Consider the following 144,179-nt stretch of genomic DNA (forward strand, 5'->3'; position numbering starts at 1 on the left):
TGGCTCAAGTAGACGGTGGATTCATGCACACTTTCACAAAGAATTGATCAGGTCAGACATAAACTAGGGTGAGGTATAATTTAATGAATCGAAGTTGAAAACTTCTTATTGAGGAATTGACCCATTTTAAAATGGGCCCATATTTTGGAACAAACCCAGACCACAAGCCTATCAAGATTGGCTAAGGATTACAGTCGGGTAGAATCATTCTAGGACATCAATTATTGAGGGCGTATCCAACCCAATTACAACACTTGTTCTAACTTGATGACTTTAAATGTGGGTACCATTTTTTATCAAGACAAGAGGCTTGTAAGGTCTAATGACGAGTGCATTGTTGTGTAAACATCCATGCACCAGCACTGCATCTACTAGTTAAGGATGCATTCCTACATATGTCCTCCATGTCATTGATGTAATACGAGAATGGCACATCAATCCCTTTTAGTTTGTCGATGGGAGCAAGTACATCATAGTTGGCAAACACGAGTAGTTTGGAATCTGATATTTATACTCAATCGGGTTTAGGTTTTTGACAAATTCATATTTTAATTAGATTTCGGGTCAAGTTTCAATGAAAAAGTCAAAACCAAATCCAAATACATTTTTTAATTGGATCCGGTCCGAAATCTGACTGTTAGTGACAATTATCCTTCACATCGTATACTTATTGGCCACAAAACGTCAAGAGCTTCTTCTTCATACCTAAATGATTATTATGTTTACTTAACAAAGGAACTATGATACTCATTACATCTCGATGATATGAAATAGAATATCTTATAGTGAGACAATTATTTTATATGAATCAAAAAAGTGAATGAAAGCCTTGGACAAAAAAAATTGGGTCCATTAATAAAAACCAAGTCTAAGAATGAAGAAATCTACTTGAGGAAAGAAAATTCATTTGATGCAAATGGATACTAAGAAAGAAATACAAGTCTAACAATAATATAGACAAATTTAAAGTGATATTAGTAACTAAATGATATTCACAAAGAGAAGGATTAGATTATGTTGATACATATTCACTAGTTACAAAATTTGCATTAATAAGGATAATCTTAGCTATTGTAGCATATTATGATTTAGATCTATATAAGATAGATGTCAAAATCACATTCTTAAATGATGATATAAAAGAAACATTTTTTATGAAACAACCTGAAGGCTATATTGTTAAAGGCAAAAAGAATAAAGTGTATAGGTTGAAAAAATCTCTATACGAACTTAAAAAATCTCTATATCGATGGTATTTAAAGATTTATAAGACAATTACTACACTCAGACATGTGGCAAACAATTTGACCATTGTGTTTATGTTTAAAAAAAGTAAGAGAAAGTTTTTATTCTTTCCTTATATGTTTATATCTTTTTGAATGAAAACAACAATGAGATGATAGTCAATACCAAGTCATGGTTAAATTCTCAATTTAAAATTAAGACATGAAATATACATCCTATGTTCTTGAAACAAAAATTACACGAGATAGAAAATGTTTGAATCAAGAAAGATACATCAATTATATACTAAAAAGATTTAGAATGAGCGACTGCAAGTTAGTGAGTACTCTCGTAGCTAAAGTGGTCAAATTAAGTAAAAAATGATTGTCCGAGTGAAGGACAAGAAATATTGAATGTTCCTTATGCATAGACTGTTGGGAGCTTAAAGCATACTAAGTTATATACAAGGTACAATATTAGCTTTATTGTCAATCTCTTTAGTTGCTACCAGAGTAATCCTAGTTGGCATCATTGGTTTGCAATTAAGATAATATTTTGGTATTTCAAAGGGATAAAAAATTTATAATTATGTTATCAATAAAATGACTTAGAACTTACTAGATATTCTTATGCTGATTTTGCTGATGGTAGAGATAACAATAAATCCACTTCTGGATATATTTTTCTCCTCGAAAGAGGTGCAATTTCTTGGTCATGAAAAAAATAAGGTTGCGTAGCTCAATATACCCAAGAAGCTTAGTATGTTGCCTACAATGTTGTGCCACCTTTGCCGTTTGGATAAGCCCTTTTATTAAATATTTGAATCTAGATGTAACCAACAGGCCTATGCAAATTTACTTTGACAATCAAGCAACTATCACGCTTATGAAAAGTGTAGCATATAGTTCTAAAAACAAACATATAATGGTGAAATATCATTATGTTCATGACATGATTGATAAGAATAAGATTATAATCAGTTACTTACCTACTATTGATATGATTATTGATCCTTCAACAAAAGGCATTTCCGAAGAATTATTTTTCAAACATGTATCTTATATGGATTTAAGATATATGTAATTGAGATATCTAGTAATACTTGAATATATAATAGAAAGTACTTCATTGCTAGATTTTTTTTATGCAAGTACACGGTCCTAATAATGGGAGGGAAAGCACTGCCTCATGATTCGACTCTCATGGCTAAGTGGGAGATGTTGGCCTAAAATGACAACTAAGGTGGCCATGTTGCCTCATTCGCTGGGACATCTCTCTTATTAACACATGAATTGCCCGTATCATGAGCATATCCAAACATTTCTTTACAAACATATTTTCTAAAACATTTTTTTTCTATTTTTTAAGTTATAAGATACAAAAAATGTGTGAATTAAAAGACATTCAAAGTTTGTGATAAAAAATGGTCACACCAAGGGAGGACTACTAAATAAAGACGTAATAGATACATAATATTAACTATGACTTCTAAAGGTCGTAGTTATTAAATATGGTTTAGTAAGAACTCATAATTAATAATGGGTCCTGAAACTTTTAACTATGACTTCAACCATTTTTAAATAGCCGCATAGAGTGTACCCTTTTAACTTGTAAAGGGACATAGTTAAAAGATATTTTTTAGTTTTCGCTACGACTTTAGGCCACAGTTAACACTCTTCCGTAAACAACTTCGCAGGGCGGATAAAAAAACTTGTAATCTCTTTCCCTCTCTCTCTAAAACCCGACTCTCTCCCCGTCTCCCCCTCAAACCCTATGCATGCCCTACATCTACGTCTTGTCTCTCCTCAAACCCCCCTTCCTCTCTATTTCTTTTCTTGCTCTCATCCCCCTCCTTCTCCATTTATTTTTGATCTCCCTCTCCCTCTCATTCAGAGAACTGAGCAAAGTATGGGGCTTTGGGAATTGATTCTCGTGTGTGAGCGGCTGCAAATTGAAGAGATCGCCCTCCACCTCCTCTACTATTGCAAATAAAAAAATTGGTTGCTATTCCTCTCTCTTTTGATATCTTCATCTTCATGTTTCATTTCCATTACTTTCTTTCAGTTTATGAAATTTTCTCCTTATTTTCATGTTGATTTTATCAATATGTTTTTTTTTCTCTATTTTCTGGAGTGCAATTGCTCAAGTTATGAATTTTCTTTGATGCTTTTCTTTGCGTATTCTTTGCATTGAGAGACAAGGGGTGGATGATTTTACTTTTTCTTTTTTGTTTTGTTACATTTTCTAGGTTGAATTTGAGAGTCGAGTGCTTGCTTGTTTGATATGATTGCCTTTATAAAAGGAGACCAATTGGGTTTTCTTTTTCACATAGTTAAAATCCTAGGGAACCATTTTGGGTTTTCGGTTCATCCTTTTTTGCAGCTTTTTTTTTGCATAGTAGCTATTTTTGTGGAGCTTTGAATCCTATGAATGGATCCTTTGCGTTCTTGTAGTGTGATGTCATAGTCATTTTTTAGGGGCTTTTTTGGGCGTCTGACGTGTGTAATAATGAAATGAAAACCCTCAATTTGATGATTATGCATTGTGGTCTACCACATATGATCTTCTCATTTTCTGTTCAGTTCTATAGTTGGCATGGTTGCTTGATTGTGGCAATTCTTTCCAGAAGTGTTACTTTATGTGGAGCTTTGTTTTCATCTTCGTTTAAGCCCCATTTGTACCAAAAATTGGATAAGCTTAGGTGTTCTATGGTGGATAATAGTGAATTTTCATGTCTCATCCCTTCTTTTTGTACAATAAGATAAGCTACAATATGCATGTTAATTGTAAGAAAGAACTATGGGTGGGACAAGATGTCTTTAAATAGATCGGTCCCTATGGATTGCTTTAGTTGTTGTTTTTTTAGAAAGAACTATGAATTACTTTAGTGTAGCCATCTCATGTCCATGGTGACAAATTTTCTTTAACTTTTTTAAAATTCATGTCATATTAAGGTTTTTAATATGTTTTAAACTTTTTTTGGGGTCAGTTCAAAGAATGACTCAAGGTATTTTGTGGTTCAGGTAAAAGGTGGATTCATGCACACTTTCACAAAGAATTGATCAGGTCAGACATGATCTAGGGTCAGGTATAATTTAATGAATCGAATTCAAAAACTTCTTATTGAGGAATTAGCCCGTTTTAAAATGGATCCATATTTTGGGACAAACAAACCACAAGCCTATCAAGATTGGATAAGGATCATCCTAGGACATCAATTATCAAGGGCGTACCCAACCCAATTACAACACTTGTTCTAACTCAATGAATTTAAATGAAGGTACCATTTTTTATCAAGACCAGAGGCTTGTAAGGTCTAATGACGAGTGCAATGTTGTGTAAACATCCATGATCTACTAGTTGAGGACACATTCCTACGTATGTCCTCCATGTCATTGATGTAATACTAGAATGGTACATCAATCCCTGTTTGGTTTGTTGGTGGGAGCATGTACAATATAGTTGGCAAACACGAGTAGCTTAAAACCCGATATTTACACTTAATCGGGTTTAGGTTTTTGACAAATTCAGATTTTAATCAAATTCCAGGTGAGGTTTTAATGAAAAAATCTAAACCAAATCTGAATACATTTTTTAATTGGATCCAGTCCGAAATCTGACTAATCGGATTCTGATTTGGGTCGGAGGTCAGATTACATCTGACCCATTGACATCCCTATTTTCCAACGCAATGTCTCCTCGTAGCCTTTCTCATGCAGTTTTTTTGGGCAAATATATTTATATGGAATTTTTTTTTAATATATAAAAAATCTTGAATAATCTGAGTTGACGAGTCACGATTTGGATCCCAAACGATTTTTATCCGCGTTCCCCAGCAGGCCAACAATGATCTACAGAGAGGGACCAAATGGAAGCCCATACCACCATCTGGATCCATTCGACCAAATCGGAAACCTTTACATTTATTCGAGTACATCTTAGTGCATATTAACTATATCATATTATTAGTAACTCATGAAGGCGGAGATTCAATGGTGATGGTAATGAATGGGATCTCATTCACTCTATGAAGTACAAACAAGGTTAGCTCTTGCAATTCTTCAGTCATTTGCATCTTGTCATGTTATGGGGTAGGTTGCATCCATTTGAGTCTCAGTCAATGCGAGCTTCTTGTTCTTTCTTATGGTTTTTTGGAGAAGGGCTAGTCTTTCAAATGCAAAAACTCTTCATTAAGATAGAGTATTGTACCCACTCCTAAAGTCCAATCTTTTCATGCTCACAGTTGTAGATGTTAGATCTTCCCTTCCACAAATTGCTGGAGGCAAATTTTTCTTTGAGAGATTTTTTCTTCCATGATAAATACTTCCTGAAGTTTTTGTCACAAAAAGAATTTATCTTGTGTTTGATTGATGTTAAAAGAAGTGGAAGAATTTATCCTGTGCTTTATTGCAAATTTGAAAATTTTCAGAACCACCATGATACCCCTTGTGTGCTCAAGTGCTTCCTAAGACTCTCAACATCCCTAAAATTCTAAAATGGCCAAAAAATTAACGAACAATTAACATACAAAAGTATCAAATTTCAATTTCTTGTGAGATTTCATAAGGTTCACCTCAAATTCTGGAAAGCAAATGAGGAACCCAAATCGAAAATGCAGGCATCGAAAAAAACCAGAAATCCAAGAAACCAATCTCATGAAGTAGGCACCGAAAAGCAAAACACATCACACAATCACAACTTTCATCACACCTCACCACAAAATTCCTCAGAAAATGCATAGACCTTCTTTTGGGCAGTAAAAAAATGAATCCCAAACCAAACCCCACCAAATGGATTCATGTGGAAGCAAACACATCTAGTACAAATTTCACATGATTTGCATCACCCCTTCCTCAAACAACACGATCCAACGGAGAGAAAAAAATAAAAAAACTCACACAACATTCAAGAGACAAATATTGAAATGAAATGAAAACCCTCAATTCGATGATTATGCATTGTGGTCTACCACATATGATCTTCTCATTTTCTGTTCAGTTCTATAGTTGGCAGGGTTGCTTGATTGTGGTCACTCTTTCCATAAGTGTTGCTTTATGTGGAGATTTGTTTTCATCTTTACTTTTTCTTTCTTTATGGTTTAAGCCCCATTTGTGCCAAAAATTGGATAAGCTTAGGTGTTCTACAGTGGATCATAGTGATTTTTCCTGTCTCATCCCTTCTTTTTGTACAATAAGATAAGCTACAGTATACATGCTAACTGTGAGAAAGAACTATGGGTGGGTCCGCATCTCTTTAATTAGATCGGCCCCTATGGATTACTTTAGTTGTTTTTTTTTTTATAAAGAACTATGAATTACTTTAGTTGAGCCATCTCATGTCCATGGTGGCAAATTTTCTTTAACTCTTTTAAAATTCATGTCGTATTAAGGTTTTTATTATGTTTTAAACTTTTTTTTGGGTAAGGTCAAAGAATGACTCAAGGTATTTAGTGGTTCAGGTAGAAGGTGGATTTGCGCACACTTTCACAAAGAATTGATCAGGTCAGACATAAACTAGGGTGAGGCAAAATTTATGAATCGAAGTTGAAAACTTCTTATCGAGGAATTGGCCCGTTTTAAAATGGGTCCATATTTTGGGACAAACCCAGACCACAAGCCTATCAAGATTGGCTAAGGATTACAATCGGGTAGAATCGGTCTAGGACATCAATTATCAAGGGCGTATCCAACCCAATTACAACACTTGTTCTAACTCGATGAATTTAAATGAGGGAGCATGTACAACATAGTTGGCAAATTCGAGTAGCTTAAATCCGGATATTTACACTTAATCGGGTTCAGGTTTTCAAGAAATTTAGGGTCATGTTTCAATTCAAAAGTGAAAACCAAATCCGCAAACATTTTTTAATTGGATCTGGTCCAGAATCTGACTAATCGGATTTGGATTTAGGTCGGATGTCAGATTACATCTGACCCGTTGACATCCCTGTTTTAATCGCAATGTCTTGTCGTAGCCTTTCTCATGCAGTCCTTCTAGGCAAATATATTTATAAGTAATTTTATTTTTAAAATATATAAAAAATCTTGAATAATCTGAGTTGACGAGTCACGATTTGGATCCCAAACGATTTTTATCCGAGTCCCCCAGCACGCCACCAATGATCTAGAGAGAGGGACCAAATGGAAGCCCACACCACCATCTGGATCCATTCGACCAAATCCCAGACCTTTACATCTATTCGAGTACATTTTCGTGCATATTAACTATATCATACTAGCAGTAACTCATGAAGACGGAGATTCAATGGTGATGGTAATGAATGGGATCTCATTCACTCTCTGAAGTATGAACAAGCTTAGCTCTTGCAATTCTTCAGTCATTTGCATCTTTTCAAGTTATGGGGTAGGTTGCATCCATTTGATTCTCAGTCAATGCCAGGTTCTTGTTCTTTCTTATGGTTTTTTGAGTAAGGGCTTTAAAACGCAAAAATTGTTCATTAAGATAGAGTATTGTACCCACTCCTAAAGTCCAAGCTTTTCATGCACACGGTTGTAGTTGTTAGATCTTCCCTTCCACAAATTCCTTTGTTTAATTAATCTCTAAAGGAGTGTTTGATTGCTGGAGATAAATTTTTCCTTAAGAGATTTTTTCTTCCATGATAAATACTTCCTGAAGTTTTTGTCACAAAAAGAATTTATCTTGTGTTTGATTGATGCTAAAAAGACGTGGAAGAATTTATCCTGTGTTTTATTGCAAATTTGAAAATTTTCAGAACCACCATGATACCCCCTGCGTGCTCAAGTGCTTCCGCAGACTCTTCAGCATCCCTATAATTCTAGAACAGCCTAAAAATTAATGAGCAATTAACATACAAAAGTATTAAATTTCAATTTCCTGGGAGATTTCATAAGGTGCACGTCAAATTCTGGAAAGCAAATGAGGAGCCCAAATTGAAAATGCAGACGTCGAAAAAAATCAGAAATCCAAGAAACCAACCTCATGAAGTAGGCACCGAAAAGCAAAACACATCACACAATCACAACTTTCATCACACCCCACCACAAAATTTCCCAGAAAATGCATCGACCTTCTTTTGGGCAGTAAAAAAATGAATCCTAAACCAAAACCCTCCAAATGGATTCATGTGGAAACAAACACATCTAGTCACATGATTTGCATCACCCCTTCCTCAAACAACACAATCCAAAGGAGATAAAAAAACAAAAAAACTCACACAACATTCAAGAGACAAAAACATGCAAACTCACTTGGATTTGGGAGGCACAATGACTGTCATCACAAATCTTCCCGATCGAGAGGTATTGCAGGGAAGCACCATCTTTGTGAAGGACGGTTGAGAGGGGAGACACCGCTTCAATGCTATGGTCGCTCGAGAGAGAGAGAGAGAGAGAGAGAGAGAGAGAGAGAGAGAGAGAGAGAGAGATGGTTGGAGGAGAAGATAGAGGAGATCACCAAGGATAGCTTCCCTTTGGGAGAGACACTTGGGGTTGAGAGCTTGGCTTCCATTGTATCCAGCGCTGAAATGTGCCCAACTTTTTTGCCCCTAATTTTAAATATGGACCCACATTTCTGAAATTTCAAATATACTGAATTTTTCATGAAAAACTGTCAAATAAAGGCCTGCATTTTATCATTGTCTTTAACTCTAAGCCAAATTATAACAGTGACCTTGGTCTTTAAGAATTCAAACTGTTTATTTTGTCCTTCATGTGAGAATGAATGAGCACTTTTCAGCGACAATAAAAAAAAAATCAAAGAGGAAACACGTTTTCCAAGATGATAGAGGTTGTCTTGAGGTGCTAGTTATGCTTAGTTGACAGTTTTAAAGAAAATTTTGGCTTATATTTAGAATTTAAGAAACGTGAAGTTCATATTTGAAATTAGGGGTAAAAGTTTGGCCTTAAATGAAATTTCCTTTTTGAAAGAACTATTGATGGGGGAAAAAAGTGCGCGAGTGGAGGGGTGTTACATACAAAATTGGAAAGAAATTATGGGGTGTTTGATGGGCGCGTCCTACCACAAAAACTGACCAGGAAATTCCTTTACCCCTCCCCTCCCCTCCCCTCCCCTCCCTTAAGCGAGTTCAGACCATACAAAATGGGCATGGAAAGATGTGAATGACGACACATCCACTGTCACATGTATGGTGTGACAAACGTCCATCTCCCTTAAACACGACAGGAACTCATCACACTCTTCAAAAAAGACTCTACTAAAGTACCCGACCACCCGTGTGGTATCATAGACGAGACGGTCATCTGCCATGATTACGATACGAGTGGGTGATGTGACCTTTTTCATCGTCAACTTCCCAAACCTCAACCTGAGGTGGTCATTGGGAACTTTTGGAAACATGAAAGACAAGTGCAGTTGACCCGTAACATCCATCCTTCTTTCTGACATGCCAATATGAAATGATCGCAAACGTGGAAAGGTTGCCTCCTGTGAGCCAGCAAAAGGGAGGGTCACTCATCAACGTCTGATACTTTACTCTAACCCCCTTCCATTATAAGAGCGTGCTATGACATCCCAAATACGTTGTGGTGAACTTAAAAAAAAAAATTGGGACCCATATAAAAGACATATGATCCATTTTATTTGGGATGTCGTTCATCACAGAGCAGGGATCCATGGAGCGGCTATGTGCCAGGCAGTGGCCCAGCCACGTTGTGGGGCGCCCACCCTGACCCAAAATTTTCCAACAAACGAGTTCGGATCACGTCTGGGTGCCTGACAGGAGCACTTTCAGTGTGACCCCCTCTCCCAGCAACCCGACCCCACAGCCACAAGCCCATATCGTCCCGAGGCACCAAGGCAGCCTCCGACCATCGCACACTCTCGCAGCCGCAACACGCAGAAGACAAGGTCCTCTCCCTATCTTTCTTGCTCACTTTAATTAATATTTTTTAATAATTTTTTCAATTAACATATGAAATTATGATTATTGTTTGTTATGATTAGGATTTAGGTTATTTATTTACTTTTTTTAAAATAGTTGCATTTCATTATCTAGGGTTTAAGGCTTTTTGTGTTTTTTTTTTTAATTAGCATTTAGGTTTTTAATTAAATAAATATTAATTTGTTATTTAATCAACATTATACATGATTCACATGGTAGATTTTAGTTAAAAATTTTGGGGTTTTGTTATTTTTTGTTTCAATTAGCTTATGCATGAAAATTATGAATGATGATGTTTGCTAGGATTGAGTTTTTCATTTAGTATTTTTTTTCAATAGCATGAATATTTAATTAAGTTTTAGAGTTTTTTTGTGTTTTTAATAGCATTTAGTTTTTATTTTAATTTTAAATAAGATAAATATTCAATTTACGTATTTTTGTGTTTTTTATTAAGATTCTATATGCTTGGTTAACATAAATGCATAATTATGTAAAAATTAAGGTTTCAATTTTGTATTTGTTTAAATGACATGAATTTTGGATTTTGGATTTTGCTTTTAGGGTGTATTGTAATCTTTTAATTAGCTTTAAAATATAAATAATGAATACTTGACTTTGGTAAAAACTTAGAATTTTGGTTTTTTTTTTTGTTTCAATTCGCATAGATGAGAATTTTAGGTTTTTTTTGTTTTGATTATCATGTATTTGTTTTTTTTTTGTTTCAATTAAATAGGTTAGTGAATTGATTAGAGAAATAATTAAATAGGTTTCATTTAACTATGGTAATATACAAATACACATTAAATTTTTTATTAGAAAGTGAGTGTATAATTAATGATAACGATAAATTGGTGAAAAACATAAAATTTATTAAAAATGTTTGATGTTCCTCTTTATTTTGAGTGACTTGTACAAATTTTAAATTTTTTTTTAAAATATTTATAATATCTTTTATATATTCTTTTAAAAATTACTTAGCTATTTATTTGTAAGATATTTATATTCCTTTGTCACGTAATGCTGAATGCATTTCAAGATCTAAACTTGAGCTTAGTGGCACTTCATTATTCATAAAAGGTACTTTCTTATGTCTATATATCAAACAAAGTAAAATTGTGAAAATGTTATTACATACTCTGTTGTTCTTAAATAAATTTTTTTTATTACCGAAAACATATTGTTTAGTTTCAATCAAAGTTTCTAATTATGAAAATGACATCCTAGTTTTTAAATTATGTTTTTTTTTTTTGCACTTCCTAGTACATTAGTCAAAGAAATTACTTTTTCTTTTTACTGTGCATTTGTACCCAGTACCCTACTTAAATTTTTTGCTCTGCTACGGGTGCCATTGCCAATCACATGACAGCATTTCATGTGGGCCCCATGCAATGGGGGTGACACTTAGCCATGTCTCTTAACTGCTCCTTTTAGGGTGTTCTGGATGAACGTAAAATGGGTTTCACTCATCCCCTTCGTCATCCCTATCTTGGTAGCCCTTCTTGGGATTTGATTGGTGCAAGTTGTTTTGATCAAATCAGTCTCCATAGGCATGATTTAATTTATTTAGAGAAGATAGACATTTAAATCGGTGGAATTTGACTTGTGTGCAAGATTTTCTTGGCAATAAAAAAAATAAATAATGAATAAATACAAAATATTTGTGATTTAAAAATCATATTTTTTTGGCAAAACAAAATTATTTAAGCATCAATTCTTATTAAATCGACCATGCTGAATCTATCTATAAGTTCAGATTTCATCAAAACAACCTGCATCATAAGATTGAAGAGGGGTATGAAGATGGGGATGACACGGGATGAGTGAAACTGAACTCGATGAAGGGGCATTAGAACGCTCTGACCAGAAATGCACTCTGATTATTACCAACAAAATAAATAATATATATTGGTCAATCCAGAACAAAGAGGGAGAGGGTATACCTTAAACACTCTGTTCATGAAATCATCGGTAAGGCGGCTAAACCCCACCAAAACTCGACGCCTGAGCAAATCTAGCCCTGTTGAGTTGGGTTCTATAGATTCGACATCAGGAATGCGTTGGAAAAGCTGGCAGCCACAGAGTTGTAACAACTTCAATATATAAATCTGATATTTATGGCATTTTGTTTAATCCATAACAAAGAAACGAGAAGATGCACATGCATACCTCCACTGAACCAGAAGGGCCTGGCAAACGTAGCTTTTCTAAGGTGCTTGTAATCTTTTCCAGGCATGGAATGTCTTGAAGCAACTTGCAGCCTTCGAGACGAAAGTTATTAAATGATCTCAAGTTGGAAACATCTGATATTGTGTTCAGTTGGTTGCATCCCTCTACAGAAAGAACTTGTAGGGAAGAGGGAAGCTGGGGAAGTGACGTAAGCTTACCGCAACCACATAAGTCCAATTTCTGAAGCCTTCCCAATGACCCAATCGATGCAGGTAAAGCTTTCAGTTTGTTGTTGTGCTTCAATGTAAGATGCAGCAGACTTTCCAAATGTCCAATCCATTCAGGTACAGCTCTTAAATCTGTGCTACTGATGTCGAGGGTCTCAACGCTTCCCAATCCTCCAATCGAATCTGGTAGAGATTTGAGGTTCGCCCGAAGTTCCAATTCTTTAAGCTTTCCCATTGACCCAATCCAATTAGGGAGAGCTTTGAGTTTCTTGCAGTCTAACTGCAATATCTCAAGGTTTTCCAGCGGTCCATTAAGACGAGGCAGCTCTCTCGTTGTAGGATCAACTAAACGAAGTTCTTTTATTCTTTTACACAATGAATGAGGTAGTAAAGCAAGAAACCCGCAAGATGTGGCACTCACTTTAATGACGTCTCCATAATAAGGGGCCCAAACTTCTAATGGAATCAGGTGGCCTTCTCACACGTCCGCTATACTTCGAAGAAAACACACGTAGGTTCGTAAGCTGTGCTATCGAGTCAGGTACGGCCTGTATGCTTGTACCTTCAATATCAAGCTCCCTCAGTGATTTCATGTCCCCCAATCGTTCTGGCAAAACAGAAAGCTTAGAACACCCTTGGAGATAAAGGATTTCAAGTGAACTCAATTGGCAGATGGAATCAGGCAACACTTCCAGGCACCTGCAACCGTTTAAAGAAAATTTGCGCAGGTTCGTAAGCTGTCCAATCGAGTAAGGTACGGTCTGTATGGTTGTACCTTCAATATCAAGCTCCTTGAGTGATTTCATGTCCCCCAATCGTTCTGGCAAAAGAGAAAGCTTAGAACACCCTTGGAGATCAAGGATTTCAAGTGAACTCAATCGGCAGATTGAATCAGGTATGGTCTTTATTTCTATAAAATCAAGCTTAAGCTGCTTCAGTGATTTCATACCCCCTATTCCTATTGGTAAAGAGCAAAGTTTGACACAGTATTTCAGATTCAAGTATTTCAAGCTCTTCAGTTCCCCAATAGATTCATGAACTTCCGTCAACTCTTTGCAAAACTCCAGTATCAATTCCACCAGGTGGGGCATATTGGTGAAATCAGGAGTCAGTCTTATTTTTGTCCAACTGAGATCAAGAATTTTCAGTTCGTTAAAGACCTGCAAATTGTTTTCAGTTGAAATTCAGGTTTGAGACATCATACACAAACAAAACTGTCAACGAGTCAGAAATAAATGAAGCCTCTTTATTACTGACCTTTTTTCTCAGTAAGGATGATCCCTCAATAAGAAACTGATCAGCAATATTGCTGCCAGCGAGATCAAGGATTACGACCTTCTCAAGGTTAAAGTCGGATGGTGACGACTCGAAGTGACAATATCTCAATGTCAACCATCTCAAATATGTAGGGAAACATTGGAATTCGCCTCTAAAGCTTTCATGATGAATATAAAGAAATCTCAGATTGGGCATTTTTTCAAAGCATTTGGCACTAAAAGGTGTCCTTTTTATTATTCCTCGTCCTTGCATTTCGTCCTCGATGCTGCTAAATTCAGGTTCAGTTAAGAAAATGAAGTCACCCTGCATGATCCCTTCGACAGTTGCTGACCCCTGCAGAAAACGATGCAATTTTGAGTCAGATACAATGCAACCTCTTAGCTTGACCAGGCAGCCTCAAGTATTTCCCAAAGTAATATTCAAAGTAGATTATAAATTTAGCAAAACGCCTAAAACATTGAAAGCATATATTTGCCCTTAAAATTGTTTTGGAACTCCTAAATATATTGTCACAATCTCAATCAAGCAAAATGGTTTGAACCGGTTCTAATGGTGGTCACGACTCAACAGGTTTGGGTTAGTTCAAAGCAAGGTTGTTAAATGCGACGAGGCGAAGCGAGGCGTAAGCCTCGAGGCGTTGAAGCGTAAGCTTCATGATCAAAATAATAAAATATATAATATTAATAAAATAGAACTGGTAAATGGTTTTTTAATATAAATATACATATATGAGTTTGTTATATGCATATATGAGTTTGTTTGATGGTTGATTTAGTAAATATAAGGTTTTTGAAGGACTTGAAAAATAAATAGCTCCCAATTTTTTTAAATTATAACCTTGAATTTGTTTCCATCAAAAACGGTCTAAACAAAAAAAAAAAATCTTAGTGATGCATATAAATATTTTTTTCTTGGACATATCAAATGCATACATGCAATAGAACTATCATGAAACTGTAGTTTTTCTGCAATGCACTTTTGCGCACATCTCTTATATACAGGTATATGTAAATTTAAGTTAGTTATACTAATGCAAGATTTTTAGTGGTTTACCACCACGCAATTAATCGAGAGCTATTAATGCTATTGAAACTTGCATCAAACATTTAGCTGAAATCATAGTGAGGGCAATCCAAACAGTGTTATATTTGAAATTATTTTAGATAATTATGTATTCAAAGCAATTCCAGAACGCTTCAAGTATTGAGGGTGCGCCTCAGTACCTTGAGCGTGCGCCTCGCCTGTGAGGCGTACGCTTCAAGTACTGAGGCGTACGCCTCTCACAACACTGGTTCAAACACCACAAGAAAAATGCTACTTAGCGACGAAAATTTGTGACGGATTTTTTCCGTCGCCAATTTGCGACGGATTAGCGAGCGAAAACTATTTGTCGCTAACGTTTGAAATATTTGCAAAATTAGCGACGGAAATATCTCTGTCGCTAATTAGCGAGGGATTAGCAACAACATTTTTTCATCGCCAAAACACTACAAAAAATGCTAATTAGCGATGGAATTAGCGAGGGAATTTTTCCGTCGCTAATTTGCGACGGATTAGGGACAGAAAAATTCCCTCGCTAATTCCGTCGCTAATTTTTGTCCCACCTGAGGCACGAAATTTTCCCTCCCTCCGTTCAAAAATTTTTCTCCCTTTGTTTTTCCCTCCTGTTCGATTTAAACCTGGAGCTTGCCGGAGTCGAAGAGAGTGGCGACGAAGAGGAGGCTGCTGTTGGGGAGCCACGGGAGCCTGTCGGAGTCGCCGACGCCGGGACGCACCGGTTCAACAACATAGGCGTTGTAGCGCATTATGAATGCCAAGCACAACACCACCCACTCCAAGCAAAATATGAGCACGCAGAGACCCCCCGCAAGCTTGAGTATCACCTCTGCGTCGTCTTCTCTGACGTACGACTTGAGGGACTGCAGGAAGTCTCCCGTCCGTGTGAAGATGAGCACCGACACCGATCCCTCGAATATGGCCATCAGCATGGTTGACACCATGTGGGAGGTATACCAGCGCGTGTGCGAGGCAGCGCTGGTCGCCGACGCGCAGCCAAATGTGGCGGCAACGATGGTGGTCACGTGGAGGAGGAGGATGAAGAAGCCGTAGAGTGAAGGGAAGAGGCGGAGGGAGAGGGTGAGGAAGATGCAACTGGAGGCAGCGCCGGTTCATCGCGATTGTTAGGGGAAGAGCGTCCCGACGCCAGAACCCGCTGGTTATGCAAAAAAAAATTGCTTCTTGCGGAGAACGCGCCGGCAACGAGCAATTTTTTTTTTTTTTTAATTTAACGACGGATTAGCGACGAATATGATCCATCGCTAATTTAAAATAGCGAAGGACTCGCGATGGATCATATTCGTCGCTAATCCGTCGCAAATTAGCGACGGAATTAACGGCGGATAAGTTCTGGCACTACTTAGCGTCGAAAAAATCGCGATGAAAGTTTTCTGTCGCTAAACTGTTTAGCGACGGATTAGCGTCGGATTAGCAACAAATTTAGGTCGTCGCTAATCCACAGGTTTCTTGTAGTAAAAGTAGTAAACAGCTTTGGACAGACAACTATTTCAATAAAATGACAATGCATGTCATGAGCTCTCTTATCTCACAAATGAGCAAATTTACCTCACCTTTTGGGGCAAAAGTGTGTTGGATTGAAACCAAAGCACAAGCACTTTTATTTTATATGAATGTCTTAGAAAAATTCAACAAACACTTTTATAAATACAACCACATAGAACCTTAAATATACCAAATCTCGGGCAACTTCCCTCCCCCATGACAAATATACATTGCAAACAATACAGTAGAAATCCAAATTAAGAGAAGAATACAATGATTTTATGTGAAACACCCCGTCCAGAAGAAAAGAAAAACACCATGCATAAGGCCATTTTAAATAATCGATTATGTGAAATCAGGCTACAGTACTTTGTTCTGAAGACCTCAAGCTTAAGGATACACTTCCTTACCGACAAGAATCCTCTTTTTTATTCTCTCTTGTTGGTAGGAGAAGTCGTAGGCCTCTTTGTCTCTCAGACATTCAAGTGTACAGAGGAACCTGTCTCTCTTATGACACTCATGTGTCTCTTTAGAGAGAATAGATGACCTTGGACTAATTAATAGACTATTATTTCTATAAGTCTGAATTTACTCGCTACAAAAGTGACTCAAGTGGTGGGCCATCAGAGTTTGACATGCTGATCTACCCATGTCAAGTAAAATCAACGGGGTTGTAGTCCCTGATCGAACAAAGAGGCGTTTTACTGTGTTCGGGCCGAACACAAGGCCGTGCAATTATGAGAGAGAGAGAGAGAGAGAGAGAGAGAGAGAGAGATTGATACCTCCTTTTGTAAGAGATCAAATATGTCATCCCGGTTCAATAACCTACTCCTCTCCATAACCGATGGACATAAAATATTTTCCCCTCGAACTATTTCCTTCCCCATGTCTCGAACATGATCATGCATCGTGAATTTTCCATTCTTGTCTTTATTAATGAGAGACTTACTTTGAAGAACTCGAATGGCAGATTCTGGATAGAATTTACAAGCTTTCCACATATAAGTTGCCCGTTCTGTAAGCATTTTATCCATACCAACAAAAAAACATGCGATGTCCAGAAATATTTGTTTCTCTTCTTCGTCGAGTCCATCGTAACTTATCTTCAGTCGCTTTTGAATGTCTTTGGCAGGAATTTCTTGCAACTTTTCCAATATAGAACTCCATTCTTTAACATCCGTTTTCCCAAATAAAAGAGATCCGAATACTTTAAGGGCTAAGGGTAGCCCTCCAGTAGCTTTAACAAATTTTTTTGACAGCTCCAGAAACTTTTCTTCTGGTTGATTGCCTTTGAACGCATAACAACTAAATAATTCAAGTGATAGATCATCCCTTAGTTCTTTAACCTCATAAATTTGATGTTGTTTCAATACAGCCTTATCCCTTGTTGTTATGAATATAATACTTCCTGGACCAAACCAGCCTCTTCCACCAGCAAATACGCTTAATTGATCTGTATGATCAACATCATCCAGAATAATTAGAACTTTTTTAGACTTGAGTCTGGTTTGTATCAGGCGTTTTCCTTGTTCAATGTTGCTTATGGTTGAATCGTAATGTTTCAAGATGTCATGAATGAGTTGCTTCTGTAACTCGACTTCTCTCCCTTGTTCAAACATTTCCCTGATGTTTAAAATAAGAGTACCACCTTCAAACTCAGGAATTAAATCATTGTAAATAGCCTTGGCAATTGTTGTTTTTCCGATGCCTCCTATCCCTTGGATTCCAATAAACTGTACGTCACTTTCCCCCATCTTGAAGAGTTTCTTTACATCCTTAACACGAGAATCAATGTCAATTGGGTGTTCTGCAGCTTCAAACGGAACCATATTTACTTCAAGTAGCACCCTTTTAACAATCTTGGAAATTAGATTTGCCTCGTGCCTACAAGGTTGTCCACAAGAAATGTAAGAAATATGAAAAATAAAAGCTAGATATATTATTTCATCAAAAAAACCAAGAAATATTAATGTCATTTAACGTTGATACATGAAACACATAATTAAATGAGCTTGTTAGCAACAAATGTTGCCCGGAGGACCTCAAATTAGGGGACCAACATTAAGAAGGCCACTGTTATATTAGGATTCAAAATTGTTTTATTTTTTCCAAATAGTGCCTACTAATGCTTTTGGAATATAATCTCCACAGTTTTTACATTTTGCTGAGCCAAATTTTGTTTAATATTGATACGCTGAACTTAAAATATTCAGCAAATCCGTGCATCCTTGAAGAAGGCTTTTAAGAAATGCAGCAAATTATTTGAAGTTGTAAAGATTTCCAGACCAAAAAAAAAGGAGGATAAGAGGATTTAGAGGGCCTTGAACCAAATCAGTCATAAAAATCTATAAACTTTCCACCTTTACATCTAAGGGTTATAAACAGACACTCATCCCTAATATGTTGGAACTGCAAGCTTACATGGATTATTATTAACTTGTTCCCAAAAGCAACATCAGAAAGGCCAAAATTCCTTTGGAAAAGATATTAGGAACAAAATAATTTTTTTTTCTTCGAAAGGCAAGCTGGGGTTAGGCAGATCCCTACCAGATATCTCCTAAGCCCCATGTGGCAGAGGGATTCGAACCTGGGCCTTCAGCTTGGCACAGGACCCCGTTTACCAGTTATACAGCCCATACCATTTGGGGTTCGAACTTGCAACGTCCATTTTGGGAGAAACCATTTATGAATCAAGAAACCCAACGTTTCCCAAACTTGTTGGAATCCTATAAAACTGCATGGGAAACTCATTTCCCATCGAGTGAGAAACATGATTCACATTACATAAGAAATCTACTACTTTATACGAGAAACTCATTTCCATTACTTGGAAACATGTTTGCCATATGTTTCTAGCACATTTCACTCAAGTAAAAAATTTCTTTTTTAATAAAAAGTTGAGATACATGTTTTATTAAAAAAAATTAGTTTTATTTATTTAAAATTGATGTTTTTATATTTTTAATATAAAGGACGTAATGTATTGAACGAAATAGGGAAATCTTAAAATTTAATGTTACAACATTAATTTTACTGTAATCCTTAAATCTATTTTATTTAAACTATAGACCCATAAGTTGTGCATTTAAACATTTTATTTAAGACATTCACTATTTTATCATAAGTAGTTTAAGTATGCACTTGTTCACATAAAGTATATAAACTGGTGTGATTGTTTTATATTTGTAGCCAATGCATTCATATATTTATGAAAAAAAGAAATTTATCAATTCATGCTAGTTATCATAATATTATTAAAGAAATACAGTTTTTTTTTAAATTATAATATATTTATGCCTATTATCAATATTTTCACTATATATATATTATTATGGGATCTATGTGCTTGGTTTTAATGAGATCAGCTCTCGAATCATCCAGTTATGATGCGTATTAAGTTTTCTGAAGGTTTGAAAATCAACAGCTCAAAATTTTAGTAAATATTTGACTATTCAAAAATCACCTTCTAACATGATCCAACAATTTATTCCTAGCAAATGGACTATGCTGAATGCACAAAGGGTTCGATTTTGCAAAAAAAAACATCCCAAATGTCTAGTTCACAGTCTAATTCTGGTTTTTCAATTCTCATATATATATATATATATATATATTGAAAGTTAGAGAAGTCAATTTCGTGCAGGTTGAGAGATACAAGATCTTATTCATAAATTGTGAAGGTATAGAGTTTGTGTTGGATCATGTTTAGCATGTTGTATTTACTATTTTCATGAGTTAAAGTTGATTGAAATCACTATAAGAATTCCGTGGATTAGTGACGGACGTTATTTGTTGCAAATCCGTCGCTAAACTGTTTAGCATGGATAGCGTCCGTCACAATTTCTTGGTGGCTAATTAGCGACAAAACTAATATATCGCTACTTTCGTCGCTAATTTACGATGGATTAACGAATGTCATGATCCGTCACGAGTCCGTTGCTAAATAAGCACTGATTTGGTTTTGCAAAAGATAAATATTCGTCCCTAATCCGTCACTAAATTGGCGATGGATAATATCTGTCACTAATCCGTCACAAAATAAAATAAAAAATAAAAAATTCTTGCTCTTTTCTTTCTTCATTTCAGTAAAATCTCGAATCAATCAAAACCAAAAAGAATAATTGAGGAAGCCCACAAGCTAAACTGCTGGCAAAACCTCCGCATGATTATGTCAACCATCACCATGCTCGCCTTGGAATGCGCCTCACAAACCTTATGACACCAACTATAGTCCTTCGAGTTACTGAGATCCGCTTGTAATCCTCCATCTGACAGATCGATCGCCCAGTAGAAGAAGACGAGTCGGGCTTCGATGGAAGGGCAAGATGGGGTCAAAGTTAGTGGCGGAGTGGACGAGTCAGGCTTCGATGGGCGGCATCGAAGGGGCGGAGGGACGGGGTCGGGGAGGTGAGCGAGGGGCGGTGGGGTGGAGAAAGTTGTCGACGAGGAGGCGGGCGGCCTGGATGGATGGCGGGGAAGGGGAAGGGAGGCCGGAGGAGTGGTAGAAGCGGTGGATGGCAGAGCGGAGGGGGAGGTTGGGGATGAGGTAGGAGGGGCGGTCACCGGAGAGGGGCTGGCGGGTGACACGGTAGCGGGTCTGGCCGGAGTACAGCAAGGTGTATGCGCAATTGCGCTAGTAGGTCTGGCCGGAGGAGAGGATGATGGGGTCGGCCTTATGTGATCGGGACATCGACGCTGAGGAACCAGGAGATGGCGATGTACTCATATAAGTTTGAGGTGCACGACGCTTTATGCTCTGATTGGTAGAACGTTGTCGTACACGGATTGCCAACGTGGCAACCAATATGAATTTTTGACTACAAATTAGCGACGACTTAGCGATGAACAAATTCTATCGCTAATTAGCGACGGATTTTGAGACTTAATTTTTTCATCGTGAATCCGTCGCTAATTGACGATGAATTTTGAAACTGATTTTTTCCGTCACTAATTCCAATTTTAGGGACGACTAGCTTTCTTTAGCTAATCCGTTGCAAATTTGCGATAGAAATAATCCACCACAAATTTCTGTCGCTAATTAACATTTTTCTTGTAGTGACCCTTGAATTGACACCCAGACCATAGAAAACCTTCCAGAAAGTGCATCAGGTGCTTCTCCGCTCCCACAGACATGAAAGATTCTGGAATAGTGGAAAGAACATGTCTGACTAAAGTCAGACGGCCAACGATGGAAAGATAAGACAACATACACGATAGTAATTTTCGCTTTACTTTTTAAAGCATCGGAGCTCATGCAGCATAAAAGAGGTGCTTCACTTGTAACGACAAGCCCAGGTACATTATAAGCAACTCAAAAATAATGGAATAAAAAATTTTATTCCCAGCTGCAAGCATAGTGGACTGAACATTGAACATAGTAAGAGAGCATTTGTTCTCATTCAGAGAAAGCCCAGATAGAGAGAGGAGGAACTGAAGGATAAGTTTGAACCTAAGCATCTGCTGAACATTTGCACAACAAAAAATGATCATATCATCAACATAAGTAAAAATATGACCTGAAAAATCTGGAACCTGCAAAGGATTAATGAATCGTGATGCCGCAACCCGCTTAAGCAAGACCACAAGACCCTCAACAACTACATTGAACAACAAAGGTGAGAGAGGGCACCCTTGCCGCAAACCTCGTCCCAGCTTGAACTGATCTCCTCTAACACCATTGATATTTAACATGGCCTGGGCATTTGAGACCAGCTCCTTCACCCAACCAGAAAAACGATGACCAATACCGAAATTTGATAACATTTGAAATAAGAAGGGCTAATGCACGGAATCAAAAGCTTTATAAAAATCTAATTGAAGGAAAAATAAGGTTGACCGTTCTGCTGCAAGGAATAAACACCTCGGACGCCATGATGAACGAGTGTTGGACCCTCTTATTACGGATGAAGTCGAACTCAGAGTCTGAAAAAATCTAGTGACCCACTAATTTCAGCATATTCACCAAAACCTTGGCAAATATCCGATGGAGAGCACTCATAACTAAGATCTGGCGGAACTGAGAAATATCAGTCGCCTCATCATCTTTTGGAATAAGCGAAATAATAGCTAAGTGAAAATGAGAAGGCAGTCTGGAGTTACGATAGAACTCGTCAAACATGCTCACTACGTCTGACTTAACACCGTCCCAAAAGATTCTGAAAAAATCGACATGAAACCTATCAATATTGGGCGCTTCCCAACCTGATAGATCCTTAATGACCCTAAAAATCTCATCTTCAGAGAACCTCATTTGCATAGATCTGGCTTGTTCATGGTGAATCGACCCAACTAGGACATTACCAATGACACCCTCAGTAGCGGACAAAACAGAATATAAAGCCTTATAATATTGTATGACTGCCGAATTAACATATTGATTGAGATAGGGAATACCCCCAATAGAGATAGAAGGAACGACATTTCTCCTAAGACGATGGGAAGCATATCAGTGGAAAAATTTAGTGTTGTCATCACCAGCCGCAAGCCATTTCACCTTAGACCTCTGCTTCCAACGAATTTCCTACTTGACCCTCCAACTTTTCAAGAACATAGTTAACTCAAAGGACTTGGCCTGAAGACTGAGAAGTTGCAAATCAGAGAGAGCTTGAAAAAGACATAGACTGATACAACACACAAATCTCATGATCCTATGCTATCATTTGCTGAAATTTCTCTACATTACGACTATGAAGCCAAGCCTTGATATCCTTAGCTAGACGAGAAAGCTTCTTTTAAAGCCGAAGAGCCGCACAACACTCACCCAAAGGTTTGTTACAAAAATTAGCAATAACAGTGGAAAAATCTGCCTCCCGGAACCACCATTCTTCAAACATAAAGCTCTTGGTGGATTTAAAGTCATCCCCCCAATGAATGATGATCTGCCCATGGTCCGAGATTGAGAGAGCAAGCAACCCACACTTAACATCTGGAATGAGGTCCAGTAAATTAAGAGTGACAAAGACCCTGTCAAGGACCCTACAGCACGGGCAAGACCGCCTATTCGACCAAGAGAAGCGCTCCTCGGTTAGAGAGATAGTATATAGGAGATGTCGATGAATAAAGTCTTAGAAACCTCGCATAGAGGGATTAGAAATGATGAGGTTATTAAAGTCATTAATAAATAGCAAATAATTGAAATCCCTCATAAGAAGGTGCCACTCTGCGGTAGAAACGACAACCCTATCTAAATTATCCTAGAACGCAAGCCTTATGGCGGCAAGATTATGGCCATAAACAACAGAAACCATGACTCTTCTGCCAACTGCCTGCAAATTGAAAGCAACAGACAGAGAGAAAAGACCCACATCCAGCTGAGATAAATTTAAAGACTACTTCCACAAAGTAAGGATACCTCTAGCATGGTTAATCGCAGACTTAAAGAAATAAACTCCATACCAGATGCTAAAGGCGACCGCGAGCGGGATGACATCCATTTTAGTTTTACATAAAGCAAATAGGTCGGGCTTCTCCTCCCTAACCCAATTAGCCAAAAACAGGCATTTTGTGGGATAATTCAGCCCCCTAATATTCCAACAAATAGTCTTCATGACACAAAATCTAGAAAAACTAAGGGTTGGTGGGACCGAGACGACCGTCTTGGAGACCTAGCATCGATAGCCGAAACAATTGAGGAATGCCTCATCCTTCTTCGCTGACCATTTATGACTTGCCGAACACCCCCGGCACAAACAATCGCCCTCGAGTGACAGTTGAAAATACCCATTTGCTCGCAGTCTACCCCACCGGAGTGACAAAGAGAGTCCCGAATAATAGCAGAGATAGCTGAAATCATAAAATATATGTCAGCAGCTATAGCTTGCAACTGCGATGAGGAGAGAGAGATATCCAGCAACTTAGCTGCGTCGACAACCTCAACACCCAAGAGTTGTAAACTGGAACCCTGTCAAAGCAAAGATATAAACAAGTGGCTAACCTGACCCCACGATGGACTACCAAATGAGACACCGTTTGACAGAAGACCAAAAGTTGGGACAAAGAAAATAACCTCAGAGACATAATGCAATAAAGGAAGAAGACACAGAACCGAGAAACCAAGCACCATGCATCTGATTGCTAGGTTGGTTCTGACATTAAACATGAAGATATTGATAACCAAAGAATCAAAACATCAAGAGGAAAAAATAATGAGGGACAATGGCAAAATCGTTATTTGCCCACCATACACAAGCGTACCCAATCACGCCTCCAACTTGTTACGAAAAGGGGAACAATTAGAAGCGGACACCGGGCCCTGAGCCCCAAGCATGAGAAATAATGAGTGACTAAACTCCAAGAGAGAAAACATTGCTAACAGGGCCAGATTTTTATGGGCCCTCCCCTGGCAGAACTTTCGATGACGATGAGGGCAAAATTGTCCTATGCTCCCCACGAGCATGTGTTTTCAACCGTACCGCCAATCCGCCTCGAGAATGAACACAATAAAAATCAGACGCTGAGTTTCATGCAGGAGAAATAATGAGCGACAGATCTCCAGGAGAGGAAACATTGCTGGCAGAGCTAGATTTTTTTGGGCCCACCCCTAGCAGAACTTTCGACGGCTGAGAGATGCCATCATACGTCGGAGATGGGTCTGGTATAACCGGAGCAGACGACGAAAAAGAAAACTCGATGTATTGCGATCGGATCAGGACCCAGATAGACCCAATCTTGATCGCATAGAATAAATTCATCGGTTTTTGAAAATCGCCAATCTGCACCCACGATGAGAAGGATAATTGTCGGAGAGGCCGTTTAGAATTCTGACTTGCAGGATGATGTCTCATCCCAAAAAAATCTTGTGTGACAAGAGCCTTCCCCGACCAATGGAGATGAGAGGTGTTTGATAGCCTTCGCTTTCAAACTGGATAATGATGAGAGAGAAAAGATGACCCACACCTATGACAATCACGGCGCTGCTGAAAGTTCAGAGAGAAACAAGAACACACCACCAATCCCTCAGCTTAGCATGACTGCCAAAAAGATAAAACCTGCTGCCATCCTCGATCAGCAACCCATTTTGAAAGCTCACGCACTAAAAAAGGCGAAACAAGTATAGCCTTAGTAGTGCAGGCTTCGAGAGGCTCCTGCCTAACCGCTCGTAAAAAATACATGACATTTGAAATATGAAGGAAGCCCTCATTTAAGCAAGATCGGAGGATCTCTGAAATCTTAAAGAAGGTTAGAAAGACAGGACAACATTGAATCTCCACCGGCTTAGCATAAAGGCTGTCATTCACAGCCTCCATAATGAAATAGAGGGCTCGCTGGTTCGGGAAACCAGATGAAAAAGAGCGCCAATGGTGGAGCCTACGGATCTCCGAAAAACTGGGAAGAGACGAAGGAGAGAGATGGGGCAAATCGGGAACTTGTGCTACAAACAAACCATGAAAAGGAAACAATAGAGCCCTAAATTCTAATTCCGAAGACAGACGCTCTGATCGTCCCGAAAGAACTCAGATAGACGATCAATCCGTCGTCTGGAAGAAGGAATCACTCATAAAGCCTAGTTGGAAAGTGAAAAGAAGCTCCGTTGAGGAAGACGACCAGTTGAACAGAACGCAGAAACCACGGGAGATCGAAGCCTCCATCTCTGCATCTTGCGGAGAGGGAAAGAGAGGGGAGCTTGAGAGAGAGAGGCACACCTGGGAGGGTTGGAGACTCCGGCGGTGCTCGGCTCGTCCGACGAAACTCGGCTCAGGCTTAGGCCTCCGACGGTGTCCGACGCGGACTCAGAGGGCGACGGAGAGGAATGCCGGAAGGTCGTTGTCTGATAGGTTGTCGAAGAACTCCATCAGGGAAAGTCTCGGCTTCATGAGGATTCTCGACTCAGGATTGTTCACATGGATCTCAAGGAAAGCAACATTCTATTATTCTATTCGATGAGGATATGAATCCAAAGATTTCCGCCTTCGGAACCCACGATCAAAGAACCAGAATGAAATTTAGTAGGTGTTCGTTAATATCGCAGAAAAACTAGCGTAGTTACGATCGCGGAGGAACGGGGAAGGGAAATAGGGTTACTTGCGGCAGCGAACGGAAGAACGAGATAGAGAGAGGGAGAGAGCAGGGGCAAGGGCTCGGCTGAGAGAGAGGAGAGGTCGACGATGGAGATGGCCGGAGAAAGAGAGGGCCGACGATGGGGGGCAAGGGTTCCGTTGAGAGAGAGGATGCCGGTGACGGTGGTGGCCGGAGAGAGTGGGCCAGAGACGGTGGTGGCCGAAGAGAGGGCCGACGATGGGGGCAAGGGCTCGGTTGAGAGAGAGGAGAGCGACGATGGAGGTGGCAGGAGAGAGAGAATCGGTGACGGCGACGGTGGTGGCCGGCGATGGGAGACCTGGGCTGAGAGAGAGAGAGAGAGAGAGAGAGAGAGAGAGAGAGAGTACCCATTTGTGTTTCTCAGATTGTATCCGGAAACTTCCCCTGTTTTTCTCAAAGCCTCCTTCCATTTTTGCACCTCCCCTTGATCCAACTCCTTGTTCTTGTGATGATTGTTGAATGATGATTCAAAAGGCCCACTTTGATGCTGAACATTGGTTGGCTCTACATCATAGAACACGGGAACGGTCAGCTTCCCGCACTCAACAATCTTCGCTATCTCTTTCAAGCACCATTTTGAATCGGCGTAATGCTTGGAGAAGATGGCCACACAGATCTTAGATCTATCGATGTACCGAAATAGCTCGGTCACCTTTTGGCCCTTCTCCAAATGCTCGTTGTCTATGAAGGTGCGAACGCCATGGAGTTTTAACACTTCATAGAGATAGCCAGTGAAACCGTTGCGTGTATCTTCACCCCTGAAGCTTAGAAACACATCGAACTCTGCCCCATCATTGCTTTGAGACGGCAGTGAGGATGAAGGAGTTGACGATGGACCTGATCCATCGCCTGGAGATATGACCCTCTCCGAATGTTCAAGGAACTCTGCCCCATCATTGGTTTGAGACGGCAGTGAGGATGAAGGAGTTGACGATGGACCTGCTCCATCCGAATGTTCTTCAACTCTTCTGAATCTCTGACAACAGAGTATAACAGCGGTGATAATGAAGTTGACGAATTCTTTGAGCAACTCCATTGCTTTGCAGCCAACAAGACGATTGGTGTAAAGCTGCGAGAGTGAATCCTTTCCTTAGCTCTCTTTGAAACTTGCGTTGGCTCTGTCCCTGGAATATTTAACTTATAAGGGAGCTGGAAGAGGGCGGCCAGATAGTTGTTCACCCACGACCTATCATGGGTCAACATGGGCATTGAGATTGGATCAGGGTTGATCGTAAACTGATCCAGATTCATGCTCCATCCAATCTCTCACAGACTCTAAAATTTCTTTGCACAACCACGCGCCTCTCTCACCCAAATTCGGTTCCTACTATTTGAATTATAAAGGGAAACCAAAGAAAGATGGACTAGGTCCACGGGCCATCTTTACGACTTGTACGCAAAAAAGGATCCAACACAAATGATGGGTATTGGATAGTTATGTATTCGAATCTAAATCGGTTCCGAGACAGATATGATCAAATACATCCGAAAGATAATTGGTCAAAACGAAATAACAAGAAATGTGAGGCAATTTTGTGAGTTAAAAACACTTTTCCATTCCCAAGTGCAACAAGATGATGGGAAAGTTTGAGAAAAGTGAGGGTTAATTCGTAACCTTTTTGTCTTAAATAAGCCAATCCTGTCAACTGGAAACTGTAAAGAATGCTTCAAAATTTTACTAGAAATAAGAATGTGTTATTATTTTTTCACTTTTTTTCTGTTGACATAATATTCTTCGTGCACATGCTTCGTCTTTTTATCTTCCCCCTAAATAATTAGGGCCATTAGGTTTATATTAATATTAAAATGTTTTTTTTTTTGGTTAAAAATTTGCATATGAATTAGTTAATTCTAGCAATGAGGTAAGCCATGACGAACACATGGATCTTACCAGATGCACGTTCAGCGCAATTGTTTTAATGATACAACTTAATCAAATCTGCGGGCTATCTTTCATCCCTCTCCGCCACTCGGTTCATTTGTCGTTTGAATGGAGTAAGAACAATATACAAATACCCTCCTAGCCTTTAAACTATTTACGGATACCCTGCTTATTTTTTGCAATCTTACGAAGGACTTGCCTGAGTTTTACAAAGTAGTTCTCAAACACGCCAATTGTAACTCTAGTCCTTCAACTATTACAAGGGCTTTACGAAAGAAACCAATCAACTATAACAATACAGAGCAAACAGAGAGAGATTCAGGTAAAAGGCTAAATAGAGCCGAGTCTTGGGGACCCAGCTCATGGATAGGTTAAAACATGGGTTCTGCTACAGTTTACTATAAGAAAAACTTGCTGTCCTTCAATCACCATCAGAAATTTGCTTCCATGTATAGTATTTTTTATTTTTTATTGAAAGGCAAGCTGGGGTTAGGCAGACACCCCCTACCAGTTATACGAGTATACCATTGGGTTTTGAACCTACAACGTCAACACAAGGTGACGTGCACTAGCTGCAAGCAAAGACCCTTGTAGCAGGCTGGTACTTCTGTGTGTAGTTTACCCACGGAAAAATCACAACCGTTTTTCTTTAACACCTTCCAGGCGTGGCCCTCTGGTTGCAACCCACCAAAGACTCACTGCACATTGGTTGCATCAAGGCCAATCAGAACCTACCCACTTTGCACCGAGGAAGATTAGGTGAGTGGGTCGTAAGATATATTGGTGCAGGCAAAACAGAAAAGGACTCTTATGATCGAGGTTATGGTGGCTCGGCCTTCCATTGATGGTGAGTCTTCGGTGGGTAAACGTGGTAGAACTCTTTTTTATTCATGGGAGACAAGGGAGTGGTAAAATGGGTTAAAAATCGTCATTTTGTTGTAAATGAGCTTCCTCGTGCTCATCTTGTTTTACTTGGGGCTTTTCATGAGCTCAAGTTCGACTCAGCTCGACACAAGAAATAATGAGCCTAGCTTGAACACCCTCTGTTCGGTCTGTTTAGCTAGTTTACCCTCTCACACTTCATTTTATGTTCTACGTCTGCATTGTCTCTAGATTCTTACAAAGTTAACATGTGCTTTAGGGGTGTAATTGGGTCAGGGTTTTTTCAGATCTTCTCAGACCCGATTCTGAATTGGGTCTAAAAGTCAGACTCAAACCTGACCCAATCTAATTCAGGTTCGGCTACGACTTGAAACTATACACCCATATATATGAGTTAATGGGTTCGAGTTCAGGTACATACAACTAGAAATTCTGCACCCACATGGGTTAACGGGTTCGAGTATGTATCAAGTCCAGTCTTTAATTGACTCGCTTTGATCTGAGTAAGTGCCGGTCTGTGCATGATTGAAGACAAGTAGACTCATATGGGTTAACAGGTGAGTGGTATTCTGGTCCTAATTACTCACTAACAGAAAAATGTAAATTAATGGAATCAACTATTCATTGAAAAGATTATATACTAACAAATGAGGAGTTTATTTATTATTCTAAATAATGTCAAAATCTAAATATAAAAAAAATATTTTCATACCCATCAATCATTTAGAGTTGAAATAAAAAGACATCAACAATTATCATATTAAAAATCTATCATAAGTTTGGGTTTGGTTTAGATGGGTTGACATATAAAACGGGTTTGGGTACAAAATCAATTCAGGTTCAGGCACTAAATGGGTTTGGGATCTGTATTACAATATAGAAAACAGTTTGGGTCGGGAATAAAAAGTGGGTCGGGTCCAAACTGTTCAGGTCTTCATTTGAAATACCCAAGATCCAACCTGTATTATTATGAGTCTATATTTTGAGCCTAACTCAAATCAGGTCAGGTCGCGGGGTATACTCGACCAAGTTAAACCTTTACATGTGTTTTTCCTAAATTGGTAACCGTCAATTTTTTATTTTGACAAAAAAATATTTTTTTACACTAAAAGATCATGAAATTTAAAAAATAATAACTTTTTATTTTAGTTTTTAATAATTTTCGTTTGATATAGGTCCCGTTCTTCATAACCCTTGTTGGGTCTGGATCAAGCCCTGATACCACCACTTGTTGAATGGTGGTGGGCCCGATAATCGAAATATAATAAAATACACTGACAAAATTAATGAACAAGTATCTGCTCAGAGATCTACTCTTGACTCCAAAGAGGTGTAGCTCTTTAATTGCATTGGAGTAAGTTCAACAACATACCGGACCAGCTTATTCATAAGAAGTTGATGTGGGCCCAACACGTGGGCCATGCTACATCATCGCTCCAATAGGACACCGACACACTGGCAACAAGTCCGAACCTTAACCAATGTCGATTTACAAAACAGTTCAAGTGAATGACATTGTAGGACACGCACACTAAAAGGCCAAAAGCGTTTCACGGTAAAACACAATGACAAAACAAGCAATAAAGCAAAAAACAAAAAAACGGATTCGGGTGTATCGATTCCACAAAGAGTTCCCGAGATCCCCTCTAACGAAGTAGCAGGTGTCACTTTCTGCATCAGCTATGTGCAGAATCTTCAAACTTGTGAGGCGTTCAATGTTTTGGGGGATTTTGTTTATTCCAGTTCTCAACAGCTCTAAACTACGAAGGCTTTTCAATTTTCTCAGCGTGTCGATTGGCAGGACTTTGATTTTGTCAGACCCACCCAATGACAATTCCTCAAGCCTTTTCAGTTGCACAATCCACTCTGGTAAAGTCTCCAAATTCTTGTACTTCAATGAAAACTTCTTGAGGTTTCTCAATCGTCTGATTGAGCTTGTTAGAGCATTGAGGTTCTCACAGTGCACTTCAAAGGTCTCAAGGTTGCTCAGCTCTCCAATCGAGTCGGGTAGAGCTTCAAGGTTCAAGCACTCGAACTTCAATTCCTTGACAGTACTTCTCAACGACCCAATCGAGTCGGGTAAAGATTTGAGTTTCTCGGACGTGAGTTCGAAGTTCTCAAGGCTTTTTAGTTTCCCAATTGAATCAGCTGGTAGTGATTCGAGATTCTTGCACTCCAATATCAATGTCTTGACACTTTGCAATGCCTCAATGCAGACTGCTGATAGGGTTTCAAGATTCTGGGACTTGACTTTCAAGATTGTAAGGCTACCCAATTGACTTCCAATCCAGTCGGGTACAGCTTTAAGTTTCTGACAATCTAATGACAATGTGTCGAGGTTTTCTAGTCGTTTGACATTGTCTGGAAACTCTTCAATCTTATCATCGGTCAAACAGAACTCTCTTATCTTTCTACAGGAAGAATTGGGCTGTACATCAAGCAACCAGCATGATCTTACCTTTAGTTCATGGATGTCCATTAGATCATGAATGCCACCCTGTAATACTTCCTTTTTTGAACCATCCTCTAATCCTTTCAAGCGAGTGCCAGTTATTGTTAGCTTTTGTAAAGAGTCCAATCTTGCAAACGAACTAGGTAGCTCTTCCAGTAAGGGGCAATGATCTAAAGATAGCTGACGCAGTTTTCCAAGCTCACCTATTGAATCAGGCAAATTCGCTATTCTTGTATGGTTAAGATGAAGCTCCTCCAGTGATTTCATGTCCCCTGATTGTGGTGGCAAAGACGAAAGATTGCGACACCATCCAAGATTAAGGACTTTAAGAGATGTCAATTGGCAAATGGTTTCAGGCAATTCCTGCAGCCTATTGCATGTTCTCATATCCAAGTACTCTAAGCTCTTGAGGTTTCCAATGGATTCATGAACTTCAGTTAACTCGTCACACCAGCTGAGTGTCAATTTCACCAAGGGAGGGTTTTTGGAGGAGGAGAAATTAGGCGTCGTAGTTAGCTTTGTAGAACTGAGATCCAGAATTTTCAATCTATCGAATGCCTGCAATTGTTTTTGTTTTTCTTTTGGTGTTAAATGTCGGGTTTGGGAAAACAAATACATCCAAAACATTACGAAAATCAGAAAGTATTGACTTGTAAGTCTAACCTTGCCTTCACATAAGGATTGACTAGCAAGAAGTTGAGCTATATTAGTGCTGTTTGATAGATCAACTATTACGGCCCACTGAAGGTTAAGATCAGATGGTGGTGACTCAAAGTGACATCGAGGCAACGCCAACCATCGCAGACCTGTAGGAAAATGATGGAACTCGCCTTTGAATTTTACACTCTCAATGTGAAGAAAATCGAGAGACTCCATTTTTTTAAAGCATTTATTGTTATTACGTAGTTCTTCCTTTGCGCGTTGATTGAGCCTGATTGCTTGGACATCCGCTTGTACCTGAAGAGAAAATTAACAAGCAGCGTTAACTCAGTGAACAATGCTAGAGAAAATAAGCAACATTAACTCAGTTAGAGTTATTTCTTAAACCAATGGAAAGAAGAGAACCATGTCCAAACCAAGACGATCCAAGTCTTGCAGTTGACACATCTCACAGCTAACTAATCGTGCCTCTCATGGTAGGGGATATAGCCTTTCGTATGCTCCCTATTATATCCAAGGTAACAGTCTCCAACTCAACTGTCCATAATTGTATAAAGTACAAAGAAACTGAAGAGAGAGAGAGAGAGAGAGAGAGAGAGAGAGAGAGAGAGAGAGAGAGAGAGAGATTACTACATTCTGTTGCAACAGTTTAGATATGTCATCCAACTCCCATAGCCTATTCCTCTTCGAAATTGGTATTGTTTTTTCTTCGCAAACTATGTCCCTCCCCATTTCTCTGAGAAGATCATGCATACAAAACTTTCCATTGTCCAATTTAATGAGAGACCTATGCTGAAGAACTTCAATTGCCTTTTCTGGTTCCCAGCCACGATCTTCCCACAAATAAGTTGCCCTTCCTCTATCCTCACCAACGAAAAAACATGATATGTCTAGGAACACTTGTTTTTCTTTCTCCTGGAGTCCATCATAACTTATCCTCAATCTTTTTAGAATTTTTGGACATTTTTGCAACGAGTTCAATGTATCTTTCCATTCTTTTTTATCCATCTTTCCTGACAAAAGTGACCCAAATACTTCAAGGGTCAAGGGTAGTCCTCCAGCAGCTGCAACAAACTGTTTTGATAAGTCAACGAACCCTTCTTCTGGTTGCTGGCCATTAAAGGCATGTTTTGTGAATAGACTAAATGAGTCATCTTCGTTCAATTCTTCAGGCTTATATATTTGACTTTGTTTCACACCGAGCCCCTGCAGGACATCCTGATTTCTTGATGTGATGATGATCACACTCCCTGAGCTAAACCAATCTCTCTCGCCAGCAAGTACATTTAATTGATCGATATCATCAACATCATCTAGAACAATTAGGACCTTTTTAGACTTGATTCTTGCTTTGATCATGGGTATTCCTTCTTGAATGCTATTTATGGTCGGATTTTCATGACCTTTTGAGATCTTACGAATGAGTTTCTCCTGTAACTTGATACCTTCGTATTGTTCAAACTTTTCCCTGATATCTGAAATGAAAGCAACACTATCAAACTGACGAAACAATTCATTGTAAACGGCCGTGGCAATCGTGGTCTTCCCGATGCCGCCCATCCCTTGGATTCCGATCATACGCACTTCTCTTTCTCCAGTCTGCAAAAGGTCTGTCACTTCCTTAACACGAGATTTAATTCCAGTTGGGTACTTCGCAACATACAAGGGAATCTTATCTAGTTCTGTTACCACCCTCTCAACAATCTTGCGTTTTAGTTCTGCCTCATCCCTGACATAGGCAAACAAAGAGCTTATGCTCTAATCTTTGAAGAACAAATCGAAGAAAATTATATTGAAAAAGGCAGATGGCGTCTAATCAAAGATTAGGTTATTGTGGAGGACAACAGAAAGAGAGAGTCATTTCTAAGTAGAAAGTGAGAACTTTGGGATATTCAAGTTGATCTTAACTGTTCCAAATTAAATAGGTAAAAAGTTATTTTTCTTACATGCCTAGGTTGATAAAAAAAGCCCAAAGAAAGAAATAAGAGGGAAATTTTAAAGGTATTATTAATTGTAGCTAGGTGTTATGTTTTGGTAGCTCACAAATTGATACTCCTAATCAGGGGTGTAGCTAGGATTCATGTGAGGGGGGGGGGGGGCAAAAAGGGGTGTAGAAAAAAAGTTGGTGTGATAGTCGGGGGTTCGGGGGCAGCGGCCCCGAAATTTTTTTTTTGAGAAAAAATAAAAAATGGCTATAATTATTAATAAAAATCTATTTCATATGGACAAATCAAACTATCTGCTGCAGTCTTTTTCAATCTCAACATAAAGTTCTTAAACATTATCTAATGGCAATATATAACACTGGTGCGATAATTTGAAGTTCATAACAATGCATAAATTTTATTTATGACAAAATAAATCAAAATAAGAAAGTACCAACTAAAATGGGCCCCGACGGTTACTCGCAGCATAAAATTCATCTATAAGAGAATCTATAACTAAAGTCATAGTATATTCTCGTTCGATGTACAATGTCATACAGTCAGCAAGAAAATCGTCGTCCATTTTGTTACGAATTTCCGTCTTCACACGCTTCATCACTGAAAATGTTCGTTCTGTAGTGGCCGTAGAAACTGGTAATGTCAATACAAGACGAAATAATCTATTTAGCATGACATAACTTTTTGACCTTCCACTTGCAACCAACTTTTGATACAAATCAGGTAGAGTAGGTACTTGAAATCGAGGATCAGAAACCACATCAATCTGATAATGTTGTAACTCTGCTTTCAAGTAAAATATATCTTGTGGTGTAAAATCTTGAGAATAGAACTTCTCTACAAGCTTGCAAATATCAGTTATATTAAAGGATTCAAATGAGTTTCTAGGATCCAATGTCGCACTAAGAGAAAGAAGTTCGACTGATGTGTCATTAAATCTAGTATTTAACTCTACCAACAAGAAATCTATAGCTTTATTGAAAACATCAAAATGATAGTGATGCTCAACTGAGGGATACTCACGACCACGGGATCGACCAACCATATATGAACTACTGAAGTCAGGTAGGCAAATATCATTTGTTGAACAAAATGATGTTACCTCTTGAAGGATTTTTTCCCAACCATCTTCTCTCAAAGCTTGAAGCACAGTCTTTGTAGTGTAGACAAATCTCATAGCAGTCAAGATATCTTGATTTTTCTTTTGAAGGGTCTGACATAGAATATCAGTAACTGCAAATATTCGATTCATCAAATGCAAGACAAATACAAATTCAAAACTTGTAATGCAAGTGTATGCACCATCAACTTCAACCTAAGATCTAGCACTTGGAGAATTTTCAATCAGGCACTCAAATACTTTACATGTTGCAACATACATATTCATAAAGCTCTTTACAGATTCATAATAAGAACTCCAACGAGTAGCTCCAGCTCTATGCAAGTTCCCAATCTGATTAGCCCCACTTCCTGTCGACCGTTCTCCAATTTCTAACAAATGCTCAATTTCTTTTCTATGTGCAGCTTTCAACTCACCAACACGCTTAGGCGAAGAAGTAATAATGTTAACAACATTATCCAAATGAGAAAAGAATTGCCAAATGTCACGAACATCCTTAGCTGCAGAAATCAATGTTAATTGCAAACGATGCGCAAAACAATGGACATAATATGCATAAGGACAATCCTTCAGAAATAATGCTTGGAGCCCATTCCAAGCACCCCGCATATTACTAGCACCATCGTACCCTTGTCCTCGCATATTCTGAATTTGAAGGTTGTGACTACTAAGAATATCATAAATTTGATTTTTCAGATTCAATGAGGTAGTATCACTAACACTTTTAATTGCAAAAAACCGTTCTCTTAAAATTCCCTCTTCATTGACAAACCTCAATATAATGCACATTTGTTCTCGTTTAGATGCATCTCGTGCTTCATCAACAAGGATATAATACGGTGCATCTCCAACTTCATTACGAATCATACCTTGTACTCGGTTTGCCATAATGTGCAAAATCTCCCTCTGGATATCTGGAGAAGTGTACGTGGCATTTCTTGGAGCATTAGCCAAAACAACTTTATCAACATCTGCATTCATTTTTGCAGAATAATCAACCAATTCAATAAAATTTCCACGATTCAATGAAGATAAAAATTCATCATGGCCCCTAAATGCGCAACCTTGGAGCGCTAACCACTGAAGAGCTAACATTGATGTTCTTACTCTCAAACGAGCTTTCTGACATTCCTCTTGGGATACAACATTCATCACTTTGTCAATGTGATGACCCGGTCTCATCAAAATCTCTGCATTTCTTACACATACATTATGATATGAAGACGGTGAAGAACCGACATGGGTAAGAAAAGCACATTTTTCTCCTTGACTAACCCTCTTCCAATTATTAAACCCAACAGTTGCCAATGCTGAGAGATTCGAAGAAGGGCTATTATCAAGAAAAAGAAAGCAATAAAAACAATATGCTTTATCTTCTGTCGGAGAATACTCTAGCCAACGAAACTTATCATACCAATGTTCTTGACATCGACGCACTTGTTTACCACATTGTCTACTTGGGTATTATGCAAGTTTTGGTTGAAAAGGTCCTGCACTAAGATAAGCTCGTCTAATTCGATCTCTTTCATTAACAAGGTGATCACACATACACTTTCTCTTACTCGGATCTCTTTCAATATAAAAATCAGATTCAAAAGTTGGATTCGAAGATGGAATATGCTCACGTGATGAAGGAATGGTTGAAGTAGGACTTGGAGTTTCCTCAACTTGTCCATCTGAAGAGCTGTCTAACTTCGAAAAAAATGATAACAAGTTTTTTCTTTTTTTAGTGCTCGAAGATTGTCCTCTTTCCATTTTAAATTCTACAAATAAATAAGATACTACATGAGCAATGAGTAAGTGTATGACATTTTATGACATTTAAGGAATGAATATCATTTCACACAAGATGAAAAGACAAAGCATGACCATGGAGAAACAATGCTTCATTCTATACATGCAAAGTAGCTTGGCCTTTCCCTTGCAAGTAAACAGCAGGAAAAATAACTCCTAAAGGCCTTTCTTATTTATAAATGTACCCAATTAACTAAACATGTCCAGCTATTGATTACAGATTGGTAATGCACATCTGAAGATATATGTGGAGTATAAGAACCTATTAGACATTGCCACCAAAAACAAATATTCAACAAAATTTCTAAGTGCATCAATTGCAAAAGTGATATAATAATCAATGTAGTTCTAAAGATAAAAGAAAAAAGAGGCATTTATAAGCATAACAATGACATCTTGATTGACTCACTAAAGCATCCAAAAGCTTGAAACGAGTTAACAAGAGCAATCTCCTGAAATTGGGCTACATGTTTTAACTTTTCCAAGTGAATAACCAGAAGAACAAATTAATTTTGGATCAACACTGCCATAAAAAGCATCAAATTATGTGGTGGTAGCAAAAACCATCATGTACTGATTCTTCAGTCAAGATTCACCAAGACACTGTTATTTTTGTCGTTCTCTGTTTAAGTGTGATTCTCTGTCGTGATTTCCATACTTTCTTCCTACTTGCATTAGTTTGCAGAAGAAAAGGGGTTACCCAAGTGTGATCAAATGCCTTTTGTAAAGCCCCAACGTTTGTTAGGCTATCCTTGCAGCTGAAGCATGGCATTTTTAGGTTTTCATATGTATGGGTTTTTTGTTTGATTTTATTGATCAGGATTTTCTTCTTGATTATGATTTCTTCTTTGTTAAGTTTTTTTTTCATTGATTAGGGTTTCTTCTTCTTGATTCTTCTCTTATAAATCAAAGGACATTTGTTGGGCTTAAACAAAAAGAACAAAACGAACATAACCATTGTTTTGTTATGTTCTTTTTGTTTATTTCGTCCAACCCTGGAAAAGGGATCAAACATACCCTGGGCTTATTTCCTCAAGCTGGTTTGGCCTTAAAATGGCTAGAGAACTTAATGAATAGCAGGATAAGGATGATCGTGATGAACAACATAATGGTGATTGTGATTCAAGCACCATGTTTGATATCAAATTTGGGCTTATTTAATTTTTCTTAATTGCTTATGTTTTCATAAGTAACAGAAAAGCAATGGATCTCCAATCAGTTTCACACAACAGTGGCATTCTCAGTTTCACACAACACTTGACTGCATCAAACACTGTATCTTTGTTCAAGGCTAGATCCGGATCACAGAATTCACTGGTCCAGCCATCAAAATGCAAAAGTAGTTCAAATGAACTAGATCACAGATTCACAGGTCCCTAGCAACCCAGTTCACCATAATCAGTGAATCCATTTTCTTATTGCTGATGCAAAAGAATGAATCTACATTCAACGTCTGAGATCACTAGGTACTTAGTGAGTGGCAACCAAATCCAAATAAGATCAGGGGCGGAGCTGGGGGGGGCAGAACTGGGCAAATCTAAACAAAGACCCAAATGTTTTCTTCAATTTGTTCCTCTATTTCATATGACCCACATTAAAAGAACCTTTTTTCCAAGATTACTTTTTATTAAATGAATTGATGAAGACAGATTTTCGTTTTCAACTAATGAAGAAACTGAAAGACAGATGAGAATCAACCTAGAGAGAGAGAGTTCGATTCAAATATCACTGACCGAGGCTTGCTGAGGAACTCTGCAACTCACCGGAAGCCGACACTGAAGCCAACACCGAACGGCGGCGACCGTATCTGGATTCCGTCGGCGTCGTCGGCTGTTGCAAGCAGGGTGAGAGAGATGGGGGAGAAAGATAATACAATACGTAACAGGGGGCAGGGGCCCTGTTTTAAAACCCTGCCGGGTTTTGGATCCGGGTCAGGTCTGACCCGGGTCCGACCGGGTTTCTGAGGCAGGACTGGGCTATAGCCCAGTCCTGCCCCCCCCCAGCTCCGCCCCTGCTCCTAATAATAGATTGTTAACCAACACAGTGGTTTCGATGTGTTTATTGTCATCATCATGAATATTTTAGTTATTATAATAGTCACATTTATGATCTACAGAAGACGTGCCCCATTCTGTCCCATGATTTTGAAGTGCTTTATGATAGATCTGAACCATTAGATGTGGTTAGCATGCTCGATTTAGTGCGAATCAACTATTGGATCATGTTTTTTCGACAAAAAAATGTATTTTTATGAGCCTAAAAAACTGATACCTTCATAGCCATTGATTTTGGATCACCGAAAAACCTGTATACAAGTCAAATTCCGGTGATCCAAAAGCCGGTTTCCACTAAACAAAACCTATAGATTACATCTATGGTATTAGATTTAAGAAAAAATACCAAAAAAATTTGCAATTTTGATAGTGCAGAAAGGGGCAGAACGAGAAAGTGGGTAGCACCAATGCATATATATATATATATATATATATATATATATATATATATATATATATATATATATATATATATAATGGCAGCAGCCTAACCACTTTTGAGCCTGACCAAAACGGATGTGTGCTTTGCTTGCTTTTGCTTAAAAAACAACCTTTAGTTGGGCATATGCGTTCTACCACGTGCGCGCGAGGACGCTTCCATTCTGTCATGCTCAAAAAGGTCAAACAGCTACCCCCTAATATATATATATATATATATAGAAAGAGAGAGAGAGAGAGAGAGAGAGAGAGAGAGAGAGAGAGAGAGAGAGAGAGAGAGAGATGAACTAAGAATATCAACATTACGACAGGTTCAACAAACATTGAAACCGGCAAACAAAACACACAGGACCCAAACCGACAAAGAACACATAAGCCAAAAAAAAGGGCACAAAATACAAATAAAAAATAGAGGCGATCAATCTGGATCCGAGGGAGGCCTTAGCGGCAAGTGGTGCTGAAGATCAGGAAGACAGATGCGTAACGAGGCGTATACATCCGCTAGAATATAATTTACTAACTTGTTGAAATTAACCGGGATCTGCCTAAAAATAGCATTGTTGTGCGACATCCAAATAGCCCACCAAGAAGAAAGCAACCAATACTACAAGAAAATTGCCAATTAGCGCCGAATTTTTTTCGTCGCCAAGTTGCGGCGGATTAGCGAGAAAAACTAATCCGTCGCAAAGATTTGTAATATTGACAGATGTAGCGACGAAAGATTTTTCATCGCTACTTAGCGACGGCTTAGCGTCCGCCCATTTTTGTCGCAACACACAGGACGGTTAGCGACGGATTGGAAGACGAAAGTTTTTCCATCGCTAAGTAGCGAAGACGTCAGCGACGAAAATATTTCGTCGCTAACTGGTCATGTAAATTTACGATGGAGTTGCGACGGAATTAAGCTGTCTCGTGTAAATCCCTAATTAGAGCCCTTTTTCCTCTTTCCTGTTTCGTCTCACCCGCCCACCCGACGTAACCCTCTGCCGCCCGGTGCAGTCCACGGCCCGTCGGCCTCCGCCCGTCGCTCCTCGGTCCGCCGCCCAGCTCGTCACCCCCCGATCCGCCACCTGTCGCCCCCCGTTCCGCCTGGCCCGTCGCCCTGCTGCCTGATGCCATCCTCCGCCGCCCGACGCACTCCCCAGCCTACCGGCCGCCGCCCATCGCTCCCCGGTCAGCCGCCCGTCGCCCCCCGTTCCGCCGCCCCCCCCCCGCCTGCTGCAGGTAAATGCCTCTTTTGTTTTCCCCAGCAGGGGGGGGCGCCTGCCCCTTTTATTTTTTTTGGCAGGGTGACCCCCCTACCGCGTTTTGTTTTTTTCGACAAGGGGCGACCCCCTGTCACGTTTTGTTTTTTTGGCAGGGGGTCGACCCCCCCTGCCTTGTTGTTTTATTTGAGCAGGGGGGTCGACCCCCCCTGCCTCGTTGTTTTATTCGGGCAGGGGTTCGCCCCCCTGCTTTTCTGGCAGGGGGTCATCCTCCTGCCACTTTTTTTTTCCGGCAGTGGGGGGCCACCCCCTGCCTCATTTTTTTTTTCCGGCAGGGGATCGACCCCCTTGCCTCGTTGTTTTATTCGGGCAGGGGGTCGCCCCCCTGCCACTTTTTTTTTTTTCTGGCAGGGGGGCCAACCCTCTGCCTCATTTTTTTTTCGGCAGGGAGGGGCGACCTCTGCCTCATTTGTTTTGTCTGGCAGGGGTCGCCCCCATGCCTCATTTTTTTATTCGGGAAGGGGGTCGCCCTCCTGCTTTTCCGGCAGGGGGGCGATCTTGCCTCAGTTTTTTTTTTCGACAGGGTGTGACTTCATTTTAACACAGTGTCTCTTGCAGATTTCTCAACGAAACCCGCTTGTGCCCCGCCACCCATGGTAAGTAAGTGACAAAAACAATGCAAATCGGGTAAATACCCGTGGTGAGTAAGTGATGCAAGCGCATCACAACTTATTTAATTTATTGGATGTAACACTTTACTGTTCACACACTCACTTAGTTATTGATATCTAGGACTGCTTTGTTGGAGTTTGGAGATCATGCTGATCATGATTTTAATGTATGAGAATGAAAGTGTTCTTATTTTTGGAGTACGGATTCCATGCTAGGCATGGTAGTAGTTAGTGGGATATTGAAGTGTGTTTGTTGCAGGTACATATTTAACATTTTTTTGATATGAATGATTTCCATGTATTGCAATGTTTGTTGTGATTGTATCCATGCTTGCATGTAGTTACTTTCAATTTTATTATAACTTTCATGTGAAATTGTATAATGAAAGCATGCTTCAAATGAATGTATCGTGTTATGAATAGTTTGCACATGAAAATATTAAGTTATCAATGCATGCATAATAATTTTTGTGATTGTATGACATCATATATTGCATGATAAATTTGATATTTTCTTCATCATAGCATTCTGATGGTTCTCTTTTAACTGGTTAGGATACTATTGGTAACATCATACGACAAAATGACTACAAACCGTGAATGGATGTACCATAGGATAGTTGATAATGAGTTATCGCATAAATATATGGACGTTGTTGAAAGTTTTATTGAATTTACAATGGCAAGTGTCAGTACAGTGGATCCCACTGGTCGGATTAGGTGTCCCTGCAAGATTTGTAAGAATAATCAATTTGTAGAACCTCATGGCATTAAACATCACCTATATAGGAAGGGTTTTGTGAGTGATTATCAGAATTTGACATTTCATGGAGAAGAATTTAGAAACAATTTTGATGCACGGGTGAATGTGGTGCACGAAAATCCATATATGAATTTGATATTTGATGCCGTAGGAACAAAATTGGGTTCTGCTATGGGTCCTACTGATGTAAGAATTGCAGTAGATGAAGAATCACCAAATGATACAGCTAGTAGATTTTATGATTTACTTAAAGATGCTGATGAGCCACTTTGGAACGATTGCGAGAGTCACACTATCTTGTCTGCAGTTCTTCAACTAATGAATTTGAAGTCCGAGTATAATTTGAGTCAATCATGTTTTGACCGTTTGTGTATGATTGTGAAGAGTATGTTGCCCAACGATGAGAAATTGCCACAAAATTTTTATCGTGCGAAGGTTATGGTCAACGCTCTAGGTATGGGGTATAAAAAGATCAATGCTTGTCCAAATCACTGCATGTTGTATTTCAAGGATCAGGAAAACAATATATCATGCCCGTCATGTAGGCATCCTCGATTCAAGCCAAAGACAAGAGACAATGGTACCACGAGATCAAAAGAAGTTTCATACAAGTCGCTCGGCTACTTTCCTATCACTCCTAGATTGCAACGATTGTATATGTCTTCAGGGACCGCTAAACACATGAGATGGCATGCAAATAAAGTTTGACATGATGAAGACAAGATCATGCATCCTATTGACGCGGAAGCTTGGAAGCACTTTGATCATACTCATCAGAACTTCGCAATGGAAGTGAGAAATGTTAGACTCGGTCTATGTACAGATGGATTTAATCCATTTCGGGGTAGATCAACTCCATAATCATGCTGGCCAGTATTTGTAACTCCATACAACCTTCCACCAAGCTTGTGTATGAAGCGTCCAAATCTTTTCTTGTCTCTATTGATCCCTGGTCTGACTTCACCTGACCAAAATCTTGATGTATATTTAAGGCCATTGATTGATGAAATAAAAGTACTGTGGGATGACGGTGTTACCACGTATGATGCCCACAAAAAACAAAATTTCAATATGAAGGTCGTTGTTCTATGGACAATTAGTGACTTCCCTGCATATGATATGTTATCTGGTTGGAGCACACATGAGAGGTTGGCATGCCCGTACTGCATGGAGGATGCAAAAACTTTTAGATTGACACATGGAAGGAAGCCTTGCTGGTTTGAGTGTCATCGTCGATTTCTACCCAGCGACCATTCGTTACGACGACAAAGGAATGCGTTTTGAGTAGGCATAACTGAAATTGATGGTCCACCCACAAGATTGACTGACATAGAGATTTTAAGAAGATTGTGATACTTTCCAGATCTATTAAGAGATGCCCGTAGTCCGACGCCCTTCCTTAAATTTGGGAAGGATCATAATTGGACAAAGAAATCTATTTTTTGAGAACTACCATATTGGACGACCCTATTGATACGACATAATTTGGATGTGATGCATGTAGAGAAAAATGTGTTTGATAATATGTTCAATACAGTAATAATGTTAAAGGAAAAACAAAGGATAATCCAAAGGCCCGTATGGATTTAAAAGTAATATGTAAAAGACCAGAACTAGAACTTAAAGAGTATAATGGCAAAGTACTGAAACCAAAGGCAAGGTACGTGCTTGGACCTGATCAAATAAAGCAGGTATGTCAATGGTTAAGACAATTGAGATTTTCAGATGGATATGTCTCTAACATTGCTCGAGCTGTGAAGATTGACGATGGATAGTTATATGGGTTGAAGAGCCATGATTGTCATATCTTTATGCAACAGTTGATACCCCTTGCATTCTATGATATGTTAGACAAACCTATATGGGGGGTATTGTCTGAAGTCATAGTATCTCATGTAAAAAATCTCGGGGACTCTGTCATTACTACTGTGTGTCTGCTAGAAAAGATTTTTCTGCCAGCATTTTTTTATGTTATGGAACATTTGATCATACATTTGCCATATGAACTAAGAGTTGGTGGTCCTGTGCAATATCGATGGATGTACCCATTTGAAAGGTATATGTTTTCTTATATTTGTCTCTTCAATGACATATATTTTAAATTTGAAATATATATTTTTGACAGATGCATGTTTGACCTCAAAAAAAAGGTCCGTAATAAAGCAAGAGTAGAAGGCTCTATTTGTGAGGCGTACACTTTAGAAGAGATTTCAAATTTCTCATCTATGTACTATGAACCTCACATTCCAACACGTTACACATGCCCATCTCGTAACGATGATGAAGAACAAGTAACTGTAGCTGACAAGCTATCAATATTTCAACCACTTGGGCATGCATTTGGTAGTTGCCGATCAAGACTCTTGACAGATCGAGAGCAAGATGCAACACACATCTATATTCTTTTTAATTGCTCAGCGATCGACCCATACATCGAGTAAGTATATGTAGACGCAACATAATTCTAAATCCTTTTATGTTCTATACGTGCATACATAGTTCGATAATATAAGTATTTGTGGTTTGCAGACGATTTGATCTGGAGTTATGAAGAAAAATTTCACATCTCATTGATGCAGAAGTACAAAAAGAACGTGAAACTAAGTTTGTGGAGTGGTTGAAACAGTTGGTAAGGGCACTCACATAAATTGTGTACTTGTAAACAACACTAAGTTACTTAATTGGTCGTGATCACAATCATTGTTTATGTTTGTGTGTAGGTCCACCATGGTGATGTTAAAGAACAAGGAATATGTGATTTACAAAATGGTCCGACCAAAGTTGTGCAATGTTACAACAGGTACATCGTAAATGGTTATCGATTCCATACAAAAGATTACGGTATAAACAAATCAATGATGAATAGTGGCGCGTGTGTCAAGGGTAGCAACTACGGTGAAAATGAACATGATTACTACGGTGTTATAGAAGAAATAATGTAGTTGACTTAATTAGGCATAAATAATAGGGTAACTTTATTCAAGTGTCATTGGTTTGATCCAACTGCAACAAGAGTCAACAAAGTCTCAGGCATTGTGGAGGTGAATCATAAATCAAGGTTTGTAACATATGAATCATTCACATTAGCCTCGCAAGCTCAACAAGTTTATTATACTTCATATCCGAGTACAAAAAAGTCAGATAGAAATAAATGGTGGGCAGTTTGCAAGGTGAAGTCCAAACTATACCCTGAGTATGATCAGTTACAGGAAGACAAGTTAACTGAAGAGAGTGATTACTATCAATCAGATGATATCTATGACTTCTCTTATGGTCACGATGTTGCGCATGATATGCATGTCATATGTCCATTGGTCGATGAAACATTCATAGAAGAATGTGATCCAAATGATATAGCAAGTGGATGGGCAAACAACGAAGAAGATGATGAATAAGAAGAAGAAGAAGAAGAAGAAGAAAAAGAAGAAGAAGAAGAAGAAGAAGAAGAAGATGAAGAAGAAGAAGAATATGAAAGTCAAACAAGTGATGAGGAAGAATTCTCAAGCTAGTGAGCAAAATCTTGTAATACAAACCTCTATTTGAATGTATTGCAATACTTGATGTGAATGATTTGAATTATTTGAATGTATTGTAATACTTGATGTGAATGATTTGAATGTATTACAATACTTGATGTGAATGATTTGAATGTATTGCAATGATGTGAATGATTTGCAGGTATTCCAATGATTTGAATGTATTGTAATATTTGATTTGAATTATTTGAATGTATTGAAATGTATTGCATTGATGCGAATGATTTGAAACAATTTGAATGTATTGCATGACATTTTTTATTTGTTAGAATATGGTTCGTGGAGCTTACAGTGGTCGTTCATCTAGTAGTAGTCAGGCTCAGCCTTCATCTTCACGAGCTCCTTTGATAGGTATATCATTTAACTAATTGGATGCTTGATTAGTTGAAATACGCATTCAGAGAATTTCTAACGTATTTTTTTGCAGATAATGTTTCGCCTGTACATGACCCACCTGCACCAGTTGATCATACAAGTCAGGAGTCAACACAGGATGCAAAGTCTTCTCAGTCAGGCACAAGAAGGCTCATTCGAATAGTGTATATCGATAATCGACTGTAAGTATTTCATTTTCACTTATTGCATATCTTTTAAATATTGTATATTGATATTTACTGTGTACCAATTCATGTGCAGCATGAGGTTTGAGCCACAAGAAGTAGTACGCGATATTAGAAATTCACTTTTTAACATCTACCAGGATCGATCGCTCAATGAAAACAGTAACCAAAAGAGGTGATAGACAGATTGTTGTCCTCATTCATGGTATACAGTTGTTTGTCATAGTTAATGTGTTTCATATTTAATTTTTTGTTATAGTCATGTCTACTAACTTTCTGAAAATATATATAAGCTTCGAAACGCTTTGCGACTATGATAGAGGAACATCATGCAAGGAAGGTATGACAGAAGGTGGCTGCTAATCGATTTGCAGAAATGCTGCACAATATGAAGACTGCAGCAAAAAAAGCATCTGGCGGAATAGATGATCCACTATAGTGGAAGGGCCATGACCCTATTACTTTCAGGAGAGATTATTGGGATGGAATTTGCGACAAGTGGGCGAGAGATGCATTTCAAAACCGCTCAGTGAAGGCTGCACAAAATCGAGCAAAAATGCCTGAAGCCCATCTACACACAGGTGAATCTAGGACTTTAGGGAGCTGCCTGAAGAAAATGGTAACTCATCAATATATATATTGTCAATTTTATAAATATTGTTGCAAACCTGTTAACAAAATCTTTTATCATTTCACTTCGCAGGAAGCAGAAAAAGGAGGCATTGTGACATACAAGGATGTGTTTGTTGAAACACATAAACGTAAGATCACGGGACAATTTGTATCAGAGAAGGCGAGAACGACAATGGTATGCATTTATTGTCTTAATAATCATTATAATATACAAGTTATTATAAACATTGTAATTCTTAATTATTAATGCATACTGTAAACATTATTTTTTAGGAGGCATATGAGCAACAGATGGTAAAGTGATATGGCGATGACTCTACTCAGCATCCATCATTTGATCCTGCAGCATGGGTGACTGCAGCAGGTGAACCTAAAAAGGGTCGTGTGTTTGAGTTTGAGAGTAATATGAACACCTCACCAGTCGTTGCTTCCTCCAGTCACGGTTCATAGACTTCTCCCGTCGACATCAGCTCCAAGCATCCTATTTTTTTCGGTGATGATGTATGTCAGATCGTTAAGGACATAATGCGTGACTATTTCCATGAAACAATTGTCGACGTTCTCTGAGATGAGTTCAACAGTTTTTTGCAGAACAGGGGAACTTCGATTGTAGGTGCCTCTCAGGTATGAAAGTTTCATGTGATATATTGCATGTCGTTAGATTTCATATAACTTTGATTGCCTTAAGTTAGGTACATTGGATATAATTTATTTCAGTATATTTTGTTTAACAAGACTGAACTTTTATATAATATTTTAGCATAATATTTTTACTGCCTTTGAACACATATGAGCACGATAGAATCAGATATACAGTTTTTTTACTGCTGTAGATCACATATGAGCATGATAGAATCAACAAAACAGTTTTTTTACTGCTTTTAGAATACATATGAGCATGATTGACTCACATATAAAGTTTTTTAACTGCCTTAGAACACATATGAGCATGATAAAATCAGATATAGAGTTTTTTTTACTACCTTAGAACACATATGAGCATGATATAATCACATATATAGTTTTTTGTCTGCCTTAGAACACATATGAGGATGATAGAATCACATATATAGTTTTTTGTCTGCCTTAGAACACATATGAGCATGATAGAATCACATATAAAGTTTTTTGACTGCCTTAGAGCACATATGGGCATGATATAATCACATATACAAATTTTTTGACTGCCTTAGAGCACATATGAGCATGATTGAATCACATATAAAGTTTTTTGACTGCCTTAGAACACATATGAGCATGATAGAATCACATATAAAGTTTTTTTACTGCCTTAGAACACATATGAGCATGGTAGAATCACATATAGAGTTTTTTTGACTGCCTTAGAACACATATGAGCATGATATAATCACATATATAGTTTTTTGTCTGCCTTAGAACACATATGAGCATGATAAAATCACATATAAAGTTTTTTGAGTACCTTAGAGCACATATGAGCATGTTAGAATCGCATATACAGTTTTTTTGACTGCCTTTAGAGCTCATATGAGCATGATAGAATCACATATACAGTTTTTTGCCTGCCTTAGAACATATATGATCATCATAGAATCACATATAGAGTTTTTTTGACTGCCTTAGAACACATATGAGCATGATTGAATCACATATAAAGTTTTTTTACTCCCTTAGAACACATATGAGCATGGTAGAATCACATATACATTTTTTTTACTGCCTTAGAGCAAATATGAGCATGACTGAATCACATATAGTTTTTTTTACTGCCTTAAGAATACATATGAGCATGATAAAATCACATATATATTTTTTTTACTGCCTTTGAACACATATGAGCATGATAGAATCACATATGCAGTTTTTTTACTGCCTTAAAACACATATGAGGATGATAGAATCACATATAGAGTATAATTTATTTCAATATATTTTGTTTATCAATACTGACCTTTCTTTTCTTGTGTAGGTTCCTGGCGATAATCAACATAGTGGAGCTGAAGGGACAGATCAAGACAATGAACTAGAGGACGCACAAAATCTTGGCGATGATTAGATTCATGTGTTGAATTTATTCTACCTTTTTTTTGTTTCAAAATTATAAATGTTGAATTGTAAATAATAAGAACTTGCGAATTTTACAGTGAATCGATTAATTGTTTTAGTTTCCTTTTATATATATTTTGATGTGTACTTTGTTTTTTATTCACAGGAAATATAAATTGTATTATGAGAAAATTGTTCTCAATATTTAATTTTCAAATATTTTTTTTTAAATTTTTTCCTCATTCGCGATGAATTAGCGACGGATATATCTGTCACTAATTACTATTAACGATGAATGTAGTGATGGATTAGCGACGACTATGAATCGATCGTAAAATCGAAGTCGCCGCACAGTAACGACGGCCTTGCGACGGATTTTGCATTCGTTATTCCGTCGTAACTTAGCGAAGGAACTGGCGACAGATACATTTCGTCGCTACTTAGTGACGGACTGGGCGACAGATATATTCCGTCGCTAATTAGCGTAAAAAAATTTGTGATGAAAGTTATTCGACGCTAATCCATCGCTAAGATGTTTAGCGACGGATTAGCGATGAATTAGTGACGGATATAGGTCATCACTAATACACAGGATTCTTGTAGTGCAAGTTCTCCAAACGATCCGCCAACTTTTGCATCTATGAACTGGCTGGGGGCCCCACAAGAGGTCCACAACAAAAGACTCCTAGCGCACGCACATGACCGGCTTATTCCAGGTAACCTTAAAGATATTCTAAAAGACCTGGCATTCTCAAAATAAGTGCAGTGCAGATTCCTCAGCCCCCTCGTAGAGAGCACATTTACTCACAATACAAAAACCTATAGACTTGAGGAAGCTATCCGTCTGCACCCGATCTTGCAGAATAAGCTAAGCAAGAAAGCGCTTTCTCGGAGGAGGACCTTTGCCCCAGATAATACTCGTAGGGAATCGATTCACACCTGCCGGAATGAGAGAAAGGTAAAGGAGTCATTCGAGGTGATCACTTTATAAAGAAACTAGCTTTGAGCGATGTCGTCGCCCTCACCACCCCCACACAGCAGACCAAGCTTGAATCCACGATCTACGCAGATGCGAAAGGGGTGACCTAATCGCGCGCTGACCCCCAAACAAAGACTCCATCGATCCGTATTTAGCCAAAAGGAAGTTTGCAAGGGGACCCTAGTTGGTGTGCAAGCCAGCTTTGCATAACAACTAGAACAATACTTCTTAACCTAGAGTCCGAAATCCCCAACCCCCATCTATTCTGCAACAACCTTATATTGTCCCAACCCAAAAGGTGATGCTTTTTATTGTTACCTTGCTCAGACCACAGAAACCTGGTCAATAACCCAGAGAACTTCTTATTGATCCTCATAGGCATAAGGAACATAGACATAAAAAATCTGGCATCACATTTAAAACATGCTTGATGAGGGTAAGCCTGTCGACAATCGAAAGGTAGGAGGCTTGCCAGGTTGAAATCTTAGTCTGAACCTTTTAGAGAGTGGTGTTCCAAGCAACCGATGGAATACGTGAGAGCTGAAGCGGCAGACCAAGGTAGGAGAAAAACTTATCCGAAGTGGCGCACTGAAAGATCTTCTGACCGATGGTCTGCATATGCGGAGGAACATTGATCATGGAAATGCAACACTTATCATTGTTCGGCGAGAGGCCCGGCATCAATAGGAAAAAGAGGATGATGAGCTTGACTTTTAACATTTGTTGGATGGAGCCAACGCCAAAAATAATCATGTCATTGACGTAAGAATATTGCTCTGAAACTCTTGAACTCCTAGTAACTTAATAAAACCACACCTCCACGACCCTCTTGAATAAGACCACAATGCCTTTAGAAACGATGTTAAAAAGCAAAGGGGACAAGGGCATCCTTGTCGAATACCACGCTTGAGCTTGAACTGCTTACCATGGACCCTGTTAATCTGAATTTGGGATTGTGCATTATAGTGACCAACTCACGCACCCAACTAGAGAAGCGACGACAAAATTCAAAGTTCTCCAACATGTGAAAGAGGAAAGGTTAGTGCACTGAGTCATAAGCTTTGTGGAAGTCAAGCTTAAGAGTAAAGAACGACCTCTTGCTGGACTTGAGAGAGTGAACCACCTCTATGACCAGAATAAACGAATGTTGCAGCCGTCTATGGGGAATGAAGGCAAATTGAGCATATGAAAAAATACGATTAGCGACAGAACGCATCCTGGTAGCCAATACCTTGGCGATGATCTGGTAGATTCCCCCTAAGACAGAGATGGGATGGTACCGCGCTATGTCCATCGACGTAGCATCTTTCAGAATAAGAGATACAATGGACAGGTGATAGATAGATGGTAACCGACTGTTGCGGTGAAACTCAACGAACATACTCAGAATATCACCCTTAACGCACATCCAAAAGGTGCGATAGAAGTTCACAAGATAACCATCAAAACCAGGGGCTTTCCAACCGGATAAAGTTGTTACTGTCGCAAAGATTTTCTTTTCAGAAAAGGATACCTGCAAAGACTTGGATAACGCGTGGTCGATGCAACGAACAAATTCCATACCCATCGACCCACCGGCCGAGGGATTTCTGGCATAAAGCTTGATGAAGAAATCGATCATCGCTGGGAGAACGTGATCCCCATAATGGTAGACACCTTCAATGCCGATGGAAGGAATGACCTGCCTCTGATGCCTATGAGAGGCAACGAAATGGAAAAAGTGAGTATTTATGTCACCTGCTTTAAGCCAAATAGCACGTGACTGCTGCCCCCAGCGAATCTTCTCTTTCATGTACCACAACCATAATAGCAGAGTCAAATTTGCGGATCTAGCATTCAGACTGGCAATATCGGAGTTTGACAAGGAGGCCAAATCTGAGAGAAACTGATGGATCAACGACAGCTCGCGCCCCCAATCATTCAAATACTAAAATGCCTCAAGATAAGCCATGATTTAATTGCTCGAGACAAGCGGCGACACTTAACAACACAACGAGTAGCCGCCCTAGCTGCGGTGCACGAGCCACACCAAGATAGATGAACTACAGACTCAGAGAGAGAGAGAGAGAGTAGCTACCTTTTCATGATGGTTTTCAAGTTGTTTTTCCCAAATCTGACATTGCAAATGCATTCGGTATCGTCGATTTGATAGAAAACGATACTTGGATCCTATTTTTTCGATAAAAAATGATTTTTTAGGCCTTAAACATTTATGATATAAAAATTTTACATCGCCCATGTTTAAAACTGATAAAACCCTACAAGTGAATCAAAATTGAATAAAGCAATGGTCTATTCCAATAAAGCCAAACAAATAGAACACATTTGTATGGTTAGATTAGAGAAAAACATGGAAAAGACCCCTCAAAAGCCCCTAGGCTGCAGTAGTCACATATCGATGTAAGCAACTACTCTACTATATATATATATATATATGTGTGTGTGTGTGTGTGTGTGTGTGTGTGTGTGTGTGTAAGGTCCTATATGCTAACCACTTTTCTAGATAACCGTATAGCTAATCACACTTTCAAAGGGTTTTTTCATGTTTTTTTTAAATCTGACTGCTCGTGTTCTACATGCTTGCATCATCTTTTTTTGACATGCAGGTAGGTTTTTATAAGCTTTAAAAAATCGATGATTTAAGATTTTTTTAAATATTCAAGGCTTAAAAATCATGGTTTTTATAAAAAATGATCCAAGTGTTGTTTCCTCTTAAATTTGAACGCTTCTGGATGGACAAATTTATGTAAAACAAGAGCAAAACCCTTGTAAAGAGTAGTTAACTGGGCGTTTAGCTAGAAAAGTGGTTAGCAACTACCACCTCTCTCTCTCTCTCTATATATATATATATATATATATGTGTGTGTGTGTGTGTGTGTGTGTGGATTATAATTAGGGGGGGATGGGTTAAGATTTATCAGAGTCATTTGTATTTGCAAAGGACTTCACAAATGGGGCAGAAACTTTGTTTGAGTTTTTTCTCACATCTAACACCATAGATGTGATGTATATATTTCATTTAGTGAAAACTGACTTTTGAATCTCCAGAATCTGGCTTGTATACAGGTTTTTTCGACAATCCAAAAATCAAAGGCTATAAAGACATCAATTTGTCTAGACTTATAAAACCATAATTTTTTTGTCGAAAGAACATGATCCAAGAGTCGATTCCTACTAAATCGAGCATGTTGAACACATGAAGTTTGATTGTGTCAAAACAACTAATCATGAGATTCAAACTATTGTTGGAATAACCGTTTGTACCAAACATAAACCCTGTATAAATATATAAGGTGCTTCTATGGTGACACTTTTTTACCATAATTTATGGTGGTACACACTTGATTTACGGAAATCTGAGCTTCAAAAGCAAAATCCAACTTATGTATCATATTTAACATATTCTATTTGGTATTTTCATGAGTTAAAGTTGACTGAAATATGATATTTTATATTATTTTTAAATCACCCTTATTTTTATGAATTATGAATTGTCGATTTTCACTACTTAAAAAATGAATCTGATGATGTATTAGACATGATAAAATCATCTAAGAAAGAAAATAAACCATACTAAATATATTTGTATGGTTAGATATACCATTTGATGGCTACATCCATGCAAAGAGAGTGTACCACTTTATGGTGATACATAACCACCATATATATATATATATAATGTGCTCCTTAGGCCCTTTTTCATTAGGTCTCGTTAGGCCCCCTTCAAAGATGGCAGTTTTAATTTTTGTTTCTCACATCTAACACCATAAATGAGACCTATAGGTTTTGTTTAGTGGGAACTGGCTTTTGGATTGCCGAAATCTAACAAGTATACAAGTTTTTATGGTGATCCAAAATTAACGGCTATGAAGGTACTTTTTTTTTCCAGCTCATAAAAATATGTTTTCTTTGAAAAAACATGATCCATGAGTGGGTTCTTACTAAATAGAGCATGCTAAAGACATCTAAGGGTTCAGATCTATCACAAAATACTTAAAACCTATATGGCAGAACGAGAAATGTGGAATATATATAGAAAAAATGGTAGTTGTGCAGCTACCAGCACAAACACCAGGGCCATCCATCGTGGCTTTGATGGAAGCGGATCAGGTCATGCTGAACATGAGCGTTTTTGCTCATGCTGACATCGTGGCCATCCGATTTGCATTTTAAAAAGCACAAAAGTCAACAAAACCACGTGGCATTCATCCAAAATGCAAACAGACGGCCACGATGTCAGCATGAGCAAAACGCTCATGTTCAGCATTACCTGATCTGCGCCCGGCTTTGATGGACAAGCTACCAAAAAACGGGCAAAACACTGTTTTTGCAAGTTTTTTGCTTTTAGTGAGGAAACTGGAACCTTTAGAGGCGGAAAAAATCTGTAATTAAAGGCCCCAGTCCCAGCCTTTAATGACAGACTTCTGACCGCCACTAAAGGTTGCAGTTTTCGCTGGAACCTTTTACAGCGATCAGAAACTGCTATTAATTGTAAAAAAGTGGAAAAGTGTGTGGTTTTATATTTTTTTTGGCTAATTGTAAAAAAGTTACATATTCAAAAGTCGATTCTCACTAAATCGCTCATGCTAAACACATCTAATGGTTCAGATCTATCATAAAACACTTAAAACATATTGGGTAGAACGGGGCAAAACGAGAAATGAGGCCTAATATGTTCAGTTCTCTCTCTCTCTCTTTATATATATATATATATAAGAATGGGGATTGTGCTGCCCATGTTTTTTGTTAGGTCATGTTAGGTCCATCCAAAATTCATAGTTTTAGATGTTTTATGCTGTATCTGAGCCGTTGGATGCATTTATCATTGTTTATTCAATAAAAAACATATTTTTGATAAAGCTTGATTATGCTTAATTGTGTATTTTAAAGAGGTAAAAAAATCAATGGTTGATATTGTACTAAAATTTAATGACAAAATATTTACATTTTTACATGGAATCAGTTTGTAAGGAAGCTTGCTTCTTAATAAATAAGCAATGATAAACGATTCATATCTAACGTAAAACACCTAAAATTATTGTTTTTGGAAGGTCCTAACGCCACCTTTTGATTAGGAGATCATTGTATCTCGTTCTTTAAAAGCATCTGATCTGCATATGGCAGTGATTGGGCCAAGTACCTTGGCATGGTACTCAGCCGAGCACTGGTTATACTTTCCAGTGAGATGATGGTTTTCACACTGTAAGAGAGAGAGAGAGAGAGAGAGAGAGAGAGAGAGAGAGAGAGAGAGAGAGAGAGAGAGAGAGAGAGAGAGAGAGAGAGAGATGTTATGTACCCATTTGCATCGTTTTGGAGGTTGAATCCAGAGATTTCTGCAACTGCGCTCAAGGCCTTCCTCCACTTCTTTACCTCCTCTTTGTCACGTTCCTCTTGATGCTTCTTAAACGCAGTCTCAAATGGCCCGGTCTGGTGACGAATATCGGAAGGTTCTACATCAAAGAACACGGGAACAATTCTCTTCTTGCGATCATCCATCGTGGTTACCTCCACGATCTTGGTTATCTCCTGTAGGCACCACTTTGATTCCGCGTAGTGCTTGGAGAAGATGGGCACAAAGATCTTAGATTTCTGGATGTAACTGAGCAGCTCCTCGATCTTATGACCCTTCCCCAAATCCCTCTTGTCAATGAAGGCACGAATGCCCTTGTCTTCTAAGTCTTGATGGAGATGGCCTGTGAAACCCTTTCGAGTGTCCTGACCACTAAAGCTCAAAAACACATCGTACTCGTCGAATCTGCTTTCCGTTGGTGACTCTGATCGCGGTGGTAATGGCGACCACGGGATGATCAGCCCAAAAGACCATCTGAGTACTCGGAAGATGGCTTTGGCGATGGAGAATATGACCACGACGATCCCCCTGAAAATTCGTTGGAGTACTGGAAAGATGGCTTTGGCGATGTAGATGATGACAACGATCAGCATGAAAATCCATCTGAGCAATCGGAAGATGACTTTGAGGGTGGTGATGATGATGGAAAAGAACACAGGGATTACACGCATTTCTTGATGCCAAGAAGCGCCGTGCGGTGTGCTAAGTTGGATCTCCTCTCATCTTTCTTTCCATTTATATAAGGAAAGACAAAGAAACGCCAAAGAAGAATTGGGTCAAAAAATCGGCAGATAACATATGCATGTTTAGCTCGGTCTTAATTTTAGAAAAACCAGGTCAGAAAGAAAAAAGAAGGGCACGAGTATGAGAACCAACGTCACAAGGGCACGGTATTTTGAGTGTGTCCCTGGTAACACGACCGGACACATGCAGCCATTATGTTAATATTCTTAAAAAATTTCTTAAATATTTTTAATATTATTTCAAGAAAATTATATTTTTTTCTTTTAAAATATGAAAGAATAGTTTTTGGTCAAAAGACTGATGTATGCATTACTGAATCCGATTACCTAATTGAATTCGGAATTGAATAGGAGAATGCAATACCAACTAATTTCAGACATGATTGATATGTAATTATCCATATGTAATCCATTAATTATTAATTGGATGCTACTTTGTCTATCAAATCTGACAAGACAAATTCGGATCGGATGGACGTTTGGCTCCTATGAGATCATTTGTTAACCCTACCACCAAAACAGGCTAGGTTGAAAAGCGTATCTGTATGGATCTCTGTTACTTCTTGTAGGATCTGGACTTTGGGTATGGACCCGGACTCTGATACTGTTATTGTACACAAACCGGATCTTGAGCTGGAGCTGTTGTACACCTTACTTGGATCGAGCTGTTAGCCCATGGAAGAGCAATTCATTGCCCATCTGTGCCGTGAGATGTCAAGTGAAGGAGGCGTGGTCCAGTGGTTGGGGGCAAAACATGTTTAGAGTATTAATTATGAAAGCTATTTGTGAATAATTCAATTTCTTAGTCAATCTCTCAACGTTGTAAGTTTCACCATCGGCAAAGTTATGGTACGCAACAAAGCAAAAATCGGCAAAATATCGGCAGCTGAAAGATTGTAAGATAAGGAAAATTTCCCAAAAAACACACACACACACACACATATATATATATATATATATATATGAAAACAAGAGAAAATTTAATTAGTTCAGTGCCCAAAACTGCACTTCACATTTCGGGCTTTCCTAATATGCACCACTTCTTTCCTGAAAGCTACTGTCAAACAAGATTCTGCCTTTTCTATTTGCCTATTCAGCCAGGTTAAAACAATACCAAGTAAAATCTCCTTACAATTTGCACGAAACTTTCTTTTAGAAGCCTATTATTTGCCCTTTATTTAGAAAAATGAACCTACTGTTTCTGAATCTACTAATATATACTTCTCTTCTTTTTCTGTTTTTGGAAGGTGCCAAATAGGGGCCCACATTTAAATTATAAGTCAAATAACAACAATAACCTTCACAATAAAAAATTCAAAATATTTACCATTTTCTTCCTTATTGAGAATGAACGAGTGTTGTTCATTTTCAAAAAAGATTATAGGAAACTAAAGAAGAATCATGTTTTTCAATGTGATTAATGACGATGTTGGTGAGTCCCTTTTTAACAAATTTTCAGAAAATTGTAGTCTATATCAGGAATTTTATGAAGTTAGGCTCATTTTTAAAACTAACCGCTAAAGTTGTAGACAATGTGTCCAAACGAACTTTTATATTCTGCAAAAGCTTTGATTATGCAGATGGCTGACGACGATTAAGGTGGGAAGAAGAAGGCTGACTCCCCGTTTTGCAGTGGTTAGTAGAGTGCTCCCAAGGTTACATTTTCTTCCTAATTTTCCTTCAATACAGCTCCTTCAGCCTGCGTATGAGCAGGAGGAGAAGTCTGGTACGGAGGAGGGCTCCTTGTTTTTTGATCTGATATAGATTTGTCCATATTTATAATTATAGGTTTTAGGATCGGGGTGTGCGCATAGAAGACTCGAGGAGAAAAAGATTGAGGATCGATTAACGGTCTGCATCAGAGGAGATTCTTAAGCCTCTTCAGTTGATTTTTTTTGCAAAGGCAGGGGGCTGGAGAATTTAACCTTTCCTGGGTAGCCGTTATCCAGCCTAACTGTCCCATTGAATTCCCAAACATGCTGAAAATTCAATGTGTAATGGGTCCCACCATGATCCTGGTAGTGCATATCTCAATAGCCCACTAAGTAGAACATTAGATTCCATGTGAGACCCATTTGGTCAAACTTGATCAATACCAGGATCCAACATCTCTCACTTGACCATATGGGACAAACACCCATATTTATCATAACCAGTGCATTATGTATTGCACTCATGACATTATGAGGTTTACATATGCTAGTTGAATTTTTTCTTCATGATATATTCTTATTATGAGGTTATTCACAAACTAGGTTATTTTTTCATCATGTCATAAATTTTAAATATTCACCATTCTCTACATATTAAGTCATGCATTCCACAAATACATCATAATGTGGGTCTCACATAGTCATGGGGTTCTTTGGCTCTTCCATGACTCTACCATAGGCATGCACACTAGTGGAGTACCATGAAAATAAAAAATTTATGATTTGTCAAACATAGCAAATACTCCCACTTTTCATATACATTATCATATATTGATCACTACCTGATCATTTTAAATTAGTATATCTGGATCCAATAGTTACAAGTGTGTCTGACCAACACTATTTAGCATTTTATGTATGAAAACAAAAATATCTCTTCATGCATTTATACAAGCATACCATAGGGAGCATTGTTATTTAGCATTATATACACATAAATATCTTTACATGCATGTGTAAAATTATAATTTTGTTCACTTTTTCAATGCATTGCATTTAAGCAATATTTGCATTAAGATATGACATCATGTGGTTTTAGATACACTAATTGGATTTCCCCTTCATGAGGTTATTCGCAAACTAGGTTTTTTTTCATCATAAAGTAAGTCATAAATCTCATACTTAAATCCAATTTAGATATGCACCAGATCCATTATAGCATTTGGATATGCCAAATATGATAAGTCAATTACCAGACTTTAAGCAAACCATAAGTTTGAACATTTAAGTTCAAATTCATTACCGAATCCACACACACACACACACACACACACACACATATATATATATATATAATTTTATTGCATTTAAAGGATTCCATATCCAAATCCGACTTGAAATGTTATCTATCAAGTCTAACACGATCCATATTAAAATGGATCTTCATACAAGTTTAAATAAAACCATGGATCTTACAGGATTTGTCCATAAACCAAATCCATATTCGAAACCATATATTTTAAATACCAATGAATCCATATTATACATCAAGTATTGTACTTATCTGGATTTGACCGTGTAAACCCTGGATTCATACAAAATATATATCATTATTTGATCCAAATATCTCACCTGATACACTACAAGAAAAATGCGTAATGGCGACGGATGCTATCCGTCGCTGTACATGTTTACTATGAATTTTAAGATGAACTAGCGATGGATATCATCCGTTGCATAACCCTAGTCGCTAAATTGCGACGAAATTTATCTGCCGCCAATCCATCGCTATGTTGCGACGACTTAGCGACAGATCATGTACGTCACAAATTCATCGTTAAACGATGATTGATTTGGTTAAGCGACATAATTTAAGCTGTCATTTTTTCCGTTGCTACCATTCATCGACGGATGAATATCCGTCGCTAATGTTCATCGCTAATTAGCGACGGAGTAGCGATGGCTTAAGTTCTGCCGTAAACCGACGACTACCTCAAATTGGCGACGGAGCAGTGACGAATATTATCCATCGCTACTCCATCGCTAATTTGTTATAAAAATTTTATTTATTTTTTAAATATTTTGAAAATCAAGAAATATTTCTCGCACAATTCATATATTCTGCTTAAAAAAAATAATACAAATAAAAAATGCTTAAAAAATTAAACAAAAATGCTAAGTTAAGCAAACTTTAACTACCAAGTACAGTCCTTGTGAAGTTATAATTAGTTACAAGTTTGTCAAATAAATTAAACAAAAAAATGTAATCCTCGCCAAGATTTTGGGCATCATCCTCTTCATTTTCTCGATTTGCCCCTTCCTCCATGCCTCCATCAGTTCCTCTACGCTAATCATCTTCATCGTCCTACAAAAGAGAACCAAAATGTTAGTATTTATAAACAAAACATAATGAAATAAATTATATGCAATCCATCTAATCTAATGCAACAAAGTAAATGGATGAATGACAAATAAACTAGTAATAAACAGAAGGACATTAACAAAATTATAAGAAAAAATTTATAGCAACTCAATCATGCATACCTGACGGGTACCTGAGCTCATGTTGAATGCAAATGAAGTTCTACTATCCTGAAAAAAGTTGCACAACTCATTATGAACAAGGTTGAAAATGACTTTATTTAAAAAGTGTTGCATTTTATCCTCAAGACGCTGATAAACACCATCCCAAGACATAACAGGGTCAATAGGACATTGGGAGTTGATGCTGGCGGGAGAACTCTATGAGCCTAAGCTGCAGGAGGCAACGACTGGTGTGGTGTTCATGTTACTCCCAAACCCGAACACACGACCCTTTTTGGGTTCACCTGTAGCAATCACCCATGCTGTAGGATCAAAAGACGGATGCTGAGTGGAGTCATCGCCATATCATTATATCATTTGCTGCTCGTATGACTCGTACAAAGTAATAATTAGAATATGAATTAATAATTAAGAATTACAATATTTATAATAACATAATTCAAAGTAACTTGTATATTACAATGTTTATTAATACAATAAATACATATCGTTGTCGTTCTCGCCTTCTCTGATACAAAATCTCCCATGCTCTTATGTTTATGTGTTTCAACAAACACATCCTTGTAAGGCACAGTGCTTCCTTTTTCTGCTTCCTGCAATGTGACATGATATAAAAAATTGATTAATAAGTATGTAGAAATACTCACAAATTTGACTATTTATATATATATATATATTGATGACTTACCATTTTCTTCTGGTGGCTCCAAAAAGTCCTAGATTCACCTATGTGTAGATGCGCATCGGGCATCGCTACTCGGTTTTGTGCAACCTTTGCTGAGCGGTTTCAAAAATTATTGCTCACCCACTTGTCGCACATGCCCTCCCAATAATCTCTCGTGACACTAGTCGGCCCATGGCTCTTCCATTGCAGTGGATCATTTATCCCACCAGCTACTTTTTTTGCTGCAATCTTCATATTGTGCAGCATGTCGACAAATCGATTGGCAGTCACCTTATGCCACACTACCCTTGCATCCTTCTCCTTGTTTGCACTCGCGAAGCGATGGGAGACCTATAAATACTTTCAGAACATTAGCACATATTTCAATAAAGCATTGTTTGTTATGATAAATGATCGCATACCAAAAAATGAGGAAATTAAGTTGTTCAACACCTCTCTCGGGTACTCTTTTCATTGCGCTACCGGTTCTGAAAGATGATGCAGTAATGACTTTGTAAATCCAAGCGTGTGGCAGGCAAACCCCCTTGGAACATCGAGTGATGGAGCGACGTTGCAAAACAAAAATCCGCAAAGAAAAAATAGAAAAAAAAATCCACCAAAATGAAAAAGGGTGACTCATTATAATCATAGTATTGAATGAGAAAAGAAACCAGAGTTTTTGTAACACACATTCATGAATATGCAAAGTAGATGGCCAGCAAATCCCCTTGGAACTGGGATTTTTTCTACAAAATATATGCAGAAGGTGATGGTGGTCAAATCCTGTTGAAATATTCGATGGTGGAGAAGCCGATTTGGGGGTAATCAGACAGAGAGAGCAAGGGAGAGAGAATTTTGCGCCCTAGATGGGCCGTTTGATATCGAAAAGTAGCGACAGAAACATTATGTCTCAAACAACACCGCAAAGTAGCGACGAAAAAATTCTGTCGCTCATCCGTTGTGAAGTTGCGACGAAGTTTGAGATGAAATATTTTCATCGCTAATTAGCGATGGAGTTTGAGACAGAATATTTCCGTCACTAATTAGCGACGGATTTTGAGACAGAATTTTTGTGTTGCTAATTTCGCAACTAATTCCAGTTTTAGGGACGACTAGTTTTCTCTAGCTAATCTGTTGCAAATTTGCGATGGGAATAATCCATCGCTAATTAACATTTTTTTTTGTAGTAAAGTCAAGATCTGTGTCACCTTACTAGATCCAAACGTCTGATTTAATACCGATCAGGTCCAATCTATACCCAAACATTATATTTAATAGATCTTACAATTAAACTTGATATATATAAAAATTGGATCAACTATACTGGGTCCAGCTATTAACATGAACAAAATATTAATGCATATAATAAAAATATACGCAAGCACAATATTTCTGGATCCAAAAATATTAATGTAAATATATAAACCAAATCATAACTGGGTTCAGAAAGTTTTACCGGATCCAACCAAGGTCTATAAGAAGTTACCTGAATAGCTTGACCCAATCTAGATCCAAACGTGTCTGAGGTATTCTGCTAACTAGAACCACTTTTCTGCAAAATCAGAAAAGTCAAAAACATTTATGGATAGCAATAACAAATAAGAATATTAAGATAAAACTTTGAAACTTAGGTGATTTTCCAAAAAACTTAGATAAAATATTTTGAGAAAACTAAGGTGGTTTTCAATAAATTTATAAAAACTGAGGCTATTTTAAAAAAATAGACAGAACAACCTTGTCTCAGATAATATCCAGAGAAAAACATGTTTCTGAAATTACTCATAAAGCAGAGCCCCTGTTTTAAAATGGAAGGATAAAACCAAAATAAATTTAAAAAATAAGAGGCAATTTCATACAATCACTCAGAAAAAGCTAACCGCCCCTTAGGGTTTTCCCTTTTTAGGAGCGGTCGCTTCACCTTCTCAATTTTTTTTTCTCGTAAAAGGGGACAATTTCCTCTTTTTACGAAAAGGGGAAACAAGAGAGACTGAAAAGGGGTGGATGAGGGTGACGATCATCGCCCTCTCCACCGCCTTCGCTGGGAGATCCAGCAACCACTACCATCTAGGGGATCCCATCCACCCTAGAGCAGTGGCACCGTCCTCTGGCTGCCAATGACCAGCGAAGGAATTTCATCATGCCGGAGTCCTGTTTCTCGTCGACAACAATGGTGTCATCTCCAGCTATCACCATATGCTTTCTCGTAATGGCAAGTTGGCTGATGTCGCCGCTGACGAAGGTGTCATCGAAGCTAGGAAAATGGGGTGATGGTTGTAGCCAATGCTGTTGCTATTTTCGTGAATTTCTGTCGGTGCAACTACCCCATAAAAAGGGGTTCTCCACCATCTCTGCAAAAATGGCTACACAGTGTGGCCGATCGAAGAGGTTCCCGACGATGATGCGACATCATGCTCTTGATCATTTGGCTCATCTTCTACTTCCAACTCCTCGATTTCCCAGTCATTGGTGCCTCTGTCTCTGGCTTCAATGTCTCAGGCAACCAATTGGCGACCAATTGAGACACGAACATCACTACCTTCTTGTTTCGATTAAGGTCGAACATGAATCAGATCCGATCACCTGTAGCTGATATTCCTACAATAGGGATGTTGCCCCCGCCGGGGATCTTGATGTCTTGAACGTTCTTCTCATCTAACTCTGTGAGCCTCCTCTCCACCTCTTTTATTTTTACTGAATCAGTGTCAAAAGTCACCGAAAAAAACTGGTAACCTTGTGACAAAGGAGTTTTACCTTATTGTAACCGTCAGTAGGGGTCGCCGGAGTCCGTCGACCTCTTGACGGAAAGGGATTTTCCCCTCCCTCTTTCTGATGGCAGGATCAGACCCCGAATCGGGGTTTGCCTCAGAAGCATGTGCACCCCTCTAGGTGGAAATATGGTTTTCCCTCTGCCTCAGTCTTCAACAGCCGATTGTTGGAGACTGACAGGAATCGCTTCTCACGCAACCACCACCATTGACGAAAAAAAAATATTTTGCACACAGAGGGGGTTTTGCCTCCTCTGATCTCAGTCAGGAAGCTAACCTGATTTGAGTATGTTGTTCCACTAAAAATTGGTTGCAAACACCAATTCAGGAAGGTTTTCTTTTTACCTTAGATGTAGGGATTTTCCTTCCTCTTCTATTGTTTTCTTTTTCACAGGTTTCTCTGTGTCCGGCAGTGGCAAGCGGTTTCGTGACGCCGTCGACGGGAAAACCCTTCCCACTAGTCGTGAAGCCTTCACCACCGATGTAAAGGCAAAACAAAAAACAACAACAACAAAATTTTATTGCACTATTCTCTGACTCCACCGACGAGCCGTCACTCTGCATCTTGCAGCACCATCGATCCCGCTATACATAGAATCACCGTCTGAGTTTTTTTTTTATCTGTCGTTCGATCATCTGGTGATGACAAAGCTTTTGAAGTTGTACATGTAAATGTCATGGTTGGGGCCATTGAGGCTCTTGCAAAGGGATGGATGCCCTCAGAAAGTGGGCGGCTCCACTCCATGTAGTCCCCGAGTTTCGATGACCGTTGCTCTTCGGTGATGCACTGGGGAGGAGGTGCCTCCGCCGTTGTCGTCGTTGGCTGCAGGCCTCCTGTTAGCCCTTGCCACCACCGAAACCTCCAGCTTCAGCTCTTCCGCTGAGAACCTTGTCCTCATCGGTGGATGTGGCCTCTTTGCAGCAACAATCAATGATTCCATCTCCTGGTTTAAGTGAGTGTCAAATCCATTACAATGCCTGCACACCTGCAATTTGGTTCTGATACCACTGTAGGTTTTAGGATCGAAGTGTGCACATAGAAGACTCGAGGAGACAAAGATTGAGGATTGATTAACGGTATGCACCAGAGGGAATTCTTAAGCCTCTTCAATTGATTTTTTTGCAGAGGCAGGGAGCTGAAGAATTTAACCTCCTCGGGGTAACCGCTATCCAGCCTAACTGTCCATTTGGATTCCCAAACGTGTTGAAAATCCAATGTGTAATGGGTCCCACCATGATCCTGGTGGTGCATATCTCAATAGCTCACTAAGTGGGACATTGGATTCCATGTGAGACCCATTTAGTCATACTGGATTTATACCAGGATCCAACAATAATAAAGGTCGGGGGAGGAAGGAAGGATGGGGTTCAAAAAAAATATTCTAAAAAAAAACTGAGTGTTAAGGGGCCAACTTATTTATGACAGGTTACCAACTCTTAGACATAGGGATGGCAGTGGACTGGGGTGGGCTGGGGGCGGGGGATAAGGTCTCCACCCCTACTCCATCTCAAACTCTTGCCCTCCATCTCCGTACAGGTTTGGATTTTAACCTCCATCCCCATTTTATGTCATCCATCCTCGGTCCAAACACAGTGAGGCGGGATGGGATCCCATTTTCCTTCGGTCCATTGTCATCCCTAAAGAAGGATTAGAGACGGGGTGGGGTGGGAGAAAGCGTATCCATCCTCGCACAGGTTTTTATTTTAACCTTCATCCCCGTTTCATGTCCTCCATCCTTGATCCAAATGGGGTGAGCCGGGGCAGGGCCCCCAGGTCCACTGCCTACTGGGTTGTCCATAGTTGATAATTCTCCTGCTATACACCGATCAGTTGTAGATGGCTTGGGTCCCCCATCATCTATGGTTAAGGTTAGGGGTGGCAATCAGGTCGGGTTGGCGGGTCAGCATACTTCAACACGAACCCGACCCATTTATTAAACGGGTCGGCTGTGGCAAACACGAACCCAACCCATTTATTAAATGGGTAACCCGACACGACACAGTTAACCCATTTAATAAACGAGTCGGGTAAACAGGTTGGCGGGTCAGGTTCAGGGTTTTGACGGCCTTTAACTGTTTAACCCTATCAATTTTGAAAAGTTGGAGGGGGTGTTCTGTCATTTTCCCTTGGAACTTGCGGACCACACACAGGAATCTTGACAACCACATAACGTGGCTGAATTAACTTGTCCCATTTTTTTATGGGAGGTGATTGGTGTACCCCACAAGCATTAAAATTTTTAACTTGTCGCATTAAATCATAAACATTGCGAATTCAAAACTTTGGCGAGGGTAAGTAGGGGTGGCAATCAGGTCGGGTTGGCGGGTCGTGTCAGCGGGTTGACGGGTCAGCATACCTCAACACGAACTTGACCCGTTTATTAAACGGGTCGGCTGTGGCAAACATGAACCTGACCCATTTATTAAAAGGGTAACCCGACACGACCTGCCTAACCCGTTTAATAAACGGGTCAGGTTGGGTAAATGGGTTGGCGGGTCGGGTTTAGGGTTTAGTGAAACTTGAATCAAAACAGAGAAGAGGGATCAAGATTAAGGTGGATAGAAGGGGAACAGGGCATTGGCGGTTGCCTATGCCGATGACTGGTGAACGCCAACCGGTTGGTGGGTCCTGTTAGTTCCCTAGTATACCCGAAATAAGGAGGCAAAAGGGGGAAAGGTCAGTGCCGACCGTAGGGAGAGAAAAGAGAAAAGGAAGGGGGAGAACCGACATGGAGGGATGTCGGTGGATGGCGTCTGGCGACGGAGGTCAGGTGCCTATGTCGACAAAAGAGGGTGGCCAACAGAGGTTGGTTCCGGGTTTTGTGAAAGAGATAACGAGGGAGAGAAGGAGAGAGAGGAGGATACTCAGGGTCGGGGGTGACCAATTGGAGGGTGGCAACCAACGTTTGACGACATGTAGAGGTAGAGAGAAGAGGGTGGTGGTATGCGGCGTGTGCCTGTGCGGTGAATCGTGATGGCAACGAGGTGGAGAGGAGTCAAACGAGAGGTCTCTGTCGGCTGTGGCTGGGTAGGAAGGAAGGGAAGTCTTTACACTTTAGGGTAATAGGGTTAGATAATTAAATATATATAGATAATTAAATATATACGGGTTGTGGGTGGTCAGGTTCGAGTAAACAGGTTGACCCACCCGCCTAACCCTCTTTATTAAACGGGTCAGCCGGGTTGGCATACCCCTAACACGAACCCGACCCGTTTAATAAACGGGTTAGGCGGGTTGACACGTTTACGACACGAACCCGTTTAAGCCAAACCCGAACCCGCCTAAGAAGCAGGTTGGAGGGTCGTGTCAGAAATTGCCACCCCTAGGGGTAAGAGATCGATGAACCCTACATGCATTAAAATTTTTAACCCGCCAAAACTGTTTTACATTGAAAAGTTTACGGGTTGGCGGGTTAGCGGGCGGGTTGGCGGGCCAGGTTCGGGTAAACAGGTTGACCTGCCCGCCTAACCCGTTTATGAAACGGGTTGGAGGGTTGGCATACCCCTAACACGAACCTGACCTGTTTAATAAACGGGTTAGGTGGGTTGACCCGTTTACGACACGAACCAGTTTACACTACAAGAAAATACGTTGTTAGTGATGGACTTTAGCGACGGAATATTTCCGTCGCTAACTAGCGACGAAATATTTCTATCGCTATAATGAACGAAGCTTACGAAAATAGCGATGAAATATAGTCTGTCACCAAGTCCGTCGCTCATTAGCGATGACTTTTGCGACATATTGTTTTGTCGTTACAGCCGCACCATTTGGCGACGACGTTTGTGACAAAAGTTGTTCCGTTGCTAATTAGCGACGGACTTGGCGACAGAATATAGTCCATCGCTCGTTTCGTAAATTTGATTTATGTTGGCTTAGCGACGAAATTAATCCGTCGCTAAGCCGTCGGTAATTTTCGAATAACCCTAATCCCAGACAGCTTTTCCTTTTCTTCTTTCGCTGCTCCTGCCGTTCACCCACTCCCGTCGTTCGTCGGTCCCACCGTCCGCAGGCCCCGCCGCCCGGAGACAGGTAAACGACGTTTGCGACACCGTGTTTTCCGGCAGGGGGTCGACCCCCTGCGTTTTCCGGCAAGGGGTCGACCCCCTGCTGTTCCGGCAGGGGCTTAACCCCTTGCTGGAACAGGCAGGGGATCGACCCTCTGCTTGCTCAGGCAGGCAGGCGACCCCCTGCTGTTCCGACAAGGGGTCGACTCACTGGCGGAAAGGCTGGGGGTCGACCCCCTGCCCGAACAGGGGGTCAGTTAACCCCCTATGTTCCGTAAGGGGGTCGACCCCCTGCCGGAGCAGCAGGGGAGTCGACCCCTTGCCGGAACAACTTTTTTTTTTGTGACTTCATTTTAAAACAGCATTTTTTTGTGCAGATTTTTCAACGGAACCAGCTCGTGCTCAGCCCCCTGTGGTAAGTAAGTGACAAAAACAATGCAAATCGGGTAAATACCCGTGATGAGTAAGTGATGCAAGCGTATCACATATTATTTAATTTATTAGATGTAACACTTTATTGTTCACACACTCACTTAGTTGTTGATATTTACGGTTGCTTTGTTGGAGTTCGGAGATCATGCTGAGCATGATTTTAATGTATGAATATGGAAGTGTTCTTATTTTTAGAGTACGGAGTTCATGCTAGGCATGGTAGTAGTTAGTGAGATATTGAAGTGTGTTTGCTGCAGGTACATGTTTGCCATTTGTTTGATATGAATGATTACGATGTATTGCAATGTTTGATGTAATTGTATCCATGCTTGCATGTAGTTACTTTCAATTTGATTATGACTTTCATGTGAAATTGTATAATGAAAGCATGCTTTAAATGATTGTATCATGTCATTAATAGTTTGCATATGAAAATATTAAGTTATTAATGCATGCATCAAAATTCTTGTTATTGTATGACATCATATATTGCATGATAAATTTGATATTTTCTTCATCGTAGCATTATAATTGTTCTCTTTCAATTCGTTAGGCTATTATTCGTAGCATCATAAGAAAATGACTGCAAACCGTGAATGGATGTACCGTAGGATAATAGACAATGAGTTATCGCATGAATATATGGATGGTGTTAAAAGTTTTATTGAATTTGCAACGGCAAGTGTCAGTACAGTGGATCCCACAGGTCAGATTAGGTGTCCCTGCAAGATTTATAAGAATAATCGATTTGTAGAACCTCATAGCGTTAGACATCACCTATACAGGAAGGGTTTTGTGAGTGATTATCAGAACTAGATGTTTCATGGAGAAGAATTTAGAAACGATTTTGATGCACGGGTGAATGTGGTGTACAATATTCCATATATGGATTTGATATTTGATGTCGCAGGAACAGAACTGGGTTCTGCTATGAGTTCTCGTGATGTAAGAACTGTCGTAGATGAAGAATCACCAAACGATGCAGCTAGTAGATTTTATGATTTACTTAGAGATGCTGATGAACCACTTTGGAACGGTTGCGAGAGTCACACTATCTTGCTTGCAGTTCTTCAACTAATGAATTTGAAGTCCGAGTATATTATACTTCTTGTCTGTAGTTCTTCCACTTTGGAACGGTCTCGCAAGCTCAACAAGTTTATTATACTTCATATCCGAGTATAAAAAAGTCAGATAGAAATGAGTGGTGGGCAGTTTGCAAGGTGAAGTCCAAACTATACCCTGAGTATGATCAGTTACAGGAAGATGAGTTAGCTGAAGACAGCGATTACTATCAATCAGATGATGTCTATGACTTCGCTTATGGTCACGATGTTGCACATGATATGCATGTTATATCTTTATTGGCCGATAAAACATTCATAGAGGAATGTGATCCAAATGATGTACCAAGTGGATGGGTAAACAATGAAGAAGAAGAAGAAGAAGAAAGTCAAACAAGTGACGAGGAAGAATTCTCAAGCTAGTGAGCAAAATCTTATAAAACAAACCTCTATTTAAATGCATTGCAATACTTGATGTGAATGATTTGAATTATTTGAATGTATTGTAATTTATGCAACGAATGATTTGAATTGTTGCAATACTTGATGTGAATGATTTGAATTATTTGAATGCATTGTAATACTTGATGTAAATGATTTGAATTATTTGAATGTATTGTAATACTTGATACGAATGATTTGAATGCATTGCAATACTTGATGTGAATGATTTGAATTATTTGAATGTATTGTAATTTATGCAACGAATGATTTGAATTATTGCAATACTTGATGTGAATGATTTGAATTATTTGAATGTATTGTAATTTATGCAACGAATGATTTGAATTTTTGCAATACTTGATGTGAATGATTTGAATTATTTGAATGCATTGTAATACTTGATGCGAATGATTTGAATGCATTGCAATGCTTGATGTGAATGACTTGAATGCATTGCAGTACCTAATATGAATGATTTGAATGTATTGTAAGACTTGTTGCGAATCATTTGAATGTATTGTAATACTTGATGCGAATTATTTGAATTATTGTAATACTTGATGCGAATGACTTGAATGTATTGTAATACTTGATGTGAATTATTTAAATGTATTGTATGACACATGTTATTTGTTAGAATATGGTTCATGGAGGTTACAGTGGTCGCTCATCCAGTAGTAGCCAGACCCAACCTTCATCTTCACGGGCTCCTGTGATAGGTATATCATTTAACTAATTGGATGCTTGATTAGTTCAAATGCGCATTCTGAGAATTTCTAACATATTTTTTTACAGATGATGTTTCGCCTGTACACGACCCACCTACACTATTTCATCACACAAGTCATGAGCCAACAGAGGAAGCAGGGTCTTCTCAGTTTGGCACAAGAAGACTCATTCGAATAGTGTATATCGATAATCGACCGTAAGTATTTCATTTTCAATTATTGCATATCTTATAAATATTTTATATTGATATTTACTGTGTACCAATTCATGTGCAACACGAGGTTTGAGCCACAAGAAGTAGTACGGGAGATTAGGAATTCACTTCTTCAACATCTTTCAGGACCGGTTGCTCAATGGAAAGAGTACTTAAAGGAGGTGTTAGACAGATTGTGATCCTCATTCACGGTATACAGTTGTTCCTCAAAGCTAATGTGTTTCATATTTAATTTTTTTAAGTAATGTATACTAACTTTTTGAAAATATTTTAGGCTTCGAATCGCTTCGCAACTACGGTGAAAGAAAATGATGCAAGGAAGGTGTGGCAGAAGGTGACTGTCAATCGATTTGCAGACATGCTGCACAATATGAAGACTGCAGCAAAAAAAGCATCTGGCATAATAGATGATCCACTACAGTGGAAGGGCCATGACCCTATTACTATCAAGAGAGATTATTGGGATGAAATGTGTGATAAGTGGGTGGGAGATGCATTTCGAAATCGCTCTGCGAAGGCTGCACAAAATCGAGCGAAAATGCCCGAAGCCCATCTACACACAGGTGGATCTAAGACATTTGGGAGCCACCTGAAGAAAATGGTAACTCATCAATATATAATATTAATTTTATAAGTATTGTTGCAAACTTGTGAACTAAATCTTTTGTCCTTTAACTTCGCAGGAAGCAGAAAAAGGAGACATTGTACCATATAAGGATATGTTTGTTGAAACACATAAATGAAAAACCACGGGAGTCTTCGTATCAGAGAAGGCGAGAACGACAACGGTATGTATTTATTCTATTAATAATCATTGCAATATGCAAGTTATCATAATGTTATCATTAATTATTAATGCATACTTTAAACATTATTTTGTAGGAGGCATATGAGCAACAAACGATAGAGCGATATGGCGATGACGCTACTCAGCATCCATCATTTGATCTTGCAGCATGGGTGACTGCAGCCGGTCAACCCAAAAAAGGTCGTGTGTTCGGGTTTGGGAGTAATATGAACACTTCACCAGTTATTGCTTCTTCTAGTTACGGTTCACAGACTTCTTCCGCCGACATAAGCTCCAAGCAGTAGCCTATTCTTTCGGATGATGATGTGCGCCAGATCATTAAGGATACATTGGATGACTACTTCCATGACACCGTCGCCCCCTTTCTCCGAGATGAGATCAACAATCTTGTGTTGAACAGGGGATCTTCGATTGCAGGTCCCTCTCATGTATAATCACATATTCAGTTTTTTGTCTGCTTTAGAACACATATGAGCATAATCGAATCACATATATAACTTTTTGCCTGCCTTAGAGCACATATGAGCATGATAGAATCACATATAGAGTTTTTTGCCTGCCTTAGAGCACATATGAGCATGCTATAATCACATATAAAGTTTTTTGCCTGCCTTAGAGCACATATGAGCATGATAGAATCACATATAAAGTTTTTTTGACTGCCTTAGAACACATATGAGCATGCTATAATCACATATTCAGTTTTTTGACTGCCTGAGAACACATATGAGCATGTTATAATCACATATTCAATTTTTTTACTACCTTAAAACACATATGAGCATGCCAAAATCACATATAGAGTTTTTTTACTGTCTTAGAACATATATCATTCATGATAGAAACACATATAATTTTTTTTGCTTTGCCTGCCTTAGAGCACATATGAGCATGATAGAATCACATATAGAGTTTTTCTGTCTGCCATAGAACACATATGAGCATGCTATAATCACATATTAAACTTTTTGACTGCCTTAGCACACATACGAGCATGATCGAATCACATATATAGCTTTTTGCCTGCCTTAAAGCACATATGAGCATAGTAGAATCACATATAGAGTTTTTCTAGCTGCCTTAGAACTCATTTGAGCATGATATAATCACATAATTTTTTTTTAATGCCTTAAAACACATATAATTCATGATAGAATCACATATAGAGTTTTTTGCCTGCCTTAGAGCACATATGAGCATGATAGAATCACATATAAAGTTTTTTTATTGCCTTAGAACACATATGAGCACATGATAGAATCACATATAGTGTGTAATTTATTTCATTATATTTTGTTTATCAATACTGACTGTTCATTTCTTGTGTAGGCTGCTAGCGATAATCAGCATAGCGGAGCTGAAGGGACTGATAAAGGCAATGAACAAGAAGACGCACAAAATCTTGGCGATGATTAGAGAACTGTGTTGAAGAAATTCTATTTTTTTTTGTTTCCTAATTGTAATTGTTGAATTGTAAATAATTAAACTTGTTAATTTTAAGGTGGAACGATTAATTGTTGTAGATTCCTTTTATATGGAATTTTATGTGTAGTTTGTTTTTTATTTACAGGAAATATAAATTGTACAGGAAATATAAATTGTACCGTTCTCGGTATTTAATTTTCAAATAAATTTTTTTATTTTTTCGTGTTTGCGATGGATTAGCGATGGAAACATCCGTCGCTATGCATATAAATCTAGCGACGGCTTAGCGACGAACGTAAATCCGTCGCCAAGCTGAGGTTGTCGTTTAGTACCGGCGGATTGACTTCGGAATACATCGCTCGTTATTCCGTTGCAATTAGCGACGGACCGGACGACGAATTTATTCTGTCGCCAGTTAGCGTCGAAAAATTCGAGACGTAAGCATACCGTCGCCTCGTCGTCGCTAATTAAGCCGGTTAGCGACGGATTAGCGACGGAATGTGGTCATCGCTAATCCACTGCTTTGTTGTGGTGTTAAGCCAAACCCGAACCCGCCTAAGAAGCAGGTTGGCGGGTCGTGTCAGAAATTGCCACCCCTAGTTAAGGTTAGTAACTGTCTTGAATTTCACAAACATGCGCATTAAGTGGCACATGGGTTGGGCCATGTGTTATTTATGATAAAGGTTAACCGCTCTCCAACTTATCAAACTTACCTATCACCATCTGACTATATTTTTTATACATGAGTGAGGGAGAGAATGCCTAGCAGTTGACTCGTTCAAACTACTTAGAAAGAGTGGCTGAGATGGAAAGATGATAAATGACCTATTTAATTTAGGGTTTAAATGGGCCGGATTTGATTTATCACCGTTCGTTGCTGATGAGTGGTGAACCATCAAAACCTTCCATTACTATGATCTGGACCCGGCCTACGTAAACCCGACCTTGAGCTGGGTCTGTTTTACACCTTATTTGGAGGGAGTTGTTAGGTCATGGCAAAGCAATTCATTGCCCACCTATAAAAAAAAAAAACTTCATTCCCCACCTATGCCGTGATATACCAAGTGAAGGGGGACGTGGTCGAGAGCAAACATGTGAAGAGTATTAATTATGAAAGCTACTTCTGAATAAATCAGTTTCTTAGGCAAACTCTCAATGTCTTAAAATATTTTATTATTTTACTTGACTCTAAATTTGTTATTGTTTTTTGGAGAATGTTATTTAAGAAAGTCGTGGTGCGATAAAATATTCATTTTTTCTGTGGATGAGATATTGGTGGGATATCCAACCGAATCTGAATCCACTTAGTCCGATTCAACAGAACATATAAAATCTGAATAACGATCTGAATTCAGTCTGAATAATCCAATGAATGACCCCGAATCTGAACATGCATAAGATTTATCAATTTAGAAAGTTGGCTACAAATTTGGCATTGAAATTTTCCATTTTAACTGTGAGTTTACATCTAGAATCTAAAAACCAATTACATGGATCAATTCAGTAAAAACATCTACATCTTGATCCAATCTGAATCATCTAAATCCCTCTAAAGCAGAGGGCCACAGTACCAAAACTGGTTTGAATGGAGTAACGTGTCGGTCACTCTCAGCCAAGCATGAAAACCCAAGTCAGAGAAATGTCGGAGGGTAGATAACCTTTTGCCATAAATACCTATGGGCCTAAGCCAAATCATTAATTTTTCTATGCGTGCGATTCAGGCTTCAATAGGTTAATTTATATTTTTAATTCAAAACATCATAGAGAAGACAGAGTTTTAAAAATACGAAAAAAAATAAAAGAATAGGCTGACCCGGGTGCTTTTTTTATTGGGGCTAGGCCTCCATTCACTTGGATTTATTACCCCAAGATCATCCGAACACTACCTAAGCAATTGGGGTTAAAATTTAAACATTTTAAAACTTAACTATAAAATTATTCCCTAACAATTATAGCCTTAAATGCCCCAAGCGTTTGGCACAGTGGAGGAGACCCTGAGTCTGACTGATAAGCGGGTGATCAGGGTTTCATTCTCATAAGTATCAGCCCCTTATATAAATGAGGGTAACAGATAACCCCTTGCTCAGCCAAAGCTTGATGGGTGTGCCTTGGGTTAATTTATCCTGTCGGAATAGTGACAATACGTATTGTCGACAGACTTAGTCAGCCTGATTAGGTTTCTGATCCGTGGTTTTCTCATCTTTCATAAGAAAAAATGGACAACTTAAATGATTGCTATCATGAACGTGGGACACGGTTTCAACTAAATAACCCTTAATATAGCCATCCATCGTAGGGGGTGTCAACGGGCCTGGTTTACCCAGACCCGACCCAAACAAAACCCTATAGGGTCCAGGTATGGTGATAAATAATAAAACCTGATTAAAACTCGAGTCTGGACCCGAAGGTCAGATGAATACATGGACCCAGGTATAGTTTGTGAAATTTTATACCAGATCAGGACTGACCCAAGTTCCGATTAAGACCTGCACTTTTTTAAATATAAAAATGATAAAAAAAAATATGGTTTTACCGGGTATAGTCCGAGTCTGGTTCATGTATTTCTTATTGAGTTCGGGTATGGTTTTTCTTATAGTGGATCCGATTAGACCTGAATCCAGGCCGAATACCATACCAAAAAACTGGGTCCAAGTTTGGTACCACCTGGGTCCTAACCAAACCCGACCTGTTGACACCCCTAATCCATAAGAACCGATCTGCTTAACAAAATGTATAAGTAGATGAGATTCTTCTCATTGGCATGTCAGGTAATGCACAGCAAGCGTCAGATCAGTGACATATACTTAAAAAAAATTTGTTGGCTTCTTATTTTAAATTTTGTTGACCCGTTATTTATTCAAGTCGCGCCTGCCATTAACTTGGCATCAATGAGAATTCTCAAGTTATAGACTAACCTTTTGATTGCAATTCTAAAAGATACACAAACTTTTTCAGAATTTCATGGTACACGACGAAGTTTTTATGACACTTGTCAAATAATGCTAATCATCATTGCCCTCAACCAGTTCACACTGCAGAGTTAGATATTCTAAAATAGTGAAAATAACCCTCAAATTCTTTGTTGCTTAATGGGCTTACATCTTACTAAATTTTTGTTGAAGTATTTTGTAGGTGATTGTGTGCAAATAATCATGTCTTTTGGAGTTAGTAAACCAACGACTTGTAAGCAAACTGGTATGGAGATGGCCTTCGGAGAGCCCACCATACCACTGTGATGTGTGGTGATCATTGCAAATAATCACCACTAATGGTGATGTTCAATATTACCTGATTCCCATAAGCTCCTACAACCTGGTTCAGAAAAACTCCAACGGGACCTGTTTCCTCATGCAAAATAGCGAGGTATTTGTTGTAAGGTAAACTCTCAAGATATGTTTGGTTTGATCACTTGAGATTCACTTGCTAATAGACTTTAGTGAACACTATCCCAAAAGCAATCAGACAAAAACAAAAAACAAAAAATTTGCAGAGAGTCTCAACAGCAAACTCATAAAAAGTGAGTTAAGATATAACCTCAGAAGTCAGAAGTGAGATTTAGAAAGTGAATCTCATTTGTGTGAGGTACACTTTTTCGTAAGGTCTCACCAGATTTTAAATTTGTGAGATTTTGAAAGTAAATCTATTTTGAACTATATTTTCACTTTTCAAAAACAAAATCAGACCAAAAGTACCTTCAATGTCTAAATACTAGATTTGTTTTAGTGGACGCTAAAATTGCTTTAACTTAATTTTTTTTTTTTGGTGAATTGTCATTTCACTAAAGTCTTTGGTGCAGATCTAACTCCTACCAAGTTTTTTGCACTGTTTATAATTGAATGTGGTAGTCAGCAAGATTTGTGATCCATAAGATATTCATATTTCAGTGGATGTGTTTTGGGTGGGATATCCAACTGAATCCGTGTCCTGTATCCATTTAGTCCGTTCGGATAGAACATACAAAATGTGATTAACAATCCTATTCCCTCTGAATTTGAATCTAACCTAATCCACAAATAACCCGAATCCGCTGAATACTTATAAGATTTATCAATTTAGCTAGTTGGATCTCGATTTGGCATTCAAGCCTTTTTTTTTTTTTTGACAGAGAAAGCAGGGTTAGGCAGACCCCTACCAGTTATATAACCATACCAATGGGAATCGATCGAATTCAGTAAAAATTTAAATACCTACGCCTTAATCAAATCTGACCCGTCTAAATCACTAAATCTACACCAGAACTGCTTAATATAAAAGCAAGCCATCTATCATCCTCTCGGCCACTTATTGCTGTATCGTTTGAATGGGGTCAAGTGTGGGTCATGCCTACTCTCATGCTCAGCCAAAGCATGAAAATGAAGTTTGAGAAAAGTCAAGAGGGTGGAATAATTTTTGTCATAAATAGTTGTGGGTCTAAGCCAAACCACTAAGTTGTCGGTGCATAGTTGGAGCATTAATTTTCTTTTGCTTTCAATTCAGGCTTGAATGGAATCGGTCCGAAGTCTAAGCAACCACATAAAATTCGAACATTTTAAAATTTAACGGTAAAAATTATTGTCTAGGAATTGTCGGCTTACATGATATTTTCAATTAATTAAATAAACCCTAATGAAGTCGTCCATGGGGACCTCTATACTTGAAAAATATACATTCTTTTCGTTGGCATCCCTAATGAAGTCATCAGCAAGTGACGTGTTTACCATAAACAACAAGGTTTTTTGTTGACATTATTTTAAGTCTGTATTTGGATCTGTCTGCCATCAAATTTTGCTAACCTGTTATTTTTTTTTAAGAGATAAGAAAACATTTTATTAATAAAATTAAAGCAAGTTACATAGTTAGAGATTGCGCCGAAGGGAGATGGGCCGAAAACCTGCTGAATAGATCAATGCAACGGGAAAAAGTGGCGGAAGCCATGCAGCATCAGATTTAGGCCACCTATTAACCACCAAGTAGTAGACGTCCGAAAGAATAGGTTTAGCCACAATAGTGCTGCTTGATGCAGTATCTCTAAAAATTCAAGCGTTACTCTCTCTTTCCAAATGAACCACCAAGCCGTTAACAACAAGCACTTTCGTATAGGGGTGGCAAAATCTGACCCGACCCGCCAACCCGTTTATTAAACGGGTTCGGGTTAGGGTTTGGCTTAAACGGGTTCGCGTCGTAAATGGGTCGACCCGCCTAACCCGTTTATTAAACGGGTCGTGTTCGTGTTAGGGGTATGCCAACCCGTTTAATAAACGGGTTAAGGGAGGTGGGTCAACCCGTTTACATGAACCCGTCAACCCGTTAACCCGACCCGTTAACCCGTTATGTTTATGACTTTATGTTAAAGTTTTATGTTAATGTTGGTAGTACAATTTCATATTGAGATTTGTAGAAAAAAAGTATAATATGTATTTTTTTGTGTGTTTCTAATTGTGTTATTCGGGTTAGACAGGTCGGTTATCGGGTCGACCCATTTAATAAATGGGTCGCTGTGTCGTATAATCGTGTCATGTCGACCCAACCTGTTTATTAAATGGGTTAATCGTGTCGTATCGGGTTACCTGTTTAATAAATGAGTCATGTTCGTGTTTGCCACATTCGACCCATTTAATAAACGGGTTGTGTTCATGTTGTGATATTCTGACCCGCCAACCCGTTAACCTGACCCGCCGACCCGAACCGATTGCCACCCCTACCACTACAAGAAAAATGTGTATTAGCGACGGACGCTATCCATCGCAAACTCCGTCGCTAACGTGTTTAGTGACGGATAGCGTCTGTCACATAAACCTAGTCACTAAATTGCATCAAAATTTATCTGTCGCCAATCTGTCACCAATTAGCGATGGCTTAGCGACAATGTATTTTTGTTGCTAATCCATCGCTAATTAGCGACAGAGTAACGACAGATGATATCTGGATATAATTCGTCGCTAACTTTTGGTTGGCAAGTCAGCGACGAATTAGCTATGGATTAATGTCCGTCGCAAACCATCGCCTGATTGAAATTGGCGACGAATTCACGATGTATATTTTCATCGCTAATATTAAAAAAATAAAAATAAAAATTGAAATATGAAACTCGAGAAAAAATTCTCGTTATATAATTCATATAACCTGCTTATAAAAAGCAAAGTACACAAAAAAAATACATATACAGGTGAAACAAAATTAACACAAGTTCTAAGTTAAACAACCAAATACAGTCTTTGCCGAGTTATAATTAGTTACAAGTATGTCAAACAAATTAAATACATGAATCTAACCATCGTCAAGATTCGGGGCATCATCCTCTTCATTTTCTAGATCTACCCCTCCCTCCATACTTCCATCAGCTCCTCTACGCTGATTATCTCCAGCATCCTGCAAGAGAACGAAAATGTTAGTAATTATAAACAAAATATAAACAAAATGCTCATATGTGTTATAAAATAGTAAAAAACTTTATATGTGATTCAATCATGCTCATATGTGTTCTAAGGCAGTCAAAAATTTTTATATGTGATTCAATCATGCTCATATGTGTTCTAAGGCAGTAAAAAAACTTTATATGTGATTCTATCATGCTCATATGTGTTCTAAGACAGTAAAAAAACTTTATATGTGATTCTATCATGCTCATATGTGTTCTAAGGCAGTAAAAAAACTTGCATAGTGATTCAATCATGCTCATATGTGTTCTAAGGCAGTAAAAAAACTTTATACGTGATTCTATCATGCTCATATGTGTTCTAAGGCAGTAAAAATCCTTGCATAGTGATTCAATCATGCTCATATGTGTTTTAAGGCAGTTAAAAAACTTTATATGTGATTCTATCATGCTCATATATGTTCTAAGGCAGTAAAAAAACTTTATATGTGATTCCACTACAAGAAACTTGTGAATTAACGACGGCCTAAATACATCGCTAATCCGTCGCTAAACTGTTTAGCGACAGATAGCTTCCATCATAAATTTTTTGTCACTAACTAGCGACAAAACTTATTCGTCGCAACTTTCATTTCTAATTTATGATGGATTAGCGACGGAAATGATCCGTCGCGAGTCTGTCACTATTTTAAATTAGCGATGGATAATATCCGTCGCTAAAAAATAAAAAAAAAATAAAAAAAATTACTCCCTGCCGGGCGGTATTTCGGCAGCAATAGGCTGGACTTGGACTGATTCGTCGGCAGCGGCGAAGGAGGACGACGACCCACCATCGGATCCCAGCAAACCGTACTCCTTCGGCCCCAAGATCTTTGATTGGGACTCGCAGAGGTCGGAATGGATCACTTGCCACCCGCATTTTCCCAATTTCGTCTCCCCCGGCAAGCTCCGGGTCCTCCTCGTCACCGGCTCGTTGCCAAAGGCATGCGTAAACCCAATGGGCGACCATTGCCCTCTGAAATTGATCAAGAACAAGATCGATTATTGCCGCCTCCACTGCATCGAGATCTTCTACAACATGGCCCTCCTCGACGCCGAGATGGCCGACTTCTGGGCGAAGCTCTCGCTGATTCGGAAGCTCCTCCTCTCGCACCTGGAGGTCGAATTCCTCTGGTGGATGGACAATGATGCCTTGTTTACTGACATGGTCTTCGAGCTCCCCTGGGATCGCTACAAGGACTCCAATTTGGTGATGCACGGGTGGAACGAGATGATCTACGATCAGAAGAACTGGATCGGATTGACTGGTAGCCTCCTCTTGCGGAATTGCCAGTGGTCGCTTGACCTCCTCGACGCCTGGGCTCCGATGGGGTCGAAGGGGAAGATCAGGATGGAGACAGGGAACTTGCTCATAAGAACGCTCGTTTGGGAACGGTTTAAATCTCACATCAGTTTAAATTTTGAACGAGGGAGAGAGGGAAAATTTTGCGCCTTAGGTGGGACGGTTTAAATCGAAAAGTAGCGACGAAATTAGCGAGGAAATTTTTTTGTCGCTAATTAGTGACGGATTAGCAACGGAAAAATTCCCTCGTTAATTTTGTCGCTAATTAGCAATTTTTTTGTAGTGTTAGCGACGGATTTGGCAACGGCCTACTTCTGTCGCAACTCCGTCGCAAATTTACATGACCAGTTAGCGACAAAATATTTTTGTCGTTAACGTCATCGCTACGTAGCGACGAAAAAACCTCTATCGCCAAATCCATCGCTAAATGTTGCGGGTCTTGCGACAAAAACGTGACGTCGCTAAACCATCGCTAATTAGCGATGGATTTGGCGACAAAAGTTTTTGTCACTATTTTCATAAATATTACAGATTTTAGCGACGGATTTGTTTCTCTCATTAATCTGCCGCAAAGTTGCGACAGAAAAAATCCGTCGCAAACTTCCGTCGCTAATGGCCATTTTTCTTGTAGTGTTCTATCTTGCTCATATGTGTTCTAAGGCAGTAAAAAAAAATTATATGAGATTCTATCATGCTCATATATGTTGGCAATTAAAAAACTTTATATGTGATTCAATCATGCTCATATGTGTTCTAAGACAGTAAAAAGACTTTATATGAGATTCTATCATGCTTATATGTGTTCTAAGGCAGTTAAAAAACTTTATATGTGATTCAATCATGCTTATATGTGTTCTAAGGCAGTCAAAAAACTTTATATGTGATTCAATCATGCTCATATGTGTTCTAAGGCAATCAAAAAACTTTATATGTAATTCAATCAGCAAGTGACATGTTTACCATAAACAAAAGGTTTTTTAATATATTATATACATTATACATAACATAATATATATAATATATATAATATATATAATATATTATATAATAGACCCGACTCGATTAATCCCATGGGCCTAATGGCATTCGTAGGTTGGGGTTTTTCCCAACCGGTAGGCCGATCCGAACAAATGGTCCGACCCATCATGAAGGGCCTGGCCAACTTGGCACTACAAGAAAAGCGTTAATTAACACTAAAAATTTATGATGAAAATAATCTATTTCAAATTTGCGACAGATTAGCAAGAGAAAACTAGTCGTCCTTAAAATCGAAATTAGTTGCAGAATTAGTGACGAAAAAATTCTGTCTCAAAATCCATCGCTAAGTAATGACAGATAAATCCAGTCTCAAACTCCATCACTGATTAACGATGGATTTACGACGAAAAAAATTATCTCAAACTTCATCGTAACTTAGCAACGGATTAACGTCAAAATTTTTCTATTCCTAAGTAGCGACGGATTTTGAGACAGAATATATCCGTCGCTAATTTTTGATGTAAAATGACCTATCTAGGGCACAAAATTATTTCCCTGCTCTCTCTCTCTCTCTCCTCTCTTCCGCCGATCCATCGTCCTTTGTCTTTCATCGCTTGATCCACCGTCATCGCCTCCCATCCTTTGAGCAAGCGTCGGCGACCGAAGCCACCAGCCACCCATCCGAACACCACCAATGTCTCCTTCTTCCCTGTTGCCACCGATGACCACTGACCATCGGCTACCCCCTCTTCGATCGCCGCCATCTCCCCTTCTTCCCTCAACGAACCCACTGGCAACCCACCGCCTGTTCCTCCAGCTCCGGCAACTCGATCGAATCCCACCAGTGACCACGTTGGTGAGCTCGCCTCCAGTACCCTTGTGCCTCCCCCATGTCCCTCTTTCCAACCTGTCGGCAAGGGAGCCCTGGTAGTACATTTCGTATGGGGGCTCCGCCCCCTGCCCTTGTTTAAGCAACAATGGCAGGAGGGATCTGCCCCCTTGCTGTTGTGTTTGCTCGGCCGACAAGGAGCCTCGTCCCCTACCATTGATACTTTCTGGCAGGGGGCTTCCGCCCTCCTGCCATAGTTAAGTTTTTTGCCAACCTTAGAACACATATAAGCATGATTTTCATCACTATGAAAGTTTTTTTACTGCCTTAAAAACCATATATGCATGCTTGAATCACTATGACATTTTTTTGGCAGCCTTAGAATACATATAAGCATGATTTCATCACTATGAAAGTTTTTTGACTGTCTTATAACACATATAAGCATAATTGAATCACTATAAAAGTTTTTTGACAACCTTAAAACACATATATGCATGATTTCATCACTATGAAAATTTTTGACTGCCTTAGAACACATATAAGCATGATTTCATCACTATGAAATATTTTGACTGCCTTATAACACATATGCGCACGATTGAATCACTATGAAAGTTTTCTGACAATCTTAGAACACATATAAGCATAATTTCATCACTATGAAAGTTTTTTGACAACCTTAAAGCACATATAAGCATGATTGAATCACTATGAAAGTTTTTTGACAACCTTAGAACACATATATGCATGATTTCATTACTATAAAAATTTTTGACTGCCTTATAATACATATATGTATGATTTCATCACTATAAATTTTTTTGACTGCCTTATAACACATATATGTATGATTTCATCACTATGAAAATTTTTGACTGCCTTATAACATATATATGCATGATTGAATTACTATGAAAGTTTTTTGACAACCTTAGAACACATATAAGCATGGTTTTATCACTATGAAAGTTTTTTGACTACCTTATAACATATATATGCATGATTGAATTACTATGAAAGTTTTTTGACAACCTTAAAACACATATAAGCATGATTTCATCACTATGAAAGTTTTTTGACTGCCTTATAAAACATATATGCATGATTGAATCCCTATGAAAGTTTTTTGACAACCTTGGAACACATATATGCATGATTTCATCACTATATTTTTTTTTGACTGCCTTATAACACATATATGCATGATTGAATCACTATGAAAGTTGTTTGACAATCTTAGAACACATATAAGCATGATTGAATCACTATGAAAGTTTTTTGACAACCTTAGAACACATATATGCATAATTGAATCACTATGAAATTTTTTGACTCCCTTATAACACATATATGCATGATTGAATCACTATGAAAGTTTTTTGACAACCTCTGAATTCTATTAATGTTCTTCACTTTATTGTTAGTCTATGTGTCATTCAGCCATGTTACTTTGATTGCCTTAGATTAGGTGCATTGCATATAATTTATTTCATTATATTTTGTTTATCAATACTGATATTTCGGTTTTCTTGTAGGATGCTGGAGATGATCAGCGTAGAGGAACTAATGGAGGCATGAATGAAGGGGCAGATCGAGACAATGAAGATCCGAATCTTGGCGAGAATTAGATTTATGTGTTGAATTTGTTTCAAATGAAACTCTTAGTATATGCTCACTTGTAACTAATTAGAACTTGGTGAGGATTATACTGGGTTGTTAAATCTGTTTCACTTATATCTTATGTTAAATTTGTTACACCTGCTTTGTATATGTATTTTTTGTGTGTACTTTATTTTTTATACACAAGTTATATAAATTGTATAACGATAATTTTTTTCTCAATATTTATTATATTTCAAACAATTTTTTTTTATAAATTTTACGACGAATATTATCCGTCGCCAATTTAGCGACGAATATTTATCTATCTCAAAAACTGAATCAGCCGATGTTTTGCGACAAAATGTAATCCATTGCTAAATTGGCGACGGATATTAGAGACAGATACGTATTCATCGTTAAATTTTAACGATGGATTATCGACGGATATGTATATGTTGCAAAACTAAATCGATGCTTATTTAATGACGGATTAGCGACGGATCATGACATTCGTTAATCTATCGCGAATTAGCGATAAAAGTAGCGACAGATCAGTTCTGCCGTTAATTAGCAACCAAAAAATTATGATGGATGATATCCGTCGTTAAGCCATAGTCAATCCGTCGCTAAAAAGTTCAGACGGAATTGTGATGGATTAGCATCAGATAGCGTCCGTCACTAATCCGCAGAACTCTTTTAGTGTGGTCAACAGCTTGGTTAGAGCAACGATGGGCCAGGACAATCGGTCAACGGCCCAGTCAACCCAGCCCGATGCCCACCCCTAGCCATCACCCAACTCGGTTGTCCATACTTGATAATTCTCCTGCTATATATACACCGATCAGTAGTAGATGGCTTGGGTCCGACATCATTTATGGTTAAGGTTAGCAACTCTCTTGACTTTCTCAAACTTGCACATTAAGTGGCACATGGCGTGGGTTATGTGTTATTTATGATAAAGGTTAACCACTCTCCAACTTATCAAACTTACCTATCATCTCAGTGGGAGAGAATGCCTAGCAGTTGACTCGTTCAAACTACTTAGAAAGAGTGGTTGAGATGGAAAGATGATAAATGACCAACATCTTAAGCAAACTCTCAACGTCTTAAAATATTTTATTATTTTACTTGACTCTAAAATTGTTATTGCTTTTTTTTTGTTATTTGGAGAACGTTATAAAACGAAAGTCGTTGTGCGATAAAATATTCATTTTTTCTGTGGATGAGATTTTGGTGGGATATCCAACCGAATCTGAATCCACTTTGTCCGATTCAATAGTACATATAAAACCTGAATAACGATCGGAATTCAGTCTGAATAATTCAATGAAGGACTAGAATCTGAACATGCATAAGACTTATCAATTTAGAAAGTTGGCTACAAATTTGGCATTGTAATTTTCCATTTTAACTGTGAGTTTGCATCTAGAATCTAAAAACCAATTACATGGATCAATTCAGTAAAAATAACTACATATTGATCCAATCGGAATCATCCAAAACCGGTTTGAATGGGGGTAACGTGTCGGCCACTCTCAGCCAAGCATCAAAACCCAAGTCAGAGAAATGTCGGAAGGTAGATAACCTTTTGTCATAATTTTTCTATGCGTGCGATTCAGGTTTGAATAGGTCAATTTATATTTTGAATTCAAAAAATCATAGAAATGACAAAAAGTTTTAAAAATACGAAAAAGAATAAAACAAGAGGTTGATTCGGGTGCTTCTTTTTAGTGGGTCTAGGCCTCCATTCACTTGGATTTATTACCACAAGATCATCCGAGCACGACCTAAGCAATGGGATGTAAAATTTAAACATTTTAAAACTTAACTATAAAATTACTCCCTAACAATTATGGCCTTAAATGCCCCCAAGGGTTTGGCACAGTGGAGGAGACCTTGGATGATAACCGGGTGATCAGGGTTCCATTCCCATAATTAAGTATCAGCCCCTTACATGAATGAGGGTAACAGATAAGCCCTTGCTCAGCCAAAGCTTGATGGGTGTGCCGTGGGTTTATACGTATGACAGACTTAGTCAGCTTCATTAGGTCTCTGATCCCAGAACTCCCACCAAGTTTGTTGTCAGAGGCGGAGCTGGGGTGGGGGCAGGATTGGGCTGTAGCCCAGTCCTGCCTCCCGAAACAGTTAATTTTCTTTTTTTTTTAAAAGTCCAGTCCTAGCCCAGCCCTGATTCCATATGAAATAGATTTTTATCTATTTTTGTAGCCCAGTCCTAGCCCAACCCAGCCCTGATTGCAGCAAATAGTTTGATTTGACCATATGAAATAGATTTTTATTAATAATTGTAGTCATTAATAACAATCTTACACTTTTGCTTAGCATCGACAAGATGTCCCATAACATCCTGCTTCTGTGCTCGATCAATCATACTTCAGCTGCGCAAAATTATTTAACCAAGATAAACCATCGTTGTTCTCTTCAGTGTCGCATACAAAGAAAAACAAGGTCTCCATGAATCTTTCTGCTCGGATACCAATTTGTCACGGCCATAGAATTTTTTGCAAACCCGCAACGTGCCGGACTGCCTAGTCTGAACAGCCCAACGACCAAAGGCCGTGCCACAACAGTTTTCTATGTACTGAATCATTTTTATTGGCCCTACGTACCACTTCGTGCACAACTGTCTAGCGTAAGTTGATCAAACGCATCTTCAAGTGCACATTCCATGTAGTCCATGCCACTTAGTGCATAGTCGTCCCATACCAGCTATCACTTTCGAAAGAAGCACAAACTTTGCCTTAGCCTTGTGTGCCATGAAGTGTCTTGTTGCCCCATGTGCACGTCATAGCAAAACCCCGCCACTGAAGGGACAAGACCTTGCGGCCGCCAGTCCGACGACCAGTTGATGATTGAACACCATAGCGAAGAGCACCACCCAGACTCATTCGTCGGTGCCTAGGCATTCACTCGCTTAGCCCCGAGTCACCATACTCGGTTGGAATCACCTAAGGTGATTCTTGGGGGAATTATCCCTAACTCACACACACTCCCGTGCATCCAACCGCTACGCGTGGGAAACTCCAAGTTGAGAGGTGCTTAACAAAATCTCCAAAAGCAACATCCTCTGATCCGCTAGCACTGCTTAACCAACCAACCACTACAAGAAAAACGTGGATTAACGACGGACATTTGCGATGGATTTTTTCCATCATAAATGTGTGACGGATTAGCGAGAGAAAACTATTCATCTTTAACATTCAAAATATTTGCAAAATTAGCGACATAAATATCTCCCTCATAATTTTATCGCTAATGAGTGACGACATTTTTTCGTCGCAAACACTACAAGAAAAAATGCTAATTAGCGACAAAATTAGCGATGAAATTATTCCATAACTAATCTGTCGCTAATTAGCGATGGATTAGCGAGAGAATTTTTCCCTTGCTAATTAGCGACAGAATTAACGAGAGAACAATTCCGTCGCGAATCCGTGGCTACTTTTCAATTTAAACTGTCTTAACTGAGGCGCAAAATTTTCCCTCTCTCCTCGTTCGAAATTTAAACTGATGACTTCTCGAACGATGACGATTTTGTGGCGGAGGAACGCGAGGAAGAAGAGGAGTCAGAGTCGCCCGCCTGCGTTGGAGGACTAGGCGGAGTCAATTTTCCGGCGTCCAATGGAGCCGACGAGCCGGACCACCAAACATCAATTGCCCCTTCTTCCTCCAGCGGGTCGCTTTCCGCACCACCCTTAACTGGTTTGTCGTCCACCCCTCGCACTGTCGGAAGTCCCGCCGTGCCTCGTCGGAGTTCCTCCACATCTACGATGCCGAAAGTGAAGTTTGGCTCCACTTCTCGCTCGATTTCCTCCCCTTCTCCTCCGCTATCCCTGTTGCCGCATCCTCCGGTCTCCTCTTCCTCTGGTGCGAGTCGAAATCCGTGGAAGCTCGTCTTATGCAAATTGTATGAGTTGGGGCACGGGCGCACTTGGGATCGGCTCAAGCGACGAAAGTGGGGAGAGATCTTCGACATCCTGAGGCGGCTCCGGTTGATCTAGGGGAAGGGGACGAGCCTTCTCATGGTGGGAGGGCTGAAGTTATCGTTCGCGACATCGGAGAGTGCGCCGAAGAGTGCACTGGAGAGCGTGTTGGTTCTGTGCAAATGACCCCGCAGTGGCGGGCCGGGCTGCTCGAGTGCAACGTATGTGTGGTGCGGTACAAGTCTGGCCTATTGCTGCCGAAATACCGCCCGACAGAGAGCAATTTTAAATTTTTTTTTTTTTAATTTAGCGATGGATTAGCGACGGATATTATCTATCGCTAATTTAAAATAGAGATGGACTCACGACAGATATTATCCGTCACTAATTTAAAATAACGACGTACTCATGACAAATCATGTCCGTCATTAATCTGTCGCAAATTAGCGACGGATAAGTTCTATCGCTAATTAGCGACCAGGATTATGTGATAGATGTTATCCATCGTTAATCCATCGCTAAACTGTTTAGCAACAGATTAGCGACGGATAGCCTCCCTCGCTAATCCATATTTTTCTTGTAGTGAACGCTCTACGTTTGAGCCACCACCTAAAGGTGCACTAACGCAAATATTGTTGCTTATCGCGTGTGGCACTATCACCGTGTGTCACCGATCAAGCCAACGCATACTGCACGCTGCTACACTCGATGCGTTTACCACTCAGCAGAGCTCTGCATTGCACATGCCTCATTCTGAAGGCTCGGTCCGGGACATTCTCCCCCACCCAAACCATTGTCGTCCTCGACAATGTCAGTGCAAGTAAGAACGCAGTCTTAACTGTTATGCCAATTTCTCTTTAGATTCATCTTTGGTTTACTCTTTTCTTCACCCTTCACAACTTGTTCTGGTTTTCGTCCACCATCACCGCAACCTTTAACACGCTAAGTCCCATTTCTTAACGCGCCTCCAATTAGTTATTCAGTGGTCTTTTGCAGCATCAACATCGAGCATCATTTGCTCATGGAACCCCAGTGAAGTCCCAAACTCAAGCAGGTCATCCTCGCTCGCACGACAAACTTGTCATCTTTATGCTCATGGATGGGGTGCCTTCCAACCCCAGCAAGGGTAATTCCAAGCCCTCCGTGGTGCACGCAAAGAAACATGACCACCAACGCGTGAGGGGCGGGGGGGGGGCAGGACTGGGCTGTAGTCATCAGCAAGTGACTTGTTTACCATAAACAAAAAGTTTTTTAATATATTATATACATTATATATAACATAATATATATAATATATTATATAATAGACTCGACTCGATTAATCCCATGGGCCTAATGGCATTCGTAGGTTGGGTTTTTCCCAATGAGCAAGCCGATCCAAACAAATGGTTTGACCCATCATGATGGGCCTGACCAACTTGTCACTACAAGAAAAACGTTAATTAGCGACAAAAATTTATGACAGAAATAATCTATTGCAAATTTGCGACGGATTAACGAGAGGAAACTAGTCGTCCTTAAAATCAGAATTAATTATAGAATTAGCGACGATTTTTTTTTTCTCAAAATCGATCGCTAAGTAACGATAGATAAATTCGATCTCAAACTCCATCGCTGATTAACAATGGATTCGCGATAAAAAAATCTGTGTCAAACTTCGTCGCAACTTAGCAACGAATGAGCGACATAATTTTTCTATTGCTAAGTAGCGACGGATTTAGAGACAAAATATGTCTGTCGCTAAGCCGTCGTTAATTTTTGATGTAAAATGACCCATTTAGGGCACAAAATTGTCTCTCTGCTCTCTCTCTCTCTTTCCTCTCTTTCGCCGATCTATCGCCCTTTCTCCTCTGTCGCTCGATCCACCATCGTTGCCTCCAATCCTTCGAGCAGACATCGAAGACCGAAGCCGCCAGCCACCCCTCCGAACACCACCATTGTCTCCTTCTTCCCTGCTACCACCGACGACCACCGACCATCGGCTACCGCCTCTTCGATCGCAGCCATCTCCTCTTCTTCCCTCAGCGACCCCACTGGCGACCCACCGCTTGTTCCTCCAGCTCCGGCAACTCGATCGAAGCCCACCAGTAACCACGCTGGTGAGCTCGCCGCCTGTACCCTCGCGCCTCCCCCCTGTCCCTTTTCCCAACGTGTCGACAGGCGGGGCTGCCCCCTGCTGCTAGTACTTTTCGACAGGAAGCTCCACCCCCTACCCTTGTTTAAGCAACAATGGCAGGGGGCTTCCACCTCCTGCTCTTGTTTAATCAACAACGATAGGGAGTTCAACCTTAGAACACATTAAGTATGATTTTCATCACTATGAAAGTTTTTTGACTGCCTTAAAAACCATATAAGCATGCTTGAATCACTATGACATTTTTTTGGCAGCCTTATAATACATATAAGCATAATTTCATCATTATGAAAGTTTTTTTACTGCCTTATAACACATATAAGCATAATTGATTCACTATAAAAGTTTTTTGACAACCTTAAAACACATATATGCATGATTTCATCACTATAAAATTTTTTGATTGCCTACATTTTTTGACTGCCTTAGAACACATATAAGCATGATTTCATCACTATGAAAATTTTTGACTGCCTTATAACACATATATGCACGATTGAATCACTATGAAAGTTTTTTGACAATCTTAGAACACATATAAGCATAATTTCATCACTATGATTTTTTTTTACAACCTTAAAACACATATATGCATAAGTTCATTACTATGATTTTTTTTTGCTGCCTTATAACACATATATGCATGATTGAATCACTATGAAAGTTTTTTGACAAACTTAAAACACATATAAGCATGGTTTTATTACTATGAAAGTTTTTTGATAGCCTTATAACACATATATGCATGATTGAATCACTATAAAAGTTTTTTGACAACATTGGAACACATATATGCATGATTTCATCACTATATTTTTTTTGACTGACGTATAACACATATATGCATGATTGAATCACTATGAAAGTTTTTTTACAACCTTAGAATACATATAAGCATGATTGAATCACTATGAAAGTTTTTTGACAACCTTAGAACACATATATGCATAATTGAATCACTATAATTTTTTTTTGATTATCTTATAACACATATATGTATTATTGAATCACTATAAAAGTTTTTTGACAACCTCTGAATTTTGTTAATGTCCTTCACTTTATTTTTAGTCTATGTGCCATTCAGCCATGTTACTTTGATTGCCTTAGATTAGGTGCATTGCATATAATTTATTTCATTATATTTTGTTTATCAATAATGATATTTCAGTTCTCTTGTAGGATGCTGAAGATGTTCAGCGTAGAGGAGCTGATGGAGGCATGAATGAAGGGACAGATCGAGACAATGAAGATAATGATGCTCTGAATCTTGGCGAGTATTAGATTCATGTGTTGAATTTATTTCAAACGAAACTCTTAGTATATGTTCACTTGTAACTAAATAGAACTTGGTGAGGATTATACTGGGTTGTTAAATTTGTTTCACTTATATCTTGTGTTAAATTTGTTACACCTGCTTTTTATATGTATTTTTTATGTGTACTTTATTTTTTATACACAAGTTATATAAATTGTATAACGAAATTTTTTTTCTCAATATTTATTATATTTCAAACAATGTTTTTTTTAAATTTTACGATGGATATTATCTGTCGCCAATTTAGCAATGGATTAGGGACGGATATTTATCTGTTTCAAAAACTGAATCAGCCGATGTTTTGCGATGAAATGTAATTCATTGCTAAATTGGCGGCGGATATTAGAGACTGATACATATTTATCGTTAAATTTTAATGATGGATTATCGATGAATATGTATCTGTCGTAAAACCAAATCAATGCTTATTTAACGATGAATTAGCGACGGATCATGACATTCGCTAATTCATCGCGAACTAGCGACATATCAGTTTTATCGTTAATTAGCGACCAAAAAACTATTTCGAATGATATTCGTCATTAAGCCATCATCAATCTGTCGCTAAACAGTTCAGTGACAGATTTGTGATGGATTGGCATCGGATAACATCCGTCGCTAATCCGCATAAATCTTGTAGTGTGGTCAACGGCTTGGTCAGGGCAATGATGGGCCAGGACAATTGGTCAACGACCCAGTCAACCCAGCCCGATGCCCACCTCTAGCCATCACCCAACTGGGTTGTCCATAATTGATAATTCTCCTGATATACACCGATCAGTTGTGGATGGCTTGGGTCCGGCATCATTTATGGTTAAGATTATCAACTCTCTTGACTTTCTCAAACTTGCACACTAAGTGGCACATGGGTTGGGCCATGTGTTATTTATGATAAAGGTTAACCGCTCTCCAACTTATCAAACTTACCTATATCATCTGACTTTATTTTAATTTTATACATGAGTGAGGGAGAGCATGCCCAGCAGTTGACTCGTTCAAACTACTTAGAAAGAGTGGCTGAGATGGAAACATGATAAAATGACCTACATCTTAAGCAATTTTTTTAAATTTAGGGTTTAAATTAAAAGATACTCTAAGTTTAAATGGGCAGGATTTGATTTATCACCGTTCGTTGCTGATGAGTGGTGAACCATCAAAACCTTCCATTACTATGATCTGGACCCGGCCTTGATCTGGGTCTGTTGTACACCTTATTTGGAGGGAGTTGTTAGGTCATGGAAAAGCAATTCATTGCCCACCTATAAAAAAAAAAAAAACCTTCATTGCCCACCTATGCTGTGATATACCAAGTGAAGGGGGGCGTGGTCGAGAGCTTACATGTGAAGAGTATTAATTATGAAAGCTACTTCTGAATAAATCAGTTTCTTAGGCAAACTCTCAATGTCTTAAAATATTTTATTATTTTACTTGACTCTAAATTTGTTATTGTTTTTTGGAGAATGTTATTTAAGAAAGTCGTGGTGCGATAAAATATTCATTTTTTCTGTGGATGAGATATTGGTGGGATATCCAACCGAATCTGAATCCACTTAGTCCGATTCAATAGAAGATATAAAATCTGATTAACGATCTGATTTCAGTCTGAATCTGAACATGCATAAGATTTATCAATTGAGAAAGTTGGCTACAAATTTGGCATTATAATTTTCCATTTTAACTGTGAATTTGCATCTAGAATCTAAAAACCAATTACATGGATCAATTCAGTAAAAGTAACTACATCTTGATCCAATCTGAATCATCTAAATCCTTCTAAAACAGAGGGGCACAGTACCAAAACTGCTTTGAATGGAGTAACGTGTCGGCCACTCTCAGCCAAGCATCAAAACCCAAGTCAGATAAATGTCGGAGGGCTGATAACCTTTTGGGGCCTAAGCCAAAGCATTAATTTTTCTATGCGTGCGATTCAGGCTTGAAAGGAATGGGGTTGAATTGATCAATTTGTATTTTTAATTCAAAAAATCATAGAAAAGATAGAAAGTTTTAAAAATACAAAAAAGAATAAGAGAAGATGCTGATCCGGGTGCTTTTTTTTAGTGGGGCTACGCCTCCATTCACTTGGATTTATTACCCCAAGATCATCCGAGCACTACCTAAGCAATTGGGGGTAAAATTTAAACATTTTAAAACTTAACTTTAAAATTATTCCCTAACAATTATGGCCTTAAATGCCCAAGGGTTTGGCACAGTGGAGGAGACCTTGGCTGATAACCAGGTGATCAGGGTTCCATTCCCATAAGTATCAGCCCTTTGCATGAATGAGGGTAACAGATAAGCCCTTGCTCAGCCAAAGCTTGATGGGTGTGCCATGGGTTTATACGTATGACAGACTTAGCGTGATTAGGTCTCTGATCCGTGGTTTCCTCATCTTTCATATAAAAGGTTGGTTAACTTAAATGATTGCTACCATGAGCGTGGGACACGGTTTCAACTAAATAACCCTTAAAATAGTCATCCATAGTAGGGGTTTTAACAGGCCTGGTTTACCCGGACCCAACCCAAACGAAATCCTATAGGGTCCGGGTACGATGATAAATAATAAAACCCGATTAAGATTCGAGTTCGGACCCGAAGGTCAGATGAATACATGATGGACCTGGGTATAGTTTGTGAAATTTTATACCAGACCCAGACCGACCTGAGTTTCGATTAAGACCCACATTTTTTTAATATAAAAATGATAAAAAAAGAATGGTTTTACCCGGTATAGTCTAAGTATGGTTAGGTTCATGTAGTTCTGCGTGGCCATTTTTTGTGTAAAACATAAAACACAGAGAATCGCTACACACAAAGATTTTTTGTGTTTCATGTTGTTAAGTACTCGGGCCCGATCACTAGATCTACTCCTTACACCTATCCAAGTCAGTGGATGCTATCAGGCGAGCCTGACTACATTTTTGTGTCTCGGCTTGGAGGGGATGGAGGATATGCTCTCCTTTGTTTATTCCAACTGAATCACATATTTTGTCTCAAACAAAAAAAAAGCAGTTTAATATATTACTAATAGCAACACTGAACATGGCTTCTCAAGCTAAACATGCTTATCAAGGCTAACTCCTAGTTACTAGAAGGGGAAGGTGCAGGAATAAACACCCGGCTCATTAATGTAGGTGCTGAAGCTACTGTTGCAGCAGGCACAGGCAGAAGTGAAGGAGGAGGAGCAAGCTCTCTTGTAGACGCACGTGGGTGTATCTCATGAGATATGTATGAGACATTCAATATCATCTAAAATTTTATAGAGTTGATTCAAAATCACCTTCAAACTAATGTTTTAGGCATTAGATCAGACAATGAAATCTATTTTTTTTAAATGACATGTACGTTTATCTTAGAGAAAATGGAATCAACCTCAACATAGTTGCCTAACAATTTCACGTCCAAACAAAGTTGTTGAATGCAAACATAGAGATTTATTGAATGTTGTTCGAGCCCTCCGATTTCAATCCAATTTATTAATCAAGCTTTAAGGGAAATGTGTTCTTACTACAACATACCTTATAAATTGACTTCTCTCAAAACTCTTGATGGGTAAAATTTTCTATGAGATGCTGCACAACAAATCCCCCAAATATGATCATTTAAGAATATTTGGATGCACTCTGGATTTTCAAACATGAAACTGCTGACAAGATTGAAGTGTCGGTAGAAGGCCTCCACTGGCGATTGTCAAGGGAGGTGAATCTATACTTCTTACCCAAGACGAAATTCCTTGTCAAGGGAGGTGAGTCAGCTTCATTTGTGATGCACAAAATATTCATTTTTCAACGGATGGGATTTTGGTGGGATATACGGTATATATATCCAACCCAATCTGAATTCATTTAGTCTCATTCGCTAGCTAGAACATATTAAATATGATTAACAATCAAATTCAATCCAAATTTGAACCGAATCTAATCCAATGAGTAAGCTAAATATGTTGAGTTATCTGGCTTGAAGGGTCATTGAGTGAGACCCCATTGCAACATTAGAAAGACACCTTCTTGAGATCATCTTTTGATAACTCATAAAAATGGGTTTGGAAATAAAAAATAAGAAAGTTTGTTGGGTAACAAGGAAAATAAAAAGAGAAAAGTGGTTGAAGGAGTTAGCATTAAATGAAAATGAAGAGTGAAGTAAGATATTCTTTTGGAGAAGATGAGACTCTTGGAGAGAGGTAGGTTCTCTGCTGGGTGTTTTGAGAGAGAGAGAAAGAGAGAATAGGTCTCTGTTGAGTGTGGTTTGGGAGGTGGTCTCTCTTGTGATGAGAAGGGGGTGAAAATAGATGAAATTAGATCTTATGTTGGGATCAGTAGTTTGACTACATGTATCAGTACGGCTTTGAGCGATTGAAGATAATCAATTTGATATTTTCTTGTTTATTTTGGCCCTCTCTTGTATTTGCATGTGACTTGCTTATTAATGAAAAATCTTTCTGTATTCTTTTGGTAGGTGTAGGCGACTTTGTCCAACCACATAAAATCTGTGTTCTTGTGTTTGATTTACTTTTTTGTTGATTTATTTTATTTGTGTGAGTTTTCTATTAGCATTAATCTCAGTTTGTCGTTTGAATGGTCAAAGTGTTGGCCATGCCTGCTCACTCTCAGGCTCAGCCAAGCATGAAAATCAAGTTTGAGAAATGTCAGCTTCTCAAACAAGTTTGAGAAAAGTCAGAGGGTGGAATACCTTTCTTTTTTTTTCTCTAAATAAGTGTGGTGCTTAGTTAGAGCATTAATTTTCTACGCATTCAATTCAGGCTCAAAAGGAATAGGTTTGAATCGGTCAATTTATACTTTTAGTTCAAAATAATAAATAAGAATTTTAAAAATACAAAAAAAAAAGTGGCTGATACGGGTGGTTTTTGAGTGGGGTTCAGCCCTGAAGTGAATCGATTTATGGCCGATTCAATCTGATTATGACAACATTGTTTAATATAACTTTTGTATGTCCCTACCGATTTCACGTTGTTTGAACATGATGTATATATATGTGTTCAGTTACCGCTTTGCCAATCGTGATTCCTTACATGATAACCTGGCTTCTAGTTAAGGCCTCCTTTCAGTTGCATTATTAACCCATGTTACCCGAAAACTACTGAAACATGAATCAATTGGGATAAAATTTAAACATTTTACAATTTTAACGGAAAAATTATTGCCTAACAATTGCCGCCTTAAATATTTGCTACCATGCATGTGGCACACGGTTTCAACTAAATAACCAATAATGAGGTCATCCATATAAAAAATATTTTATCAATTTTTTGTGTTTTTTTTTTTAAATTCTGACCTTACAGATGCTCTAAATATTATTTTTTTCATTCCAAATGCAAGATCTAGTAAATCAATCATGTTGAACTAAGGTCAGAATTTCAAAAATACATGAAAATCTGATAAAATATTTCTTATTGGGTAGGTTTTCATTTTCCGAAACCGATTTACTTAAAAAATGTATATGTAGATGAGATTTTTCACTATGGCGTGTCACGTGTGCAGAGTAGAAAGCGTCACACTGCTTTTCTCTTGTTGACCCAAAAGCTTTATTGCCACTAACTTTTGTTAGCAACTTGCTTTCCCAAAAAAAAATTTGTTGACTTAGTATTTTAAGTAAATATGATCAGTCTAGTTATGAGTTGAATTTGGATTCAGTCTATGATCTGAATTCAGAACTATCGCACTGAATTCAAACCTAGTTCTGATCTGGATCTAAAATTAATTCATTTACTTGGATTTAGTTCTAACTCTGATATGGATCTAACATTGATCCAAATCAGATCCAGTTCTGATCTAGATCTAAATTTGTCAAACAGAATTCAGACTAAATTTGTCTAGATCCAGTTCAATTTAGATCAATCAAAATTGACTAGATCGAAATCTACCCAAATTCGGTTTGGTCCAAATCAAACTATTTTCAAATAGAGAATCGAGACCCAGTCAACCACGATTCAGTCTGGTTTACGGCCAGGCCGGTTTGGCCTGGTTCACAGCTAGACTCGTTCGGCCAGACTTAGTTGGTTTGATATGATCGAGTCAAACAAGTATAATTCGATTTGGTTCGGTGTGATCATTTTTTTTTACTTGGTTTGGTCTTTATGCGACCAAAACCGTCTTGTTTGGTCTGGGTCGCACCCAAATCGTTCTCTAATAGGGTAAAAAGAGCACAACCCCTTTCAGTTTTTTTTTTTTGTTGAAGTGGGGCCGACCCTCTCTCTCTCTCGGCAGGAAGGCCAGCAACCATCACTGCAGGCTTGTTGTCCATTTTTTACTCCCCCCCCTCTCGCTTTACAGTGCCGGCCATGCCTACTCACTCTCGGGCTCAGTCAAGATGAATATCAAGTTTGAGAAGAGTCAGCTTCCTCACAAAAGTTACCCATGTTCAAAAATTATTTTAAGGGTGATCCCTTACATGATAACCGGGTATCTGGTTAAGGCCTCCATTCACTTTCATTATTAACCCATGTTACCCGAAAACTACTGAAACAATAAAACAATTGGGATAAAACTTAAACATTTTACAATTTAACGGAAAAATTATTGCCGAACAATTACCGCCTTACATGATTGCCACCATGCATGTGGCACACGGTTTCAACTAAATAACCCATAATGAAGTCACCCATATAAGAAATATTTTATCAGATTTTCATGTTTTTTTTGAAATTCTGACATTACATATGTGATCTATGTGCTTATTTTTATAGTAATCTCGGAGCATTTGATTATGATGCATGAATAGGTTTTTATAAGGTTTCAAAATTGAATGGACTACAATATTCATAAATTTTTTTAGGCTCCAAATATTATTTTTTTCATCCAAAATGCATGATCTAGAAAATCATCATGTTGAATACGTCTGTAAGGTCAGAATTTCGAAAATACATGAAAATCTCATAAATATTTTTTATTGGGTAGGCTTTGATTTTTCCAAACAGATATACTTAAAAATTGTACATGTAGATGAGATTCTTCTCAATGTCTTGTCACGTAATGCAGAGTAGACAACCTCAGACTGCTTTTCTCTAGTACGTTTGGTTATTCTTCTTGACCCCAAATCTTTTATTGCCACTAACTTTTTTAGCAACTTGTTTTTTTTTTTTGTTGACTTGGTATTTCAAGAAAATCTTTCGATGTGCCTGCCATTATTCAAGTCGTTGGTAGGGATGCGCCTGCAATGAACTTGGCATGAATGAGAAATCTCAAGCTACGGAAGGACCTACCTTTTGCTAGCAACTCTAAAAGATACCTCATTTTTTCTCAATTTCATACTACACCAAGTTTTCATGACAGTTGTCAAACAATGTAACTTATCATTGCCTCAAAAAGTTCAAGGCTGCAGAGTTAGTTTTTTTAAACTGTGAAAATATCCTTCAATTCCTTTGTTGCCTAATGGACTTGATCTTGAGAAATTTTGTTGAAGTATTTGTATGTTGCTTTTGTGTGCATTTAATGGAGGTAAATATTTTTCTAAATCTTTTAAAAATAAAATCTCTTGTTTCCAAAGGTAGGATTTTGGTCCTACAATCAGGGTTACAAGAAGCTTGCTGGACATATGGTTTGATGAAAATATCAATTTTCCAGCCCTTTCTATAGTTTTCACATGCTTTCTATGCATTCCTCTCTCAATTCCTTTTGTATTCTCCATGAGTTTCCTCTCAAACTTCCCACTCACTTACAGTGCACTTCTTTTAATTTGGTAAAAAAACACTTTTTTAACACTAAAAGATCATGAAATCTAAAAATGATTATTTTTTATTTTATGGTATGTCAGCAATACTGATTCTTGGATTTTTCTTAAGATCATGTGATTATAAATCACAATCACAACATTTTCTCAAGGTTCGTGAAACATGAGAAAAGTACAAGTGTGATTGTGATTCCATTGTTTATGCCTTGAATGTTATTCCTGTTTCGTTTTTAAATCAATTATTCGATTTTTGCTTCATATAAATTTTAAAATGTCTCATTTCTGATGTTTCCTGCTTCCACTTCTTAGTCTAGTAACTTTGGGGTTGTTCACACTCTTAAAGACTTGCAACATTTGTACTCTTGCGTTATTGAACTTTAGCCACAACTTTTAGGTTTTTTTTGTAAACTGCCTGTTGGAGGTAGTTGGAGAATATCTAGGAACTATTTTACTTGAGAAAGAAGGAAAAAAATTGAGAAAAGAAACGTTAGATGTGCCTTAAAATTTGGATCTGACTTAATTTAGGAGAAAAATGGAGACTTGTAGTGGTAACAGATGGGCGTTAGGCCCCAGAAAAAGATGGAGGGATGGGCCGTAAAGCCCGAGAAAAAAAATGGAGGTATGCACTTTTCCTAATCTCACAAATTTTTCTTTTATTTTTTTTGGAGGAGTTTCCTTGTGTAATTGAAAAATTGTATTATACTTGGGAGTTGAAAGAGTTTTGGGTGTACTGTGTTTTTTCTTTGGTTATTATCCTTCCTATTGTTGTGGTTTATTGAGATCTTGCTCGTGATTTCTCAACAAGAAATTAAAGAACTGAGGTGCATATGGTGAGTCTAATTTATCATTACCACTAGGGTTGTCAATGGGTCTGGTTTACCCGGACCTGACCTGGACCAAACCCTATGGGGTCCGAGTATGGTGATAAATAGTAAGACCAGATTAAGACCCGGGTTCGGACCTGAAGGTCCGATTAATACATTGATCTGGGTATAGTTTGTAAAATATTATAGCAAATCCGGCTCGACCAGAGTTTTTTTTTTTTGTTGACTTTGTTATTTTAAGCAAGTCTTTGGTTGTGCCTGCATTTAAATTTTGGTGACCCCTTATTTATTCAAAGTCTTTGGTACCGACACGCCTGCCATTATCTCGGCATCAACCACAAATAAAGACCTACACTTTGCTCGCAATTCAATTTCATGATAGTAAAGTTTTTATGACAATTGCAAAATAATGTGACTTGTAACACAGCAGATTTAGATATTTTAAAATAATGAAAATACCCTTCAAGTATTTATAGGAGCTTTTGTGTGCATTTTAATCATGTCTCTTTTTGTAGTTAGTGAACCAATGGTCACCATATGCTTCCCTACATGCATTCTTTAGTCTTCTCACTAGGACTCTGATACGAGATGAGCTGCTCATGGCTTAACCTCATGTACGTCTCATAAAGAGCTCGTGCAAACTCGTAAAATAGCCCCGACCAGAACAACCAATGTTCATCTCAGCTGGGCTCGTACAGACTTATTTATCTATAAATTACATTTTACATATATTTTATATTATAGGATAAAAGATGATTGAAGTGTTTGGCCTGCAAGCAATAAGTTTAAAATTAATTAATCCTGTTACTTACACTACAAGAAAATTGTTAATTAGCGACGGACATTTGCGACGGAATTTTTCCGTCGCTAATTAGCGACAGATTAGCTAGAGAAACAATCTGTCGCTAATTCACGACGGATTAGCAAAAAAACAACTTTTATCGCTAATCCGTCGCTACTTAGCGACGGATTAGCGACTGCAATGTTTTGTCGCTAATTCTTATTACAAGAACACCATTTTAGTGATGGATTTAGAGAGAGAACTCTGTCGTCGCTAATCCGTCGCTAATTAGCGACGGCGTAGCGACATAATATATTCCGTCGCTTTTTTGGTATTTTGATTTAATAATTCCGTCGCTAAGCCGTCGCTAAATGTCGTGTAAATCCCTAATCCCATCCCTCTTTCTCTTTTTCCTGTTTCGCTGTCTTGCTCCTGCCCGCCGCCCTCTCCCTCCCGTCGCCCGTCGGCTCTCGCCACCGCCCGGCCGCCGCCGCTCGCCAGCCGCCGCTCCCTGTCCACCGCTCGCCAGCCGCCGCTCGCCAGCTGTCCACCGCTCGCCGGCTGTCCACCGCTCGCCGGCTGTCCACCGCTCGCCAGCCGCCGCTCCCCTCTTCTCTGTAGTCGATCCATTAACCCCGCAATCCATTTTCTCGCAATCATCCATCTTCTGCCTCTCCATCTTCTTCTCCTTCATGATCTGCATCTTCCTCATTCCTCTTCCATTCCACCTCATCAGGAGCAACACAACAGCTCGCCACTTCCCCTGGTTCCTTCTGTGCACCGCGCTTCACCCCATCACAGTACATCTACGTCTTCTTCTTCCTCCCAATCGGCTGAACCAAAGTCGCTTTTCAACCTCCAGGGCTCCGAGCAACCACGGTAAGCATCTCCTCCCTCCTTCTCTTATCCTGTTCCCCTTTACTTTGCATATTTTGCCCCGCCTCATTAGAGCATCGACATAGTATCGGTCTTGCTTATAGCAAGTACCGATCTATGTAAATATGCACATCAAAAGGAACGAATGCGTTCTGATATATTTTCTTTTATTTATCCTTGTTCTGTTTATGCTATGATATTCAGTAAAAAAAAAAATCTGCTAATCTTCGACTTGTGCTTTTATTTTGCTTATTATTTTTCTGAGAGTTTCCGATTCCCCATTCACGTTGTCATCTCTGTTCCCTGAATTTGATCCCACCTCTTCACTAGTCATTTACATACTGATTTCCTTTTCTATTTCTTTCTTATTTCATAATATTTCAATATTTTTATTTCATTTTGCTTCACATGCTCTGATTCTCTGCAACGAGTTCAGGGTCTTAAACAAAAAAATCTGACAAGCTAGTTGGACAACGGCCTATCACTTTTTTTTTCTTTCTTTTCGTTTCTGCAAGTGTTTAAAAAAAAAAAAAAAGGAGAGCAGATCAAAAGATCTCTGGCATCAATCTAATTTCTGGATTGATTCTGATTTGTTGGAATCCTGTTGAAGGTTAACCCGATTGCTTTAATTCTTTCATGGGTGCTGATGCTCTCGATTCAAAATATATTCAAAAGATGAAGATATTATATCTAGATATTGCCATTCTTATTTAAATTCTAAAGTTGTCTCTGTATATTCCTGTTACATTAATGTCTATTCCTGAAATTAATTTGCAGAGGCCACATGACAAATCAATTTGCTTTTGCTGATTCTTTGGCCGAAATCCATCTATTAACTAAGGTCATGTTGTGATATTCATCTCAATAACGTAAGGAATTCGTGGGGTAAAAGGGTTGATGTGCCCATAAGTTTGTTAAGGCCCATGTACAGCTCTGCCCTCCTTTATTTGTTGCTATCTGGATGGCAATCAGAACGAAAATGTGGGTTGAACATATGGTAGATAATGATGTAAGGGTACATGATAAGTGATTAGGAAGGGCAGGATTTCTCAAGGAAATGAATTACCGGTGCATAAGTGGTGGGTTTCTCGTGAAAACCTCACTCATCCAGTACTTCCATGGCAACATCAGGTTAATGGAATGAGAAAATTACAGATCAGTTGTCTGACCACACCCCTCTTCTCTGTATTGCAAGTTCGTTTTTCTGTTTTCCTGTATTTCAATTTCCAATTGTGTTTTTCTCGTTATTTTCTTGTTTCATTTTTCTGTGTTTGCTTTTCATCATTGCATTTCATGTTTAGATAATTCCTTGTCTGCATTTCTTGTTCTGCTAATTTTTGTTAATCTTTTAGTTTTTCATTCTTGTAAAAGTTTTGTTTAGTCTTTTTGCTTCCTTTGCATAAGTGTTTGTGTTTCCCTAATTTGCTTCAATATTCATTACAATACATTACTTGCACACTTTATTTCATCATTAGATATATCATCATCAGTTTAGTTGTTTTTTGCATTGCATAAGTGTTTGTGTTTCCCTAATTAGCTTCAATATTCATTTTAACACAGTGTTTTTTGCAGATTTCTCAACGGAACTCGCTTGTGCTCCACCACCCGTGGTAAGTAAGTGACAAAAGCAATGCAAATCGGGTAAATACCCGTGGTGAGTAAGTGATGCAAACGCATCACATGTTATTTAATTTATTGAATGTAACACTTTATTGTTCACACACTCACTTAGTTGTTGATATCTAGGACTGCTTTGTTGGAGTTCGGAGATCATGCTGAGCATGATTTTAATGTATGAATATAGAAGTGTTCTTATTTTTGGAGTACGGAGTCCATGCTAGGCATGGTAGTAGTTAGTGGGATATTGAAGTGTGTTTGCTGCAGGTACATGTTTGACATTTGTTTGATATGAATTATTTCGATGTATTGCAATGTTTGATGTGATTGTATTCATGCTTACATGTAGTTACTTTCAATTTGATTATGTCTTCCATGTGAAATTGTATACTGAAAGCATGCTTCAAATGAATGTATCGTGTCATGAATAGTTTGCACATGAAAATATTAAGTTATCAATGCATGCATCATAATTCTTGTGATTGTATGACATCATATATTGCATGATAAATTTGATATTTTCTTCATCATAGCATTCTGATGGTTCTCTTTTAACTGGTTAGGATACTATTCGTAACATCATACGACAAAATGACTGCAAACCGTGAATGGATGTACCGTAGGATAGTGGACAATGAGTTATCGCATGAATATATGGATGGTGTTGACAGTTTTATTGAATTTGCAACGGCAAGTGTCAGTACAGTAGATCCCACAGGTCGGATTAGGTGTCCCTGCAAGATTTGTATGAATAATCGATTTGTAGAACCTCATGGCGTTAGACATCACCTATACAGGAAAGGTTTTGTGAGTGATTATCAGAACTGGACGTTTCATGGAGAAGAATTTAGAAACGATTTTGATGCACGTGTGAATGTGGTGCATGATAATCCATATACGAATTTGATATTTGATGCCGCAGGAACAGAACTGGGTTCTGCTATGAGTTCTAGTGATGTAAGAACTGTCGTAGATGAAGAATCATCAAATGATGCAGCTAGTAGATTTTATGATTTACTTAGAGATGCTGATGAGCCACTTTGGAACGGTTGTGAGAGTCACACTATCTTGTCTGCAGTTCTTCAACTAATGAATTTGAAGTCCGAGTATAATTTGAGTCAATCATGTTTTGACCGTTTGTGCATGATTGTGAAGAGTATGTTGCCCAAAGATGAGAAATTGCCACAAAATTTCTATCGTGCGAAAGTTATGGTCAACGCTTTAGGTATGGGTTACAAAAAGATTGATGCTTGTCCAAATCACTGCATGTTGTATTTCAAGGAGCAGGAAAACAAAATATCATGCCCGTCATGTGGGCATCCTCGGTTCAAGCCAAAGACAAGAGACAATGGTAGCACGAGATCAAAGGAAGTTTCATATAAGTCGCTCCGCTACTTTCCTATCACTCCTAGATTGCAGCGATTGTATATGTCTTCAAGGACAGCTAAACACATGAGATGACATGCAAATAAAGTTCGACACGATGAAAACAAGATCACGCATCCTGTTGACGCTGAAGCTTGGAAGCACTTTGATCGTACTCATCAGAACTTCGCAATGGAAGTGCGAAATGTTAGACTCGGTCTATGTACAGATGGATTTAATCCATTTGGGGGTAGATCAACTCCATACTCATGCTGGCCAGTATTTGTAACTCCATACAACCTTCCACCAATCTTGTGTATAAAACGTCCAAATCTTTTCTTGTCTCTGTTGATCCCTGGTCCGACCTCACCTGGACAAAATCTTGATGTATATCTAAGGCCATTGATTGATGAACTAAAAGTACTATGGAATAACGGTGTTACCACGTACGATGCCCACAAAAAACAAAATTTCAACATGAAGGCCGTTGTTCTATGGACAATCAGTGACTTCCCTGCATATGGTATGTTATCTGGTTGGAGCACACATGGGAGGTTGGCTTGTCCGTACTGCATGGAGGATTCCAAAGTTTTTAGATTGAGTCATGGAAGGTGATGTCTTCTTTTAAATCGTTGTAATTTTGAAAAGATTTTTATATGAAAAACATGTGAAAACCAGACATCAAATAATAAAAACCGGTTCTCACTAGTGGATGAGACCGGGTCGAACTCAGGGAACGGGAATATGTTGTATTCAAACAAACAAGTCTAAACTATTCTTTATTGCCGAATTATTGAAATATAAAATGTTCAGAAAAGTAAAAACAACTAACTATTACAACAAATGAATACCCTTCGCAGAGGGCGTAAAGTGCAATATTTACAAACCCACTTAAATTCCTAAATCTAAACTAAAAAGTAAAAAGACTTTATTCTTCGTACTTCGTGTCACGCAATCGCTTCCGCTCCACTCCTGTGCTATCCTGCACAATTCAAAGGAACACGAGCAGTACCAGAGCTATAGAAGAAATAACATGTATACTAGACAAGGAATTAGAAAATGACTGCTACAAGAATAAAAGCAAACATGAAATGACTTAAAAGAAAACAACTAAGATAATAAAGAACTAATGAACAACAGGAATTTACACAGAATTTATTACAGAATTGAATCAAACAAGAATCTCAAAATGAACAAAAACAAACAAAACAAATTACAGAAGCTAAGCAACTAATTATGTTGAAAACATGAAAGTACAAAACATACAACTACAAGAAACGAAATAGACACAAATTCGGTATTGACAAACAGGAAATACAATCAATTAAAAACATGAAATTCAATCAAATGAAAACAAGAAAGCAATACTATAAAACAAACAAAATAAATCATTAAAAAAAATCAGAAAATACAAAACTAAAAATTCAGGACAGCAACACAGGAAAACAACTGAAAAATAAAAAATCAATTAATGACAAAAAAAATTTGCAGAAAAGAAAAAAATAATGGAACGAATGCTTAACAACAAAAAAACAAAAAATGACATTATGAGAAAACAGGAAAATTAAACTAAAAACAGGAGATTAGAACCTATTTAACAACACAGGAATTCAAAGTTAAGAAATCAACAAGAATTTGCTGAAATGGAAATAGAAAAAAATTTTACAGAAACTAAAAAAAACAATTAACGATAGCACTTGAATTGAAAGCAAAAAAATGTAAATTGAATAAAAGAAAACAACAAAAATGAATTGCAGAACAGAAATTAAAATCGATCTAACATAAGCTATAGCAGAAACACAAAAATCAAACAGACAATCGCATGGAAGAATGTAAAACGGAATGTGAATTACATTTTATTTTTTTTTTCGATTTTCAGAAACAGGACACAACAAATAGATGATCGATAAAAAAAAACAAAGAAGAAAAAGAAGAAAAAGAAGAAGAAGAAGAAGAAATCGAAGGAAGAAGAAGAAGAAGAGATCGGAAGAAAAAGTGGAAAAAGAAAAAAAAACTGCAGAAGAAGAAACGGATGAAGAAACAGAGATGAAAAAGAAGAGAAAGTTCTGAAGAAGAAGAAGAAGAAGAAGAAGAAGAAGAAGAAGATGAAGAGAAAGAAGAACTCAGCACTCACCGTAAATGAACCTGAGGGAAGAAGCTGGCGACCTCCACCACCGCTGCCGTCGCCGGAAGGAAGTTTATCCACCGCCGGATTAAAGAAGAAGATAAGGAGGAAGAAGAAATAGAGGAAGAAGAAAGGGGTAAAGGGGAATCCAGCAATGGAAATGGGTGAGAAGAAAGGGAAGAGAGGGATAGATGGGAAAGGGAATTGGTTCAGGCGTAAAGGGGGAGGCGCCTAATTTTTACGATTTTGGGGGTTTTTAAAAGTAACGAACCGGCTAGAACCGGTTTGAAACAAATGCAAACCGGTTCAAGCCGGTTTGTTTATTTATTTATTTTTTAAAAGCAAACCGGGTGAACCGGTTTGTGTTTATTTTTGCAATTTTCAAAAATCAAAAACTATATAAAATTTTCAAAGATTTAAAAACAAAACTTATTTATGAAGAACTAAAAAAAAAAAACTATTCTAAATTTTTTTCTCTTTTTAAAAAAAAACAAACACTTAAAATGAAAAAAATATTTTGCTCTATTATTTTTTTATTTTATTTAAAAAAAACTAAAACTAAACTACTATGATTATAGAAAAACTAAAATATGTATAAAAATGTAAAATAAAACTATTTTTCATGCATTTTCTATTTTTAAATCATTTTAGCACATTTACTCGAAAACTAACATAAAATTGGGTTTTTGAAACATTATTTTATGAAATCATGCATATTTTAATGTTAATAAACCCTGAATTATATGCATGATCAAATACCCCCATGCTTATGTTTTGCTAGTCCTCGAGCAAACTAGAAAAATGCAAGAAATCAAACTATCACCTAACTCACTTTCGTAGGAATCACGGTTGCATTTAGCTCATGCAACAAGCCCTTTCAACCCCTGGGTTACCCCAGTGGACGAGTAAGGTCTCGTGAGGGTTTGCAGTGATGCTACTCACAAACATCTCTGTCATGTATGCATAATATTACACACCCTCACAATCAGTAGGTAATCAAAGACTTGATTTTCACAAATATTTCCTGTTATTTCAAAATCAAAATATAATTAGAGTCTTTTATGTACCACCACAGAAAAAGAATTTCTTTCACTTTTCTAAAAATCACAATTATTTATGTTTTATTCTTAGAAAATCCAATAAAAACATATTATTATTTACTTATCCTCACTCATATGTTTTCTACACAGGTTTTCTCAATCACACTTCTAAGCATTGAACTTTTCTTTTTTTTTAAGCTCTTTCCTTTCTTTTTTTTCACGCTTTTTCTTTTTGCGCACTTATTTTTCTCTTATAGCTTGCGTGTGGTCTGCTTTTATGCCTTGTGCAATGTCAATATCTTCTATACTTTTTCAATGCATACCAAAAGATATCAACTAAGATATAAAAGTGACTTCCTTTGTTCACCTTTATAACTTGAGAGTCAAATATTTCAACTTGTATCTATTCTCAGTTACTTAGGATCATGAAGTTTTCCACTCTCCTTTCCGAAAATGGAATTAAAAGTTTCAACTTACATCTAAATTCCATCTACTACGGATTGTGGAATTATCCAAACAACCTAACACATGCTATATTTTTTTCTTTTGAGCTCATTTGTTTACACTTTTGTTCATTTGCTTAGTTTTTCAAAAATAGCACTGTGCATATTCATATTTATGATTCAAAATAAACTTTAACATGTATCTATCATCATTTCCTCGAAATCCGCATAAACAACCATAATTTTTAGATCTATGTCAGAATTTTTTTTTTCGTGGGGCTTAAAAATCCTCTAAAAACATCAGATTTGAAATAACATTCATATAAGTTTAAACTCTTTCTTTAAAAATCTACTTTTCATGAGAGATGTGTAAACATGTGTAAGAACGTAAACAGAAATATCAAGGTGTGCATTCTACACCCTCCCCCATGCTTGAATGACACTGTCCCAGTGGCACTCCCCCATGCTTATATGAAACTAAGTGAATGCACATGAGAGAAAATAAATGAGGGAAAAGAGTAGAATGACCTGACATGAATTAAAAATGCACGTTCTATTAATGTAATGAATGTAATGAATGCAATACATACATGACAAAATATGAAACCATGAATGAAACAAAAACAACATGAAAAACTCATGAAAAAGTAAAAACAAAATAAAATCTATAAATTCTAAGCAAATCTAATAATATACAAGATATGGGTTGCCTCCCATAAAGCGCTAAGTTTCACGTCCCCAGCCAGACGGATCCCTGGAAAAACCTTCATCGTCCATGAGATCAATGGACATGAAGTCAGACTCAACCGGGTTCTATGTAGAAAAGAGTGTCATCTGTGACACTACGCACTGTGTTTCCATCCCTTCTACCTCCAAATGTAGTATCATGACTCTCTCGACGTGAAGAACAGAGATTAGTCTCATCTGAGAGACGGGTCAAGAAATGAGAGTCCAGGACCGACCGACTATCAATGAATGCAACTTCATTCAAGTGGTGAATATGATCAGGCTTGATTTGGTCAAGCACCTTCTGCATCTGCACCTCTTGCTTACTCAAAACGATTGGTGATCCTAAAGGCTGAGAAAATGGGGCTTTATATGATGAAAATGTATGCTGTGAGTAAGGCCCCTTCTGTTAAGGTATCATGGAGATCGACTCGCCAGTAGAAATGATACGAGGTTCATGAGTCGATTCCTGAGTGGAGTGACATGCCTTCCCATACTGAAGGGATGTAACAGATTTGACTTGCTCATGATGTGAATCAGTGGGTTGCAAGTCAAATGACATGGAATCCTCTCCCTTTGAGACAACAGGCTGACTATGAAGGTTCCCCTGGTTTTGCCTAATCAATGTCTGAGCTAACTGTCTCATTTGAGTCTCTAGCTTGGCTATTGACTGCGTATGGGAACAAAGAGTGGCCTTGATATCAGAAAAGGCTTCTAACATCTTCTCTTGAAATGATGAACTTGGAATGGGCTCCTGAGGTGAAGGTAGACAATACTGGGGATGAACCTGTGGAAATATAGGATGCGAGTAACCTTGTGAAGGGTTACTGGGTCTATACTGTGTCTGGGAGGGCTGATGGGATGGGGAAATAAACTGGTTTCGCCAACCTGGGATATATGATGATGTAAATGAATCGGGCATGGGTTTAGCGAAACCTTGGGCAGCATTCACCTGCTCCTGAACGAATTCAGGATATAATGGTGCTGCCGGACAATCCGCAACACAGTGTGCAGGGCTAGCACATAGCTCGCACACTCTTTCGACTGGACTTCTCGAAGAATTGGCTAGGAATTGATCTAACTTTCTAGTCAACTGGTCAACCTTGGTACGCAATTTTAACTCAGACCCTACTTCGGAAATCCCAACTTTCCTAGGACCACTAGGCAGAGATGTAGTCCTATCGAGCCGTGAAGACAAATTATGATGCATCGTGTTTTCACTCAAGGTCTCGAATAGAGACCACGCCTCGTCCTCACTCTTGAGCATAAAAGTGCCCCCACAAGACGAATCAACCAATTGACGATGCTTCTCAGTAAGCCCGTCATAAAAATACTGCACCAACTGCCAACGAGGCACCTGGTGATGGGGACACTTGCGGAGAAGATCTTTCAATCTCTCCCAAGACTCGTGAAACTGTTCTCCCTCAATTTGAGAAAAACTGGTTATAGCTTTACGAAACTGGTTCGTCTTACCAATTGGGAAATATTTTTTTAAAAATTCTCTTTGCATTCCTTCCCAAGTAGTAATACGAACCGTCTCAAGAGATTTTAGCCAGTGCTTGGCTTTATCTTTGAGAGAAAACGGAAACAAAGTCAACCGCATAGCATTGTCTCCAAAATTATTGATTCGCACAGTCGAGCAAATCTCAAGGAATTCGTCGAGATGACGATATGGGTCCTCATTACTAAGGCCATAAAACGAGGGTAACATTTGAATCACACTGGCCTTAATCTCAAAATGGCTCGCTCCTACATCACGTCTCGTGATGCAGGAGGTGGGAGTATACGTATTTGGCATGAAGTACTCCCTCAAAGGACGGATCAATTGATGATCGTCAGCCATTGCGTACACCTTGGAGTAGACTGGTGTAGCACACGTCCTAACTTTGGGTTTTCTACCTAACTAACGCACTAAGCGGCCAAACCACGCAAACCACAAAGCGAGTAAACTAAAAACAACAAAAACTAAACAAACACCACGCAGTTACACATAACAGAGATTATGCATAAGAAATATGAAATCTATGTGTACGGTACCAATCGTACACAGTCACCTCTAAAGGAATCCTAATAGGTGGGCTGTGCAGAAAAGTAAGCTCGTCTCTAAGATATGCACATACGTGGTTCTAAACCTAAATGCAACACAAACACTAGGTAATAAAGTGAATACTAATATTACGCCGTTCCCCGGCAACGGCGCCAAAAATTTGATGTCTTCTTTTAAATCGTTGTAATTTTGAAAAGATTTTTATATGAAAAACATGTGAAAACCAGACATCAAATAATAAAAACCGGTTCTCACTAGTGGATGAGACCGGGTCGAACTCAGGGAACGGGAATATGTTGTATTCAAACAAACAAGTCTAAACTATTCTTTATTGCCGAATTATTGAAATATAAAATGTTCAGAAAAGTAAAAACAACTAACTATTACAACAAATGAATACCCTTCGCAGAGGGCGTAAAGTGCAATATTTACAAACCCACTTAAATTCCTAAATCTAAACTAAAAAGTAAAAAGACTTTATTCTTCGTACTTCGTGTCACGCAATCGCTTTCGCTCCACTCCTGTGCTATCCTGCACAATTCAAAGGAACACGAGCAGTACCAGAGCTATAGAAGAAATAACATGTATACTAGACAAGGAATTAGAAAATGACTGCTACAAGAATAAAAGCAAACATGAAATGACTTAAAAGAAAACAACTAAGATAATAAAGAACTAATGAACAACAGGAATTTACACAGAATTTATTACAGAATTGAATCAAACAAGAATCTCAAAATGAACAAAAACAAACAAACAAATTACAGAAGCTAAGCAACTAATTATGTTGAAAACATGAAAGTACAAAACATACAACTACAAGAAACGAAATAGACACAAATTCGGTATTGACAAACAGGAAATACAATCAATTAAAAACATGAAATTCAATCAAATGAAAACAAGAAAGCAATACTATAAAACAAACAAAAGAAATCATTAAAAAAATCAGAAAATACAAAACTAAAAATTCAGGACAGCAACACAGGAAAACAACTGAAAAATAAAAAATCAATTAATGACAAAAAAAATTTGCAGAAAAGAAAAAAATAATGGAACGAATGCTTAACAACAAAAAAACAGAAAATGACATTATGAGAAAACAGGAAAATTAAACTAAAAACAGGAGATTAGAACCTATTTAACAACACAGAAATTCAAAGTTAAGAAATCAACAAGAATTTGCTGAAATGGAAACAGAAAAAAAAATTACAGAAACTAAAAAAAACAATTAACGATAGCACTTGAATTGAAAGCAAAAAAATGTAAATTGAATAAAAGAAAACAACAAAAATGAATTGCAGAACAAAAATTAAAATCGATCTAACATAAGCTATAGCAGAAACACAAAAATCAAACAGACAATCACATGGAAGAATGTAAAACGGAATGTGAATTACATTTTATTTATTTTTTTTCGATTTTCAGAAACAGGACACAACAAATAGATGATCGATAAAAAAAAACAAAGAAGAAAAAGAAGAAGAAGAAGATTTGAAAAAGAAGAAGAAGAAATCGAAGGAAGAAGAAGAAGAAGAGATCGGAAGAAAAAGTGGAAAAAGAAAAAAAAACTGCAGAAGAAGAAACGGATGAAGAAACAGAGATGAAAAAGAAGAGGAAGTTCTGAAGAAGAAGAAGAAGAAGAAGAAGAAGAAGAGAAAGAAGAACTCAGCACTCACCGTAAATGAACCTGAGGGAAGAAGCTGGCGACCTCCACCACTGCTGCCGTCGCCGGAAGGAAGTTTATCCACCGCCGGATTAAAGAAGAAGATAAGGAGGAGGAAGAAATAGAGGAAGAAGAAAGGGGTAAAGAGGAATCCGACAATGGAAATGGGTGAGAAGAAAGGGAAGAGAGGGAAAGATGGGAAAGGGAATTGGTTCAGGCGTAAAGGGGGAGGCGCCTAATTTTTACGATTTTGGGGGTTTTTAAAAGTAACGAACCGGCTAGAACCGGTTTGAAACAAATGCAAACCGGTTCAAGCTGGTTTGTTTGTTTATTTTTTTTTAAAAGCAAACCGGGTGAACCGGTTTGTGTTTATTTTTGCAATTTTCAAAAATCAAAAACTATATAAAATTTTCAAAGATTTAAAAACAAAACTTATTTATGAAGAACTAAAAAAAAAAACTATTCTAAATTTTTTTCTCTTTTTTAAAAAAAACAAACACTTAAAATGAAAAAAATATTTTTCTCTATTATTTTTTTATTTTATTTAAAAAAAACTAAAACTAAACTACTATGATTATAGAAAAACTAAAATATGTATAAAAATGTAAAATAAAACTATTTTTCATGCATTTTCTATTTTTAAATCATTTTAGCACATTTACTCGAAAACTAACATAAAATTGGGTTTTTGAAACATTATTTTATGAAATCATGCATATTTTAATGTTAATAAACCCTGAATTATATGCATGATCAGAAGGAAACCTTACTGGTTTGAGTGCCATCGTCGATTTTTACCCAGCGATCATTTGTTCCGACGTCAAAAAAATGCATTTAAAGCAGGCACAACTAAAACGGAAGGTCCATCCTCAAGATTGTCCGGCATAGAGATTCTAAGAAGATTGCGATACTTTCCAGATGTATTAACAGATGCCCGCAGTCCTACACCCTTCCGTGGATTTGGAAAGGATCACAATTGGACGAAGAAATCTATTTTTTGGGAACTACCGTATTGGTCGACCCTATTGATACGACATAATTTGGATATGATGCATGCAGAGAAAAATGTGTTTTATAATGTGTTCAATACAGTAATGAATATTAAAGGAAAAATGAAGGATAATCCGAAGGCCCGTATGAATTTAAAATTAATATGTAAAAGACCAGAATTGAAACTCAAAGAGTATAATGGCAAAGTACTAAAACCAAAGGCGAAGTACGTGCTCGGACCAGATCAAATAAAACATGTATGTCAATGGTTGAGACAACTGAGATTTCCAGATGGATATGTCTCTAACATTGCTCGGGCTGTGAAGATTGACGATGGACAGTTATATGGGTTGAAGAGCCATGATTGTCATATCTTTATGCAACGATTGATACCCCTAGCATTCCATGATATGTTAGACAAACCTATATGGGGGGTATTGTCTGAGTTGACCGGATTTTTCAGAACATTGTGCGCATCGGAGGTCGTTGTATCAGATGTAAAGAATCTCGAGGACTCTATCATCACCACTGTTTGTCTGCTAGAAAATATATTTCCGCCAGCATTTTTCGATGTTATGGAACATTTGATCATACATCTGCCATATGAACTAAGGGTTGGTGACCCTGTGCAATATCGATGGATGTACCCATTTGAAAGGTCTATGTTTTTTTATATTTGTCTCTTTAATGACAGATATTTAAAATTTGAAATGTATATTCTTGTCAGATGCATGTTCGATCTAAAAAAAAGGTTCGTAATAAAGCCAGAGTAGAAGGCTCTATTTGTGAGGCGTACACTTTAGAAGAGATTTCAAATTTCTCATCTATGTACTTCGAACCTCATATTCCAACACGTTACACATGCCTGCCCCGTAACGATGATGGAGAACAAGTAACTGTAGCTGACAAGCTGTCGATATTTCAACCACTTGGGCATGCATTTGGTAGTTGTCGATCAAGGCTATTGACAGATCGAGAGCAAGATGCAGCACACATATATATTCTTTTTAATTGCTCAGCGATCGACCCATACATCGAGTAAGTATATGTATATGCAACTCAATTATAAATCATTTTATGTTCTATATGTGGATACATGGCTCTGTAATATAAGTATTTGAATTAGTGCAATACTTTATGTGAATGATTTGAATTATTTGAATGCATTGCAATGCTTGATGTGAATGACTTGAATGCATTGTAATACTTGATGTGAATTATTTGAATGTATTGTATGACATATGTTATTTGTTAGAATATGGTTCATGGAGGTTATAGTGGTCGCTCATCCAGTAGTAGTCAGGCTCAACCTTCATCTTCACGGGCTCCTGTGATAGGTATATCATATAACTAATTAGATGCTTGATTAGTTCAAATGCGCATTCTGAGAATTTCTAATGTATTTTTTTACAGATGATGTTGCGCCTGTACATGACCCACCTACACCAGTTGATCACACAAGTCAACAGCCAACACAGGAAACAAGGTCTTCTCAGGCTGGCACAAGAAGACTCATTCAAATAGTGTATATCGATAATCGACCGTAAGTATTTTGTTTTCAATTATTGCATATCTTTTAAATAATTTATATTGATATTTTACTGTGTAACAATTCATGTGCAGCACGAGGTTTGAGCCACAAGAAGTAGTACGGGAGATTAGGAATTCACTTCTTCAACATCTACCAGGACCAGTTGCTCAATGAAAAGAGTACCCAAAGGAGGTGTTAGACAGATTGTGGTCCTCATTCATGGTATACAGTTGTTCCTCATAGTTAATGTGTTTCATATTTAATTTATTTAAGCAATATCTACTAACTTTCTGAAAATATTTGTAGGCTTCGAATCGCTTCGCAACTACGGTGGAAGAAAATGATGCAAGGAAGGTGTGGCAGAAGGTGGCTGCCAATTGATTTGCAGACATGCTGCACATTATGAAGACTGCAGCAAAAAAAGCATCTGGCGTAGTAGATGATCCATTACTATGGAAGAGCCGTGGTCTTATTACTATCAGGAGAGATTACTGGGATGGAATGTGTGATAAGTGGGCGGGAGATGCATTTAGAAATCGCTCTGCGAAGACTGCACAAAATCGATCGAAGATGCCCGAAGCCCATCTACACACAGGTGGATCTAAGACATTTGGGAGCCACCTAAAGAAAATGGTAACTCATCAATATATAATATTAATTTTATAAGTATTGTTGCAAACTTGTGTACTAAATTTTTTGTCATTTAACTTCGCAGGAAGCAGAAAAAGGAGGCAGTGTACCATATAAGGATGTGTTTGTAGAAACACATAAACGGAAGACCACGGGAGTCTTCGTATCAGAGAAGGCGAGAACGACAACGCTATGTATTAATTCTATTAATAATCATTGCAATATATATGCAAGTTATCATAATGTTATCATTAATTATTAATGAATACTTTAAACATTATTTTGTAGGAGGCATATGAGCAACAAATGGTAGAGCGATATGGCGATGACGCTACTCAGCATCCATCATTTGATCCTACAGCATGGGTGACTGCAGCAGGTGAACCCAAAAAAGGTCGCGTGTTCGGGTTTGGGAGTAATGTGAACACTTCACCAGTTATTGGTTCTTCCAGTTACGGCTCACCGACTTCTTGCGCCAACATAAGCTCCAAGCAGCCGACTATTCTTTCCAGTGATGATGTACGCCAGATCATTAATGAATCACTGAATAACTACTTCCAATACACCGTCGCCCCCTTTCTCCGAAATGAGATCAAGGCCATTGTTGAAGATAGGGGATCTTCGATTCCAGGTCCCTCTCAGGTATAATCACATATTCAGTTTTTTGTCTGCCTTAGAACACATATGAGCATAATCGAATCACATATATAACTTTTTGCCTGCCTAAGAACAGATATGAGCATGTTATAATCACATATTCAGTTTTTTGACTGCCTTAGAGCACATATGAGCATGCTATAATAACATATAGAGTTTTTTTATTGCATTAGAGTACATATGAGCATGCTATAATCACATATAACGTTTTTTTGCCTGCCTAAGAACACATATGAGCTTGATAGAATCACATATAAAGTTTTTTTTACTGCATTAGAACACATATGAGCATGCTATAATCACATATTCAGTTTTTTGACTGCCTAAGAATACATATGAGCATGTTATAATCACATATTCAGTTTTTTGACTGCCTTAGAGCACATATGAGCATGCTATAATAACATATAGAGTTTTTTTACTACCTTAGAACACATATGAACATGCTATATATCATTTATGATAGAATCACATATAAATTTTTTTGCTTTGCCTGCCTTAGAGCACATATGAGCATGCTATATTCACATATTCAATTGTTTGACTACCTTAGCACACATACGAGCATGATCGAATCACATATATAGTTTTTTGCCTGCCTTAAAGCACATCTGAGCATGGTAGAATCACATATAGAGTTTTTCTAGATGCCTTAGAATACATATGAACATGCTATAATCACATATTCAATTTTTTGACTGCCTTAGCACACATATGAGCATGATAGAATCACACACACACACACACACACACACACACACACACACACACACACATATATATATATATATATATATATATATATATATATATAACTTTTTGTTTGCCTTAGAGCACATATAGAGTTTTTTTATTGCCTTAGATCACACATGAGCACATGATAGAATCACATATAGTGTGTAATTTATTTCATTATATTTTGTTTATCAATACTGACTGTTCTTTTCTTGTATAGGCTGCTAGCGATAATCAGCGTAGTGGAGCTGAAGGGACAGATAAAGACAATGAACAAGAAGACGCACAAAATCTTGGCGATGATTAGAGGACTGTGTTGAAGAAGTTCTATTTTTTTTATGTTTCCTAATTGTAATTGTTTAATTATAAATAATTAAACTTTTTAATTTTAAGGTGGAACGATTAATTGTTGTAGATTCTTGTTATATGAAATTTTTTGTGTGGTTTGTTTTTTATTTACAGGAAATATAAATTGTACAGGAAATAGAAATTGCTCGGTATTTAATTTTTAAATAATTTTTTTTTTAATTTTTTTTCGTGTTTGCGACGGATTAGCGACGGAACCATCCGTCACTATTCATATAAATCTAGCGACGAAAGTAAATACGTCGCCGAGCCGTGGTCGCTGTTTAGTACCGGCGGATTGGCGACGGAATATAGCGCTCTTTATTCCGTCGCAATTAGCGACGGACCTGGCGACGGAATAATTCTGTCGCCAGTTAGCGTCGAAATATTCGCGACGTAAGCATACTATCGCCTCGTTGTCGCTAATCCGTCGCTAACCATGTTAGCGACGGATTAGCGACGGAATGTGGTCGTCGTTAATCTACTGCTTTGTTGTAGTGTTATAGGTTTTACTTAATTTATAAATAAGCTAATTTGAGCTTCGCTTAGTAGGTTTAGGGTCTAATATTTATTGTTTTTAACTTCAATTTTTCTTTTTGTTGTAAATTAGCTTCCTCGTGCTCATCTTGTTTTACTTGGGCTTTTCATGAGCTCAAGTTTGACTCAGCTCGACACAAGAAATGAGCCTAGCTTGAACACCCTCTGTTCGGTCTGTTCAGCTAGTTTACCCTCTCACACTTCATTTTATGTTCTACGTCTGCATTGTCTCTAGATTCTTACAAAGTTAACATGTGCTTTAGGGGTGTAATTGGGTCAGGTTTTTTTCAGATCTTCTGAGACCCCGATTCTGAATTGGGTCTAAAAGTAAGACTCAAACCTGACCCAATCTAATTCAGGTTCGGGTACGACTTGAAATTATACACCCATGTATATGAGTTAACGGGTTCGAGTTCAGGTACAACTAGAAATTCTGCACCCACATATATGTCTCTTTCTTGGGTGTTTTGAGAAAGAAAGAGAGAATAGGTCTCTCTTGGGTTTAAGAATAGTCAGCTTCCTCAAAAAAGTTTGAGAATAGTCAGCTTCCTCAAAAAAGTTTGAGAAAAGTCAGAGGGTGGAATACCTTTCTTTTTTTTTCTCTAAATAAGTGTGGGCCTTAAACCAAACTACTAACTTGTTGGTGCATAGTTAGAGCATTAATTTTCTACGCGTTCAATTCAGGCTCAAATCGGTCAATTTATATTTTGAATTCAACAATTATAAATAAGAATTTTAAAAATACAAAAAAAGAGAGGCTGATACGGGTGGTTTTTGAGTGGGGCTCGGTTCAGCTCTGAAGTGAATCGATTTAGGGCCAATTCAAACCGATTATGACAACATTGTTTAATTTAACTTTTGTAGGTCCCTACTGATTTCACGTTGTTTGAACTTGATGGATGTGTTGAGTTACCGCTTTGCCAATGGTGATTCCTTACCTGACAACATTGTTACCCGAAAACTACTGAAACAATGAAGCGATTGGGATAAATTTTAAACATTTTACAATTTTAACGGGAAAATTATTGCATAACAATGGCCGCCTTAAATGATTGCTACCATGCATGTGGCACACGGTTTCAACTAAATAACCCCTAATGAAGTCATCCATATCAGAAATATTTTATCAGATTTTAGTGTTTTTTTTTCAAATTCTGACCTTACGGATGTTATCTATGTGCATGTTTTTTAAAATAAATCATGTTCAACACGCCTGTGAGGTCTGAATTTTGAAAAAACATGAAAATTTGATAAAATATATCTTATTGGGTAGGTTTTCATTTTCCGGAAGAGATATACTTAAAAAATGTACATGTAGATGAGATTCTTCTCAATGGCTTGGCACGTAGTGCAGAGTAGCAAAAGTCGGACTGAATTTCTCTAGTACGTTTGGTTATTCTTGTTGACCCCAAAGCTTTTATTGCCTCCAACTTTTTTAGCAACTTGTTTTCCTAAAAAAAAAAAAAGTTTTTTTGTTGACTTAGTAGTTTAAGTAAGTCTTTCTATGTGCCTGCCATTAAATTTTGCTGGCCCGTTATTTATTCAAGTCTTTTATATTCTTTTACAGTGCACTTCTTTTAAATTGGTAAAAAAATATTTTTAACACTAAAAGATCATGAAATTTAAAAAGAATCTTTTTTATTTTATGGTATGTTTGCAATACTGATTCTTGGATTTTTTTTAAGATCATGTGATTGTAAATCACAATCACAACACTTTCTCAAGGTCCGTCAAACATGAGAAATGTACATGCCTGATTGAGATTTCATTGTTTATGCCTTGAATGTTATGAAAGTTGGTCACAAGATTTATACTCCTTTTGTTGGTTCCATATCGTTCAAAAATTGGATTATAGACACGAGTGTGACTGACCACATTACAAACTCCTTGTCAAAACTAATGCTTCTAACACCCGCTGTTTTTTTCCCTATTGGATTACCAAACGGATCCTCTGCACATGCAACTCACATGGGTAGTGTCTGATTAACACCAAACTTTCTGTTTTTTTTAATGTCCATTTTGTTATAGATTTTAGATTCGATCTTATTTTTGTGAGTAAATTAATTCATGATCTAAAATATGATGTTTTCTTTTATAATGATCATTGTGTTTTTCATGAACATCTCTCAAACAAGAAGATTGGGGTGGGTAAGCGACGTGGTGGACTCTATGTATTTGAGATCGGTGACAACTTTTTTTGAATAACTCATGCTTTGATTATAATATTTGGCACTTGAGGCTTGGACACCTTTCAAAATCTAGATTGCAAACTCTTATAAATTATAACAAATTGTGTGGTTGTGTTCCTCATAACCATTGTGATATTTGCCATATGGCCAAACAAACTCGCATTCATTTTCTTAGCAGGTTGATTTCTTCGTCAAAACCTTTTCAACTTATTCATTGTGATATATGAGGCGGATATCAAACCACCGCATTATCCGGAGCACAATATTGTTTGACCATAGTGGATGACTATTCTAGAACCACATGGGTTTATCTCATGTGACATAAGTCAGAAACTATATCCTAGATAAAAAAAAAAATTCTTGCTAGTTGAAAATAAATTCAATAGCAAAATTATGAGTTTCGGATTTGACAATGGAACAATTTTTTTTCAAATGACATGCAAAAGTTTTTTAAGGAAAAGGAGTTTAAATACCAACATAGTTGTGTTGTGATCCCTCAACAAAACAAAGTGGTTGAATGCAAGCATAGAGATTTACTCAATGTTACGAGAGCCTTGAGATTTCAAACCTCTTTACTAGGGGTGGCAAAACCTGACACGACCTGCCAACCCGACTCTTAGGCGGGTTCGGGTTTGGAAAAAACGAACCCGTTTAATAAACGGGTCGACCCGCCTAACTCGTTTATTAAACGGGCAGGTTTGTGTTAGGGGTATGCCAACCTGCCAACCCGGTTGACCCGTTTAATAAATGGGTTAGGCGGGCGGGTCAACCTGCCAACCCATCCACCAACCCGTTTACCCGACCCAACCCATTTATTAAACGGGTTGGCTGGTCGTGTCGGGTTACCCGTTTAATAAACGGGTCGGGTTCGGGTTGAGGTATGCTGACCCGCCAACCCGTCGGGTCGACCCGCCAACGTTGCCCGACCCGATTGCCACCCCTACTCTTTACCCATTAAGTTTTTGGAGATAATGAGTTCTTACAAATGCATATATCATTAATCGCATTCCTTCCAGACCTTTAATAAGAAAAACACTATATGAGTAACTTCATGAAAAGAACCCCGTTTATAATCACCTTCATGTTTTTGGATGTCTATGCTATGCTCACAACATACATTATCCTCATAAATTTGATAATCGAGCATGCAAAGGAGTTTTCATAGGAAAAAAATCTTTGTTAGTCGAGATGTAAAGTTTTATGAAAATGTCTTTTTGTTTGAGATCATAACATTTCGGCTAAATAAGATGGGTGCGACTTACCCATATCCATATTTGAGCCTCAACCTTATGAGAATCAAGGACTCATTGGTGTTCACGACAATGAGATCAATAATCCTAGTCACCATGATCCAAACCCTGAATCTATCAATCATGGAGTCTTTGAACCCACTCAAGTTCATATCCGAAGATCTGAAAGAATCTGTCAACCACCACTACATCTCAAAGACTATAGATGTTACACGGTTGCCCTCATAGTACAATCAACCGACACAAGAGAGAAGGTTCATAACACAGATCATGAGTTATCCCAAGTCCTATGTTTGGACAATTTTTCAAGACAAGAACATTTTTTTCTAAATGCCATTTTCCAACACTCAGAATTCAAAATATTTTTCATGCCATGAAGTCTCAATGTTGGCGTGATACTATGACTTAAGAAACTAGGGCGTTGGATGATAACCGTACTTGATCGAATATGGATCTACTTGTAGATAAACAACTCCTTGGATGCAAATGAGTGTACAAAATTAAACATCACTCCTATGAATCTATCGAAAGGTATAAAGCTCGTCTCATGGCAAAGGGTTACACTCAGATTGAAGCGCTACATTATAATGAGACATTTGCCCCCGTTGCCAAGTTGGTAATTGTGCATTGCTTGATAGTCATTGCAATAATAATGAATTGGCATATATATCAAATCAATGTCAACAATATTTTTCTTCATGGAGACGTGAGTGAAGAGGTATATATGGACTTACCACTAGGGTTTTATATTCAGGGGGAGCGTAAAGTTTGTAAGTTATACAAGTTATTATACGACCTCAAACAATCCTCTAGAAACTGGTTTGCCAAGTTGTCAACTCACCTTCTTTAAGAAATATTCTCACAATCTAAAGTTCATTATTCATTTTTTTTAAAGGCCACTAATAGGGCACACATTTTTGTTCTAGTTTACCTGGATGACATTATCATTACAAGAGATGGCGTTTCATACATCGAGTAACTTAAGTCCCACATTAATCAACAATTTTGGTTGAAGGATCTTGGATGACTCAAATATTTTTTCGAGATTGAAGTTGTAAGATCCCAAAATAGTATTTTCTTATCCCAACGAAAATATGCTCGCGATATTCTATAAGATATGTTTACCTAAATGAGATCCTCCTTCATACCTAAATGATTGTTATGTTTGTTAATCCTTACCTACTATAGATATGATTGTTAATCCTTCAATAAAAAGCATATCTGAAGAATTATTTTTAAAACATGTATCTAATATGGATTTAAGAAATATCTAATTGAGATATCTAGCTTGATAAGTAAAACTTGAATATAAAAGCAAAAGTAATTCATTGCTAGACTTTTTGAAGAAGTGCAAGAACCTAATAATAGGAGGGAAAACATTGCATCATGATTAGACTCTCATGGCCAAGTGGGAGATGTTGGCCTAAAATGGCAACTAGGTGGCCATGTCACCTCATTCACTGGGACATGAGTTAAGAAGAGAGAAGAGCCATCTCTTTTATTAACGCATGAATTGCTCGTATCATGAGCATATCCAAACATTTCTTAACAAACGTATTTCTAAAAGATTTTTAAAAATAAAATTGTTTCTATTTTTTAAGTTACAAGATACAAAAAATATGTGAATTAAAAGACATTCAAAGTATGTGGTAAAAACAATTACACCAATGGAGTACTACAAAATAAGGAGGTAATAGATATAGGGTATTAACTATGACTTTTGAAAGTCGTAGTTAAAATTAGTTATCAACTATGGTTTAGTAAGGACTCATAACTAATAATGGGTTCTAAAACTTTTAACTATGGATTCAACCATTCTTAAATAGCCACATAGAGTGTACCCTTTTAACTTAAAAAGAGACATAGTTAAAAGATATTTTTTAGTATTCGCTACGACTTCAATCCGTAGCTAACACTCTTCTGTATAAGAAACCCTACACTCTTTTATTTTCGCTATCCCAAACCCTACTCTCTTTCCCTCTCTTCGCCAAACCCTATGCAGGCCCTCCATCTATGTCTCGTCTTTCCTCGAACCCCCTTCCTCTCTATTTTATCTCTCGGTCTCATCCCTCTCCTTCTCCCTATCTTTCTGCTCTTCCTCTCCCTCTCCCTCTCCTTCAGAGAACTGAGCGAAGTATGGGGCTTGGGAGTTGGCTCCTACGTGTGAGCGGTTGTAAATTGAAGAGAACACCCTCCGCCTCCTCGACTATTGCAGTTAAAAAAAATGGTAGCTATTCCTCTCTTTTTCGATATCTTCCTCTTCATATTTCATTTCCATTACTTTGATTGAGTTTATGAAATTTTCTTCTTTTTCTTTTCATGTTGATTTTATCAATGTGTGCTTTTCATTTTCTTTATTTTCTGGAGTGCAATTGCTCAAGTTCTGGATTTTCTTTGATGCTTTTCTTTGCCTATTCTCTGTATTGAGAGATGAGGGGTGGATAATTTTATTTTTTCTTTTTTGTTTTAGTACGCTTTCTAGGTTGAATTTAAGAGTCGTGTGCATGCTTGTTTGATATGATTGCCTTTATAGGAGGAGACCAGTTGGGCTTTCTTTTTCGCATAGTTAAAACCCTAGGGAACCATTTTGGGTTTTTGGGTCATCTTTTTTGTAGCTTTTTTTTGTTTAGTAGCTATTTTTGTGGAGCTTTGAATCCTATGCATGGATCCTTTGCGTTCTTGTAATGTGATGTCATACTCATATTAGGGGGGGCTTTTGAGCTTCAAATGTATCTAATAATGAAATGAAAACCCTTAATTCGATGATTATGCATTGTGGCCAACCACATATGATCTTCTCATTTTTTGTTCAGTTCTATAGTTGGCAGGGTTGCTTGATAGTGGCAATTCTTTCTAGAAGTGTTGCCTTATGTGAAACTTTGTTTTAATCTTCACTTTTTCTTTCTGGTTTAAGCCCCATTTGTGCCAAAATTGGATAAGCTTAGGTGTTATACATAGTGATGGCAATGAACCAAGGGAAAACAGGGCTCCGCCTTGCTCTACCCTACCTTTCCTCGTTTGGACTAGGGATGAAGAGCATGAAACAGGGATGGAGGCGGGGATGAAGGTTAAAATTCATCCCCGTGAGGGGATGGAGGCGAGGATGAACTTACACTTTCCCCCACCCCACGTCGCTCTGTCTTCGTTCTGATCCCTACCTTGCCCTGCACCACCCCATCCCCAATCCTTCTAAAGGATGACAATAAACTGAGGGAAAATGGGGCCTCGCCCCATCTCGCCCACGTTTCGACCGGGGATGGAGGGCATAAAATGGGGATGGAGGTGGAGGTTAAAATCCATCCCAGTGCGAGGATGGATGATAGGATTTTGAGACAGGGCAGAGGTGGAGACCTTGTCCCCTGCCCCTGCCACGGTCCATTGCCATCCCTAGTTCTACAGTGGATCATAGTGAATTTTCCTGTCTCATTTCTTCTTTTTATAGAATAAGATAAACTACAATATGGATGCTAACTGTGAGCAAGAACTATGGGTGGGTCTACATCTCTTTAAATAGATTGGTCCCTAGGGATTGCTTTATTATTATTTTTTTTAGAGAAAGAAATATGGATTACTTTATTTGAGCCATCTCATGACCATGGTGGCAAATTTTCTTTAACTTTCTTAAAATTGATGTCATATTAAGGTTTTTATTATGTTTTAAACATTTTTTGGGGGTCAGGTCAAAGAACGACTCAGGGTATTTAGTGGTTTAGGTAAAAGGTGGATTCATGCACACTTTTATAAAGAATTGATGAGGTCAGACATAAACTAGGGTCAGGTGTAATTTAATGAATCAAAGTCGAAAACTTTTTATTGAGGAATTGACCCATTTTAAAATGGGTACATATTTTAGGACAAGCCCAGACCACAAGCCTATCAAGATTGGCCAAGGATTACAATCGGGTGGAATCGCTCTAGGACATCAATTATCGATGGCGTATCCAACCTAATTACATGAGATATAAAATGTTTGAGTCAAGAAAGATACATTGATTATATACTTAAAAAAAATACAATGAGCAATTGCGAATTAGTGAGTACTCTGGTAGCTAAATTGGTCAAATTAAGTAAAAAATGATTGTTCGAGTGAAGGACAAGAAAGATTGAATGTTCCTTATGCACAAACTGATGGGAGCTTAATGCATACTAAGTTATATACGAGGCTCATATTAGCTTTATTGTTGATCTTGTTAGCTGCTACCAGAGTAATCCTGGTTGACCTCATTGGCGAGCAATTAAGATCATATTTAGGTATTTTAAAGGGATACAAAAGTTATAATTATGTTATCAATAAAATCACTTAGAACTTACTAGATAATCTTATATTGAATTTGTTGATAGCATAGATGACAATAAATTCTTGATATATTTTGCTTCTCGAAGGAGGTGCAGTTTCTTGGTCATGAAAAAAATGAGGTTGTGTAGCTCAACATACCCAAGAAACTTAGTATGTTTCCTATAATGTTGTGCCACCTTTGCTGTTTGGATAAGCCCTTTTATTAAAGATTTGAATCTGGGTGTAACCAACAGGCCTGTGCAAATTTACTTTGACAATCAAGCAACTATCATGCTTATGAAAAGTGAAGCATATAGTTCTAAAAGCAAACATATAATGGTGAAATATCATTATGTTCATGACATGATTGAGAAGAATAAGATCATAATTAGTTACTTACCTACTAATGATATGATTATTGATCCTTCAACAAAAGGTATATCCGAAGAATTATTTTTCAAACATGCATTTTATATGGATTTAAGATATATCTAATTGAGATATCTAGATTGATGAGTAAATCTTGAATATAGAAGAGAAAGTACTTCATTGCTAGATTTTTCTTATCTAAGTGCAAGACCCTAATAATTAATGGTAGGGAAAACATTGCGTCATAATTCGATTCTCATGGCCAAGTGGGAGATGTTGGCCTAAAATGACAACTGAGGTTCCATGTCGCTTTATTCACTGGGACATGCATTAAGGAGAGAGAAGGGCCATCTCTCTTATTAACGCATGATTGTTTGTATCATGAGCATATCCAAACGTATCTTTACAAATGTATTTCTAAAACATTTTTGTTTTTATGTTTTAAGTTATAAGATACCAAAAATTTGTGAATTAAAAGGCATTCAAAGTTTGTGATAAAAAATGATCACACCAAGGGAGCACTACAAAATAAAAAGGTAATAGATACAAAATATTAACTATAACTTCTGAAGGTCGTAGTTAAAAGTAGTTATTAACTATGGTTTATTAAGAACTCATAACTAATAATGGGTCCTGAAACTTTTAACAACGACTTCAACCTTTTTTAAATAGCCGCATAGAGTGTACACATTTAACTTGGAAAGTGACATAGTTAAAAGATATTTTTGAGTATTCGCTACAACTTTAGGCCGTAGTTAACACTCTTCCGTAAAAGATTTTGCAGGGCGGGTAAAAAAAGACCTACTCTCTTTCCCTCTCTATCTGAAACCCTACTCTCTCCCCCTTTTCCCCTCAAACCCTATGCAAGCCCTCCATCTATGTCTCATCTTTCCTCAAACTCCCCTCCTCTCTATTTCTTCTATTGTTCTCGTCCCTCTCCTTCTCTCTTTCTTTGTGCTCTCCCTCTCCATCGAAGAACTGAGCGAAGTATGGAGCTTTGGTAGTTGGCTCCCATGTGTGAGCGGCTACAAATTGAAGAGATCACCCTCCACCTCCTCTACTATTGCAGATAAAAAAATTGGTTGATATTCTTCTCTCTTTCGATATCTTCTTCTTCATATTTTATTTCCATTACTTTGACTCAGTTTATGATTTTTTTTCCTTTTTCTTCATGTTGATTTTATCAATGTGTTTTTTTTTCTCTATTTTCTAGAGTGTGATTGCTCAAGTTCTCGATTTTCTTTGATGCTTTTCTTTGCATTGAGAGACGAGGGGTGGAGGATTTTACTTTTTCTTTTTTGTTTTGATACGTTTTCTAGGTTGAATTTGAGAGTCAAGTGCTTGCTTGTTTGATATGATTGCATTTATAAAAGGAGACAATTGGGTTTTCTTTTTCGCATAGTTAAAATCCTAGGGAGCCATTTTGGGTTTTTGGTTCATCCTTTTTTGCAGCTTTTTTTGTTTAGTAGTTGTTTTTGTGGAGCTTTGAATCCTATGAATGGATCCTTTGCGTTCTTGTAGTGTTATGTCATAGTCGTCTTTTAGGGGCTTTTTGGGGCTTCTGGCGTGTCTAATAATAAAATGAAAATCCTCAATTCTATGATTATGCATTGTGGTCTACCATATATGATCTTCTCATTTTCAGTTCAGTTCTATAGTTGGCATGGTTGCTTGATTGTGGCAATTCTTTCTAGAAGTGTTGCTTTATGTGGAGCTTTGTTTTCTTCTTCACTTTTTCTTTCTTTTTGGTTTAAGCCCATTTTGGTTAAAAAATTGGATAAGATTAGGTCTACAGTCGATCATAATGAATTTTCCTGTCTCATCTCTTCCTTTTGTAGAATAAGATAAACTACAATATGCATGTTAGTTGTGAGAAAGAACCATGGGTGAGACCATATCTCTTTAAATAGATGGGTCCTTGTGGATTGTTTAGTTGTTCTTTTTGAGAAAGAACTATGGATTACTTTAGTTGATCCATCTCATGTCCATGGTGGCAATTTTTTTTAAAATTTTTTAAAACTCATGTCGTATTAAGGTTTTTATTATGTTTTAAACTTTTTTGGGGTCAGGTCAAATAACGACTCAGGGTGTCAGGGTATTTAGTGGCTCAAGTAGATGGTGGATTCATGCACACTTTCACAAAGAATTGATCAGGTCAGATATAAACTAGGGTGAGGTATAATTTAATGAATCGAAGTTGAAAACTTCTTATTGAGGAATTGGCCCATTTTAAATGGGCCCATATTTTGGAACAAACCCAGACCACACGCCTATCAAGATTGGCTAAGGATTACAGTCAGGTAGAATCGTTCTAGGACATCAATTATTGAGGGCGTATCCAACCCAATTACAACACTTGTTCTAACTTGATGACTTTAAATGTGGGTACCATTTTTTATCAAGACCAGAGGCTTGTAAGGTCTAATGACGAGTGCATTGTTGTGTAAACATCCATGCACCAGCACTGCATCTACTAGTTAAGGGTGCATTCCTACATATGTCCTCCATGTCATTGATGTAATACGAGAATGGCACATCAATCCCTTTTAGTTTGTCGGTGGGAGCAAGTACATCATAGTTGGCAAACACGAGTAGTTGGGAATCCGATATTTATACTTAATCGAGTTTAGGTTTTTGACAAATTCATATTTTAATTAGATTTCGGGTCAAGTTTTAATGAAAAAGTCAAAACCAAATCCGAATACATTTTTTAATTGGATCCGGTCCGAAATCTGACTGTTAGTGACAATTATCCTTCACATCGTATACTTATTGGCCACAAAACGTCAAGAGCTTCTCCTTCATACCTAAATGATTATTATGTTTACTTAACAAAGGAACTATGATACTCATTACATCTCGATGATATGAAATATAATGTCTTATAGTGAGACAATTAGCTTATATGAATCAACAAAGTGAATGAAAGCCTTGGACAAAAAAAATTGGGTCCATTAATAAAAACCAAGTCTAAGAATGAAGAAATCTACTTGAGGAAAGAAAATTCATTTGATGCAAATGGATACTAAGAAAGAAATACAAGTCTAACAATAATATAGACAAATTTAAAGTGAAATTAGTAACTAAATGATATTCACAAAGAGAAGGATTAGATTATGTTGATACATATTCACTAGTTACGAAATTTGCATTAATAAGGATAATCTTAGTTATTGTAGCATATGATGATTTAGATCTATATAAGATAGATGTCAAAATCACATTCTTAAATGATGATATAAAAGAAACATTTTTTATGAAACAACCTAAGGCTATATTGTTAAAGGCGAAAAGAATAAAGTGTATAGGTTGAAAAAATCTCTATACGAACTTAAAAAATCTCTATATCGATGGTATTTAAAGATTTATAAGACAATTACTACACTCAGACATGTGGCAAACAATTTGACCATTGTGTTTATGTTTAAAAAAAGTAAGAGAAAGTTTTTATTCTTTCCTTATATGTTTATATCTTTTTGAATGAAAACGACAATGAGATGATAGTCAATACCAAGTCATGGTTAAATTCTCAATTTAAAATTAAGACATGAAATATACATCCTATGTTCTTGAAACAAAAATTACACGAGATAGAAAATGTTTGAATCAAGAAAGATACATCGATTATATACTAAAAAATTTTAGAATGAGAGACTGCAAGTTAGTGAGTACTCTCGTAGCTAAAGTGGTCAAATTAAGTAAAAAATGATTGTCCGAGTGAAGGACAAGAAATATTGAATGTTCCTTATGCGTAGACTGTTGGGAGCTTAAAGCATACTAAGTTATATACAAGGTACAATATTAGCTTTATTGTCAATCTCTTTAGTTGCTACCAGAGTAATCCTAGTTGGCATCATTGGTTTGCAATTAAGATAATATTTTGGTATTTCAAAGGGATAAAAAATTTATAATTATGTTATCAATAAAATGACTTAGAACTTACTAGATATTCTTATGCTGATTTTGCTGATGGTAGAGATAACAATAAATCCACTTCTGGATATATTTTTCTCCTCGAAAGAGGTGCAATTTCTTGGTCATGAAAAAAATAAAGTTGCATAGCTCAACATACCCAAGAAGCTTAGTATGTTGCCTACAATGTTGTGCCACCTTTGCCGTTTAGATAAGCCCTTTTATTAAATATTTGAATTTGGATGTAACCAACATGCCTATGCAAATTTACTTTGACAATCAAGCAACTATCACGCTTATGAAAAGTGTAGCATATAGTTCTAAAAACAAACATATAATGGTGAAATATCATTATGTTCATGACATGATTGATAAGAATAAGATTATAATCAGTTACTTACCTACTATTTATATGATTATTGATCCTTCAACAAAAGGCATTTCCGAAGAATTATTTTTCAAACATGTATCTTATATGGATTTAAGATATATGTAATTGAGATATCTAGCCTGATGAGTAAATCTTGAATATATAATAGAAAGTGCTTCATTGCTAGATTTTTTTTATGCAAGTGCACGGTCCTAATAATGGGAGGGAAAGCACTGCCTCATGATTCGACTCTCATGGCTAAGTGGGAGATATTGGCCTAAAATGACAACTAAGGTGGCCATGTTGCCTCATTCGCTGGGACATCTCTCTTATTAACACATGAATTGCTCGTATCATGAGCATATCCAAACATTTCTTTACAAACATATTTTCTAAAACATTTTTTTTCTGTTTTTTAAGTTATAAGATACAAAAAATGTGTGAATTAAAAGACATTCAAAGTTTGTGATAAAAAATGGTCACACCAAGGGAGGACTACTAAATAAAGACGTAATAGATACATAATATTAACTATGACTTCTAAAGGTCGTAGTTATTAACTATGGTTTAGTAAGAACTCATAATTAATAATGGGTCCTGAAACTTTTAACTATGACTTCAACCATTTTTAAATAGCCGCATAGAGTGTACCCTTTTAACTTGTAAAGGGACATAGTTAAAAGATATTTTTTAGTTTTCGCTACGACTTTAGGCCATAGTTAACACTCTTCCGTTAACAATTTTGCAGGGCGGATAAAAAAACTTGTAATCTCTTTCCCTCTCTCTCTAAAACCCTACTCTCTCCCCCTCTCCCCCTCAAACCCTATGCATGCCCTATATCTACATCTTGTCTCTCCTCAAACCCCCCTTCCTCTCTATTTCTTTTCTTGCTCTCATCCCCCTCCTTCTCCATTTCTTTTTGATCTCCCTCTCCCTCTCCTTCAGAGAACTGAGCAAAGTATGGGGCTTTGGGAGTTGATTCTCGTGTGTGAGCGGCTGCAAATTGAAGAGATCACCCTCCACCTCCTCTACTATTGCAAATAAAAAATTGGTTGCTATTCCTCTCTCTTTTGATATCTTCATCTTCATGTTTCATTTCCATTACTTTCTTTCAGTTTATGAAATTTTCTCCTTATTTTCATGTTGATTTTATCAATATGTTTTTTTTTCTCTATTTTCTTGAGTGCAATTGCTCAAGTTATGGATTTTCTTTGATGCTTTTCTTTGCGTATTCTTTGCATTGAGAGACAAGGGGTGGATGATTTTACTTTTTCTTTTTTGTTTTGTTACGTTTTCTAGGTTGAATTTGAGAGTCGAGTGCTTGCTTGTTTGATATGATTGCCTTTATAAAAGGAGACCAATTGGGTTTTCTTTTTCACATAGTTAAAATCCTAGGGAACCATTTTGGGTTTTCGGTTCATCCTTTTTTGCAGCTTTTTTTTTGCTTAGTAGCTATTTTTGTGGAGCTTTGAATCCTATGAATGGATCCTTTGTGTTCTTGTAGTGTGATGTCATAGTCGTTTTTTAGGGGCTTTTTTGGGCGTCTGACATGTGTAATAATGAAATGAAAACCCTCAAATCGATAATTATGCATTGTGGTCTACCACATATGATCTTCTCATTTTCTGTTCAGTTCTATAGTTGGCATGGTTGCTTGATTGTGGCAATTCTTTCCAAAAGTGTTACTTTATGTGGAGCTTTGTTTTCATCTTCGTTTAAGCCCCATTTGTACCAAAAAATGGATAAGCTTAGGTGTTCTACGGTGGATAATAGTGAATTTTCATGTCTCATCCCTTCTTTTTGTACAATAAGATAAGCTACAATATGCATGTTAATTGTAAAAAAGAACTATGGGTGGGACAAGATGTCTTTAAATAGATCGGTCCCTATGGATTGCTTTAGTTGTTTTTTTTTAGAAAGAACTATGAATTACTTTAGTGTAGCCATCTCATGTCCATGGTGACAAATTTTCTTTAACTTTTTTAAAATTCATGTCATATTAAGGTTTTTAATATGTTTTAAACTTTTTTTGGGGTCAGTTCAAAGAATGACTCAAGGTATTTTATGGTTCAGGTAAAAGGTGGATTCATGCACACTTTCACAAAGAATTGATCAGGTCAGACATAGTCTAGGGTCAGGTATAATTTAATGAATCGAAGTCAAAAACTTCTTATTGAGGAATTAGCCCGTTTTAAAATGGGTCCATATTTTGGGACAAACAGACCACAAGCCTATCAAGATTGGATAAGGATCGTCCTAGGACATCAATTATCAAGGGCGTACCCAACCCAATTACATCACTTGTTCTAACTCGATGAATTTAAATGAAGGTACCATTTTTTATCAAGACCAAAGGCTTGTAAGGTCTAATGACGAGTGCAATGTTGTGTAAACATCCATGATCTACTAGTTGAGGACACATTCCTACGTATGTCCTCCATGTCATTGATGTAATACTAGAATGGTACATCAATCCCTGTTTGGTTTGTTGGTGGGAGCATGTACAATATAGTTGGCAAACACGAGTAGCTTAAAACCCGATATTTACACTTAATCGGGTTTAGGTTTTTGACAAATTCAGATTTTAATCAAATTCCAGGTGAGGTTTCAATGAAAAAATCTAAACCAAATCTGAATACATTTTTTAATTGGATCCAGTCTAGAATCTGACTAATCGGATTCTGATTTGGGTCGGAGGTCAGATTACATCTGACCCGTTGACATCCCTATTTTCAAACGCAATGTCTCCTTGTAGCCTTTCTCATGCAGTCCTTCTGGGCAAATATATTTATATGGAATTTTATTTTTTTAATATATAAAAAATCTTGAATAATCTGAGTTGACGAGTCACGATTTGGATCCCAAACGATTTTTATCTGAGTTCCCCAACAGGCCAACAATGATCTACAGAGAGGGACTAAATGGAAGCCCATACCACCATCTGGATCCATTCGACCAAATCGAAAACCTTTACATTTATTCGAGTACATCTTAGTGCATATTAACTATATCATATTATTAGTAACTCATAAAGGCGGAGATTCAATGGTGATGGTAATGAATGGGATCTCATTCACTCTATGAAGTACAAACAAGGTTAGCTCTTGCAATTCTTCAGTCATTTGCATCTTGTCATGTTATGGGGTAGGTTGCATCCATTTGAGTCTTAGTCAATGCGAGCTTCTTGTTCTTTCTTATGGTTTTTTGGAGAAGGGCTAGTCTTTCAAATGCAAAAACTCTTCATTAAGATAGAGTATTGTACCCACTCCTAAAGTCCAATCTTTTCATGCTCACGGTTGTAGCTGTTAGATCTTCCCTTCCACAAATTGTTGGAGGCAAATTTTTCTCTGAGAGATTTTTTCTTCTATGATAAATACTTCCTAAGGTTTTTGTCACAAAAAGAATTTATCTTGTGTTTGATTGATGTTAAAAGAAGTGGAAGAATTTATCCTGTGCTTTATTGCAAATTTGAAAATTTTCAGAACCACCATGATACCCCTTGTGTGCTCAAGTGCTTCCTCAGACTCTTAGCATCCCTAAAATTCTAGAATGGCCAAAAAATTAACGAACAATTAACATACAAAAGTATCAAATTTCAATTTCTTGTGAGATTTCATAAGGTTCACCTCAAATTGTGGAAAGCAAATGAGGAACCCAAATCGAAAATGCAGGCATCGAAAAAAATCAGAAATCCAAGAAACCAATCTCATGAAGTAGGCACCGAAAAGCAAAACACATCACACAATCACAACTTTCATCACACCCCACCACAAAATTCCTCAGAAAATGCATCGACCTTCTTTTGGGCGGTAAAAAAATGAATCCCAAACCAAACCCCCCCAAATGGATTCATGTGGAAGCAAACACATCTAGTACAAATTTCACATGATTTACATCACCCCTTCCTCAAACAACACGATCCAACGGAGAGAAAAAAATAAAAAAACTCACACAACATTCAAGAGACAAAAAAACATGCAAACTCACTTGGATTTGGGAGGCACAATGATGGTCATCACAAATCTTCCCGATCGAGAGGTATTGCAGGGAAGCACCATCTTTGTGAATGACGGTTTGTTGGATCAATTTTTAGATCACATCGTTTCACAATCAACATCATGATAAAAAACAGAAAATACATTAACATAATAAGCATGATTAACAGTTGATTGAAACGGTAACATGGAGCAAACATGTCGGTTTTCATGTTATACCAAAATCCAGACAAGTACAAAGAACCAAACAGATGCATAGAACATAATAAAAACAACAATAACATGTTAATATTATGTAACAGGCTAAGGCGTATAAAAATACTTCCCTTAGAAAAGATTCGCCCCTACATACGGTGCAAAAATAACCCGGCATCCTTCCTTCAGGATACAATAGCTTCGGCGATCTGGATCGGTGCACTCCGACGATAGATCGCCCTTCGAAGACAACCTCTGGAACGGTTGCTGCAGAAGAATCACCTTTCCAGAAAATGCAAGAAAGAGAGAGGGATTGCAAGAGAACATAGATGAGAAATCCTTTTTCGTTCTTCAGTATATGTGTAACCCTCTAACCAGGCACCCCCACACAGTGAGGTGTTTCAAGCTAGATTTCTTATTTCTTCAGAGTTCAAATGAGCTATTGTCCTTATGCTTCTGGGGAACTATATTCAGAATATGGTAAGTCGTATTCAGGACATCCCCCCACATATAGGTAGGTAATCTAGAATTCCCTAGTAAAGCATTTATCATGTCAGTTAGGGTTCTATTCTTTCTTTCTACAATCTCATTAGATTGAGAAGAATATAGAGCAGTAAACTCATGAACTATGCCAACGGATTGATAATATTCATCAAGTTTGTTAGATATGTATTCTCCTCCTCTATCAGACCTCAATCTTTTAAGTTTTCTACCAGTTTGTGTTTTTGCTTCATTCTTAAAAATAAGAAACTTATCAAAAGCTTCATCTTTTTAATTTTAACAGATACACATAACAATATTTAGTGTCATTATCTATAAAAGTGATAAAGTACTTTTTATGATTTCTGGTTAACACTCCATTAAACTCACAGATATTTGTGTGCACCAGATCCAATATTTCAGAATCTCTAACAATCGTATGGAATGGTTTTCTATATTGTTTTGCTTGCACACAAATTTCACATTTTTTAGTTCTATCCATCGAATATTAAGGAATCATCTTCAAGTTCATCATGCATTTTACAGAATTAAAATTTACATGACCCAATCTATTATGCCACAAGTCAGATGATTCTATATTGTAAGCAACATTAAACAATGAATCAAAAGAAATATCATTCTCTAATTTATTACTGCAAACATGTTCAACTCAAAGTTTAAACAAACCATCATCTAAATTATAATTGCCAATAAATGTTCCAGAATGTAAAATAACAACTTTATTACATTTAAAGTTAAATTCATAACCCCCTCTAACTAGACATGAACCACTTAGAACATTCCTTCTAACTACAGGCACATGGTGCACTCTGTGTAGAGAAAGAACTCGTTCTGAAAGAAACTTTAGATCAACGCATCCAATTCCCAATACCTTTGCAGCAGTGGAGTTGCCCATAGTCACAGATCTACCTTCAGTTGCCTGGTAAGAGATAAAGACAGACTTATTAGTACATACGTGCACATTAGCCCCAGTGTCAACTAGTCACTCAGTTGGCTCATAAGCAAGATATATTTGAGGGTTAATAGAGACATACTCAATGCTGATACCAACGACCTCAGTCACCATGTTGACTTGAGGAGTACCATATGTGGTCCCATGAGCTTTAGCCTTCTTGGAAGGACATTCCTTGGCCCAATGCCCAACCTGTCCACAGTTCCAACAGAGTTTGCTCTTTGTCTTTTTCTAGATTTTGGCCTTAGGTTTGAATTATTTTTTCATTGCAGATTTAGATTTTTGGCCCTTGCCTTTAAAAGATTCGATCATCATATTGACTTTTGGTTGTTCAGTTGGCATCACAACTTGTTTCTGACTCCTATGTTCTTCTTCAATGGCTATGGCCACCATAAGATCATCCAGAAAAATCTTTCCTCTACGATGCTTATGAGACATGTCAAAGTCTACCCAAGACTTAGGAAATTTTTTCATGATTGTCATCACTTGAAACTTCTCAGGAAGTTTCATATCTGTCTCAGCCAAACTATGAAGTAATAGAAGAAACTCATGTGCTTGTTTAGTAACTGACTTGCCCTCACCCATCTGGTACTTTAAAAACTTGGCAATCGAATACTTCTCAAGACCTTGGTCTTCGGTATTGTACTTTTTATCAAGTTGATCCTATAAGGATTTAGCAGTGGTAGAGGAAGAGTTGTATATGTCAAACAAAGTGTTGGACAGAGCCAACAGAATGCAACCACGACATATACCATCATTCTCTTTTCACGCTACTGCCACATTAATAGAGGCAGGATCAGGATCAATTTCAGAAATCATAGGACATTCGAATTCCAGAACAAAAAACAAGCCTATAGCCGTGAACAAGATTTTCATACGTTGTTGCCAACGCTTGAAATTCTAACCGGCAAAAATTTTAGGCATACCAGACATGTCTACTTTCGGTATAAAACTAGATGAAGTCGACATGCTTAAAATCTTCTCTAAGATTGTTGGATCAATTTTCAGATCACATCGTTTCACAATCAACGTCATGATAAAAATCAGAAAATACATTAACATAATAAGCATGATTAACAGTTGATTGAAACTGTAACAGGAAGCAAACATGTCAGTTTCCATGTTATACCAAAATCTCAACAAGTACAATAGACCAAACAGATACATAGAACATAATAAAAACAACAATAACATGTTAATATCATGTAGCAGGCTAAGGCGTATAAAAATACTCCCCTTAGAGAAGATTCGCCCCCACATATGGTGCAGAAAGGGTCCGACGTCCTTCCCCCAAGATACAATAGCCTCGATGATCTGGATTGGTGCACTTCGACGATAGATTGCCCTTCAAAGACAACCTCTGGAACGGCTGCTGCAAAAGAAGCCCCTTTCCAGAAAGTGCAAGAGAGAGAAAGAGGGATTGCGAGAGAACAGAGAGGGGAAATCCTTTTTCGTTCTTCAGTAAATGCATAACCCTCTAACCACATCCCTTTTATAACCCCTGAACGGTTATAAAGGACGTGGAAGAGACCCGTTACTTTTTATTTCTTTGGATTAAATAAAGATAAAAAAGAGATCCATTCTCTTTTTTCTCTTTATTTAATCCAAAGAAATAAAAAGTAAAGCAATTAATGTGGGACAAAAAGAACCATCGGACTTGGATATGGCCCTAAAGAGCCAATTACCCAAACTCGAGCCTGTGCCTGACCCAGCCCAGCCCAGCCCGACGTGGCGGGCGGGCAGGCACACGCGTGTGGTCTACATCCTATTCCTTTGTTCTTGGAACAATTGATAGAATCTCCATCTAGGTTATAAACCCCACAACCATTTTGAGATTCTTCAATATAAGATTATTCCACATCACCAAAGTCCAAAAGTACTCCAAAAAGAGTGATCCCCAAATTATTTTCTTCTTTGAATTAACCCTCATCTCTTCTTGCATTCAACACGATTGAGAGGGGAGACACCGCTTCAACGCTATGGCCGCTCTAGAGAGAGAGAGAGAGAGACATAAAGCAGGAGATGGTTGGAGGAGAAGATAGAGGAGATCACCAACGATAGCTTCCTTTTGGTAGAGACAATTGGGGTCGAGAGCTTGGCTTCCATTGTATTCCCTGGCTACACCGCGCTGAAATGTGCTCAACTTTTTTGCCCCTAATTTTAAATATGGGCCCACGTTTCTGAAATTTCAAATATACTAAATTTTTCTTGAAAATCTGTCAAATAAGGGCCTGTATTTTATTATTGTCTTTAACTCTAAGCCAAATTATAACAGTGACCTTCATCCTTAAGAATTCAAATTGTTTATTTTGTCCATGTGAAAATGAATAAGAACTTTTCAGTGACAATGATGGCAAAATCGTCCTATGCTCCCCACGAGAATGCATACCCAACTACATCGTCAATCCGCCTCAAGAATGAGCGTAATAAGAATCAGACGCTGAGTTCCATGCATAAGAAATAATGAGCGGTAGATCTCCAGGAGATGAAACATTGCTGGCAGAGCCAGATTTTTGAGGGCCCACCCCTGGCAGAACTTTCGACAGCTAGGAGATGCCATCATACGCCGGAGATGGGGCTAGCATAACCGAAGCAGACGACGATAAAAAAACCCGATGTGCTGCAGCCGAACTGAGACCCAGATAGATCCAATCTTGACTGCATGGAATGAATTCGCTGGCTTTTGAAGATCGTCAATCTGCACCCACGACAAGAAGAATAATTTCTGGGGAGGCCGTTTAGAATTTCGACTTGCAGGATGACGCCCCAACCTAGAAAAATCTTGTGTGACAAGAGTCTTTCCCGACGATTGAGGATAAGAGACGTTTGATCACCTTCGCTTTCAGACTGAGTGATGTCGAGAGAGAAAAGATGAGCCGCACTTATGACAATCACAGGGTTGCTAAAAGTTCAGAGAGAAACAAGCAACACACCATCAATCCCCCGGCCTGGCATAACTCAACCGAAATCTAGAGCGAACAACATGAAAGGAGGTTTGCCAAGGAGATGAGACATGCTGCCATCTCCGATCAACAACCCATTCTGAAAGCTCACGAACTAAGAAAAGTGAAACAAGCATCGCCTTAATAGAGCACGCTTCGAGAGGCTCCCACCTAATTGCTCGTAAAAAAATACCTGACGTCAGAAATACGAAGAGAGCCCTCATCTAAACAAGATAGGAAGATCTCTGACAGCTTAGAAAAGAACCGGCTCGATGGTTGACCTTTAACGGGAGATCGGGAGCAAGCCCTCAAAAAAAGTTTGATGAAGAGTGCATAAAAAAACCACGAACATTCAGATGAAGAAGACCATCGATGGTGGGGCCGATGGATCTTCCAAAAAAGAGAAAAAAACTAAAGAGATAAGGGGCAAATAAGAAACTTGTGCTAACAACAAACCATGAAAGGAGGAGCCTAAATTCTAATTCCGAAATCAGATGCTCCGATCGTCGAGGAAGAACGCCAATAGACGATCAGACGACCTATATGTCGTCGAAAAGAAGAAATGACTCATAAAGCCTAGTCGGAGAGTGGAAAGAAGCTCCGTTGCAGCCGAACAGAACGCATAAACCACGGGCGATAGAAGCCTCCTCCTCTGCATCCTTTCCTCTGGTGCTGGGGTTGCACCGAGGGAAAGAGAGGGGAGCTCGAGAGAGAGAGAGAGAGGCACACCGGTGAGGGTTGGGGATTCCGGCGGTGCTCGGCTCCTTTGACGAAACTTGGCTCAGGCTTGGGCTTCTTACTGTGTCCGATGCGGACTCAGAGGGCGACGGAGGACGACAGAAAACTACCTGTGAGGAATGCCAGAAGGTCGTTGTCGGTGAGCACGCCGGAATACCGCCGCCGGTCTTCGTTAATACCGCAGAAAAACTCGCGTAGTTACGATCGTTGAGGAACGGGGAAGGGAAAGAGGGTTACTTGCGGCAGTGAACGGAAGAACGCGATAGAGAGAGGGAGAGAGAGCAGGGGCAGGAGCAAGGGCTCGGCTGAGAGAGAGGAGAGGTCGACGATGGGGACAAGGGTTCCGTTGAGAGAGAGGAGGCCGGTGACGGTGGTGGCCGGAGAGAGTGAGCCGGCGACGTTGGTGGCCCAAGAGAGGGGCGACGATGGGCAAGGGCTCGGTTGAGAGAGAGGAGACCGACGAAGGAGGTGGCAGGAGAGAGAGGACCGGTGACGGCGAGAGAGAGAGAGAGAGAGAGAGAGAGAGAGTACCCATTTGTGTCTCTCAGATTGTATCCGGAAACTTCCCCTGTTTTTCTCAACGCCTCCTTCCATTTTTGCACCTCCCCCTGATCCAACTCCTTGTTCTTGTGATGATTGTTGAATGATGATTCAAAAGGCCCACTTTGATGCTGAACATTGGTTGGCTCTACATCATAGAACACGGGAACGGTCAGCTTCCCGCACTCAACAATCTTCGCTATCTCTTTCAAGCACCATTTTGAATCGGCGTAATGCTTGGAGATGATGGCCACACAGATCTTGGATCTATCGATGTACCCAAATAGCTCGGTCACCTTTTGGCCCTTCTCCAAATCCTTGCTGTCTATGAAGGTGCCAATGCCATGGAGTTTTAACACTTCATAGAGATGGCCAGTGAAACCGTTGCGTGTATCTTCACCCCTGAAGCTTAGAAACACATCGAACTCTGCCCCATCATTGCTTTGAGACGGCAGTGAGGATGAAGGAGTTGACGATGGACCTGATCCATCGCCTGGAGATATGACCATCTTCGAATGTTCATCCAACTCTGCCCCATCATTGCTTTGAGAGGGCGGTGAGGGTGAAGGAGTTGATGATGGATCTGCTCCAATATCTGAATGTTCTTCAATTCTTATGAATCTCTGACAACAGAGTATAACAGCGGTGATAATGAAGTTGACGAATTCTTTGAGCAACTCCATTGCTTTGCAGCCAACAAGGTGATTGGTGTAAAGCTGCGAGAGTGAATCCTTTCCTTAGTTCTCTTTGAAACTTGTGTTGGCTCTGTCTCTGGAATATTTAACTTATAAGGGAGCTGGAAGAAAGCGGCCAGAAAGTTGTTCACCACCGACCTACCAAGGGTCAACATGGGCATTGAGATTGGATCAGGGTTGATCGTAAACTGATCCAAATTCATGCTCCATCCAATCTCTCACAGACTCTAAAATTTCTTTGCACAACCACGCGCCTCTCTCACCCAAATTTGGTTCCACGGTGCAAATGGGCCATATTTACGACTTGCACGCAAAAAGGAACCAACACAAATGATGGGTATTGGATATTATGTATTGGAATCTAAATCGGTTCTGGAACAGATAATTTGTCAAAGCGAAATAACCAGAAATGTGAGGCAATTTTGTGTGAGGCAATTTTGTGAGTTAAAAACACTTTTCCATTCCCAAGTCCAACAAGATGATAGGAAAGATTGAGAAAAGTGAGGGTTAATTCGTAACCCAAAATTTACTGTCAACTTGAAACTGTAAAGAATGCTTCAAATTTTACTAGAAATAAGATTGTGTTATTATTTTTTAACTTTTTCTGTTGACATAATATTCTTCTTGCACATGCTTCGTCTTTATTCCTTCCCCCCACCTAAATGATTAGGGCCACTAGGCTTATATTAATATTCGAATAGGTTCTTTTGTTTAAAAATTTGCATATGAATTAGCTAATTCGAGCAATGAGGTAAGCCATGACGAACACATATACGAACACATATGGATCTTACCAGATAATGATACATCTTAATCAAATCTGACCCGACTATAAATCCCTAAAGCAGCGTGGCACCGTACCAAAACTGCTTAATCTGCGGACTATCTTTCATCCCGCTCCGCCACTCGTTCATTTGTAGTTTGAATGGAGTAAGAACAATTTACAAATACCCTCCCAGCCTTTAAACTATTTACGAATACCCTGCTTATTTTTGCAATCTTAAGAAGGACCGTTTGAGTTTACAAACTAGTTCTCAAACACGCCAATCCTAACTCTAGTCCTTCAACTATTACAAGGCCTCTACTAAATTAACCAATCAACTATAACAATACAGAGCAAATAGAGAGATTCAGGTAAAAGGCTAAATCGAGCCGAGTTTAATATAAAAAAAACATGCTGTCCTTCAATCACCATCAGAAATTTGTTTTCATGTATAGTTTTTTTTTCTTGAAAGGCAAGAAGGGGTTAGGCAGACCCCTACCAAAAATGTGAATTAAAAGGCATTTAAAGTTTGTGATAAAAAAAAATCACACAAAATGAGCACTATAAAATAAAGAGGCATAATAGATACCGAATATTAACTATAACTTCAGAAAGTCATAGCTAAAAATAGTTATTAATTATGGTTTCATAAGAACTTATAACAAATAATGGGTCATGAAACTTTTAACTATGACTTCAACCATTTTTAAATAACTGCATAGAGTATATCCTTTTAACTTGCAAAGAGACATACTTAAAAGATATTTCTAAGTATTCGCTACGATTTTAGGCTGTAGTTAACACTCTTCTGTAAAAGATTTCGCATGGCGGGTAAAAAACCCCTACACTCTTTTCCTCTCTCTCTTAAACCCTACTGATCTCTCCCTCTCTCCTCATCAAACCCTACACAGTTTGACCATGCATAATATTCGCATTTTATTCATCTTTATTTAAGCAAGATCCATGATAAAATTGTATTAAAAAACTCATCTTTATCGTTGTTTTCGAGAATTTAGTTTAAATTGATTTTTTTGAGAAAAATCACATTTTCATAGCCTACCCTATATTTTTCAGTGTTTTTATTAATTAGAGTTTTTCTTAATTGTAGCTTAGTTAGATTTGGACTTACTAAATTAATTTATAATTAGTTTAGAAAAACCATTTTTTGTAAAACACATTTTTCTTAGAAGAACTATTTGGAATTTCTGAAAATTAAGAGGAGCTTTTTCGAGAAAAACGTGTAGCCCTAATATTTTAGTATATATAGATTTATTGAGGGCTGGAAACACGTTTTTTCCTGCAGCCTCAAACCCTCCCCTATCTTGCCCCTTCTCTTCTCTTCTTCTTACTTCCTTTCTTTCTCTCCTTACCGATTTCTCTGTCTCTTCTTCTTCCTCCTCTTGTTCTTCTTGCTTCTAGCTCTTTTTGTCGTCAACAATACAATCTTTTTGTTGGTATGGTACTAGCTTGCAGCTGAGATTAGCCACCTACTCTTCTCATCTAATCCGTCGGAGGCGATCTACGACAATTTGCTTCTTTCTCCCCCGTTTCATGTAGTTTTAATTTTGCATCGCATAAAACATAGTATCACATGTAGTTTTTTTTTAGATCATTGCATCATCTGCATATTTAGATTAGATTAACTTATTTCTTGTATCTAAAAAATAAAAAGCAAAAAAATATTTCACTTTAATCTAGTTTAGCCGTTTCTTGATTTTTTGCATAGAATAGCATTCTTTTAACCAAATTGATAGCGTAGGCATAGGGTCTTCTGTTATTTTCTCAAATTTTACTCCAGTTTAGGTTCAGATTTAAGTTAGATTTAGCTATATTAAGTTTTCTTTTAAGTCTGATATTAATTAGATTTAGTTTAGTCATATTTTTGAAATAGCCGATTTAGGAATAGTGTTTTATTTTATTTATTTCTAACATTCTGTTCACGTCAAGGCCGTTCAACAAAGTGTTCAGGTATCTAGTTCATTCATTAGGTCACATTAGTTTAGTTGGTAAAAATTAATTGAGTTAGAATAATTTAGCATGATTGTCATCTTCAACATTTTATTTATTTATTTATTTTTGACAAAATCGATCAACGATCGAGTACGTAGGCATAGCTATTGTTAATTAATTGATTTTTTTTGTTTCGTCAATGTTGCTTTCTGTTTTTAGCTGATTAGATCAGTCATATTTGATTCAATTCACGTCATTCAATAGTTTGAATTAATTAAAATCCCAGCCAAATTCCTTCTTTTAGCCTAATTATCAGTTTTCCTTGTTTTTATAGCATAGTTAGGATATAATTTCTTTTTATTATATTAGTTGTGGATACTATTAGTCTTATTTCTTTAGATTGGACTCATCTTGAGTTAACTCACATTAGTTTAGTTTAGATTTTATTCCAGCCTTGCATTTAGACCTAGGTTAATTTGACAAATAATAGTTGTTGATTTCATGTTTCTATATTTTTATGCACGGATAAATTACTTAGAGTAAGTAGCTTTGAATTCAGTTCAGATTTGTTATTTATTCCAGAGTAGATGCTATTTAGAGCATCCTTGCATTTAGT

General features: G+C 38.0%; 3 protein-coding genes and 1 long non-coding RNA gene across 5 annotated transcripts; 2 read left to right on the forward strand and 2 right to left on the reverse strand.

The window, feature by feature from the left end:
• Positions 1-15,449: 15,449 nt before the first annotated feature.
• LOC149827173 (uncharacterized) lies at positions 15,450-56,018 on the reverse strand. Its single transcript, XM_090018456.1, has 8 exons — positions 55,267-56,018; positions 32,880-33,975; positions 32,250-32,543; positions 30,786-32,144; positions 26,718-27,346; positions 17,118-18,219; positions 16,399-16,403; positions 15,450-15,927 (listed from the first exon to the last, which is right to left on the reverse strand). Exons 1-8 carry the CDS (start codon positions 55,989-55,991, stop codon positions 15,450-15,452), a joined length of 5,688 nt encoding a protein of 1,895 aa, XP_089874582.1. The 5' UTR covers positions 55,992-56,018.
• On the reverse strand, positions 34,139-36,461 carry LOC149827174 (uncharacterized). Its single transcript, XM_090019890.1, has 4 exons — positions 36,082-36,461; positions 35,555-35,973; positions 35,232-35,422; positions 34,139-34,153 (listed from the first exon to the last, which is right to left on the reverse strand). The coding sequence occupies exons 1-4, from the start codon at positions 36,459-36,461 to the stop codon at positions 34,139-34,141; spliced, it is 1,005 nt and encodes a 334-aa protein (XP_089876016.1).
• Positions 56,019-66,435: 10,417 nt separating the features above from the next.
• On the forward strand, positions 66,436-85,547 carry LOC149827175 (xyloglucan 6-xylosyltransferase 2-like). The gene is made up of 4 exons (XM_090018457.1): positions 66,436-66,494; positions 79,154-79,217; positions 79,979-80,598; positions 85,538-85,547. The coding sequence occupies exons 1-4, from the start codon at positions 66,436-66,438 to the stop codon at positions 85,545-85,547; spliced, it is 753 nt and encodes a 250-aa protein (XP_089874583.1).
• A 17,537-nt stretch (positions 85,548-103,084) lies between these two features.
• Positions 103,085-117,456, forward strand: LOC149827176 (uncharacterized). Of its 2 annotated transcripts, none has more exons than XR_016434859.1 (2): positions 103,085-103,126; positions 117,265-117,456. It is a non-coding gene; the product is annotated as an uncharacterized LOC149827176 (long non-coding RNA). The 2 variants fall into 2 exon arrangements; XR_016434860.1 differs by lacking the exon at positions 103,085-103,126 and adding an exon at positions 116,258-116,294.
• The last annotated feature ends 26,723 nt before the right edge of the window (positions 117,457-144,179 follow it).

The sequence above is a fragment of the Nuphar pumila genome, chromosome 10, assembly GCF_984573655.1.
Source record: "Nuphar pumila chromosome 10, dmNupPumi1.hap1.1, whole genome shotgun sequence".
Taxonomy (NCBI): domain Eukaryota; kingdom Viridiplantae; phylum Streptophyta; class Magnoliopsida; order Nymphaeales; family Nymphaeaceae; genus Nuphar; species Nuphar pumila.

Bases quoted from the DNA above. Each gene is read 5' to 3' on its own strand.
- LOC149827174 (XM_090019890.1), bottom strand. From the start codon at position 36,461: ATGAATGTTGTATCCCAAGAGGAATGTCAGAAAGCTCGTTTGAGAGTA. The intron at 35,974-36,081 runs GTTTGTCAATGA...TATTCTTAGTAG, and splicing joins CAAATGTGCATTATATTGAG to TCACAACCTTCAAATTCAGA. The intron at 35,423-35,554 runs GTAAAGTATTTG...GAATATTTGCAG, and splicing joins GAATATGTATGTTGCAACAT to TTACTGATATTCTATGTCAG.
- LOC149827173 (XM_090018456.1), bottom strand. From the start codon at position 55,991: ATGCGTGTAATCCCTGTGTTCTTTTCCATCATCATCACCACCCTCAAA. The intron at 33,976-55,266 runs GTACATAACATC...TGCCTATGTCAG, and splicing joins CTCCAAAACGATGCAAATGG to GGATGAGGCAGAACTAAAAC. The intron at 18,220-26,717 runs GTACTCTCTCTC...ACAACCTTGTAG, and splicing joins AATCTGAGAAACACAAATGG to GCACGAGGCAAATCTAATTT.
- LOC149827175 (XM_090018457.1), top strand. From the start codon at position 66,436: ATGGCGTCTGGCGACGGAGGTCAGGTGCCTATGTCGACAAAAGAGGGT. The intron at 66,495-79,153 runs GTTGGTTCCGGG...GATTATCTCCAG, and splicing joins AAAGAGGGTGGCCAACAGAG to CATCCTGCAAGAGAACGAAA. The intron at 79,218-79,978 runs GTTATAAAATAG...GCAGCGGCGAAG, and splicing joins TAAACAAAATGCTCATATGT to GAGGACGACGACCCACCATC.